The following is a 144,179-nucleotide window of genomic DNA, read 5'->3' on the forward strand; positions in this document are numbered from 1 at the left end:
AGAATCGCCGTGTCTAGAGTGCCGTCCGACGGTATTCACTCCACTATATCGACGTCCACCGGCGTTTTGTAACAAAATTGCCGCGTCTGGCACTATATCGCTCTAGATAACGTAAAAAAAGGCAACCTAACCTAAACATAACATAACATGATCTAACGCACAGAAAGAAATCATTTAAAACACCAAAAGTAACCTAAGCCATAAAAATCACAGCTTAAATTAGAGGTGAAAAAAAAACCTAGGCAAAAGCCGGCCTCGAACTACCGTCTTTGGGATCACTAAGCTAAAACGGACCCTCTACACTACGATGGACGCTCGGGCCGGTGCGAGCCTGGTCTTTAATATTCGAATGGCGTCGGACGGCACTCTAGCCATGCCTGCAGCGATCAGCTAGAGTGCCGTCGGACGGCACTCTAGACACTGCGTTCTAGAATGCCCACAGCAAATATCGGGTGTGCACTCCGTAAGCCTAACGTTTGCGTTTGGGGTGTACGGAATGAATCGGCACCTACTGCTTGAAGTTCGCTTCGGCCATGTCGAAATGAAGCAATCGAATAGGCGCTGTCTTCGTAATACGAGGGGCCCAAATTCGGTTCCGGCAACAGGAAGTGTTTTGGTATTTCATTTCACTGCCAATCATTCATACTCATCGTCAGAGAAAGTTGGCTTTCCTGCAGGGCGTACTAGCGTACACCGGCGTCAGTGAGGACACTAAAGCTTCGTTTAAAAAAAAAAGAAAAAGTGCCGTCGCACAGAAACCTCTCGCTACGCATATCTCGTCCTAAAAAAATCGTAGGTACTAGGTAGAGACGACTAATATTTCATTTGTACCAATTTACAAATACAAAAGGGCCACATTAGAACACATGCTGAAAATTATATTAGGCGGCAAATGTCCTTAATTAAATACAAATTCGCTTGAGTGATGTAAATTAACATTACTAATACGCCATAGATAGCGTACCAGCCCCCAATCTCTACTATCATCCCCAGCATCAAAACCATCGTCATCATCAACAACAACGACAACTAGTTTCTGCCCACCGCAGGATGAGGGCCCCTTACATATGCTTCCAAATGCTTCTACCCTGCGGGGTTCAAATCCATTCCTTGACCCCGACTTGCTTTATGACACTTTATGACTGTGACTTGATGACACATGAGCACGATCTTGGTCCCGCTTATTATTTAGGCTGACTTGCGCCGTCGGCGGTAACCTACGCCGAAACGGTTTGCGGCAAAGCCAACTTTATATACGTGCTCTAATGACGACGATGATGATGCCGTTGAAGTTTCTGGGACGTACCCACTCGGGGGGATTGGCCAGGAATAATAAAGTGTTTACTGTGCCCCTGTTGGAGGAGGAGGACCAGACGTTTAATCGAGTAATCAATGTTGTTGGGTTGAGAGCTTATATTATTCCGCATCACAGCGTTAGTGCAGCTGGGTGACTGGTAAATCCTGATAATAACCGCTTCGATGATGCACCGTGACCTACGTTCACATTGGCAGTAATCTTTCCCTGGAACCGCGAGCACATCCCATTCTAAAACAAAACCTCCAACCCACTCGGATATGTATGTATTACACAACAGCGTATGCGGATATCCAGGAGGAGCAATCTCCAAGCTTGTTGGCCTTAGCTGCTGCGGTTGAGCGAGTGGGTTTATGGAGCAGGAATTCATTAAGATGGAGGAACGCTCTGTGTTTTCGCTGGAGCCAAGCACGAATCACTTTCCGTGATAAATGCAGTTGTAATTCCTGTTGCAGATGATTTGAAATACGAACAATTGAACAGTCATCTTGCAAAAAATTTGGCCGGAACAATTGAACAAGCATGCGGTGCATTCCCAAACACAAAAACCTGTGCGCACCATCCTGTTGAATTTACACCTCGAGTTTTCATTCACCAACACAAACACACGTGGGGGCCACGGGCATGTCATTTTTGTATGCTCTGCAGCACTGCCTCTCATGAAAGGATCGGTATTTCCCCCCAATGTGAACCGAATTCCTTCGTCTAACGGTTGGGAATTCACATCCTCACTACTCGATGGAGCGGGTCCTTTTAGGATCAATTAGCGAATAGGTTTTCCCAAGGGAGACGACGATGATGCGCCGCTGTGTACAGGTCCGCGCAGAAGTAAGCGGAGCACGGGAGCGGTGACCGAATTTCATCGCGGCTCCGTCTATAGAAGGTCAACGGGAAGCAACAAGCAGCGTCCCCAGGATGCGTGCGCACTGCACCTATACAACCTTGTCTGATATCTTTAATCGCCGCTCTGCTTGCGTGTCTTACTTGGAATGGCAGTTTTCAATAGAGGTATCATGGCACCTACAACATCTATTGAAACTCCGTTGAAAATTAACTGCTACCTAGGCAGGAATGAAACCGTACAGGCGCGTTGGCAGAGTCGTTAGCAGGCAAGCATCGTTTAATTTTGAAATGTCATGCACTTAATTCCACTCCCCCTTTTTTTTCACCCGACATCTGAAACGATTTTAGAGAGCATGGTCAATTAGCGCGCCAAGTCCTTAGATTATATAGCTTAAAAATGCTAGAATCAAATTTTACTGCCTTGTAAGCACAAACAGTTTTTTTTTTTTTTTTTTATGAACTCGCCAACAATAAATTTCTCTCTTTTCCGCGTTCTTCGGCAGTCAGGCGTTCTATTAGTTATTATATGACACCCGCCGGGATGGATTAGTGGCTAAGTCGTTGTGCTGCCGTTCCCAAGTACGCGGTTTCGATTCCCGTCCACGGTGGCCGCTTTTCTGATGGAGGCGAAAAGCGAAAACGCCCGTGTATTCCAGATTTCGGCGGAGTTTTAAGATCCCCGGGTGGAGAAAGTTAATTCGGAGCCCTTCACTAATGGCGCGCCTCATCGCCTGTGTAGCGTCGGCCCGTTTAACCTCATTATCAATCAATCAGGCTTTATATGACGTGACTGGGGCTGGAAGTCGGTTAAAAATTCTAACCCAATAATCGGTAGGCTTTAATCGGTTAATTGATCGATTAATTGGTTGCACCGGTTTAAGAAAGAAATGTTAGGAAACAAAATTTTAGGTACAATCATAACAGTATAATAATAAAAAAAAATAATATCCACGTGTTCCTCGTCCTGTTCACAGAGATTCCACATGAGGTATACAGATGTTCATCATGGAGTTTATGCGAACAAAACGCTTATTACCGCGTTCGTCACATACACTAATTCTGGGGTCAGGATCATCAGCCCCCGACGTGACTGCAGGCAGCGCCGATTAATAGCGGCTTGCTTACCCCAGAGTTAGTTTATAGTACGGTAAACCGCGTGCTTGACTGCTGCTTGTTTTTTGTATACCGGACATATTTGTGTTAAGAGTAAGCATTTCCCATTCTGCCTTGGCTATCAGCTTACGGTTTTAATCGCTATCATCTCTGAGCCTACTTGCATAACTTTCTGTTGTAACTAAAGGCAGTTTACTTAAAAACTAACACAATCTTCGACACGCTTGCCAGCCATAATCAACATGCCCTCTTGTTTCATTTTGTTCACACAATTTCTACCGGTAAGCCGGTTAGAAAAATAATCGCGACTAATAAGTTAATCGATTAATCGGAAGGTTAATCGATCAATCGGCCACCCCTACACGTGATATAAGCGATATCGCCGCTATTGACCGGGTTCTTATCAGCTGCGGCAATAAAAACGTTAAAAAAATTTTCAAGAAAAATAAAATATATACTAAACTAGGCCCACGCTGCTGCGAGCAAATCAAAGGGCGTCCTTTTGTTCTTGCAATAACTGCAGCTTTTACAGTCCCTTCTATTCATAAAAATAACTGATAACTTCTAGCAGCCCCTTTCAGAAGACTGTATTGCGTCGGGGAATTCCGGCTGTTCTCGGTGGCCAGGTGTGGTCGCAGTAGAAATTGGTTGATTGATTATGAGATTTAACGCGCCGACGCAACGCAGGTGATGAGGCGCGCCGTATCGGAGGGGTGAGGATTAATTTCGATCGCCTAGTGATTTCTAACGAGCGGCGAAATCTCGAACACATTGGTGTTTTTCCTTTTCGCCTCCATCAGAAAAGCCCCCGCCGCGGGCGGGAGTCAAACCCACGTCCTCATGCTCAGTAGCGCAACGCCTTAACCACTAAGCCACCACGGCGGGTTGCAGTAGAAATTTCTTCTCGGAAATGGAGCAGAGAATGAGCAAGTGTCAACCTTTTGCGACTTCACTGCGAGGTAAGTATTGAGGAGGAAAGCTGGACGTCATTATAGATTCGTCATAGCAGACAAAGTTGGTGCAGTCCGTTTTCAGATGCGTGTATTACGACGTGTGTTAGAGCCATTTATCGGTACTAGCACCATGCCATGAACGCCTGTGTCTTTGAAAGTGGCGTAAAAGCAATATCTTCGATAGAAAATGGTCTTTGGGGGAGAGTGCTCGCCAATATTGTCAGAAGAGTAACTAATCAATACACAATAAACACCAACCACCACAAAACTTTACACGTGATTATTCCTGCCCTAAAAAAGCTAAATGACACGCTCAGTACTAAATAAGGACTTCCTTAGTGGCACTCTCCCTTGTCAACTCCACTTTCAAGTGCGATACGCCGCATATCCAGGAAAAGGGTATTTTTAAGATAAGGTGGTTAGCATGACATCTGCAATTATTTACAAATTTACAAATTTTTGTCGTTTGTGTGTGTGTTAAATCAGCTCACGGAGTGTGTTTAACATGAGCGCTGTCAAAATAACTGAGTACGCCATCGTCATGAAAACTACGGCGATTTGTTTGGGGCGCTGCTCCCATTGAAAAACGGAGAAACCATGGTAGACGGCATTGCCGGCCAAGGCACATCAATCTGAACACCTTAGTTGTTCGAGTTCCATGTGTTCATGACGGCATAAGTTCAACATCACAAACATTTTTTGCGGTTTGTTCGCGGCTTGGCACAATACAATCACTTAGCCCTCTGGTTTTACTCCTATATATACCTACTATCCCCTTCCGTTGAAGGTTAAATCCGCTGGAGTAACAAATGCCGTTCTTACTATCAGGTTCTTTGAAACTTATTCAGAAACTCAATAGAGACAAATGACCGTACTAGTATTACAAAAACTCCCGCTTTCACGGGGGCTCGATTCTGGCACGTCATTTTCGACAGCTCCTCGCAAATGGTCGCGGTTGAGTGAGCAAAGCGCACTCGCTTATTGCGGTCGGCGTTGCGGCATGTCTGTTCATCAAACTTAGCGAAGAGGCAAGAAGGGGGAGGGAACACTGGCACGAGAAAAAGGTGCGTCGGTGTGAGTTTTCCCCGGCGATATACGGGGGGAGGAGTGCTGCACATCACCTATCAAATTCGCACGTCTAAAACGCATGCGCCCGCTCGCTGTAACAGCACGCGGCGGTGCGCGCTGAAACTCGAATCTCGACCGGCGGTTCGCGTGAGAACTCGGCACTGCGCGTCTGGGGCAACACATCAGGCGCCGCATAGAGCACACGCACTCGGACGAACAGACTTTTACACACGTCTACGCGAAAGAGCGCGCACGCATGGCACGGGCGCTCGGCACGCGAGGGTTGCCGCTCCGATGGAAGTCCCGCCGAAGAGCCCGAGCGATGCGCCGTGCGAGCGTTCGTGCGGGCCCCCTCCCCGCGGCATCGGCCGACCGCCCCCTTTTTCCCCGTATCCAGCGGGAGGCCGGCGGAAGCCGGAGACAAAAAAGCGCTCTGTAATAATAGAGCAGGCTCGCGATGGGTGTGGTCTGGAGTTGGGACCCCGAACTGGCAGCGGTGGCAGTCCCCCCGTCCGTCTGGTTCGGCATCAGAAACTCGCCGCTGCTGCCAGCGCCGCCGGACGCGCGGAGTTCTATCCCGGCTCTCCCCCGTCCATCCCCCCGCTGCCTTGGCGCGCGGGCGAGCGCCGGGACCTGATTCCCTTGTCTGGGGAGAGGGAGAGGGGAGCTTCGGAACCGGAGAAAATGGATGGGTCCGAGAGCTAGAAATGCTCTCTTGATTGGATGTGTACCGGCAGCTGTTGCGGCTCCCTTTCGCCGCTGAGTTTCGGGAAACGGGGCTTCTCGGGGCCCAGTGTACGCGTCGGCCCGCTCTGGCTACTCAGCGTACGCGAGGCTGCGGACAGCCGGACAGTCGGTGACCGACAGACCGTCGGCCCAGATCCCCCCATGCGCCGTCCCGCTACCGAAAGTCCGGTTGTCCCTCCTGGTAAATGAGCGGCGTGTCATCGCTGATTGTAGGTTTGGGCAGCCGGTTCGCCGGCCAATCCCCCGTTTCCTGCCGCCTCTAACCGGCTGAGCCGCGTGCCGTGAAGGGCAGCGCCGCTGGCGAGCCGTGTAACACGCATACTCTGGTTGGCGTTCAGTCCTTGATGTCCCAACCTCTTGTTGTGGGATCGTGAGAAAGAGGCGCCACAAACGGTCTCCCCCGTTGGGCGTTGTTTGCTTGCTGCTACGCAAAGATACGGGTTTTGTTGAGAATGACGTGTTCACAAATCCACCGGACAGAGTGCCTTGTAAATCGCTTCCTGACCCCAGTTGTGACCCTCGTGCGCAGCGAACAGGCGAAGGGAAACCATGCCATGCTGGTCGAGTTCGTTCACTGCGTATCTGCGCGAGCCCGAAGCCATAATCGACGCCACTTGAAAAGCACAGTATGTCAATCCTAAGAGCCCTTTTTTTAAAAGGCTCTTAGGATTGACATACTGTGCTTTTTTGCACCGACAGAAAGTGCTTTCTTACGGCACCGGTTTCTCCCCCTCGTCTGCCCTAAGTAGTCGACCTCAAGCCATTGCAAGATCGTATTATGAATTCTATGATAATGATATATGTATACGTTCCCAAATATACGAGATAAATAGATTCACGTAATCACTACAGAAAGTGTAGTAGAGCGCAGTCTTCCCGAGCCCGGTTGGTTTGACATCGGACCTGTATTCCGAAAGTCCTGGGTTCGGGTCCCAACTGACGACCATGTTTTTCTCCACTTTCTTTCAAACCCCTACAAGTCGAGAAAAAATCCGCCGTTTTTCCGGGAGCGGGTCCCGCTACCGGAAAAACGGCGGATTTTTTCTCGACTTATATTTTCGCTTATTTATCAATGTATCAAAGAAACGTGACAAGCACACGTCATTCGGCCCTATTAAATATTTCGAAAAAAGCCGAATAGCACTGGCAATGATGACTGCAACCTTGATATATATATATATATATATATATATATATATATATATATATATATATATAGGGCCGAATGACGAATATATATATATATATGTATATATACAGAAAGATAGGTCAGCAGTCTACAACGCCAAAAGAGGCATACGGGTGTGGTTAGGCTCTTTTCTTTTTCACTACGGTTAATGAAATAAACATTTTATTTTTTTTAAATATACAGAAGAAAGAAAGAAAGAAAAACACGCGCCCAGAGTGGGGACCGAACCCACGCCTTTCGATTCGGGTTCGGTCCCCACTCTGGGCGCGTGTTTTTCTTTCTTTCTTTCTTCTGTATATTTAAAAAAAATAAAATGTTTATTTCATTAACCGTAGTGAAAAAGAAAAGAGCCTAACCACACCCCCTATGCCTCCTTTGGCGTTGTAGACTGCTGACCTATCTTTCTGTATTTCCTCAACGGGCCCCTCATTTCCTTACTATATATATATATATATATATATATATATAATATGCGTGTGTTTGTGTGCGTGTGTGTGTGTGAGTGGGGAGGGTGGTAGAATTTTATGCAAACGCAAATAATAAATTGTGCACCGAATGAAGACGCTATATAACCCACAGGCCGCTTTTCTGGAATTATAGGAGTAGCTTATTTTCAGCGCTCACGAATAAATCTAGAATCCTGATGAGGACAACCAATCAGGTATAGCCTAAACTACGCATGTTAGACTAAAATACTTGTATCCAACGATGTCGCTTGGAATCGTATGAAAAGATTAAATAGAGGCATAACAGAGGGTCCGGGTGTCTCTAACAGGGACGCCTGGCACTGTAGACCTAATTCCTCGCACTGCGCAGCGCATACCACATTAAAGAGTTCTTACATACAGCTGCACGCCATTAACCGATCCAAGTTGATCTTTAAGAAATATTGGGGTCACTGCGACTTTGCGTGTCATGACCCTGTCTTAGGACGCCGTATGGGGTATCTGTGTTCCTGCTTACCGGCTCCAGTAATACAAGCGGGAGAGACTCACGAATTAGTTTCAAAGTTAACGTGACAAAGCATTTTGCTTTAAATCCCCTGATTTCGTTTAAAATACCTCCAATATCTGATGATCTAAATCATAAATTTTCTGAACAACAATTTTCTTTAGAGATAATTGTAGGCATCACTTGTGCAGCTTTAACTAAGAGAACTCGCAATTGATGCAGCAATCTACTTGCACAGTTGGCATCAGATAACGTTAATTTCCTCATAAAGTGAGTGAAATATGTTGTAATAATTACTTAAGAACCCGCACTAGCTTGCCCACCATGATTTAGGAGATGCGTTGCAAGATTATCTACTTGTGCGAACTACTCAGGTAGACGAGGATTTTTAACACGTAGCGGCAGCTATTATTCTCGCCCATCGGGAAAAAAAGAGAAAAAGGAATAAAAAGCTCGTCGTTTGCCGCATGTCTCAACTTCATGTAACAACCAGATAATACTGGTACAACATCAACGACGATTACTTTATAAATATTGAGCCTGGCTAGCTTGTTTACGTGACTGTTTTTCTGGAAATAGAGCTTACTAGAACTTCATTCTCTCTGTGTCTCTGTCTCTGGTCCTTAAATAGGCTTTCCGGGAATATTTATCCTCAACCCGAGAGGCAGTAATCGGCTAACTCTTTTTAAAATCTTTTCTATCTTTCATTAAAGCAACACACACGCGCACAGGGCAGTTTCACAAAGCATTTTGTGAAACAATAAAATGTTGAATAAGACCCGTTTCAGATTTAACCCCATGAAGGGAATCATACCAGGCAAATACGGGAGGCGTTTCTGCCTTCATATTGTAACCAATTCAGAAAACAGTGCACCGCAAGCTACGCGCAGGAGGGCTGCCTCGCAGGCTTGCGTGATATGCGGTGAAGAAAAGAAGAACTAATTTGAAAGGAAGTTATCGCCTGCCGTGCAATTCTGTATGTTAGCTGTATGCTTGTTATAGAATTTCGTAAGAATGTTCAGAGGAACGTTAGCACGAGCGATATCGCTCAAAAAACTTCGTAGAAATCATGAGGCTCGAGTGTTTGTTAGCGTGTTAGCAAGAGCGACACCTATGCCGAAATGAATGTTGTGAGAGCTACGACCACACGGCTTAGGTAGACCAAATGAAGAAACACAACCTATCTATCTGAGAGTTTCTGTTGTTTTTCCTGGAGAGCACAGCGAGATCACAAGTGTAATTTTAATGTTTGATGGGTTTTTTCTATATGTCATCAAAGACAAGACTACCGATTTTGATTCGATTTTGCAATGGCCGCAAATATTTGAAGTTGTTGTTAGCATTGGAGTCCCTGTCGTGTGCATCCGTATACGTATGCATACAACGCCTGATGTATGTATGTATGTATGTATGTATGTATGTATGTATGTATGTATGTATGTATGTATGTATGTATGTATGTATGTATGTATGTATGTATGTATGTATGTATGTATGTATGTATGTATGTATGTATGTATGTATGTATGCGGAGTTAAACACAGAATGATGTCACGCCTAATATCTGTTATACAGTGTAGGAAAGAGTAGGAAAGCTCAAGGAAAGCGTTTTATAATTATGACTGCAAAGATCCCAGAGTCGGGTCACCCCAGAAATTGCAACTCTGCACATCGAATCGCGTTATCCGTTGAAAAGCACCCTGTGTGGAACACTTTCATGTTGGAGTGGCACTAATATTTCATCTGCTCCGGACGACGACGCAGCTCACGCCCCCTGTTCATGGTAGCTCGGGCAGATCATATGAGCTCTCGTGTCAAAGCTGAACTCTTCACTTGTCGCTCGGCGCTCCAAAGTTCTCATCCGCCAACCTCAATCACTCGGCAAAAACAGGACAGCCGCTCGCTGCGCCCTCCTCCGTATACACGCCGTCATTGAAAACCAGCACCGCTGGCATCGGTGTCGGAGAGGGGACTCCTCCCCTTTCTTTCTACTCCACATGTGGAGGAGGGAGGTAGCGCCTTCTAGGTTCACCACCATCTAGAGGCGAGGCCGTGTTTGTAACCGTACGCAACCGCTCTCTGGTTAAGGGCGATTAACCGATACTAACTTGACACACCGACAATTCCAGGTTTTGAACACTCCGCGCGAAGCGTCGTGTTATTTGCCTGGGGGCGTCAAAGCCGACCGCCGGGCCTTCTGTGCTTGGGCGGTAACCCTGGGCTGTCACCACCACGGCCCCGAAGCGAGTCCGCCCGCGCTGCTCAGGGGTGAAGGCGGCAGCGGCAGCCGGGTTGGCGTTCGTGCCGCCGATATGCCCCGCATCGGAAAGAAGCGTCGCCCCGAGAAGGGGTGTGGTGGTGCGCGGGGGGAGGGAGGCAGCTGTCATCTTTGTCAGGAGATTGGGGTCCCTTCTGACGAGAACGTGCCCGCGCTCTGACTCGCTGCTGCTGCCCGTCTTATTATCTCTTCTTTCCTTCTCGCTCCGGCAGCATCTCTTTTTCGCTCCTGTGGGAATATGGAATTCGGGAAAGAAGGCAAGCGAACAGCCCAGCCGACGCCCGTGTTTTGAAAAGAAAAAAAAATGAAAGTTTTTATTTGAACTGTCGGAAGCTCAGGCTAGGTTAGGGGGGGGGGGGGGGGGGGGGGGGCGGGAGGAGGGGCGGCAGAACAGTCTGTGACGCCCGTCTTATAATATACTTTTTTTTCTGCGTCCTTCCGGGCGCGTCTTTCAAGCCAAGTGCGCGCGCGAGATCAGAGGGGTGGAGTGATCTTCCGCTGTGACCGCGCGGTGTCACCGTTGCTGCCTGGCTGAGTCCGCAGCGCGGCTGTTCTTCTAAGTTTGCCGACGCCGCCGTGTTCCCCACGCCTGAGCCGCGGCGCCGAAAGGACGCGCTGCCAAAAGGGAAAACAAAGCAATAACGCAAATGCTACACACACACACACACACACACACACACACACACACACACACACACACACACACACACACACACACACAACACAACGCAGGGAAGGAGCGCGGAGACAGCGACGTTGGTCGATGTCGATGCCCCCTGCAGGGCTTTTGACGTTCGTCATCCGGATAGCGTGGCGTCCGTTGCTATCTTTGAACGCGAGCACAAGTGAAACGCGGGTACACCGGGCCTGGCCCCTTCCTTCACGCGGCTGTGAAGACTCCGTCGCTCCGGCTGCAGCGAGGCCTACTCGGGGAGGCCGGTAGTTTCTTGATCACGTGTTGGGGGCGCCAATTCTTTCCTCGAGCAAAACAGAGCAGCGACAGCTGAGCGCCAGTTACTGACGCTGTCGCGCTGAGCAGCGATCGTGTTCGTGTCGGGATGAATCTGTGTCTTTTAGAGCGGGCCCTTGTCGCTTGAGTGAAGTCTCTGCCTTTGGCGTGCGTGTTCCTCGAGCCGACGTTCGCAACTGCAACCCTGGAAGACATATTTTATTTTGTTGCTCAGTTTTTTTACGCCCGGAAGGATACGAGTTGGCTGAAACTAAATGTCTTGAGGATTTGCCTGCTGCTTTCTAACCCTAAAAGGTCGCTTGCGTATTTTCGGCTCCTCTTCTTGATTCCTACGCGTCGCCGTCCGGAATGTGGTTATTGTGAATGTCCGTTGGAAGTTTTGATTTTGGAGACGCCGTACATAAGAACGCATGTAAACTTTAATGGTCAAAATATTCTTGTAGGGGTGCAGCCCCACGTTGGGCAGTAAATGTTGTTCTTCTACGGAAAAAAAAAAAGTCCCGCATTTACAGCACGATCCGTCGCGAAGTAATATTCCAGTGCTACGATGAGAGGAAAGGGCGTGCAATGGCTGTTACGGATAGCTTACTCAGAACGTCGAAGACATTTAATGAGAACCACAACGGCACGGTGTGAGTTCAACAATTGTGTACCAACGATTGCAAAATTTTCGCAATGCCTCGCGAAGAGTTGAAACCGGTAAGTTTCATTACAGTTCGTTTTATCTGCCTTTTCCAGCGCCGTGAAACCTGACGCTCTCGCTGCCAATAAGCTTAGCAAGCACTGCTGAGACAATTTTGTTCACAGCTTTTCGCCATTTGGCTCGCGGAGCCGGCTATAGCAATGTATGTGGCCTATCTTACATTCAACGAGGTCGATGCTACCACAGCACCAGCGGGTTTCATATAACAGATACACACGTTTTATTGTTTTCGACCATTTAACTTATAGTAAATACTTTTTACTCCTTCACATAGATCAAAATTAGCGGCGCAAACATTACGTCCCCACGAGATACAAGAAATTCCGTTGAGCGCCACAATGCGCGTACACCACCACCAAGCCCACTTGTTGCCAGTTTATACTTTGTGTGACCAGTCTTCCTGCATATTCACAAGAAGAAAAACATATTCTGAAATTGCTTATGCAGAATACGTTGAATCCTGTACTCCGCTTTACTCCATTTCTCGTTCCCCGTTTGTGAAAAGCACTCTCATCTTCAGTGTCTGTGGCCCCGAGGGTGCAGTAAATAAAAAAAAAAATTGCACCATCTTCCCGTAGGGGAACCCTGAGCAGTATGCGAATCAGCCATGGGTCGACTGAAGTTCCCATTAGTTTTAAGTTCGTAGTTTCCGTTGACATTCAGCTTCGCGTGCCTCTTCTTGACGTTGTTTGAATGAGTGAAGGACATAAGGCGCGTTCGTAGCACATGCTCCCATCTCGGTTTGTAGCGCAGTGGGAAGAGCGCCACGTACCTCCCGCTGCGGCCAGAGAGTCGTGGGATGGAAACGGGGCGCCGCCTAACTATTTCTTTTTATAGTGGACTGCGCTGACGTCAGCCCAAACTCTGACGGGGCTGAAGAGACGCGCATGCGCAGTAGAGTGCGGACGGCGGACGACAAGGCAGGGAGGGACACAGCCCCGAGCATAATATGCTCCGCATCTAATGAATATAACTCACCCAGCGAATATGTGAACTTCTTGCGCCATAAGAAACATAGAGTTCGTTTAAATGCCCCATTTCGGAGAATAAATGGAAGTAATGAAGGAAGAGCACGTCGATATCGGGCATATCGAAGCCCTCCATGTGTTGTCAGTGGGGAAAAATTGGTGGGTGGGGGCGCACTTTGGGCTGTTTCATTTCATTTATTCATCCCTAAGAGCCCGAAGGCATTACATAAGGCATTCACGAAAGCATTCACAAATGCGCTCGTCCGTGACACAGTTCTCCGTTGCTGTCATGTTGTCAGCCAAACGGCGTGCTGCGGAAACGCGATTCAAGGCAATGCCCCGGTCAGTTACAAATAATTGGCGGGAAGTGTTAACTCCAGGCCCGCGGCCGCGGTATTCTAGTACTATGTATATGAACGAGGCTCATGTACACAACAGCGGTAATGCAAGGATGGTATAAAGAAAATGCTCTTTTGACTACTCCGCCTATGGAAGGTGGCAAAGAAAAAAAAAAAAAAAAAGATTCGCGAACGGCTGAAAGGACGGGATGCAAATAAACTTAACTAAACGGAAAAACAGCACAGTAAGTCGGCAAAGGGTAAAAAACTATATATATTACAAGCGAACGAGATTAAAGGGCGACCCGCCCGGGAAGAGCGCTCCCTTTAAAAAAAGCACGATGGGTGTCGCCATCTGATATCGATCGCACTCACTACTTTGACGGCAACGCAAAGGGCGCGCTTTTGCTCAGCGGCCGTGGAACGGAACGCCGTTGACTAAATGGGTACATCTTGTTTTCGTAATAATGTTCTTTAGAGCACTTTATTTACGACTTCCTGAGTCGTGTAGTACATAATATTGAAGCTAGGCGCAACGGGAAGTATTGCATAAAACAAGATAAGATTTTTTGAGAGATTTTTTTTTTAAAGAAGGAAGGTGTTTATAGGAAATAAAGTTTTATGTTATATATCAATCGTATTGCGGGGAAAATGAAGCGATACGGCTGGATTTTCTCGTTACAGAAATCTCCTTTTTTTCTTATGAAGCCCTGTCAACACCTGTCATAAAAAAAAAAGCCGTCGTGTTATAGCCGGCATTTTGTTGTACAAAACGGTAAATATAATTTAGTTCCCTGCAAGCAGTTTTGTTCATTGATAACTCTATTTGTTGATGCTTGCGTTCACAAAAACAGGGGTCGGGTTTTTGTTTCGTTAAAAAAGGTTCTTTGGTTAGAAGAAGCTTTTTTTCCTGACATTCCAGCATACTAAGGCTTGACCGAGGTTACAAAAATTTCTGGAAGCCCTTCAGTCTGATTATAGGTGTTTTGAATGCTGGCTTCCCCTCATTGCGCGCTACTTGAACAATGCTCATTTTCTGCTACCATCGCGTATGTGTCATGCTGTACAGATTCGCAGCTTCCCAGTATCGAGTTCCTAATGGTCGCCGGTCTGGTAAGCAATGACTCCGAACAAACATGCACAAACCCAATACAACAGTTTTCTTAATTACACGCTATTTATCGCTGAATTTGCGTTCCAGCCATGGTTTTTTTTTAGTTAGTTGTCAGTGTGCTGCACATGGGTTCCTTTAGCCATTAGTTGTGTACAATACAGAGTGTTCACCACATCGCAGTATAATGCTCTGCATGCGTATGCGTTTTCTGGCGCAAATGCAGCAAAGACCAAAGAGCCATATATAAAAGTTTCGTTGGGCAGTCCAAGAAATCGCCGCACGTAAGCTTCACCAGCGCTCCAGGATGGCCAATCATCTTGGCCAAATGTGTGAATTGGGCGAATGACGAGGCCCAGCATGCGATTAGAGTAAAAGAATGAAGGAAGCTCACAATACCGCGTAAGACTTCTGTACGTAACCTTCACGACCATCACAAAGGTTGAAGTTCACGATTGCACTGATTTGCTTTTTATGCGCTGCCGCAACGACTTTTACTCAATCGTTGTTGCTATAAGTGTGAGCTTCCTTCATTTTTTTGGAAGTGATAATCACTGGACATCACCTTGGAGGGGCGTACGCTATGACGTGTCCTTCGCGTTCCGAGAAAGCGTTGCCACGATTACGGCGAACGCCGGAGATTTTTATCTTTTGGACAATCTTGGCCAGTCTCTCTAAGTGTCTATGCTTGGCTTGACAAACGTGCGCCGAGGACACTGGGTGGGCGTCGCGAGGCACGCACACACGAGTGCTCGCCATTTTCTTGGTCTTTTCCTGCCGGGCGGTCGCCGCGAGGCACGCGCTCACGTTAGCCCGGTATTTCTTAGTATTTTTAACTGCAGACACACATCATAACGATTTGCTATACAACTTCGCTGTTAAAAACCGTACCTGCGGAATGCCACGGTGCAGAGGCGCGCCTGGTTCTGTTGACCTATCGGAGATAATATTTTTACCTTAATCGCATGTTGGGCTTCGTAATTCGCCAAATTCGCACGTTTGGTCACGATTATTGGTAGTTCTGCTCTATTGTGGGGAAGCTCATTTGCGGCAATTTTTTAGCGTATAAGACGTGACGATTCCATGCTCTACTTGCGAACGAAAGTACCGGCGACATCCGGGCTCATGTGTACGTCTTGGCATCGTGGTCCCTGATCCGTGCACTAGAATACATGCGTACCTTTTCGGTGCTGCTCTCGGCGGCGGCAGGGTTTTACACTACCAGTGTGACTATGTTATCATTAGAAGCCTTTATTTGAACCCATGTAAATAGCAGTATGAATAGGCACTGCTATACTCGGGAACAAGTTAAGAACGGCAATAGCTCACGTACGGAATCACTTAGCTTAAGCGACGGACACAGATGTCAAAGGGAGCGCGCGTTTTAAAAGGAGATTGCTATGAATGCGTGATGTCGTCTTCCTTTTCTCACGTAGTTTGCTTGTCGTCGCTGCAGTAGTTTATAAGCATATTAAGTAAAAAAAAAATCACGGAAATGGTTCGTGCCATGTTCAAAATATTCCCAGTGACGCCCTGCTTGCTCCCCACACAGTAACATCCGGCTGCGGTGATGAAGCACAGAGGTCACTTCCGTTGCCGTTTTAAAGTTTTAAACGAGTATAAAAGCTTTTTCCTGCAAATTGTGCATCAAGAAATGCGGAGTACATCTCCTCTCGACACTGTACCACGTACGCTCCTAACGACAAGCACAGATGCATTTTGCCGTATTCTGTGAGATCAATGCGTAAGGCGAAAGTACAGCACCTGCCTTTTTTGTTTCTCGTACAAAGCTGCTATAACGCCAGGGGCTGAAATTAGCAGAATTTGCTCAGCTTTTCCAAATGAACCAATATTCCCAAATTATCTTTTCAGCTTATCTCTCTTTCCCTCAATGCTCCATCGCAAACAGGATCGTAGTACCTGAAAACAGGCCACTGCTTTCAAGGAGAAAAGGCGATGAACCTGTCGTTCAGCATACGCTCTGCCCCATCCGAAGAGATATGTTCGAAATAAAGGACACAAAAATATATTGCCACCTTCAGCTTTGAGCAGTCACTTAGCATATACTGGGGACGCATGAGCGATATACTACTTCCAAGCTGTCATAGAGCAAAGGGGACAAAAAGAAAATTCGGGCAGGAGTTTTGAAGAGTTTCCTCTAAATATGCGAAACCTACACTGGCTCCAACAAGCATAGCATATTCTTACTGAGTGAACGTCTATCTGTCTCGTTTGTAATAAAAGACACCTTGCCCCAGTTTCTAAACGAGGTAATCCAAGCACCACGCCCCTGTATAAGCATGCATAAGCATATCCAGAAATGAACATCGCCCAACAAGCGCACTTTTAAAATTACGATGAAAGGCTGTTATAACATGCAGTTAAATGCTTTTTGCAGCCCACGCTCATGTAATTTCTTCTAGGGTGTAGGTGTACTGGAGCATAGTTTACTGCTTGTAGCATAATTTACCAAAATTAGTGTTTTGACATGGTATATATTATGTTCAGTGACAGAATGCGGCTGTGTGATTTGTATTGAAGAAGCCACATTAAAAAGAACTACCCCTTTTTTTTGCATCTATAAAACGCAGACAAACGTCTGGAAGCTGCAAGAAATAAGAAATGAATGTGGCTTTGTTGAATCAATAGAAGTGAAAAGGCACCTCTAAGTTAACCAGCTGTGAGTGCAACTTTGTGTGGGTATAAGTTATTTTCAGCGACTAAGCGCTATATAATTTATTTTATTCTACTAGAAGCACAACGAGAGCTACAACTTCTTTTTACGACAAAGCGTTCCTTATTGAGTCCATAAATCGAATTTTTCTTCCGGAAGGCTAGAGAAACGCCAAGAGTGTTAACGGGTTGTCGCTTTGTTATGACTTATATATGATAAAGATATCCAAGGAAAATAATAAAATTTCCGCAACTTACTTTGTCACACCTCCGGCATTCATACTCAAACTTCATTGATTAAACATGGTACTAAAGAAATTGAATTAGAGGGAGGTTTATACAGTTTTCCGCACGTTAATTTCGAATATCACGTTGAAATCTATCAAGGGTGACACGAAATGGCCTTATGCTTAAAAGACATTTCTCCCCGCCGAAGAGAACACGCCCCTACTCTTGGAAGTCTCTGATTGGTCAGAACTTTGATGACGTCACTGGAGGACTCCGCTTGCGCTGGCTTTCGGAAGCGTTGGAAGCCAGTAGTAGTGCTTGCCTATTCCCATGATTTCGCTTGCAACGTAACATTTGCACGGGATTGCAATTTTGTTTGCTAACCTACCGACCTCTTTGTTCAAGTATCTTGGAGACTTTGCTCGTATACGCGGGCGAAGACCACAACGTGCTGCATGCCGGTACGGGGGCGTAGGCTGGCACTTTTCGTAAGAACATGTCTTAACAGGGCAACCAGCCCATAGCGTTTATATTACTATTTATATTATAGTAATAGCGTTTATATTACTATATTACTATTATTTGAAGCACTGTTTCGATTGATGGTTATTTAGGGCAACAATTGGAAAAGTGTCTATCACGATTTTGGATACATGAAATCTGCACAAGTAGGTGCTTTCTTCTTTGTTGCCTGACCGTAGCAGTGCTTTCTGGCGACCATACCAAAATTCCTCATTCTAAGTGTTAACAACTTACCTTCATTGTCAGTTTTGGATTTGTTCTTCATGGGTTCTTTTTGAACGGAATGCACAGTTCACCACCAAGACCATTATATAAGGCGTTACTCCCGTGTATTTCAAAGGGCAGTTGACATCTGCGCCCTCTGTCTAGTTTCTGTAGAAACAGATGCCTTTGATATGTATTTACTCCACAGCTAACCCTACTCCAGTTTTTTTTTTTCACCTCTCATATAGAGATAAACTCGTGGAGTTCATTTGTTCGTCATGGTAGCGTTCTATTTTCTTCGTTAAAAGTTCTCGCCTGAGGACAGACCCTCTCCTCACGACTCCATAGTGCCCCAATGCAGGCACAGGGAACATCAGCACCGTTCTTCGTGTTCGGCCTCGTCGAAGAACAGTGACAACCCAAAGTAAACATGTTCTCGAGCATCTGCTCTTTCACTTGAAAGACTCCTAAAAAAATTTATCTTGGAGTCAGAGGAGCTGGAATGAACGAAAAAAAAAAAAACAATCGCACAAACAGCATCGAATACGCGAAGTTCGCTTTACTGCTTAAAATTCGCGCGCTCAACGACAGCCGTCACCAGAATGAATCAACACCCCGCAGTCATAAATGCCTTAGAAGTCCGTCACCATTTGGTAATCGACAAAGTGAGACCGAAGGTCAGATGGAGTCATGGTAGGCCGCGTAAAATAAACAGCACTAAAGAAAGCTTGTAATGGGTAATCTCCGAATTGGAGGAACAGTAGACATGATGTTACGCAGAGGCCTTCCTACCTCTGGTCGGTGACGGCAGAATTCGACGCCCCTGCCGACTTGTCGCTGGAACGTTGTCCACTCACTGTCAACGGCTCCTCGCAACGAGAGTTGGACGATCCGGATGCTGGCATTTGTTCTTGTTGCGTTTCGCTCCGAAGCACAAGAAAGAAGCGAGAGGAGAGGTCTCGAGAGAAAACAGAAATCAAAGAACAACGGAAGGAGCTTGGACGGCTGGTGTCATTTCTTGACGGGACGCAGCAGTCCGGTCTGGAAATGTCTGCTGCGAGACAAAACGAAGCTGTCTGCTGAATTACAATCGCTCGCGAGAAGCTACGCCAAGACTGACGAATCTTAAGCAGAGATAGGAAGAAAAAAAACAGCTGAAATAAACGTGTACCATGCACGTATAGATTGGCGAAATGCTAGCCTTGGGTGGCCGAATAGTGAGCAGACACATAGGGCAATAAAAAGTGAAAGCGTGTACTGCTTATCGACCAAACAGCGACGTCTGGCAGACTGACATTGTTCCTGGCACTTCCTGTTGCTACGAGTTTTATGTTTCCACTCAGCGGAAATCGAGACCCAGAAAAAGCACTTTTTGTTCCACGCGCAGATTGAGATGAAAAAAAAAAATCTATTTAAAGAAATATTTGGAAGGCCGCTTTATACGCCAGAAAAAAAGGAGGGCGTGGAAGCACCTATGACTGCTTAGGAGCTATATGTACCAAACGCAAGGTTCTTGGGAAATACGAAGCGCCAAGTTAAAAAATTGTGCGACTCTTTCCCGCGCAGAAGCATACAGGCGCGAATGGGACACGTTGAAAAAAAAAACACCTCATACAAATCATGCATCAGTTGCAGTGTGAAAAGTTATATCGGCGTAATTCGCAGCGACAGAAGTGGGGTAAGGAAGAATTCTTCTCGGCCCTTCGCGGTACATACGTATTTAGGAACACGCCTGTCAATATTGCATCCCAGGTGCTGTTTTTTTTAAAAAGAAATCCGCTCCTATTAAACCCTAGTTCTTGCTTATTGGAATTACTTAGTTCATACAGACCACATCCCATAACCCAAACAGGATGGCCATTCAATCATCCCATTTGTATATACAAACAAGGTTTTTGTCCCGTTCTTTTGTCATCAATGTGTGCTGCAAATGTTACGGCGTTAAATGCTGTCACATGCAAACAGAAGAATATTATCAGATTGATCAATAACGTTCAAGATATTATTTCTAAACAACATAAATCGAAAGGGCCCCAGTACGCTGTCTTGGGGCACACCCCAAGCGACTAGGAGCAGGCGCTAAGCTCAACCATCAACTGCGACATACTGCACCACATTTCTTAATTACTTAGCCACCTAATCGGCCCACACATCTGCCGAGGATAATTTAATTTAGTTTTTTTATGAATAAGGGGATTTAGGGGATCACAAAGAACTCTTCCAGATATATTGCCAAATACAAAAGAAACGATTTATATGAATGGCATCATAAAGAGCCGTCAAGAACTGAAGAGTAACAGTACCGAGCTATGTTATGGTCGGTTATCTCTGTCTCAAACCACGCTGCAAACTTGTTAGTATCGATGGCGTGCCAAAAATTTTCGTAATCTGATTAGCTTTAATAGCTTGTCTTAATCTACAACGCGATGACGTTAAACTTATCGTCCTGTAATCCGGCAGTGATAATCCGTCCCCTTTTGTTGAATGTTAGGGCTGCTCCGGATGCCTATCAGAAACGCGGAAAAGTTACTTTTAGCGAGGAAGCATTTAAACTGAAGAGCAGCTTGTCAATAAATTAAGCATAGTGCGGAAGAAACATGACGAAGGTCTTCGGATATACAATGCAATCAGCATCGTATGGTGGAAACAACTTTGTAGGATACTTATACACATCATATAAGGCGGGTTTTATTTCGAAATGAGGCAAATCCAGAAACTGGAACTAACTCAGATAAAACTGCCGTAACAAGAAACACTCGACAACTCTCCTTAAAAAAGCCGACAAGAAAATAGGCGAGATAACACCCTGAAAACGTGAACGCAGATCGTAGTTCGTATTAAAAATGATCTTGATCCTTTTCTTTCAGGGATCAAAATGAGCGAAATCAATTTGGCCAGTGGGAGTTTGCTTTTGGCTTGACTGATGGGAATGTTTCATGGGTGTTTTCGGGTTTTTTTATTTTTTGCTTTTCGGAGCTGGCTTATGATGAATTCGGACGGCAATTACGAGATCGGCAAAAGATCTGTCCGCAGAGTGAACGGAAGAAGACGTGAATGAAATGAAACTAAGAGATGTAAAACAATCATTGCATCGCGTGTCCTCGGTCCCTCCGGAGTAACTCTGGTTATAATTATTTTTTACACCCATATTAACCCATTTTTTGTGCTTAACTAAATAGCCCTCGCTTACAAGCTATTGCAAATCTCCACCCTACCTCTGTGGGTACGAACCCCTCCATTAAGGTGAAGAAGAATATATGAGCAGCCCTCTTGTGAAACGTTTTCGAAATTCATGGCAAGGCACTGAACAGCTTGCTTGCTTCGTGCGCGCCATCAGGCGTGCCCAAGAAAATTATCCCACGGAGGAATTATAAAAGATCTGCTATTGCGGCCAAGAGACCTCACCTTCCCTTCGTGTATAGTTCTACTGTCTCTGAAGCCCTGTTGCATATGTTTAATCCCTTCTCCGCCAAAACTCCACCGCACCACTCTTCAAAGTCAATTTAAATAATATTTGCGCAACAACGCTGCATCAACTTGACTGTTTCAATTTGATACGAGCCAAATCCAAACTTCTCATCCTAATACTGCTCAAAGTCTCCGCATAATTTCTAATTACTTGTGGCCATAAACTTCCCTTAACTGACATGTATAATAGCGTTGCATTTAGGTCCGGTAACAAACTTCCTCTTTTTTGAAATTTGCTTGAGGGGGATTTGGCTCATTTCGAAAAAAAAAAAAAACACCTCGTATGCAGAAAATACCCCCTGAAATAAACCTCCGAATTATTTTAAACATTATTGCAATTCGTAACCATTCTACTAACCATTCGTAATCGTCAACTGTTATCTTAGAAAGCAGCTTCTTGCTTTCTTCAAGATGCCCCCAGAACTTCGAAGAATCACTCTTTATAAAATGGAGCATTATAGCTTTAAATTAATAATCCCTTAAGCACTGCACTGGTTGCTTAGCGTTCCCTTTCCGCTCGGAGATAATATGACCCCGCGCGAGCTGCTTTTTAAGCCATTAAATTTTAATGCGCGAGCATTCTTTGGCGAGTACACCAGCAAAACGTCTGTAAAGCAAATAGCGTAAGGCCTTGTATCTGAGCAAAATGCGTTATTGGAGAAGGTAAGGCATTTAATCGTTATAGTAGTGTAAATACACATTATTTACATATTTACAACCAATAAGGAACAACGGAAACAGGAAGAAAAAAAAAATCCCGGGCCATCTCCATTAACGTGAAACCTGGGTAGGGGTGAAGCATAAAGTGTTTAAGTGTACACTGTAAAAAATTTCTGTAAATTTACAGAGTTTTTACATACAATGTCTGTTGCCCTACAGAAGTTTTCTGTGATGGTTAGTAAACAGAAACCTGTTAACAGAAAAAACACACATTTTCTGTTATTTCCTTGTCTTGACCAATAACAGGCGTGAAATCGTGAAAATATTGTACTATTAATTTGCATAAAATAGAATAAAATATGAATAATTTTTTCAATGTTTAACAAGAATTTACTTAACCGTCGAACAGCGCCCGGCCGACGTCATTTTGTTGCGCTCCTGCAATTCTGAAATGCGGCCCTTTGCAAATGGCCGCCCTGTAGGTACCAGCACAACGATACAGCGGCGGGCTTCTTTCTTGAATTTTTCATCTTCCCAGGGTGAGTACTAAATTTTAACTATGTCGTGTGGAGGCTGCTCCTAGTTCCTGTTTATGACTCTCTTTTTCGTGCCTGCACTGTTGTTGGTTGCCTTGTTGGATGGAAATAGATTGTTATGAAGTGCTCGCCCCGTAGCGTAACGTTACGTCGCCTCGTGGGACAAGAGCGTTGTGCCGTGCCTATGTAGTGACGCCGGTGAAACTCGCCATAATATCAGTTTTCTTTTGTTTTCTTTTGATGAATGTTATACGCACGACGCAGCCGCCGTGCTCTCCTTTTCAGATGCCGTTTTCCGTCGTGGAGTTTAGTGTAAAGGTTACGTCTCTGCTTACGGATGTTATAATTACGGGTTCGAGTCTCCCCAAGCTTTCCTCTTTCTTTTTTTCTTTTTGTGGCCGTGGCTTGCCTTTTGTAACAGCTGTAGCTATACTTCACGCCCCGTATGAACAGATCGCTACTGGAAAAAGTTCCATTGGGCCTTTTTCCACTGGCGACCTGCACATGCGCGGGCTGCCGGTCCACCACAATTGGCAGTTGCCTCGGGTGAAATAAACAAAAACGCGCCCCCTCAGCTTGCTGCTTGGGGAGCGGCTATGCTTCTTAGGGCTGCACGTTTTTATTTTCTCTTTCCGGGAAGTTCGCAGTGAGTTCGTACATGCACACAAAAAAGGCTTTCAAAGAAAGGGCCAAAAATGTTTGACGCTGCGCGCTGTGAGCACTTGGCTACCTGTCAAGGAGCAGGGAAAATGGGAAAAAGTAAAGAAAAGGGGGTGCTTTGTCCACTGCAGGTTAGTCATGCCAGCGTGCGCCTGCTACCGTGGCATTAATTTGAGAGTCACGGGTGGCAGCTAGGTGCGGGAGGGAGTGCAGGACCAGGATATTTCGCGCACGGGTTCCCCGAAAGCCAAACATTTTTGGGGACGTGCCTTACAGCCAGTTTGATTCGCCGTGGCGGCCGCCTGGAGGGCCGGTACTGGACAAAGGTCCATTCATTCCAAAGGTCACTCCGCGAGGAAGGTCGGTCTTAATTTTTATTCAACCGGCCAAACCGCTGTCGCTTAGGCTGAAGCCAAGGCTGATGTAGCCATTGATAGAGCTACGTAGGATAATCTGCAAATATTAATAGTGAGTAATAATTAACACTGACTGGCTACTCAGTGAGCGGGAGCAGTTTGGCCGTTTGGGAAAAATCGAGGTTGACTGCTCCCGCTGTGTACTGTGAAGCGGGTAGTGAAGAAATGCAGTGAACTGTATTTATTCCCCCCTTGCAATGTTGGTAGTCAGCTATATATATTTCTTGCCTTTTCTCATGTGGTACGTCTGGATCGCCTCAGTAGCACAAGAAAACGGAATGTAGTTATCAAACACCTGAGACTAGCTTAACACTTGATTTCAAACAACTGGCAGCGATTATTACAGCATGATACCATACTTAAAACCCCGCAAATGATGTTGTTTTGTTGTTGCACATGTATTTTATATGCGGAACGTATGCTATTCTTGTTGCAGGGTTATTGCAGCCATCAACCCTGACATGGAGCAAAGGTGGAGAAGTCAAAGCAAAAGCAGCATTTCCTGTTTCCAAATGTCGCATCCCTGATCACTGTGGTGGAAGACCATGGAATCTACTAGGCCCCCCACTCCAATTTCACTGAGCAGCAATGAAAATGTCTGTGATGGAAGCGCCTTGCACCAAATGTGCCGCATTCTTGGTTACTTTGCTATTGTATGAATTGACATTTAAATGTTCTCTGCTTTTTTGTGATTTCATTAATGTGAAAAAGATGTTATGTTCTTAGTCTCACAACACTTCCTCCCTCATTTTTCATTACCGTGGTATTTGCGTTATGTTGCATCTTTCTGCTTCCAGAAAGCAGAAAAAATGTGGGATATTATTGTATTGATGGTCTTTTTTTGGAAGTAGAAAAAAATGTGTTCCTAGTCCTATCGGAGCTCTCACCGTAGTAGTATTGTACTGTAGTAATATGAGATGTGAACAGTTTGTAGCTTAATGTCACTGTAGAAAAAGTGTTCTTAGTTTAACGTCACTGATTACGTTCTGTAAATAGTTTGTTTTGCCTCAGTGGCGTGTTTGTGGGAATTTCTGAAAGTTGAAAAAAAGGGGATCTTCCTAGTCTAACAAAACCTCTGTCATTGAAAGTCTCCTTTTGTTCACTGTGCCACAATATCATGAATTGTGATTTTGTTTTCATACTCAGATCCTCATATTTGAGATTGTTGATACGTTTTTCGTAACTAAGTTAATTCTTGGTAGCAACAGCCTTAAGTTTGGCAGAAAAATAAATAATGTAATGATACTTTCACCCTGCTTTCTTGTGTGCCTGAGTGGTCCCTTTATGCTATGTACTGCACACCAGTAATTGTGTGGGCAGTTTCAAACAATACGATACAGGGTGATGTTTTATTTTCAAGGCATGATTATTGTAACCCATGAAGCATAAAGCCGCGAATTCAACTCCAGTGCTTTCAAGATGTGAAAAATTAACAGGACATGTATTTTATGAAGGACCATAACCGAAATTGTGTCACGGCGCTGAATACTTTTGCTTTGACTTATTTTAGCAGAGATTGATGTCAAAATAAGTCAGAGCAAAACAATTTAACCTGACTTGTTAAGTGAACAAAATAATTTAACCAGAAACGTGAAACAGTATATTATTATAATTTTGGTAAAAAAACGATGTATGCACAACACAAATAGTCCATAAAGCTGCCAGTGAAAAACAGAAGGTTCACAGATTTTCTGGAGGAAAACACAACCTTAAAAAACAGAAAAGTTTTATAAAAAAGCAGAAAACTAAAAACCGAAAACAGGGAATTGACATAAATTCTCTGTAGTGAGAAACAGAAAATGCTTGTAAAATAACAGAACCATGAAAAACCGAAAACAGGGAATTGACATAAATTCTCTGTAGTGAGAAACAGAAAATGCTTGTAAAATAACCGAAACATGACAAACAGAAAACACAACTTTACAGAAAATTTCTGGCAGGACAGCTGCCAGAAAATTTCTGTTTTTTCGAGCAAAAATTTTTTACAGTGTATTCTTGGCTCCTTGGCGTTTTCGCCCACGTAGGTGAAACCATTGGGGGTAGAAGTGTACAGCTTTTCTGTAAAAGTCTGGTGTCTTTGAAGCACTAATCGTTCTAGTGCGAGGCGTTGGAAAACGAGTGTCCCGGTGCGTGTTTTTGTAGCGTGAGCTTCACTGGCCGAGGTTGAGGAGTTTCGCGTTGCTCCTGGAGAGCCGTACTGCGCATGCGCGAGGAGCAGTGACGTCTCACGGCGCACAGCTGGCGCGCCAGAGCCGCCGCCGCCGCGACTGGACTGGACTGGACTGAGCAGGACAACCGAGGACTCTTGAGCAGGACTCTTGGATTCTTGAGCAGGACAACCGTGGACTCAGCAGCACTGGATAGCTCCAAGGAAAATTCTTTCCATATCGTTTTGTTGTACGAAATACAGGAAGGGGTAAGGCGCAGTCCACACAATTTTCACAATGCCACAGTGCACTGTGCAAGACCAAGTCCACAGGGGTTCTTTTTGTAGCCGAGCTGACGGACCTCGTCATCCGCAGCTGGACAATGTAGGGGTGTCCACACCCTGTTGTTGAGTGACTGAGTAGAGGGGATGCTTCTACGTTAACAAGCCCTCGGAGGTCGGAGACATCCGCTCGTGGGCTGTGGAGACTTCCGTCGGTTCCTAGTACGAGTCGTTGACATTGGGAGCCAGCCCAATACCTGCACAATATACAGGGAGTGGTTAGATCTGATCTGCATAGATGGGATGACGCCGCGCCCAGTCTAAAAGAGCGTAACGACCCTGCTTATACAGCCGGCTTAAAAATTGGGCACTTCAAGGCCATGACCTGATCTGTGGGAAAAAGAATGCAATATGAGCAGTGGGATTCGGACTCCCAGCCATTTTTGGCCTAAGACAATTGTATATGCGAGCGCGAAAAACCTTGCTGAAATACCAGATATAACAAACGTGCGCACACCTTTTCTAGGCGTGTGTGTGCTTTATTTTCTTCTTCGTGATAGCTAAACTGGTCATTGATTGAACAAAGCTTGTGAGGGACGTTGGTTAATTAACGTTTGTGCTGTAATGCTTCCATTGTTGGAAACACCAAAAATTCATCGGTTTGCTCGTGTGCCTGTGTGGTTCTTTATTAACATTTAAAAGCAAAGCTCTACCCTTAAAAGGACGCCAAAAGTCTACGAAAGTAGTAGCTGGCGCAGTGTGCTGGATGGGGTATGGGCCTATTCGGGTAGGCATGTATTTATAAAGGTACAACTGAGCTAAACGCAAATCAAATCAAATAGATTTTTTTAGCAGTGTGCAGTGGGCATTAATCAGCAAGAACCAACAACTCCTTTAAAGTTAACATCCACATTGAGACAACGCGGAAATAAGCATACCTCACATCCGCAGATGTTATATCAGCAGATGCTATACCTTCCGCAAATATGAAACATCCACAAATATCACCAGATGCTATATCTTCTTCCCCCACAACACACCTGAATCACCAATTTATTCTCTTTATTATTTACTCAGTGAGTGTCTTGCTTTGCCATAACAGCGTTACAGCAGGGGGGTTACAGACTGCAATAAAACAATTATTCATTCACAAGTTCGCAATTCGTTCACAGTTCTTGCCTCGAGGTCAAGGAATCCAGGACAAGGGATGCCTTTCACGGGGCGAGGCCATAATATCAGCCTCTGCTCGACGAATAAAAAAATATTTACTCTTTCTCTCTGCTCTCAAAGAGGCTTAGACGTAGAACTAAAAGACACAACTCAGAAAACGCGGTCCGCACCATTAAGTTGCTTAATCTGAACATGGCATCTGGCACCACATGACGTCCTCACGCCAGATTGTGTGTATAGTTAAAACGTATGGGAAGTTTTCGCTTTTTGCCACATTTTCCCTCCTCGTTCGCGTGCATTGTGGTGAAGCAGTTCCATGGAATTGTTTTTTTTAGAGCATGCGAGGAGAAGCCGTGGCGATGCGGGTACATTGAAAAGGAGAGGGAAAGGATAGAGAGAAGGAAGGTTTATCACTATAATGAAAGCGAAAAAAGAAACGACGCAGCAAAGTCCCGAGTTCCACGGGCTCCTCACGAACAACTCAGTCGCACAAGTCGGGAGTTACTCGCGTACACGTGTTATCAACGTCTGCATCGCCTAGTCAAAGAGGAGCCGCGGCGGCGGCCGCGGTATCTCCTCCCGTTCCCAGCTCTTGATTAATGTCCAAAAGGAAACGTGCAGCCTCAGCTCGCGTGCGTATGCCCTGTGCGACGTGTGTAAAGGGTACAGCCATATAGTTCGCGTAGGAGGCCGGCAGGGTACGGCTCATGACAACGACATGCCGCGCATATATACCTGAGAAAAGGCGGACGCGTCACCCGTGTCTTCTTCCGCCGCCGAGTCGGGGAAACGAGACCCGGCGGGCGAACTCTGTTAAGCGTAATGCGCTCGTAATGCACCGCGACTTCCGCAAGGAGCTCTCCTTTTTCCCCCGTGTTCCATCTTCCTGTACGGGAACGCGTGAAATCCCGCCCGGCCCCGTAAGTGTAACCCGCGCTTTCCCTTTCCCCATTTCTCTCCCGTGCCGCGATTTTTCTTTCAACGCCGTGTCGTTTCGCCAGCGGCGGTGTCTTTTCAGCGCGCGCTCTCTCTCTCGTAGTGGACTTGGGGCGGCTTTCACGTGGTACACGGATGGATATGGGGGGAGGTGGGGGAGTCCTTTTGTTTCTGGCCGACGTGGCTCGTGCGTATTCGCTGCTCCCGCAGGGGTTTCCGGGGCTCATCTGCCCGAAGAGACGAACAGGCGGCGCGCTTTCTTCAGTCCTCGCTCCGTTAACATACCGTCGTCGCCTCCGAGCTTTTACGCGTCACCCTTTACTCGCCCACTTTGGCGGCCGGCGCTCATAGATGTGCCCGGGACGAGCCGTGAACCGACCGGTGCGCTCCGCGAGATGAAAGGGAGAGGGTTAGCCGAGCGAGCGAGGCTTGGCGGTGCCTTTGTCGCGAGGGAGAGGCGAGTTTTTGCGGGTGGAGGCGGAAATCCCGTTTTTCACTCGTCATTCCAACTGGAAACGCGGAACAAAGGGAGAAAAATGCGAACTTACGCGGCTGCTCCGACGTTGTATATGCCAAGAGATTCCCGCCTGGTTGGAGCTGCCGCATGCATTCACCGCGAGACAAATATGAGGCATGACTTAACGGCCCTGTTGCAAGCATCAACTTGTCACGTACGCAGCTCCGTCGTTGTTGGGATGAGAAAATGGAGGTACCCCCCGTATTCGCACCTGTTGTGTTTTCCGGAAGGGCGTTAGTGGGCTTGTCAGAAGTTTAACACGTCGCACGGGCATCAGTTTTGTGTCCGCATGCTGGGTGCTCTCGAGCTCCATGGCGCATATACAAATCGGCGCAAGAGGCGATGCATCTCAAGTTTTAATGCAAGGCGCGATGTGTATACTTTAATCCCATAATGCGACAGAGACGTGTACGTCTGGATGATTTATTTTCTGTCGCGGGTAATTCTATACGATGGTGACTTTGATGTGCACTAGTCGATTCCCATGGGGATTATTTATTTTTCCCGAACGGAGTTGCCGAAAATGATGCGGAAATGCGGACTAGATACGGAGAGGATCAGGGTTGTATGCTTCCCAGCACCCATTTTTAGCGCTCACCGTATGCCCTCAATGAATGAAAAATAAAAAAAAAACGCTGGAAGAAATGAGAGAGAAATGCTATGGCATCAGTGGAGGGGGCTTTCTTCTTATATGTTTGCAGATTGAGTTACGGTGAGGCAACAAGCCGACGAAAGACTCGCATAGTTTGATATCATTATCCACATTACAGCAGCGTGTAACAATAACCCAATGTTACCTGTTTTCTCACTTGCGAAAGATAAAAAATCAGTGAACGTATTTCAGAAATATTCTTTTTTTCTGGCTTTGTATAGTCGCGATAGAACAAACAGCAAAGCAAAAATATAAAAGCGGCCCGATATTGATTTAGCGATTTATCCGCACTGTGGCAATGCGTCGTCAAAACCCGACATCTTTAGGCTTTCTAGGTATTTTTTTTTTCCGGTGTAATGAAAAACTCAACATCATCACTGCGTAGTCCTCGCAGCCGAACGTTTTCACCTCCAAGCTTAAGAATTTAGCCTCGGCAGTGCCAGGTTTTCATTCTCTGAATTTGGTCTGCACACCTCCTTTTTGCGAAGAATTCATCCACTCCCCCACCAGAACATTCAAAGCGAAGTCATCCCTGTGTATTCCCCACGAGCGCGGCAGGAGTGAAGCAAACGTTGCATCACTGTACAGGCCTCGTTCATATACCGCCAGTATATGGCCGTCGCCTCCTTTGTGCGCGTAAAGAGTTTGTACACAACTCGCGCATGACAGGAAGTGGGGCGACAGCGCCTCCGCGCACCCGTGTCGGCGTTTCGTGGCGACCGGAAGCGGAACGTGATCTACGGGGAGAGGGGAAGAGAGAGAGGAAACGGAAGTAAGTCGCGGACGGAAGTGGTCGGAAGAAAACTCCGAAGCGGCTGCACACTTTTGTACCGTTATTTGGCCCAGGGATGAAGGGGAGGGGGAGAAAGGCAGCGCAGCCCCGGTAATGTCGCGCGGTTTCCGGTCCGCGCCATCACGCCCAGATCACGACCGGTCGGCTTGTACGCGGGAAGCGGCCGGGTTCTCTACCACCTTGTCTAAAAAAGGCCCCGATCGCTACGTCAGAGGAGGCGGTACGCTTGTCCAAGAGCTGCACCACGAATGGCCCAAGCTAGAAACGCCGTTGAAGGTGCTTTAATGTGGCCAGTGTCGTGGCAAAGATGCTTGAAAACGGGCACGAGCTAGGCTTTCTTACGAAATGCTGTCAACTGTCACCAAATATTTTTTTTTTTCCCGCTGCAGTACCCCAGGCGCTTAAACAACACCGCCTGGCCTTACCGGGTTTGGCCGCTGAGAAGGTATTGGGGCAGTGCTTGCCGCCTGAACTGACTCGATCCTCTTAAAACGGGTAGCTGTGTACGGTTAGCCAAGTCACTCGTCGAAGCTGTATTTTTTGTTTTGCATAAATAAGAAAGTGAAGGTCAGTGTTTATTTTATTGTCTTTTGCAGGCCATGTTATTAAAGTGTTAACGCTGAAAACACGAAACGCGGAAAGGAGGCAAGGACAATCAAAACACCAGCGGCCGAAAGTCATTTAGTAGCATAAAACAGCTTGGAAGTTTTCGTACAAGTTTTTGAAAATAGCGGTCCAAATTGCGGCCGGAAACACGCGAAAAGAGATGCATGAATAATGACGCTCTTGCGGCCAGCTGTCGCATTAACAGGGTATACTTTAATACAACGGGCACAAGAAAGTTGTTCAGAAAATAGGGAAACGGCGGGAAGTTTAAAATTAAAGCAGATTGGGCGTACGTTGGAGCTTTATGTATGTTGTTTAGGAGGGTCCACAAAATGAGCTTGGATCAGGGACACGGGTGTTAAGATAAGGAAAGAAAAAAAACCTTGACTACGAGTACTTGTCCGTCGTCAACTTGCTCACTGACATGACTACTGAGGAAAAAAAAACATAGCTAAAAACAGGACAGCGACAAATCCCGGGCTATGTCGTTCGGCTGTGTTTGTTTGTCCATGCATCGCGCGCATAGGCGTGCGCAGAGTTCTCAATTAGGGGGGGCAAAGTCTTACCGCTGTCCCCCCCCCCCCCCTCTTACAGCAACTCCTGACCTCTTCCCACTGAAGGCCTAGCGGTCCGAACGCAGTGCAAAGAGGGATGGTTATAAAATTTTTATTTCAATGCGATGGAATTGCAACACATACAAAATATTTCTGAGCAGAAATTTTTACTTTAATGTGCTACATTGGCAAAATATGGACCAATTTGGCGCCCCCCTTCAGATGATTAGGGGGGGCGGCCGCCCCCCCTGCCCCCCCTGTGCGCACGCCTATGCTTAGGCGTTCTTTTATTTACGTGGTATTTTACGATGTTGATCGGTACCGGCGTAAAGGGGCCCCTGACTAAGATACCTTTCAATCGCTGCAAATCTATTTGAAATTGCGAGCCTGCACAGGGGGCTTGGGCTAAAACCTTTTTTCAAGCCTTGTTATTCATCCGCATACAGCTCACAAATTGTATCTGAAATACCGAAACCCCGAGCGCTTTCATCGCGAAGGCAACTCATACTCTACAACAATAACTTGTCGTATAAAACGAACTGAAAGTCACTTTTCTGACCGCAGGTTCTTTAGGCAGCTGTACAAACCCCATCTACAAACATGGTGCGTGCGCGGCCATTTTAGGGGCGAAGCCCCTCAGGGGCTCGGGCTGTCGTCGTCTCATGTCGTCGTCTCATGTCTTCGTTGTACCATGTAGTCAAGGTGCGAAAACACCGGGACACTCGTTTTCCAATGCCTAGCGCTAGAAAGCTTTGTACTTCAAAAACACGAGACTGATAACACGGCTGCATACCTCTACCCCCCGACGGTTTCATCTCCGTGGGCAAAAACGCCAAAACGCCAATACACTTATACACTGCATGCTTCGCCTCTTCCCAGGTCTGACGTTAGTGGAGATGGCCCGGGATTTTTTGTACACATGATGCATTGACATATAGTAGAGCATAGCGTGCTTGGACACAGAATTGTTGGGGTAGTTGCTTGCTTATTTATAACTTATTGCAGTAAAACCAGCTGTGGATGAAGTTGTTTTCTTTTTTTTTTCAAAAGAACTGCTCCCGTAGTCTGAAATGGTGCACCTTTTGTGCGCAAGAAGGGAAGACACCAGTTTCTCCATAGTCTCATCTCCCGAATCACAAAGGGCTCATCCTGTCCGAAGCTTGCGTCAAGTCACTCTGCCGCTCGAACTCGACAATCGGATATACATGACGTTTCTCCCCAGAACGCTGGTGCAAAATCAGTCCACGTTAGGAATACAATGATTCGCGTATGCAAGACCTTTCGTGAATGCTAAAAGATACAAAGCACTCTACATCAGAGAAGAGCGTACGCGTGTGCCTCACAACACGTCCCAAACAACAAATTTGAATCGAACATGCCCTATGCCTTTTCATAGCTAGATGCATCCAACACGGCTAAGGCAGGCGGCGGGCTTTCGAGCAGCGAACACAAAAAACAGGAATGTTAAAATGTCAGTATACGGTGACCAAAAGCTCGTTCCTCCTGTGCGAAGGAAACTCCGCGCAAGTTAAGACTGACAGGTAAACAATGGGTGACTTCCCTATTGCATTTCCCTCACTTCTGCTTCTCCTGCAGTCTTTATTTTAGAGCTTCTCCTTCAAAGGGAAGGCTCTCAGTTAAGGGGGCGTCCGAGATAAGTGCGAGGACTAGCTAAGACACAAGGTGGGCCGGAAGCATCATCGGATAGGACAACCGGTGCAGAGCCTCTTGGGTCTCGCCGGGCGATGCTGGGATGCTGCAGCGGTGAAGGCGCGCAAAAAAACACAGCTCCCTCGCGCTTCTCCCAGCCATGTTGGGACGCCTTTGCCGCTGTCTCACTATATATATATATACTCAGCTGTTGTACGGCCACCTTCTCCCGAGTCGCTTCTTTATTCATTAGCTGTGTCGGCCCAGTGCCGCTCCGTCGTCACCCGAGAAGTGACTAAGTGAGCTCGCTGAGTGACACTGCCACGTAAGCTTTTCCCTATTTCCCCCCCCTTCCTGCCAAAGGTTCCCTGCAGCCAGGCTCACGCCTTTGGCGCGTCGACATGTCCAAGTTCGCCTGTTTGGAAGGCCCGATACCATTAGCTTGATGTAAAAGTTTTCGCGTCTTCCGAACAGGTGACAGGCGGGAGGGGTGAAGCTCGAACGACTCAGTCGCCGGGCGGCTCCTTGAGAGTCCCGGGCGGACGTGCCTCTTTCCGGAGGCCCTACATATCGCCATTGTATAAAGGACGGGAGATGCCATTGCTCCAGGCGCCTTGGCTTTTAGTTGTATCCAGAGCATTCTGATCGATACCTGCCGTTCTAACTAAGGCTTCTCTTGACTGCGGTGGCTGCGTCTCATAAGCGATTTCAGCAAGTGCTCCTCCAGCGTTAGAAAATAGAACCTACACTCTTAATAAAAAAAGGTCGTAAAAAGGTAGTAACGGCCGTATTTACTAACTCCTTACGAACCTTACTACCCCGCGGTTTTGTACGTAAGCTCTGGCACTAACAACGGCATGGTTAGTAAATTAACTGAGTGTAGGAAGTGGTAGCACTAGATTAAGGTCGTGCTTATGACTAGGTTGTGCATGGCCAGTTAGTAAACGCAGGTAGCTCAGAAAAGTGCTATCGCTGGGAATTTACTAGTGGGGGTAGTGGTGCTTACTGCCTGCTTCGGTTAGTAATTTTGACAAGTGCTACATTTACTACCTCCAGTTACTAAGTACCTAGTGTATACTGGGACAAGTAACTTGTTAGTATTCCATTAGTGAATGCTGCGACCTTTTTTTTTAAGAGTGTATTTGTTCCAGCTATGGCCTTTCAGAGTCGCGTACCATGCGGCGGCGTTAAATTTTCAATTTTACTTTTTTAATTTAACGTTTAGCCGAACGTATCTGATGTCATCCAAAAAGTACCGGAATTAAACAGCAGATTGGAATTGCGAGAGTTTTACGACAACCGATGTCTACCATGCATGTTCAAGTGCAACAACACATTGGTATGACTAGTGTCATGTTTGAACGCGGCTACGATATAATCGGGAATCCCTGAAAAAAGTTAGCCCTTTCCACTCTCTCAGGAGGGTAATTTTAAAAAAAAATCAGTCATGCTGAGTATCTATAGCATGATGGGAATCTACTCCCGAAGTTTTAAGCCTCTATATAGTACCAGTGGCTTGGCTGGGTTTTGTATCAGATGTAAGGACTGCTCAGTTCCTTAAGGGGGTAATTCAAAGAAAAAATTGTTCTCGCCCTTTTAGCGGCGTTGTAGGCTGAAATCATAGAAATTGTTTTTATGTACTTGCATGAACAACATTTATAAGCAGAAACCAATTCAATATAAAAATCGGTCGTATATAAGAGTCTGCAAGAACAAGTTATTTATACCGAAAGACAGATATGCACCACGGGGGTTGATTAGGGCTAAACCCCGAAACTTGTTCTTGGATATTTTCGCGGGCTACATAGTTCAGTGGTTGAGCGACAATTATAAATTTCAAAAACACAATTTCCCCCTTTTCCTCTTTTAGTGGTGGAATTTCTGGAAATCCAGCCTTAGAGAGCTCCCCCGCCGTAATACAAATATACTCCCGAACTTACAGGTCTTTTTTATTCCAGCATGTTCCGGCTGGGCGTTGATAAATCAGTCAGTCAGTCAGTTTGGCACATCTCTTTATATATGTCGTAACAGATAACTTAGGAACGAATTAACGTTTCATTTTAAAATATTTCGTGGTATTCCAACGGCTCATTTAAAGAACGAGAACTAGAAAAACAAACTGACAAGAAAAGTCACTATTTTAGTCATTTTGGCGTTCGTGTGGAGGCACAAGTTGAACAATTGATTGATTTTAGGGTTTAACGCGCCGACGCAACGCAGGCGATCAGGCGCGCCGCAGTGGAGGGCTCCGGATTAATCTTGACCACCTGCGCTCAAATCTCGTACAAACGGGCGTTTTTTTTTCTTTTCGCCTCCATCAGAAAAGATGCCCCCGCGGCCGGTAATCGAACCAGCGACCTTGTGCTCAGCAGCACAACGCCTTAGCCACTGAGCACCGCGGCGGGTACAAGTTGAGCAAGGTTCGCTAATGTTTCATTATATTCGACAATAATTGTACCTGATGCGTTAGGGTTTGTCCCTGGTTCCATTATCGTGGAATCATTCCTCTCTGTCTATTTTGCTGTCGTACTTTTGTAATATCACGTATGCATTATCTGCTGATGTTAGCATTTCGAAGCAAGTTTTTCGAGACTACCTTATTTGCTGGCATCAACTATACAATTTTTAATCATAGACAGTTTTCAAGCTCCCCATCTCAAGCCACATACTGCTTTCAAAGCTTTATGAGTCAAATGTATCAATTACGTCCTTAAAAATTGAATGTGGGCTTTAAGTTTCCGCACATCTATAACTTAAACAGTGTCTTGAAGACGTTCATTATATGGGCGATTGAATGTCCGGTAGACCTTACCACTCTTGATAACCTTAGAAAGTTGTCTTGATAAATAGGAATACTTTAAAGCGAGCATTTGGGAGCCATACCGTTCGGACCATGCCATTTGGGCGTCGTGCAAGCATCACCGAATTCTCGAGGGCACAACAGCCCGCCTCCTGTAAACTGGGCTGCTCCCCCATTTCTCAGTCTCCTGCCTGCAACAAATTTTATTGTATAGTCGAAAATGCCAGATGCAATTAATGAGCGCCACGCCTAATCAGCGTGGTCCGGCTTCCATCGAGAGGGGGGCCGCCATCGTTGTACAGCGAAGGGGGGCCGCAGAGTAGGCAGCATGGGAGGGGGGGGGGGGGGGGGGGGAGATGCCGTGGACCAATTTGGCTGAAAGGACGACGTCCGCGGCTGGGGCCGTCCTGATTGGCTGTCGTTCACCGGCTCGATCCTCTTCAGCTGTCATCGCCTCCAGGGGGCGCCGCGTCACTCGGCGTCATCCTCCCGTCCTCGGACGATTCTCGTTCAGCCCGCCCGCTCCACCCCGGCAGCAGACACTTTTCATAATAAGCGTCCGAATGGGAATTACTGTCTCGGAGAGCCCAACGTGGCTTACAACAGGAGCCAAACTCTGTTACTGTCAAGCGCTTTTGCTTTGTTTGGAGGGCATTTTTGCGTCCTTCTAATTGCTCGCATGGCAATGGCGGATTGACATCTTCGTAACTTGTAACAACATTGCCTCCGGGAGCCTGTCTCGGAAGTGTACACTGTTATACACTGTAAGCTTTTCAATAACTTGCACACGTGGTCACTTTGAAAGAGCTTTGCTAACAGGGGTGACTGTGAAGCGGAATAAGAAGCTGGAAAGATCGCAGCTTCGAACTTTTATTAATGCGTGGCATTCTTTGCCGAGTACCCACAGCCAGGGCCATGTAACGCCCTGCATTTCCACCAAAATGCAGATATCCCGGATGTTCCCCCTGTAATCGCTATAATAGCGTAAATAAAGACAACTGATCGCAAGAAATTATAAAAAACTAACAAATATACATAAAAAATACGAAAAATGATGAACAATGTAACGCCCTGAATTTCCACAATAATGCAGGTTTCGCGAAAGTTCCAAATGTAATCGTTATGGTAACGTAGATGGAGATAATTGGTCGAAGGAAATTATGAAAAGCTAAAAAATAAGAGAAAAATAAAATAATTTCGAAAGACGGCAAACCGAGTAACGCCCTGCATTTAAACAATATTTAAGATTTCGCGAAAGTTCCACTTCTTATCGTTATAATAGCGTAAATGGAGATAATTGGTCGGACCGGATTAAGAAAAACCAATACAGTGGGCTGAAAAAAACTCACACACAAGACAAGCGCCATAACAATGCTACGCTGTAGTAAATAATACTGTGACTTTCTGCAGAATTTTTTGTATACTTGTAGAAAACTACGTTTTCTATATGTAAGCACCTCTACGCAATAACTGGAGACGGAACACCTAAATTGAGTGAATCGGTTCCAGATGTACCAAATAATGACGAGGTTCATTTATTACCAGGGTGTCGAACCGGAACCGGAACCGAACCGAAAACCGGAACCGAACCCGAATTCTTGCCCAGAACCGGAACCGAACCGGAACCGTATTTTTTTCGCCATTTTAGAACTGAACCCGAACCGGAACGAATCGAAGGAACCGTTCCGAACCGGTTCCGGGGCCTCAAAAATGTGATTTCTAGTTTTCCATTTCGGTACCCTACGTTGCGTCTGAAGATATTTTGCCACTCGCCAGACAGAACCATGAAATATTTTGCGTTGTCTGCAGTTCCCAATGCCCATCATGTTCTCTTCTAATTATTGCCCCCTCAATTTAATGTAAAGTTGTCCGTATATGCTATCAGTTTGCGTTTGGTACTGCCCATCCCTGCCAATTATCTTTTACATTTAGCATAACTTAAGTTATAACGCATATTACGAGGCAACATATCATGGAATATTCTTCAGGGTTTTTATCTACATGGTGTTTAAAATCGTGTAAAGTTTTCAATGTGTTGTTAATTCGCATGCATCCCTGTCCGCTTGTGAAGGCCTTCAGGGATACCATCAACAATAAATCCATATATTCCACTTATTCTAGTTTGAATGGGCAGTTATATACAAACAGCCCTGAGACACAAACACTCGCAGTTCTCAAAATTAACGTCACTTTTTCTTGTATACAGTGCCGTTGTGTCCTTTGGTTACTGATCTAAGAGAGCATGAGATATAAAAAATGGGGAATCCTAATTTCCACTTTTAAAGTATATTTGATAGCATTTTCATGTAATCTTGAATCTGCTCAACCTTAATCTTAAGCGGGGGATGGATTGAAGTCGATTAGTGCGGGTTAGCGGGTAGACTGGGGTAGACTGAATTAGTTAGGTGAGTGAAAAAGCTAACATGAATTAGTGGGACTGGTGTGTTGATTAATTTGGATTAAAGGAATTAGCGGGTCAGTTAAGGCGGATTCGACGGTCGGACAAAACATGATATCTTTGGGGTCCATGGCATTTGGAAATTTTGCAGCGTTTTCCTTCTCGACCATTCAGGAAATTTTGTCACCCACAAAGTAGCCGCAAAGTTATGTGACGACCGCCTGAATGCTATAAAAGGTCTTTCTTTATGCCCGTATTGCGCTATTATATTGTTGCTATAATAAAATTGACATCTCGCAGATTGCCTAATGCATATTTTATATTCATCAAAGGGTTTTCAAAACGTGTGTATATATGAGGGGAGACAGTTGTAAAAAACTAAACTGCAAGAAAAAAGGGAGGAACGATCAACTGGTTTGATGCAAGAGACGCCCGATAGAATTCTTCAATACCTTCTCTTTCTTTGTGTTACCGTTCTGCAGCCTCACACAGGTGTAGCATCTCAACCCCCGAACACAGCCCCCTCTAAGCTGAGGAAGCGGCGATAGCACGTGCGCTTAGCCAAAGCGGCGCCAAAACTCTCATAACAGACTCTTAGCAGGTGTCGCCAAACTTTGCCAACGGTCGATTGCATGTTACAACACTTCCGCATGTTACAATCAGAGACCACATACGAGATCAGTCACGATTGTATGGGCACCAGCTCATACTGGCATCCCCGGCAAACAAGATCAACAACCTCGTGGGTCGAGATTTGACTCGCTTAGCCAACGCTGATGAAGCCCGGCCCGAGTGCATGCATCCTACAGTCACAGACCAGGGAGTTACTCAGCACTATGGCCTCTTCCATAGAACGTATTCTTCCCCGCACAAATCGCTACCGATTAACCAGGAAAGATTACTCCGCACCCTGTGGGCATACACCTTCCCACACAGCACCATACTTCACCTCTTTGACGGGACACAACTCTCTCCATTTCGTTGCTTCTGTGGAGAGCCTGGGAACCTCATACACATAGTAGGCGGCTGCGTCAAGTGTGCCGTAGATCCATCCAACCTCCACGGTTCCATAGAGAATTGGGAGACAGCCATGGCCAGCTCCGGCCTGGAAGATCAGTTGCTCTTGATGGAAACGGCTGTCGATTCTGCCCCCTCGAATGAGGACGCCTCTCTGAAACTTTGTCTCGATTGAATTAAACTTCTCTCTCTCTCTCTCTCTCTCTCTCTCTCTCTCTCTCTCTCTCTCTACAAGTGATCATTACTGCTGCTTGTGACTTCACTTGGCTATCATCTTTCCTAGAGCCCAATCGCTGTCACCGGTCGCTGAAAAGCCATTAGCCAGTTCCTATCTCCGGTGGTTCCCTATCCAATGCCGTCCTATACACGCCGTCCAATGTGTCTTTATAGCCATTGTTTCTTTCTAACAGCTCTGTTAGGAGATAAAAGATGAGCAGAAGAAAATTTTTCTAAATGCCACCTGCCACGCTTGGCAGCCGGCGCCACATACTCGTCACACTACCATAGAAAACTCCCACCTCCCCTCGCGGGAACCCCTGTGTAGATGCGACGCATAGGCGGAGCGGCGAAGGGACCACGTTTTATAGCGCGCATAACGTTGAGGGGACTGCGTAAGCCGGTCCCAGTCGATGACGACTTGGCGTACTTGTAAAGCGGCGTGGACTCTAGGTGTTTGAGCCAAGCGTGGATGTTGCTCGCCGGAGAACGGCACACCGGTTATATGCGCAGCGCGCCCGAAGGAGAGGAAACCGCGGAAGAGAGAGTACTGCCCATGCGCCGGCCCCAGCGCGTCTGCCGCGGCTATGACGCAACGTGCCGCGGCTATGACGCAACACAATCCACTTTAATCCAATCCACTCCAAATCCAATCCAATCCAATCCAAGCCAAGCCAAGCCAAGCCAAGCCAATCCAATCCAACTTAATCGAATCCAATCTAATGCCCCTCGCGAGAGAGTGTTCGCTATCGGAGAGGAGAGGGGGTGAGAGGCAGAGAGCGCAGATGGCGCGGCGAGGAGAATGGGGGAGGGGTGGACAACGCCGACGACAACGACGACGACGACGCCGGAGGGACAAGGCGAGTGAATCATATGCTCTGCATCTAAAACATTTTGCAGGTACAGTTAAAGGAGCTCTTCAACACTTTAGATAAACTCGCCGCGGTGGCTCAGTGGCTAAGGCGTTGCGCTGCTGAGCACACAGACGCGGTTTAGATTACCGGCCGCGGTGGCCGCTTATCTGGTGGAAGCGAAAAGCAAAAACGTCCGTGTGTCCGAAATTTCGGCGCACGTAAAGATCCCCGTGCAGGTGGTCAAAATTAATACGGAGCCCTCCACTATGGCGCGCCTCGTCGTCGGCGTTGCGTCGGTGCGTTAAACCCAAAAATAAATAAATAAATAAATAAATAAATAAATAAATAAATAAATAAATAAATAAATAAAGCAGTAAATAAATAAATAAATCAACACTTTCGATAAACTCTTTCACTCTTCTTCGCACCTGGAAGCACTGCGAAAACTATAGCTATTGCCAGCACAGAGCAACAGTGCGTGATTTGCTCGTCGCTGCGGATACACCTTCCGTTCCTGCTTCGCTTTTGTGGCTTTTTTTTAAGTGGCTATCAAATGCGTTCTATTCTGCAACTTAAGGAAAGCCGGAAAACAGCCCCTACTCCGCTGTAGTGACGTCATTCAGCGGTCGAAGAACGCGAAGACCGCGAAGGAGAGAAAAATATTTTGAGCAAGATTCTATGTTACCTGACGAGGAGAGAGCAGTAATTTTTGGCTGAGGCACATTGCGACCCCATAATCTAATGTGTTGGTTGACTACTTTCTGCAAGCACTCAAGATGTAGAAAAAAGTTGAAAAAATTGTTGCAGGGTCGCATTAGTTTGGCGAAGACAAAATATTTGGACAAAGAAACCTTCATTATGACTGTTTTTATGCCGACTTGATAAGGAAACAAAAACGGAGCACAAAAAACTAACAGAAAACACACGCCTGCTTTTTTTCTTCGAACTCGTTTGAACCCGTTTGAACCGGTTCAAACCGGTTCGAACCGGAACGGAATGATGCTCTGGAACTGAACCCGAACCGAACCCGAAAGGCTTGAACCCGAACCCGAACCGAACCCGAAAAAATTCCGGTTCGACACCCTGTTTATTACAAGGGCGTTTGGTAACCCCTCATCATATACGCAGGACTACTACACCAAATTCTATAGCCTCTATAAGCCAATACCTTGAAACTTGTAAGTTAGGGCCAATAACTTGTCAATTACGTGCGATTTGTCGCATATCAGCAGCTCTTCAAATGGTTTGCCTCCTGAACTTTGTTCACATTGTTTTGTGGTCGACATTGCTGCAACGTATTACCGGCAGTTATTTAGAAAAAACGGCAATAGAATAACCTAGTGCCTCGAAAAATTGAGGAGGACTCGGGTTCGATTCCCGGCCGCGGCGGACGCTTTTCTGATCGAAGCGAAAAGCAAAAACGCCCATGTGTACGGGATTTCTGCGCACGTTAAAGATCCTCAGGCGGCCAAAATTAACCCGGAGCCCTCCACTACGGCGCTCTTCATCGCGTGCGTTGCGTCGGGGCGTAAGATGGTATGCTCGTAAGTCAGTGGTCGTAAGTAAGTCATCAAAAGAAAATTGAAACCTTTCTGCTATAAATCTGCACACAATATAACGGGTTTTTTCAAGCAGGGTACACACTTCCCACGCCTTTTAAATACAGCTCTGACGAGGGGGCTTGGGCATACGTCTAACGGCACATGTTACCCCATATACAGAAGTAACATTGAAAGCACTAAGGACTACCTCGTAAACATCGTTACTGGGCGTGACGTTAATTCCGCATATAACTTCCGTCTATTTCCCGTGATGTAATCACCCGTGTGGTCAACGCAGTGTTGTGCAACGAATACAAGCTGTGAAGTCCATTTGTTGACACTGCTTAGTCACCGGGCTATCTGCGACAAGAGCCCAAGGGATGCTTCAAAAACAGCCGGGTTACTTGACATAAACAGCCGGGTTACATACATGCACACACGTTTTGTTTCATTCCAGTAACAGTTATTAGGGGAGATGCCCCTTAGGGGCTAGGGCTGTTGGCGTCTCCTGCCATCGTCGTCGTAGCCTTCGTTCGTATCACGTAGTCACGGTACTAAAACATCGGGAAACTCATTTACGCATCGCGCTAGAATGTAACGCGTACTAAAAAACACCGGGACACTCGTTTACGCCTCGCGCTGGAGCGCTTGGTAACGCGTACTAAAAACACCGGGTCACTCGTTTACGACTCGCGCTGCTTCAAAGACAAGAGACTTTTACCGCAAAGCTGTATACCTTTACCCCCCAACGGTTTCATTTCCGCGGGAAAAAACGCCAAGGCACCAAGAATACACTTATACGCTGCATGCTTCGCCACTCCCCAGGTTTCACGTTTGTGGAGATGGCCAGGGATTTTTTTTTGCTCATGGGGCTTGATTTTTACTCATGTTCAGCTCCTTAAAAGCTACCATGACGTTATCTTCAAAAACCCCTCACGGTATTTCTGGGCTTCCTTCAGCTGACGATGATACAGTCAGGTACTGCGAGGAGCAGAGTCATATGCACTCAAAATCTGGTCATCGTCTTTGGTACCACCCGAATCTAGCTGCATGCCTGGTCTTAGGCCCAAATTTTAAAACCTTCCTTACCTTACCCCATTTCCTTACCTTACTGAAGGAGCCCTTCATGCTCCCTTACAGTAAGGCTACCTTGCGGCTCCGATTCTCATTTTTAAAGCCTCCCTCAACCTTCCTTACCAAAGGGCGCCCTTACTCCCATCAAGGAAGCCATTCGTGCTCATGGGTGCGAGGGTAAGCGCAATTTGTTCTTAAAATGTGCCTTCATTAGCCGTGATAGGCATGCAGTTTGTCGTGTTTTACATTTATACGGGCATATATATTTAATGTTAGCGTATTGCGCAGTTCTTGAAACAAGTTGTACCGGTCGGTTACTACAGTTGCTTGTGAGTCAAATCTAGTCTGGCAACAGTCTCACGTTGATTTTTGTCAACATCGCATTTAGCGTCGAAACGTGCGAGCCAACGTTTTGTGCGAGCGTAGCGCCAGTGTAACCATGCCCGGGAAAGTGGATTACACAGAAGAAAAAAAAAAGAACTTCTCCAAGGACTGGTACGAAAATACAAAAACTTTGTTGAGTGCAACAAGAGCAACGCCATGTCGCTGCAAGCAAAACCTAAAGTGTGGAAGAGACGAATACAACAGCATGCCCCTGAGCACGAGGTCGCGGGTTCGATTCCCGGCCGCGGCGGCCGCTTTTCTGATGGAGGCGAAAAGCAAAAACGCCCGTGTGTACGAAATTTCGGCGCACGATAAAGATCCCCAGGTGGTCAAAATTAATCCGGAGCCCTCCACTACGGCGCGCCTCATCGCCTGCGTTGCGTCGGCGCGTTAAAACCCCACAATCAATCAACAACAGCATGCCCAACGTGTGCCCGCGTGATGTAAAACAACTCCGCGTCATTAGCGTTTCCTCTTTGTTGCGTTTGGTAGCCGACGTACTTAGGGAACAGGCGCAAGCACACCGCCTGCGTAACTTCCCAGAGCCCATTGCTGACCGTGGGCTACGAAACGTTGACGAGGTCGCCGACCACCGTCAACCGTCAAAAGAAGTTCCAAGTGCGATAAAGTAGGTGTTCGTGCGATGAAAAATTGTGCTAGGGATCGTTATCAGCGCTTATTTAAAGGCGGCGATCAGATATCTGCCTCGATGCTAACACTACGCTGAACAGCCGCGCAGGTTCGCTGGTCCGACCGGTCATCGCGGCGCGCGGTGCGCCGAGCGGCCGAAAGATGGCGGTACCTGCTCGGAAGCATCGAAACATGCTACGGCAGATGTCTCGATCACCAATCTCTCAAACGGCAATTATAGCTGAAATAAACTTTCACATGCGAGAAAGGGGATGATACTGTGGTGAAAAGTTGTGTTAGGTATTGTCATTCGCAGTTGCACAGATAGCGGCGATCAAATATCCGCCCCGATGCTAGCGGTAGCGGAATGAAAACTCGTCGTCGCTGTATACGCCTCGAGCGCGGCCTGTAGGGGCGCCACTGAAATCCCCCTAGCGGCCCGTTTTGAAAGCAGCCGCGGGAGTCCGCGCCCCGCTCCCCAGTGCCGCCGCTGCTTTTGCGGCACGTTCACGACTGAGATTTACCGTTTGCGGGCGTTTGAAATCCATGTTTATGTGAAGCAGTCACTCTGTTCGCAAATGGAGCGTGTTTACGAGAGTGTAAATGTTTCTGACGCGATCTTATATTCGGTCTGTATAAGCGCCAGGTGTGTGCCACAGGCAAGCGTCGCGGAACCGGCCTATGCTGGAGCCGATTGTAGTTACACTGACCTGAATTTACTAACCGTGTCTCCGTAACCACCGGTTCTTCAGATGTTCATGCTACGGCTATACACTACGATTTAAATCGGTTTTGTGCGCTTACATAATCAGCGGAGCACTCATACCTGACAGCACGCCAGTTACGTTTGCCAATATTATACCTCAGATATTCATCACCACCATTTACAAGCCAGTCTGTGTTAATTTCGGGAATATTCAACAAAAGTACGATGGACAATGCATAATTATACTAGGGGATCAGCACACGACAAATAGTCGTTTTGTCGTGAGGTGCGCCCCCGCAGACCTTCATTTGCTACATATATCCTCTGCGAGCAGCGCGGAGACGGGCTTGGACTATAATACGCGTCCGCGACTAAATGCTTCTTCGAAATATCGTCATATGGCACAGGGAGCCTGCAGAATAAAGCAGAAACTGAAATCAGAGGGCCCGGCCTTATCACATACCACACTCTTCCAACGACACCTTTCATCGCTTAATTGTTGAACAGCCTACCCTGTACATTTCCAAAAATGCGGCCGCCGTACGATCAGCTCTTCGTTGAAGTAGAAAAACAAAAGGAAAGTGAACGCGAGATTTGTGTGTGGGATAATACTAAACCGTTCATTGCTTGATTCCGCTCCGCATTTGTACACAGCGTCCCCCTCCCCTCCCCCCACCGATGTCTCGCGAAAAAGCAGTGCATTTCACGTATGGTTGGTCTAGTGAACTCTACTTGGCTGAAGTTTTGACGAACGTCTTTAGCATGTCAGAAGCTGCACTGTTTTTTTTTATTTCTGTTAGAGCTATTATGTTCTTAATTCCGCACTTGCACAGCATTTTTTTCCCGTGGTTTCATTAACTTGCCTTGGTTCTTGCTATGGCGTGCGTGGGCACATATTTAACGACGCACAGGCTTGGAATTTTAACATTTTCGCATGGTTTATATTCTTATAACAGGCATTAGGTATTGTCCGGGATTGGGTAATCACATCCCCGAAACACATTTTTCTGCGACGTATATATTCGAAACGAAGCCGCGTTTGTTGTCCACGCTGCAAAGTGAAGCCAACCTCTCATTGTGTCAGTATCAGGTCTAAACGAGGCGACAGTAGAATTCATTTGTGCCTGATGTTTTGGAGGTGACATGGGTGATATGCTGCTGCCGTCGCCGACGCCCGGAAGAGCGGCGACGAAGCGCGCAAACCGCGTCGCCGGGTAGCTCTTGCAGGCGATCGCGTACTCTACAAAGACGCAGTTGCTTTTTAAGTGACCTAAGCGTACTCTTTGCCTATAGACGTCACCATAACAAGTTTTTTTTAGGGCCCGGAAAGGCGAAAAGAAGCGAAACAGAACCAAAACACTGCACGAGCCCCTATCAGCCACGCAGCGCAAATCCCGTCAACGCCGCGGAGAAGCGGCGGCAGGCGGCGCAGCGATCGCGAAGCTCGAGGCGTATAGCTCCATCGGGTTGAGGCGGTCTCGCGGCTGCCTCATCGTGAGCGATGGATATCTGTACACGTCGCCGCACATGAAGTCGTCCACCCGCAGGCAAAACAGTGCAAAGTCCGCCCAGCTGTCGTACGAAGCAATAAACTCGGACGCCATAGCCGTCGCGTTCCTCCCGCAGCACCGCCGGACGGAGCTCCCAGCGTTCCGCGCGGCCTAACGAGGCGTGTGCCGAGCGCTGCGGAGAAGTGTGCGTCCAGTTGAAAGAGCGGGGTAAGGTCGCATCAAGGTAGCCCGCGAGCGACCTTGCAGTAAGGAGACATCAAGGCCCAAATTTTAAAACCTTCCTTACCTTACCCCATTTCCTCACCTTACTGAAGGAGCCCTTCATGCTCCCTTACAGTGAGGCGACCTTGCAGCTCCGATTCTCATTTTTAAAGCCTCCCTCAACCTTCCTTACCAAAGGGCGCCCTTACTCCCGTCAAGGAAGACATTCGTGCACATGGGTGCGAGGGTAAGCGCAATTTGTTCTTAAAATGTGCCTTCATTAGCCGTGATAGGCATGTAATTTGTCGTGTTTTACATTTATACGGGCATATATATTTAATGTTTGCTTATTGCGCAGTTCTTGAAACAAGTTGTACCGGTCGGTTACTGCAGTTGCTTGTAAGTCAAATCTAGTCTGGCAACAGTCTCACGTTGATTTTTGTCAACATCGCATTTAGCGTCGAAACGTGCGAGCCAACGTTTTGTGCGAGCGTAGCGCCAGTGTAACCATGCCCGGGAAAGTGTATTACACAGAAGAAAAAAAAAAAAAAAGAACTTCTCCAAGAACTGGTACGAAAATACAAAAACTTTGTAGAGTGCAACAAGAGCAACGCCATGTCGCTGCACGCGAAACCTAAAGTGTGGAAGCGACTTTGCGACGAATACAACAGCACGCCCAACGTGTGCCCGCGTGATGTAAAACAACTCCGCGTCATAAGCGTTTCCTCTTCGTTGCGTTTGGTAGCCGACGTACTTTGGGAACAGGCGCAAGCACACCGCCTGCGTAACTACCCAGAGCCCATTGCTGACTGTGGGCTGCGAAACGTTGACGAGGTTGCTTCTCAAAATCACGCGATTCCCAAATTGGATGCGCAAACCATACCCTCTAAACAACCGCTCACAGACACACACGCGCGAAAAAAAAAAAAAAAAAAAAAAAAAAAAACCCACCCCGCCGGGAATTGACCCCCAACTTCAGCACACGGGCGCGACGCGCGAGAGCACTGCGCCACTGCCCAAATGGCGCTTCGTTGCCAAATAGCCTGGGTAATAGATGGAGGCCCATCCTTCCGTGTCATACGTCAGTGTTTACTAGCTGGTTTACACAATTCCTGGCTGGTAAACTGAAATTTCTTAAATAGCGCTTGCACAGCAACGTTCCCCGAAGCCCCCACAATAGCTTATCGCCATCAACTCCGCTGCTTCGCGAAAGCGCTCGCAATAATGTGTGTGCACGGCTGCCGGCTGCGACTGCGATTTCCCACTGCGGGGATAGTGCTTGCTGTACTTTGGTTTTACGTTTCACATGAAAAACCTTGGCCGATGTTGATGCCTTATTACCCAAATTACCCTACGTAACTCTTCTTCTGCACGAAACTGACCTTACATTTTCTACAGGCGAGCCGATCGCACACGCATTTGCAGGTTGCAGCTCCGGGGTAGCGGCGTCGCCGAAGAGCACGGCCGAAGCCTCGAACGCCAAAATACGGATTGCATTAGAACTAGTGTTGAGTTGTATGGGCTTCGTGGACGTTACTGAGTTTATTACACTCCAGAAACTATCAAAATAGAGCCGCATTCATTGCGGCACGAATGTTGTCGGGGAGCAGTTTTCGCTTCTCGGTCGATTCCCGACGACGCGTCCGGCGATCGGTCGGACGACCCGTTTTGTTGGCGTCTTCGGTCGGCGAGTCAGTCACACTACGGCGACTTTCCATCGGCCGACGTGTTTGTGGCGCCGTCGGCGTAGTATGACAGCGCGGTCGGTCAACTCGGCAGTTGGCGGATGGTTTGGCGACTCGTCGGCGTCGCCGTCGCGTCGTCGTCGCCGTCGTGTCGGCCTAGTGGGAACGCGCCTTAACGAGGCGTGTGCCAAGTGCTGCGGAGAAGTGTGCGTCCAGTTGAAAGAGCGGGGTAAGGTCGCATCAAGGTAGCCCGCGAGCGACCTTGCAGTAAGGAGACATCAAGGGAGCGTTTCGTAAGGAAGCCTCAGTAGGGAACGTTCCAAAATTGAACTAAGGCCTCCTTGCGAGTTCTAAGGCGACCTTAGTAAGGTAAGGAAGGTTTTAAAATTTGGGCCCAAGGGAGCGTTTCGTAAGGAAGCCTCAGTAGGGAACGTTCCAAAATTGAACTAAGGCCTCCTTGCGAGTTCTAAGGCGACCTTAGTAAGGTAAGGAAGGTTTTAAAATTTGGGCCTTAAATTTACTTTGTTGTGGCAAAATGTAGTCGAACGTTTTCCTTAAAATGTGCATGACGTCAAAATACAAGTTTGGTTCGTTGCAAAGACTGCATTGACCCAGTAACAACGATTCCAGGTTTTAATTCACATATTACGCAAAACTGTTGAATCAGTGGCAATCCACTAGTCATTTCCTCTTCGGGTGTTTATAACGTCACAGGGACTTTTTTGAGCGTTTGGCTGCCGCCGACCAAAGCTACACTCTAAGCTGGGTAACCCTTAATAGAGGTATACATTTTCGAATTTTTGTAACCTATAATTTATAAGGTACAAATGTAACCTATATCTTCGTAACCCTTATATACGTATACACGTAAGGGTTACTCAGTTATCGGTTACTTTGCCGCTTTCAGCATGTATACCTTTATATAAGTTACATCTACCGCCCTCCAAGGTCACACACCTGGAAGGTGTCATGTTGCGCGCCAGGCGCGCTTTCGCCGGCGTCGCTGCGGCGACGCCCCAAAGGCGCCTTTCCCGCGTGGTAAACAAATATCGCGTTAGTGGAAGACGATATGTGCGACCATGCTGTCCATTGCGCCGTCTAAACTTTTGCGTCGGGTGTCTTTTGTCCGTCCCTTGAACAAACTGCCGGCCACACTGCTGCGGCTAAAAGAGAGGTTACTTTTATAATTCCTAAAATTGCGGTACTAAAAAGCTGGAAAATGTTGTCTTAATACATATGCATTGCATTACCTGTTCGATAATCGTTACCAAGGTTGTCACCCAAAAATCTTTGTGAGTATTGGCAACGCTTAAGTCTTATAAACAGGCATAACTAAATTTAATGTTCGCATCAGCTTTGTGCCGTTTAAGAAACCAGAATCAAACATGCATGATAGGTATTTTAATAAATTGCGGGTATAAATTTTAGCTTTAGTTAAACAACATTAGGCTTTAGTGAAACCAAGCTTTAGTGGAAACATGCACTTGATAGCATACTTCAAAAGGACGCGAAAGTTATAACATAGCCTTAAGCCCAAAATTCTTGTCTGACAACTTAGGCCATGATTATCAAAAGAGAATTGCAGTACATGCACACATATTTGCGCATTTAACAGGAGCACATTTTAAAAAGTTTGGCATCAGTAGTTTTGAACATTCACATTTATTATTATGAAACACCTGTGGGCTATTTATTAAAAAGCAAACTGCGAACCACCGTAATGTAATTATCGTTCCTTAATGAATATTAGACGAGTGCGGATTCCTGGGCGAACTGGTGTTTCCTATATTGCTTTAGACTTCCAAGTAAAACTCGGTTTATTCATATATCCTTATTTAACCTATTTAATAAATGTTACGTGAACAGCTTCACAAACATGGCCAAATATACAGATTCTTTACCTCAATATTTGATGTATGCAAAGTATTTCAAATTGTTTGGTACTGCAATTGAACAATTTCAGACGAATTCGAGTTTGAGCTACATATATAAGATGGTTCTCAGAGGTGCACTTTCCCAGTACAGCGTTATTGTCATGGTTCCCCACAGAAAAAACACAGAATGTGGGAAAGTAGAAAGAACATTTATTACAAATTCACTGTTTATACAAAGCAGTGTTTATGGCTATGTTCCCTGCATTCTCTGTTTCACTGAGAGTCTAATATTACACTGGAATTCACTTGTCTTTACGAATCCATCTTTACACTTCCCTCTTAGGTACCTCTTTACAGTTCCACCTGAGTTGTGATTCCCACGCCAAGTTATGGTTTTTTATGCAGCACTAACAACTTTCTAGGCCAATTGTAATCTGTCTTTTGGACAAACTTTAAATGGGATCTATAATTTCCTGCATGAAAAAAGGCGCTTGGAAACATTCAGAGATAAGCTTCGTAATTTACGTAGTACACAAGCAGGCACAAAATCAAGGCACGCTGAAGATTTCCCCGAGGTCATCTGAATGACTTGTTCTCTGCTGCCGCAGATGGAGGTATATATGTGAGGGGCCGTCACTTGGATTTCCCCACCTTGAAGAGCCATCTACAGAAAATTTCAGAAAAAGAACAAATCCAGTGTACCATAAGCCCCTCAACCAAATCACAGGCATGTGAAGTACGAAAACTATATTGCACGAAAATGAAGACGGAGACCAGAGAATGAAATGAAAGGCCACACCAGAGAAGGAGTGATTTAGGGCCTTTCAAATAATTTCACATCATTTCAGTAATCGTTACACAGAGTAATTTGGCCTCATTGTTCACAACAACGCGAAGCCACTATAGTCATATCGGCCAACCTTCCCGAATTTTAATCGTGCCGTGTTCCTGTTTATCTCGCGAAATGTTTCTGCATGCTCACCCAGAACAGGCAGAAACTTTGGGCTACGAGATAAACTGACATACGTTTGCAAAAGAGAAAGCAAAAACATTTCCGCACCTTCATGTGGAATCACTACTACACGCAACAGAGCGAACGTCGCCCTAAACCCAGGAAACGTGCTTTCACGATGCTGACGCCGTCTGGGTCACATTTTTCGCTGTCCTTAAACATCTGCCTCCGCCCCCCCCCCCCTTGTACTGGCAGTTTCATTTTGAACGAGGATCCCACGTGGAAGTTGAAACGTTTTTCACTTCAGTAAGGTGTTCTTCTACCGGTGGTTTCTTCCTCGGATATTCGTAAAAAGGAATCGACAACTTACATTTTTTCTTCGTTGAAATGTGTTGTGGGATAGGATACATCTAGAACTTGCACCGATCTTCAAGTGGCATTCCCGGGAGGTCTGTACCTGTAATGAATCAAAGGGTTACTTGGGTTAAAATTTAATAGGCTTTAGAGCTGGGCAGTTGGTATACATTCATAATGAAAGAAGACCCCAAACTTGACAAGACGAAGAAAAGAACACATAACAAGCCCTCACTAACAACTGGAGCTTTCTTAAAGAGCTCTTTTCGAAAAAGAGTTCTTGTTGGCTCTGCAAACACTGAAAAACTACAAAGCTCCATGCTGGGGAAATCGTTATGTGAATTCATAAAGTTCATGTAGTAACGAACTGATAGAAAGAGTCATTAAACATGAGGCGAAATAAGATACGAAATATAACATCATAACACTTGAAGTAAGGCCTCGCATTTTTACAAGTGAATCATACTTTTGTCTGCGCAGGCCTGGGTGCCATCTTTACAAAGAATATTTGAATGAATGAGTTTTAGTTATTGCATTTTCATACCGTTGTTTCCACGGAAATCAGACTTCATTTCAACTTGTGTCATACGCAGGGGAGTCCTGATTGTCAGCTCAAGGAACACTGCCTGCAAGAAAAACAATGGTGCTCATAAGTCATAGCATAGGTAGCCAGATGCAACCACACTTTTCCAACAGCCAGGAACCGATGAGGGTGCAGCACCCATTTTTACACCTGCACTTGTCTCTGTGTAATTCGTCACAATTTCTGTATCATCAAAAAACAACAACAATCAAGCAGCCTGCATGCTGGCTCATACATACCACCATTCTGTAAATCGCTTTACTGCACTACACTAGTATAACGCGAGACAACCATTTGCCCTGCAATACCACGCGAATAAATAAACGACTGATTTGTGCGAATGGGAATAATAAACCCACTTAACATGGTGACAATGCCCCGCTACCTCAAAAAGACTAACACCAAATTTACCCACTCAAGGAAAAGAATGACAAAAATGAAGAATGTTGTAGATATAAAAACTTTTTATCGTGCGGTAAGGCAAACTTTCACAAAAAAAGAGGCTTGCGCTGGACAGAAGTGAGTTTAGAAATTTCGGGCAGCATTTAGTGGACTACTTTTCTGCAGCACACACCTTGTGTTTATCCGGGTGTATTACTATAAGACCAATAAACTAGACACCATTCCGAATATATGCAGCGAGAAAAATGAATATTTCCCGATAGCTGAAACAAAATGATAATACCCAGAGAATAGCGCGATAATATAAGACTTTATTGGGAAGAAAGTGCGCCCGATGCAGCCAACAGCGTAAACAAAACGCTGAACACATGACGAAGGCGCGCAGAGCAGAAAGCAGGCCACGAGCGCCGTAATCTGTTTAATGTACGGGCTTTCACGATCGTCCGCTCTAATCTGACGCAGCGAACGCAAGCCCGTGATTTCATTCAATTGCCGTCGCGGGCAACAGAAAACGTCCAGCGAAGCAACCAGTCGGGTAACGAAAATCCCTCTCGAATGCTGCAATTTCAAATTGAAAAGCCCCCAGCGAAAAGATACATCCAATGAAAACACGAAAACCGTTACGGGAGTATACTCACCGAGTTCGCTTTCACTGGCGCCGGGGCATCGGTCCAACATGCGAACTTGACGCTGGTCGTAGAAGAACGGGCCGTGTAGCGCTGCCAGTCACAAATGGGCTCGCCGCAGCCTCCGCGACTCACGCCGACAAATAAGTCTTGTAACAGCCATCCTCGCTTCTTCGTAGGGGTATCACAGCGGTAAAAAGGCTCGAGTGGCGCGAAAACGCGGCCACCGGACCTGCGGGCGCCGCCATTTCTCTATATCCCGTCATGCAACAGAGAATTCAACGGCCGCCTGGAGAGAAGGCGCGACGAGCATCTCTTATAGGTTACAGGGCGTTTTATAGGTTACAACGTAAAGGTTACATGACAGATTTTGTTGATGTAACCTATAAATCATAATGTAACCTATAAACCGCTTTTAACTTCCCGCTTGTAACCCTTAGAATGGACTGGGATGAAGAAAACATCAAAATGGATCCATTGTAACCTTTATTTTATAGGTTACATCCCTTTAGAAGTTACATTATGGGTTACCAGGATTAGAGTGTACCGCCAAGACAAATGACTGTGGAATTGTGGTGGTGCTACCAGTTTGTTTCACCGTATCACTTGAATGTTAACGTGCTGCTACCACCATGATATTTTGTTTTAGTATACCCCTATTACGACTCTTGAAGATTTCTTAATATTGGTGTCCGTCTCTCTTATAAAACGTCATTAGGGTGGAATTACTGTTCGGGACCAGAAGTTACCAAAGGCTGGTTCCTTCAATATATACAAAGTTGTATTTTGTCCCCCCCCCCCCCCCCCCAAAAAAAAAAAAAAAAAAACCGAATGGTGAAAAATATAATGACGTGTTGTTTCTAACTTCTCATGCCAGTTTCACTATCAGATAGTGAAATTCCGCGTCAAACTGGATCAGTTGGGGCACGATAGTTGCGTGGCTGTAGCTACGGGTTTCTACGTTTTTGGGGTGAAGTCGAATATAGGGTCATCGTGAAGGATGCCCAACGCTATTTTTCAATAGCCGGCCTCGAGAAGCGGCCGTAATTCTTTTCAGACGCAAAAAGATAGAGCTGCCTTTATCGCAAAAGTTCGACTGACAAAATATGTAATTATTATCAAAAAGTTATCCTGGTCAATTTTTTGTATACATTCAGAACCCCGCATAGTTCCACTGAATTACAAATGAGAATTACTGGCTGAAAATACCTACGAAGGCGGAAGTTTGCTGCAACACTTTGTAAACAATACCAAATTCTTGGTTTATGTGCAAGACCCACGGTATCTGTAGACATTGACTAGGACGCACGCCCAACGCCGATTCATTTGATAAAATCTGCGCTTATTAAAAGCGCAGAGAAATTTTGCGCACCACGCATTTTTTGGCTAGTGATATAGGGATCATGGACTGGTTGGCTGGATTTTGGGCTTTCTATAACTGACTAGCCTGCAAAGGGTGCACCACTGCACGAGCGCTCTTGTAGCGGTGAAACAAACGCTAGTATTGCTGTGAAGCACATTTGTCTACTCCTGGCCCTACTTGCACGCACAGGGAATGCACTGTTTGCACTCGCACTAGATCATTTCCATCCGTCATTTATCCGTGTGGATGGATGCCTGTGATGTAATAGCAAGTATATCTCACAATCTGAAGAGGGTTTGGCGTTCCAAAATAATCACTGCACATTAATTCTGGGGTACTTTACATCCTTAATAGCAGCAATACCCTTCGCTGCTTTATATGTGAGATGAGCCCGTCCTCTTGTCGTTATGCGAGTAAAATGTGTTTTTGCCAGCTCCCCTTCGCGATTTGCTAGCATGACTGCGATGCAGAGGTCTTTTTATTCCACTTCAAATGTTATCACTCGTACTACACGAACAATACTTAATGAAGCGCTCAATGTTTCCCAAAGCATGTGCAACGTGGCTATGTCTAGTGGCATAAAATTGATAAATAGTGATAATGAAGTAATTACATTGCTTATGACATAATTAGCACAATTTATGAGCAACCTTCTCATTCGGCGGTTTCCTACGGAGCACCGAAATGGTAAGTAGCTTTAGTTTTCAAGAAAAATAAAATGTACCTGCTTGATTTAACATTATTTCTGGCGTGTAAAAGAATAAGAAACGCAAAAAAAACTATTACTAACTCTCGCCGCTAGGAGTTCCAAACCACGTTTTCTTAGGGGTATCGCCTGGGCCCTAGTCAGGTTATTTTAACAACTTTTAGCCCAGGAATCCATGTGTATCCATCTAGATCTTTTTAGTAAATAAACTGAACTGAACGATATAAGCAGTGAAACTTTTCAAGCAACATTATTTGCCCAATATAGCCAAGGCCCATCCACCCTCGTGATACGTGGCCAATTCATTGAAATATCATATTTCTCTTCGTCGCCACTTCTTTCATCATTTTCCGCTAGAAACCGTCAATGGTATCTTTTTCGCCAATCCACCAGGAATAAAAATGTGTAAAGTTCAGAAATAATGAAGCACACGACACGCAGTTACACTAAAAAAATGTAGTTTTGTTGCGTCATCACGCCACGCAAAATCATGGCCTAGTGCTGCGGTGTGTTGAAGTGCGTGCCGTGAATGTTACGCTGGTTATACCGAGGTTATGCTGGTTAGGTTTTGGGGAAGCAAACCTAAGGTGTTTAGAAGACTTGTGCAGGCGAATCCTTTTGAAAATTTATTAATCTCTCCAAACTTTTCGTGCTAAATTAGCAGTCGTTCTATGAACAATCCAGCTTTAGGACATGAAGTTTCTACTCTGTTTTCATTACTTTGATTTTATTTATTTTTCACGAGGTTCTGATGAAAATCATGGGAGAGACCTTGTATTTTGTTACAGTCCATGGATTTTGTGTATGTAGGGATTCAGTCTACCTCCTTATGCACTGTAAAGAGAAAACACCAAGGGACTGTGGGGTATTTTTGTTGCTTTTTTGTTGCGAAAATACTCTTAGTAAACCTCTACCCTTGCATGAAAACCAAGGTTATTAAAGAAGAAGGCTTGTTCCAGTTTCTGACCGAACGGTATTAGTTTATATTTGGTCACAGCGAAATCACAGCATACGAAAATGAATTTCAGTCTTGAACAGGTCCAACGCTGTAACACGCATACCGAGTACGAGCTATTCCCGGCCGCATCGTCAGGTCTCCTGGAACGTCGTAAAGATATATTTCCGGGTGTGTTGTTCCCCATTCCCGAAATGTAAAAGGATATATGTATAGCAAAATATTGTACGTGGAATATAATTTGTTTTTACGGCTTCTGCCAAAAAAATAATCTACTTTAAAGCAGTATATTCCAATTGGTTTCAGCAGAAAATGAGTGAAGGGAAGTTTAAGATGGAAAGATTTATGGCAGGACAAATACGCATCTTCTTTACATACACGTCATCCTTGTGGCCACTTTTTTTGTTATCCACTGTTATGAAGATCGACAATGTGTCATTTAATATGAAATGCTATTCGTTTTTCGCGGCTTGTCAAGGATGTGCCCAAAACAATAGAACTTGGATCAGCGCAAAGTGGATTACAATCATTCGAACTCTCTCCATGAAAATGAATCATGCCATTGTCAGTGATTCGTCGCGAAACAAAAACCAACGCGGCTTACAGCACACGGCCATTTTTTTTTTTTTTTCTTGAGCTTGATTTGTGTATTTCTTTGTCGGACAGAAACAGTAAGGTGCTATCTTGGCATTACAACGCGACTGGTAAAAACAGGGTATCACGTAAGAGTTGTCGTGCTAATATTAAGGACTTCCAAATTTCTGAGGTATGCTTAATTAAAAAAAACATATCATCGCTGTTACAGATAATAACTTCAGCGGTGCGTGTTATAATATAATAGGTCTGCGATGAAGAATTGTGCTTCACTGTAAAAGCCTTAATGTTTGCAACTTTACCCTTTATTCTGCTTGCCATGTTTGTTTGCCTAAGCCTCATTTATACGTGTCATAAATCCTCTAATAAATAAATAAATAAATAAATAAATAAATAAACAAATAAATAAATAAATAAATAAATAAATAAATAAATAAATAAATAAATAAATAAATAAACTGCTATATTTAAAGACAGAGAAAAAATAGGCAAGTCGCATATTCATCATTCAAGGAACTACGCAGAAGTGATAATGTGCAGTACACGTTGGTCATTGTATGGCATATCTGTCAAGGAAAAAAAAAAAAAAAAGATAGCCCCTGTCCTCGAACATTCGTTGCGTTTTCCACATAATATCGAATGTGGTTGCACACTTCGCATATACGTACTAAATACCTTCGTAAACAGCCTAAATGCGTTTATTATTACTATACAATGCTTTTACGTCTCGTCTGGTGCATGCATTGTGGAGCAAATGATTTACTGCTTGGTTATGTTAATTTTGAGTCGACATAGATACGCAGCAATTTACCGGTAATCCCCCCAGGGGATAAAAAAGAAATATTTTGTGATTTTGCGATCCTTCACTGTGCATAAAGCCTATTCGTGTGCACCTCAAAAAATGGGAGGAGCCTCCCGGGCAACAACAAAAAAATGTGCTTGAATACACCGTATGGACGTGGTTGAACAACGAAGCCAAGTGAGTGCACGATACAATACACTATTGACCGGGTCGCAATCTAAACGAGAGAAAGAAAGAAAGCACCACTGTTTGTATTTTGCGGTTTAGTATTCTTCTTAGTTAATTGGCACAATAAAACACGAAAGTTGTACAGTTTTATCCTAGCAGACGAACTCTGGCTGCGTCAGTTTCGCTGTGGCCTTTTGATGCGGACGGGATTGTAGGAGCGACGGGTATATGCTATTAGTATTGAAGCTTCGACTAATGGTTATCCATGATACCTGCCAAAATAAAAATTATTGCAGGTCGTGTACTGGTTTGAGCGAACAACGCCTTATAATATTTTTTGGGATAGTTCCGATGAAACACAAGTTACAGCCGCTTTGGCAGACGGTAATTTCGTAAGTTTGCAACTTACAAGTAAATGAAACTCTGAGTTATGACTGAAGAGGCAAAAAAGCAAAACAATGCAGTAGGATTTCTTTCAAGATATATCTACATTACAATGAGAGCTACAGAGAATTCGGGAAAAGATGGCTCTGCCACACATCATTTCGTTTAGTTGGTTAGCCATTGAAGGTGGTGATTTACACTGCCATTGTTATGCTAAGTTAGAATTCGCAGTGTTACGGATACTCTTATCTTCCAGTTTAAGCCTGACCCCGTCGGACTATCCCTCATTGCAAAAAAAAAAGGCAAAGAACGAACAAAGAAAACTGAAAAAAAAAAGAAAAAAAAACGAAAGGGGTACCTGTGAACGCAACGTAGATGATGGGGGGGGGGGGGGGGGGGTCTGTGTATATAATAGGAGCACCAAAATATGTATGGAAGCATAAAATAACCCCTTGAACTGCCCGAAAATTAAGGATAAAGAAAAATCGAGAAATAAGTTGCCAGTTGCCATCATGAGGAAAGAACTATGTGAAATTGAACGGGAACTGCGGACAAAAAAGCGTAAATAATATATAGACGAAGGATTTCCTGGTGGCATTTTAACTTTCATTATTCAACTTTGCTTTCACTAACAGATAAATGCAATAAGTACACACAAAAAAACAACACACTCCACAAATGCTATCACTGCCTTGCGGTGATTACGAGAAGGGAACCGAACAAAACATAAGTAGCTTTGCGCGCAAAACTACAAACACGAGAAGTATTGCCACCCCCCCCCCCCCCCCTCCAAGGAAAAAAGCTAAACAAAAAAGGACAACGGGGCTCACTTCAGACTCTGCGAGAATTCACTTGTTGTAGGAAAGCACATTTAAAATTTGTGCTCTCCAAAAAAAGGTCCCACCATCTTAAAAAGTGCTTTGATGTTTACAAACTTCCTTTTTTCGTCGGAACTATAAAGCATAGTGAAAGTAAGCTGCGCACTTCAAAATGAAAACTCAATTAAAGTAAGAGCCAATTGCCACGCTGCAGCCGCTGCGGCACCCTCCTCCCTTCCCCCCGTCGCGTACATTTCCCTCTCGGCGCACCATAAGTGAGAAGGGCCCCCATCTACGGAGGAGTGAGCGCCGCAAGTAAAAATTCATCAAGGTCAACGGGGCCATTCTCCGAGGCCACCACGACCATCGTCGCGAGAATCTGAGGAACCCCTCGCGGTGCCCATAAAAATCCCAAACTCCGCCATCTTTGGAGTGGGAACCGGGGGCCGGCGGGCAGACTCAGCGCGCGAGAGAAAGGAGGAGAGAACGAGAGAGAGAGACGGCGCGAGCGAGCGAATGAGGCCGAGAGCGAGGAGGGCGCGGAGAGGGGCTGAACGCGAGCGAGGGAATGCGCCGAGGCGTCGCGGGAAAGCGCGCACGGAGGGCCCAACATGGCGGATCGTCGGCGGCGAAGCTCCGTGTTCTCCGGGCGCTCCATCGGCGACGGCCTCACGTACCGCGGTGAGTGGCGATCGTAAAACGTGCTCGCACGCTTCTTTGAGCCTCGTCAAGCTGCCGTCGCGAGCCTTTTGTCTTTCGAGAGCCTGCGCCGCCCCCCGGGCTCGGCCCGCTAGACGCGCGTTCCCCCCCTCAACCCGTGCGCGTCTGCTAGCCGTCTGCGAGATTTAGGCCTAGCGAGACAGAGCCGTCCGCTGGGATGCTGTGCTTTTTTGATCGAACGCGCTGGCACGCACGCAGGCGCGCGCTTCGCGCGCCAGGCTTGACGCTGGCGCAGTCCAGTCCGCGCTGTGTTTAGTTTCCTCCGCACGTCACGGGCTTCCCGCCGCAGCACACCTCCTTCCGCGTGAGTGAGCGCGTCAGATTGGGCACTTATTGCGCCTTGGTAGCAGTCTTTATTTGGGCGCTGGGACCGGACGCCCGAATCCGCGCTGCGCGGCACTGGCGGGCTCTGCTTCCGATGCAATTGATAGGAGCCCGCGCTGGGCGTTTGGATCGTGCGCTGGCGCAGGAGCGCTGTGTAGAACGCATGTGTAGCGTGCGCTTTACAGGCGAGAAATATTTGGCGATACCCATGCTGTCCGAACCGCCTAATTCATTTCACAACTTCGTGAAGTAGCAACGCCTTCCCTCAGAAATTTAATCAGATTTTAAGCTTATTAAATCGAACAGCACCGTTTTCACTAAATTACGAACACGTTGTTCGGCTAGGACTCTCCGTATTAAAGAAAAAAAAAATAGAATGGCGGTATATTCTAGCAACGACCAAAATATTACTACAGATGCACATTGTTGCCTGAGCGCTTACTGAATTTTCTACGGCTGCTTCTACTGCGCACTGGAAAACGTTACTTTATGCCGATTTTTGAAAGTGACGGGGTGGTTTTCCGCTCGATTGATATATATTATTTCCGTTTTTCGGCCAACGTCAGCTGAGTATTAAAGGAAAACACTTTTCATCCGTCTAGTGCGTTCGGAACCCTTTCTATGAATCACAGCGATTTTCGCGAGGTCGCTTCGGAAACCCTCGCGTGACTTGCCAAGCTCCGTCCTTGATTTCCTGCCGCATTTTAACAGCCGCCTCGTAAAAGCACACGGCTCGGAGGGTTCGGGGGGAAAGCTCGGCGCTTCGGCAGTGCGGAGTTATTTTTCAGGCCGGCGTGATTCACTACGTTTGATCCTCTCTAAGTGCGCTTCGCGCCGCCCCAAACGACGCGAAAGGGTCGTTTGCGAAGAAAAGTAACGCTCCCTCCTCTCCCTCTAATCGCAAGAGAAAGCTCGTGGCGGTCGCAATCACGTGTATCTTCATACAGATTTACCCCTTAGCTTCCTATCATTTTGTTATACTTAGCGTTTCGTTAAAAAAAAGAGAAAGGAAGCAAAGGGTTTAGGCAAACAGCAATGCTGTTAAAGGAGGGTACGAAGACAAGAAATGCAGATTAAGCACCGAGTGGTGACGGCGAATGTGTGCTTTAGTGACGGGGCCGAGGCTTTGTGCACGTCAATCCTTGCGCGCCTTACTTGAGTAATTCCTTGGGAAAGACACTTTAAGCGTCCGCACCCACGCCCTTTGGAGAAATCCCCGCTAATCTCGTTCGATACTCGGGGTTTCGTTCGCTCGCGTTCGATACGCTGCACTACCTGTACGCAGCTGCGTTTTAGAAGCAGGGGGCGACCGGCGGACTAAGCAAAGGTCCTTGGACGTCAGTTTTGCAAAGGCTGTTGGGCGTGATCGGAACGTTTCTATAGTCTGGCCCAACTTTTGTTTCAAAGATTTTTTTTCTCTGTATATTTTCGTAAGAATCCCGGCTGAATTTTTCATCTCCATCGTCGTTTTCAGTGTGGTTTCTCTCAACAAAGGCGTCTGTCTTAACAAAAGAGAGAGGTAAAGACCTTAAAAATCTTGAGAATATTTAAATGGCGGTCTTACTCGGCGCAACATGTTCTTATACAGATCCTCAGCCGCGACGAAACTCGTTAACTAGCGGACTGAGTCGTAATTCGTGCAGGTGGTGACAACCGCGCCCTCTGGTTTTTAAATGTTGCAACCGCAGGACCCCTCATCGATCAGTATCATAACATTGAGATTCCACTGGGTGGAGCGATTCTTTGTGGTTTAGCGGGGCTCGCTTAAAGGGTCGCATGTGTCCTAAATTCAACCGAACCACTTTCCTTTGGTCTTTGTCGCTGCTGACAGTAATTGGACTTTTTTAGGGCTTTTTTCCTTTGCCCCTGCAGTCGTCAGTTATGGCAGCCTTCCGCTTGCTTCCTGGCCTATTGGCCATATATAGGAACCGAAAGTTTCAGTAAGATTTCAGAAATAATTTGGTGCAACCCTGGAAAGATTCAGGTTTTTTTTATATATTATCGCGGGATTTCCACCCAGAATTCAAGTGTATGATTAGGCTCGAGCTTCTTTAAGAAAAATCATAGACAAAACGACGCCAGGGTGAAAAGAAAGTCTGTATGTACAATTTCCAACAATATCTTGGCCCCAAAGTTAGGCGTAATCAATTTATACTTCAAGATTAAATTTACACTGTCTTTAAGCTTCGTGTTTAGAGTTACCGCAATGAACCACCATTAAGCCTTTCCTTCTACCAGGGTACAGCCTCGAAGTGTCAGCAAAATTCTTCCATATATTCCTCTAAATGCGTGCGGTTACAGTCAGCTTGCATTGGTAATTAGTATAGGATAGTCTAGAGGGCGAACTGGACAAAATAAATATTTGAAAAAAAAAAACAGATTTCAACGTAAAGGTCCTCGTAACCAATAAGGAGACAATGGCGTCCGCCCGAATAACCAAACAAAGACAACCACGTTCATTACTCTAGTTGTCTAGTTAGCGCTCCAGTCTCATCCTCTCTTGCCGGTCGCTAATTGTTATTCATAGGGAAACTCTTTCACTGGTTTCGGAACAGGCTGCAGAGCGCCCGTTCTCCCGTTTTCCCGAACTTTATTTTTTTGGGCGGGAAAAAACACCGATAAATACCGCTCAGTGAAGAACGTCGTCCTTTATACCGTGTCGTACGGTAACAACTTTTTACAGAAGCGGCCGCACGCAAGGCCCAGGGGAAGGCGGGAACAAAGAGAAAAAAGGATGAGGAAGAGGCAAGGAGGAGGGAAAGGAGGGATGGTGTTTGGACCCTTGTTTTCACGCCTGGGGTTTGAGGCCGGGAGTCGAGACCCGCGGGTCGTCGGTGCTCGCGGGAGGTTTCACCTGAAAAATTGCTGCCTTCCTCGATTCTCGTCGCGGCTGCGGCAGCTCCGCCCACTTAGCTTATAATTAAACAGCTTTAATTATTCAAAACCCGGGATAGCGCCAAACAAGTTTTTGCCATTAGATGCACAGCTTGCTTGTCGGGCTCGTATCGCTCGCTTGCGCTGTTGCGCGCGTATATAAGAGGACTAGAGCGGGTCTGTCGATGCGGGAAATCACCGGAAGGGGACCCCGGCTGCGTTTCTGCCCCGTGTTGTGGCCGATACTCCCAAAAAGCAAGAGGCCTCCGGAACTTAAATAGTAATAACGAAGTAAAAGGATGTTAGTGAGCAAGGCGAGGGGGCGCTGGGTTACCAACTTCGCCATTAAAACAGCAAAAGGGGAAATTGCAAAAGTAGTAAAATGAAATAAACGAACCCTGTTCAGAGTTCGACCCACCGTATAGTCCAATCTGGCGTTTCTCCTAGGCGCCCGAAAACAAAGGAAAACTGTTTTAGCCTGCAAGAAAAAAAGGAGGGGGCAGGAAACGAAGAGTTGGACGAGGTGGCTGTCAAAAGTTGGTCATATATTCTAATTAGCATTTCGCGGGCAGGGGTCTGCTTTTTGTTCTCTTCGTTGGGGGTCGTTACTTTGCTTCGTATGTCTGGATCTGTTAGTTACTTTACTGGGCGAGTGAAGCTGGAGACATAAGAAAAAAAAAAAGAAACTAAACAGAGTAGAAGGGAATGTTATTTCCGGTCGCATTAACGCTATAGAAAGAAGTGGGCGTATCTATAAAGGTCCACAACTGCGCGTGGGGTGTAAAATATTAAACGAGCTTTTAGGTATACGACATCGATAGATCCCTGTATACTTGTCTAAACGTGTGTCAAAAACTCCTGAGCAAGTAACGAGACAGGTAAACCGGGACGCAGAACAGTGTGTGAAGCTATGGGTGATTATATTCGGGCATACGCGGCCTCCACTTGCTTTTCCTGCATATGAAACTAAAAAAAGAAAAAAGAAAACCAAGAGTGTAATACCGTTTGCTGCGTCACTTGGCGTTTTTCGTATGCAAGCGTCGTGTTTGTATTAGACAGCTGCACAATGACGTATTTTCCCTGGTGTCCTCCCTGTAGTTGGGCTAATTCTCTTTTCTCCTTTGTATTTCAGTTGTGGGAGCCCTCTAGCGATAGTAACTTAAACGTCCTGCTTACTTATGATCGTTCCTAATCTTCAAAACATGACGTGACATACAGTAACACTCTAATAAACTGGCGCTTCGAGATTCGATAGTCCGGGTTTTAAGTAAATACAAGTGGCGCGGGCCAACACAACCAAACTAAAACAGCATAAATATTGAGGCTCTGTGCTGTGACTGCTTGTTTATTGCATACTCGGTTAGCTGACCCGGTGGCGACATCGTGCAGTACGGTTCGAATTCGTGGGCTTGAGTGTTAAAGTGTAACCGCAGAAAAGTATTGACAGCAGCTTCTTTCAACAGTACAAGTGACCCAAGACGACGATAAAGACTGACACGGTATCGTTCGCAGTCAGACATGGTGTAGTTACTCGACGAGTTAAATCTCTTAAAAGCAACAGGGGACTCGAGAGACAGCGGTCCCGCTTCAGTCGTCTGGTTTGGACCACGTGACTTCTCTCACATTCGCTTTACATAATCACTCCTGTATAGGTAGAGTGGGTATTCGTTTTCTGCCCACCACTGTCGAAGCCGTCACCGCCCAGCCAGACATTACCGGTCAACCTCACTTTCTATTACTGGTTGACAGGTTAACGCTTTTGTTAGACGGGGGCTTAAAGTGCACGGAACCGGGCCTCGTCCCCCTGTTCGCGTAATGCAAAGGCCTTTTCTTTGTCTCAGTGGTGACGCGCCGAGCCAGCCGCTGCCGCCGAGAGGGGAGTGTCGTGGTGCCGAGTCAGCGGCGTGCCGTCGACAGCCACGCCTGGCGACCAACTGCCGTCGGCCGGGGCCGGTCTTGGTACGTCTGGCCGCAGGCCTTCTCTGCATTGCCGGGGGCATGCGGCACTCGGCATGGGCGTAGCCTGCATGCGCCACGGTCGGCCTGCTCTCTCCCTCCGACAGAGTAGGCGACGGCAGATGGCGCGGGAGCCGCCTGCCTGAAGCACGCTCTCTCTTCGCAGAGCGTCATTACGACTGCGAATGCGACATTGCGTTGCTTATAATTTGTCGGGTTAGGCCGCCCTGAAAGAAGAGCCATTCTGTATATCGTCTGCCGAGCTAGGCTCCGCTGTGAAGTACGCCGCGTCGTCACCGGCGAGAAAAAACACTCCTGTCGGCTCCGCCAACCGGTATCATTCTTGTTGTGTTGTAGGCGCAGAAAAATGACGCTGCAAAAGCGAAGCTTTAGTGTTCTCAGTGATGGCGTCTCTAACGCGAAAACGGGTGAAGTAAAAGAAAAAAAAAACTCTTCCAGTGGCAGGAATCGAACCTGCGTTTCTCGCGCCATGCAGCCGGCGCCTGTCCGATTGCTCCGTGTCGACAGGGTTGAAGTGGTTTGGGTCTGCAGAGGGGTGCATGGACGTGCAAAATTAGATAGAAAAATCCTTTATCCCGCGGTGTAAAAAACTGCGATGATACGTCACGAGAAAGCTTCGCGTTCAACCATCGTCGTCGTTAGACGGAGGGGTGCCTGACTTAATAAACAGGCTACCGAACCCATCTGATGAAGTTATTCTTTTCCAATGAAACAGTGACCAGACTTGTCGACATGTTGGAGCATGAACGAACGGTTTTCGAGCACATTTCACCGCAGCATCTCTCCTTAGATTGAAGCCCCTCCCAACGGAACCAAATGGCACTTTCAAGCACCGACTGGAGGTTCTAGCTAAGCACAAAGAGCGTCGCGCATGAAGTAAGCACAAATCTGGCAGGTTTCCAAAAGATTTTGCACCACTTCATAAAGTTTTGGGGAAAAAATCTGACGGAGATCGCCCCACAAACGCACGGTACTCAGCAAGGAATGGGGGGACGATGTCAAACCGTGTGGCTATGACGTCACAAATGCCGAAAACGTGCCGGTGTTGCCTGATTACTTGACGTTTACTTTCGAATTTAAAATCCAATCAACAAGGTCCTGCACTGTTTCATCCCCATAATTATTTCGGGAGAGAAAGAACGATTGAGTTCTTAGGTTAAAAAAGGAGGCGTCATGGCCTCTTAAAACACTTAATGTATACCCTGTCTGCTGTTTTGTAAGTCTGTCACAGCAAGCGCGTTGCGGATTGCCGTTCTCAGATCCGTGCCATTTAAGCTACCCCGCAGGGGGCATCTGCTAAAGCAGATGTTTGCGTGTACTGTGCGACACCACGGACCCCGAGCACCCACGTTTAGCCGTGCGTGGCAGCGCCGTGACCGGGGAAAAGAGGGTCCTGGTGGTTGAGCCGACGCCGAGTGCTTGGACCTTTAAGGCCCCTTGGCGGAGGCAACACACCACTTTGGCCTCCGCTTCCCGTAGACGGCACCTCCGGTCTGACCCGCCCGGGGGGAATCGGCAGTCGCCTTTTCCTGTCCTTCCCTTCACCTTTCGCGTTCCTGTCTCCTTTCTAACAACTTTCCTGTCGTCTCATTCTTTCTCAGTTTCCCTTTTTCCTGGCGGCTAGGGTTAACCTTGTGTGGCGGACGACCCTGAGTTCAGCCATATTAGGTTATAGTCGTGGTGTACAGCTGGCGTGGGCAGGACTTGCTCGCGAGTTCCTGTCCCGTCCCCTTGTTGGGCTCCATGGTGGGCGGCTGGCACCATGGCCGAACAGATTTTTCATTTTATGGCTTCTTTTTTTCGCACAACTGATCCCTCTCGTAAAAGAGGGGGCACCGACGTAACTGCTAAGTTTTTCACGAAGAACGTTACGAACTTCCCACGCTTCCACGTGGTTCACAGCAACGATGAAGAGAAAACTGCCCGACTTGTCTCACCATTTCTTGTCGCAAAAACCCTAACTGCCACCATTGGCGAAGGCTACAAAGTAAAAAAACTAGCTAATGGAGACCTCCTACTCGAACTGCTCTACAAACACCAGTGTGACAAACTGCCAGGACTAACATCTTTTGGTGAGATCCCTATAACTATAAGCGAACACAGGTCACTCAACACGGTCCGCGGAGTCATATCCGATGACGACCTAAAGTACGTGTCTGAGGAGGAACTTCTCGAAGGTCTGAAAGAACAGAACGTCACAAATGTGTATAGAATCAAAATCAGAAGAGAAAACAAAGAAATCCAGACTAAACACATGGTCCTTACCTTCGCATCCAGCGTACTTCCAGAATCCGTAGAGGTAGGATACACAAAAATGAAACTGAGACCGTATATTCCAAATCCTCGCCGATGCTACAAGTGCCAACGATACGGTCACGGCTCGCTAAGCTGCCGGGGCCAAGACACCTGCGCCAAATGTGCCTCCAATGAACACCTTACTGAGAACTGTGAATCCGAACAACAACTGTGTGTGAACTGCAAGGGCAACCACGCAGCATACTCTCGTGTTTGCCCAGCGTGGAAAAAAGAAAAAGAGATCATCACGCTGAAAGTGACTGAAAACCTTACATTTCGTGAAGCACGGAGGCGACTGACACCAGCGCATACCCGATCCTACTCCGTTGTGGTGCAACAGGGCGCGGCATCACAGCTGTCTTCGGCGCCTGCTGAAGCCACACAGAGTGAGGCTGAAGCAAGGCCCCCCGCGCCCCCGGTGGAAGCAGCTAGTGCTGCTCCACCACCCCCAAAGCGGGCTGCACGGACCCCTGGTTTGGCAGTCCCGAAGACCTCTGCCCACACGGCTAGGTCCAACACTTCAACACCCGTGCATTCTGCACGAACCTCCAGCGTCTCGGAGGAGACAATGGACACAACTGAGGGAGGTTCTCGGCCGTCTACTTCGGTGGTGCGGCGGAACTCCCTTGAAAATGGAAAGAAAGGCAAAAACCGTATCACGGGACCGAAAACGTAGTTTTCACCTGATACAAAAATAACATGGCATTCCTAGTCCACTGGAATTGTAGAGGACTTTTAAATAATTTAAATGACGTGAAAGAAATATTCGCGACTCATTCACCTGCAGTCTTGTGCGTTCAAGAAACAAACTTGGGTCCTAAACATAAGAACATACTGAAAGGATACCAGGTCTTTCGTTGTGACCGAGAGCAGGCGAATAGGCTCTCTGGTGGTGTCGCCATAATTGTGCAAAATGGTATTGCAGCTAAAGAACATAAACTGAAAACTAGGCTAGAAGCAGTAGCTGCCACCATGCTTGTATTCAAAACAATCACAGTCTGCTGTGTGTACTTGGAACCACAACTCACGGTAACACTGCTTGATTTAGAAGACTTAGTAAATCAGTTACCAGAACCGTTCCTAATAGTAGGTGATTTTAATGCCCACTCATCCTTTTGGGGAAGTAAAAAAACTGATGTAAGAGGCCAGATTTTAGAAGATTTGATTTTGACCAATAATGTCTGCTTACTGAATACTGGTAAGCCTACATACTGCTCCCCAAGCTCAGGAAAGATGAGCTGCTTAGATTTATCCTTTAGTTCACCATCTGTTTTTAGCGATTTTAAATGGGATATCATAAACAACCCATATGGGAGCGATCATCTACCTGTACTCATTAGCGTAACATCTTCACCAACTATTATCCCGACGAAACCACGCAGGTGGAAACTTCAGTTTGCCGACTGGGGACTTTTTGCTTCGGAAGCAAATTTAGACCAAGTTTTTTCAGACACTCTTAGTATTGACGAATTGAATGATGTGTTTACATCCCGTATTGTTAATGCTGCACGCATAGCTATCCCACAGTCCACAGGAGTGGTGAGGCAGAACCACAAAGTATGGTGGACTCAAGAATGTAAGGAAGCAAAAAAGCAGCAAAATAAAGCATGGGGAGTCTTTAGAAGGTACCCAACCCAGGAAAATTTAATAAATTTTAAAAAGGTAAGAGCTAAAGCAAGGTACATTCGCCGAAAAGCTGAGAGAGCCTCATGGCAAAATTATGTCTCGTCCATAAACAGCTCCGTAACATCAAAGAAGGTATGGGAGCAAATTCATAAGCTAAACGGGACGTACTCCCCCTACACACTTCCCCTTTTAACAGCACCAGATGTGCAAACAAGCATAGAAGAACAGGCAGATATACTGGGTGAACACTTTGCCAAAGTATCAAGTTCCGCACACTACACACAAGCTTTCTTAAAGTATAAAAACACAGCTGAGAAACAACGACTGCCAACATTTGGTGGCACAAACGAAACGTACAACAGTTTAATTACACTCCAAGAATTAAAGAGAGCTCTTTTGGCTGGTAAGCAGACCGCCCCCGGGCCAGATGATGTACATTACGAAATGCTCGCTCATCTGTCTGGTCCTGCTGTAGAAGCACTCCTGAAGTTTTTTAACAAAATTTGGGTATCGGGAAAAATGCCGGGAGCTTGGAAAAAAGCTTTTATTGTAGCATTCTTAAAACACGGAAAGCCGCCAACCTCCCCTAGTAGTTATAGACCAATAGCCCTTACGAGCTGTCTGGCCAAAACTTTTGAACTAGTTGTGAATACCAGGTTAAATTTTCTCCTACAATCAAATGAACTTATAGACATTCACCAGTGCGGCTTCAAAAAAGCATGCTCAACAACTGACCTGCTTGTCCGCCTTGAAAATGCCGTACGAGAAGCATTTATACACAAACAACACTGTCTTGCTGTCTTTTTTGATCTCGAGAAGGCCTCTGACACTACATGGAGGTTTGGAATAATGCGGGATTTAGTAGAATTAGGCATACGTGGAAGAATGCTGAACTGCCTGAATGATTTCTTGACAAATCGTTCATTTCAAGTGCGCCTGGGCTCAACCCTGTCGAGGAATTTCGTACAGGAGAACGGGGTCCCTCAGGGCTGTATTCTTAGCACAACATTGTTTGTTGTCAAAATGAACTCCATATCAAAAATAATTCCAAGGTCGATTATGTATTCTGTTTATGTTGATGACCTTCAAATAGCTTGCACATCGTCCAATGTAACGACATGCGAGAGACAAGTACAGTTGACCATAAATAAACTGACAACATGGGCAGACAGAAATGGTTTCCAGTTTTCACCACACAAAACAGTCGCCATTCTTTTCTCACTCAAACGAGGCCTGCAGACAGACCCCACCCTACACCTAAAAGAAATAAATTTGCCCATACAAAATGAACACAAATTTCTCGGCGTAACATTTGACAAAAAACTCACTTTCCTGCCTCACATCAATATCTTGAAAAAGAAAGCATCCGGGGCTCTAAATATACTTAAGGTTCTGTCTCGTAAACACTGGGGTTCTGACAGGTCATGCCTCCTACAAGTTTATCGCTCCGTTGTACGCTCTTGCTTAGACTATGGTTGCATTGTGTATGGCTCAGCAAGGCAGTCCTACTTAAAACGACTGGATCCCGTACATAATTTAGGTTTACGACTCTCGTCTGGTGCATATAGGACATCACCCATTAGCAGTCTTTATGTTGAAACCAATGAACCGCCACTTACATACAGAAGACTCATGCTCACGTGCTCATACATCCTAAAGATCCGTTCACTACCGAAACATCTGTGCTATCCCATAGTCACGAAATGCCCATCTAGGACACTGTTTAATAACAAACCCCAAGCTATTAGACCGTTGCTCCTTCGGTTTGAAGAGAAATGCCAAGAACTTGGTATGCTGGACACATTACCTGGGACTGCCCATAGAACAAAACAACTACCACCTTGGTATACATTCCCTGCTGTGTGCGATTTTACACTGACACACTTTCAAAAAAAGAAAACACCGCGTGAACACATATTACAGGAGTTTTTGGCACTAAACGAAAAATACAAAGGCTACACCTCATTTTACACAGACGGTTCCAAAACAGCATGCTATGCTGGGAGTGCAATAATACAAGGTAAATGGGAGAAGGTGATCAGACTACCTCAGTGCGCCTCGGTTTTCACAGCGGAGTCTTATGCAATTGCTGTTGCTGTGGAAAGAATAAGGAAGGAAAGCATTCCGAAAAGTGCTATCTACACAGACTCGCTCAGCGCGATCACAGCCCTACATTACAAAAATGCAGCTCAACCCATAATAGGAGACATAATACACAATTTAGTGACAGCAAAAACACAGGGACAGGAAATTAAGTTGTGCTGGGTTCCTAGCCATGTTGGGATCAATGGTAATGAGAGAGCCGATGCATGTGCTGCGCAGGCTGGTAGTAAAACAGTAACACAAGTACATATTCCTCATAGCGACTGTATGAAATTTATACGGAGTAAACTCAGAGAAACATGGCAGTCCTCATGGGATAACGAAACAGACAACAAACTTCACATAGTTAAACCCACTATAGCAGAGTGGGAATCAAGCAAACATGAGGAGCGCTACACAGAAGTCATTTTATGTCGTCTCCGCATCGGACATACACACCTGACACATAACTTCCTTCTAATGAAAGAAGATAAACCGAGATGTGAGGAATGCGACCAAGAGCTAACAGTAAACCACATGTTACTCTCATGTACGAAATTTGAGGTCCTGAGAAAAAAGCATTTTAGGCTGTTCTACGACGAACACATTCCATTTCACCCCAGTCTACTTTTAGGAGAAAACGCACTTGTTAAAATTTCCTCCGTTTTTAGTTTTATCAAGGAAGCAGGGATTCTAAGCAAGCTGTAAAGCTGTAACGTGATGTAACCGTTATTATCCACAAAATACACAAAACCTTCTGTTTGGCGCATGATAGCCTAAGTTGCTTATGTGCCATAAAACACAACACAACACAACACACAACACGCCATTTAAGCTAAGCCTAAGCCTAACGCAGCTAAGCCTAACCTTAGCTTCGTGTTACCTTTGTCCTCATATAACCGCGATAGGATAGGATGTGACTCAAGGATCCTCGTTGTGTTCGCCTTACTTGCATATGGGAACCTTGAAGGCAAATTAACGTTGTTTAATCGAAAGTAGGATTACTTATGGATTCTTCAGCCTTCTTTACGTTATGCGAGGCGCCGTTTCTCTTGCTTATCTACTGTTGTTTTTACACTATATTTGCCGTTTTTTTTGTAGCGTGCTTAGACGTTACAACTCGCGAGTGAGCGCCTTTTCCTCAGGAAAATTTACGAATTCTACTGGAGACGAGAAACTCTGGCAGAAGCGTGAGGAGTCACTGTTTTCAGCTGAAGCTATATTTCGTTACGCGAATGAAGGAGACAGTTATACTAAACGCTCCGGAACGAGTGTTTGGTAATATATGTTAATCGCGCCGTATAATTCAAGAGGACTGTTTCTCTAGCTGTACAGCCGGATCTTGGTAATTCGTAGTCGCTTAATTGGAATTTACGGTTAATTGGAAGAGATGTTCCAGTACCGGCAATTTCGCGCGCAATTCAATGCAAGAAATCGGTCGATAATTCGAAGCCAGAACCCAGTATATCGGTTAATTGGAAGTTATATCGAATAGAAAGCTCCAAAGTGACCGCCATATCTGGATCAAATTCAAACTTTTTAAGCGCCAAAACACCGCCGTGCTCTGCACTGATGTCGGCGCCATTGCAACTGAGGCAAGGCAGAGTAGTGAAGTGGTAGACCAGTCGAAACTCGCGCCAGTGTGCGCCTATCTCTATTTCAGGTCCTCAACCTTCTTTATTGCGTACAGCGCCGTGAGAGCAGTTCGCGTGCTGGGGCGGTATTCTCGTGTTTTACCCGTTTTGTGTCGGTTTCAAAAGTGTCCGTTTTGAACAGGCCCTGATTTGCTGAAATTGAACACCCGGATGTGACGCCATGCAAGCACGGCGGAGGTGAGCTACGGCTTCTCGGAGCAGACGATTCGGAGCAGACGATTTTTCGTAGCCTTGTTGTTGGTTCGCTGGCGGAACAATAAACACGTAAAAGATAGTTTAAAATAGGTTTAGTTGTTTAAAATGTGTTTACAAGAACAGTTGCGGAAAAGTCAACCCGAAGCCCACCTACAACAGGAAGTACGTCACAATAAAACGGACGCAAAACGGACGGTTTCAAAACGCACAAACGCGAGAATACCGCCCCTGGACGCTTCAATCTTTGATGTTAGCGATAAGTCTCAACTATCAGTGCAAACCGTGTCGTGCGCTCTAACTGCCGACGAAAGTCGAGATTCTGAACAAAATCAAGAAAAGGGAGACGTGTTGAGGACTAACGCCAATGCTGTTATTGTGCTTTCTGTTTATTTGGAAGTTCGGTTAGTTCGAAGTGTTTTCCGATCCCACTGGACCACGTATTGACCATATAGTTACCACATAGCGACGCCCACCCTACGGAAATAGATGGTTCTTTTCCGTCCCTGAGCTTCCTGGGCGACTTGTGATTGACATGGAGGTTAGCTCACGGCTTGCAAACACTTCTCGCTGTTGTCTAAACCACCAAAGGGTAACACGCGAGTACAGTTATTGTCCTGGTGGCCATTCCGGCAAAGTTTACCTGAAACGTTAAGCGCTGCGACTGATAGTAGTACAGCAGGTATTATTGAACAGAAAAAGGAAACACGAAATTCAGCCCTCATAAGAACTTTGTATATATGAGAGATATCGACATCTGCCTCTGAAATACTACATGAAATCCGAGACTCACTGGATGACTGGTGCTCACTTAGCTTTCTGTAATCTAGACTTGGCTATCCGCTCACCATAAGTAAACGTGTATGAATAAGGTGTGAATTATGCGTGAACATGATAATACGAAATAGAACACACAAATATCCAATATCCCGATTTCCCTTCGTGTGAATAATTTCCATCACATTGTTGAGACGCAAGGGTGAAGTGCCATAACAGCGCTTTCTCTATGTCTCAGAACAAACGCCATCATTTAACCTCCGCGAAGCTGTAATCGTACATGTTGCTTTCTATGGTCCCTGTTTTTGTGTAAGTGCTTCATTTGTACGTGACTGTATACGCACGTGACAACACAACGAGAACAACGGCGCAAACTCGCAGTTTTGTCTCTTGGTCTGTAAAAGGGAGAGGGGAGGACGATTTTTGCCACTTTCCGCGTCTCAGGAGGCAACATTTGCAGGTGAGCTCTGACTACCCATTAGGGGAGAGTCGAGGAGAGAGGGGGAATGAGAGTGAGAGAAAGGCGCACCGCGGACAAAATGGCGGTGAGCGCGGCCCCCAGACATGAGGAGCAACAGCAAGCAGAAGACAAACCCACGCAACACCGTGGCACGATCTTAGTGTACACCCGCCGCGTAGGCTCGATGGTGAAAGAGCGGCTCGACAATTAGGGGACTCGTACGAGAAGGGGCCCCAAGGCCGGGAGGTGGTCACCGCCGCCTGCGGCGACGGCGGCGGTGTGGTTCGTGATGGATGCAAACGCTGCGGCGAGTGCGTACAATTACAGGGGAGGCGGTGGTAAGTGCATCCCGAGCTCTGTGCTCTCGCGATCCCGGCATTCCGTACGGCGCCCGCGACCACCGCTCTGGTACGATGCCCCTCTCCGCGTGCGCCACCGCCTTCTTACTATTTCCTCGCTGCCCGCGTCGTCGATAGCCTGAGTTTTATCCCCCCCCCCCCCCCTTTTTTTTTTGTACATTAATAAGAAGCCGCGCATGCGCACGTCTTACGTCCTCGCACGCATAAGAAATTGCTTCTCTTTCCGCGGGGTTGTAAGCGTAGCGTCACGAACAAAAAAGTACACAATTTCACCTTTTATAACGCAGAGTTTTTTTATCGTTGGCCTTGCATTAAGATTTCAAAATGCCCGTCGGTCTCTGTCCATGCGCCCCAAACAGCCCGCACTTGCTCGCATCCGCCTTTTCCAGGCTTCTACGCAGTACAGGGCGCCACAATCAACCACTCACACGCCTGCCGCATATACACACTTTTTCGTAATCTGGATCGGGCCACCGACTGTTTGATTTCCTCCCGTTTGAAGAGCTGCAAGTCAGCAGCTAACACGTCGTAAGCGGCACTTTTACGTGAGTGTACGCAAAATATGAAGCACAACCGATGCAAAGAATAAAGCCCCTCATGCAGCCCCTCATGCAGCAATGTCATTATGTTCAGACTGCTAACGACGGAACAGACACATCCCAACTTTTAAAACGTAACAAGCAGTGCCCCGCGTAATTTTGTTGGCCAAGATGTCAGCTGACGTCATTGTTTAAAAACGGTATACGACATTTGCGACGCAGCAATCTCAACTCTTCGTAAGACTGGAAGTTTTTGTTGTGATCGGTACGGCAGATTCGGGTGAAATTTTACATTCGTATGGAGAAATGTGCACAGAACTACTTGCCTCAACTTTAAACATGACGACAGCGCGTAAACGCCGCGGCTGTCTGATGCCCCCTTTCTTACGGTAATTTTTGCTTGGAACAATTCGCATGCACGAGAGAATTTTTTTTTTCGTTATCCATATCCAATTAAAGCCATTTTTGTTAGATGCGTGCATTTTGTGTTGCCTTCACTGCACCTACCTCCCCCTTTTTCTATACTGCAGTAGTTTTTAGGGAATCGATTTTTTTTTTCTGTTTACCTAATCTCAGTTAACTATTTAGAGATGCCTGCAACGTGGCTTCCTTGCACCGCTCCAGCAAATTAAACACTCAACACAGGCGTCGATTCAGGCAAACCTCACAAAAAATGAAATCGCAATGCTGTTTGACATGCGGGTACTGACGCGTTGCTGCTGCTCGACTTCAAGTATCCTCTACCATTGTTACTACCCTCCTCTTATTGCGCACATGCGTATATAAATAAACATATGCATATCAGGTAGGCCGTTGCTCTATCCCTAAGGCGATCTCATTGGTGATGCCTATCGAGTGCTTGCATAGCAACTCATAAACACCGTAGCGTCGAATATTGTTGTTGTTGAATGTGACCCCGAAATCTCATGCACAGCCCTCCTTTGCTACATTTGCGACAGTTCGAGTATCACTAGCTTTACCATCGCGCAGAGCCGCCATCGATCGCGCAGAGCCGCGATCCGGTCTCCAAGCCGGCTTTGTTTGATTGGCAGCCCTTCCGCACCCCCAGCCCACCTCTCTCTATTCAGCTGTCAGTCATCTCAGTCTCTCTTTTCGTCTCGCCCACTCCGCGACAGAGCTACATAATTTATGCAGCCGCTTCCCGAAGAGGGGTCTCATGCTAAATGTTTTAGTAGTGTTGGTGTTCTTAGACGGCCGCCGTAGCCGATTTAAACAGTGGATTCCGATTCTTGTGACCAAACTCTCTCTTCTCTTTCTTGTCTTTATGTTTCAAAAAAGCGGAGAATAAGAGAAACGAAAATACCGACCGATAAAATGAAACTGCAGCATGTACTCCGGTAGCAGTTAACTACAAACAACAACTCAGATTTTTAAATCAACAGCCGTGATCCGTATACCGTCAACATAGGAGGGAACTAACTAGTGTCAGAGTACTTCAATGCTTGAGGGGCTCTGCTAGAGAACTCGCTTGAGCACAGTTTTTCGCTCGTCACGGCACCACTGAAGGCGTTAGCGTCCTGTTTTTGAGCGACTATATGCGGATTCAGATGCAAGTCACTAATAGCAAATCTGGTCACGCCAGTGTCGTAGGACTAACTCAGACTACATAAGAACCCTTCGGGACGTAGGCGGGGGTGGTGGTGGTGGTGGTGGTAAAAACATTTATTGAGCGGGCTGCAAGCATCTCGTAGATACCGTGCACTTCACAACCACCGTCTACAAGTGAGCGGAAGCGCAATATAAACGGCTCAAAATTTTAAAGCTTTCGATGGCTGAAATTATGGCAGACTCTAGTAAGAAAGGGAAAAAGATTGAGGAAAGTAATTGCTGCCATACGGCTGGGTTCCTGGGTGTCGAAGCGGAGCCCATATACGTCGTGCTTTGAGAACCTGGGGCGAAAAAAAAAGACAAAACAAAGGAAAAAGAGAGGAAGCGGTTCAGCGCGGGGCTGGAGGCAAAATTGAAACAAGTGGAAGGTGAAGAAAAGAGGGTAGAAAAGAGGGAAGAACGCATGCATGAACAGACAACGCGGATGCGAGTTAAAAGCGCGATAAGGGCGTCCCTGGTCGTCGCCGGGAGACCAGGCGCCAGCCCTGAAAAATGATAGGCGTGGGCAGACAATGGCTGTTCGTTACCAGCTCGCTTGCTGCTGGTTGCGCTGGCGCAGTCAATACGCGCGCGACGACACGGGGACGCCAGGAGCTGCGCCCAGGGGCGAATGGGGAGGCGCAGGAAGGGTTGGCGGAAAAAGGGTTGCGGAAGGGGGAAGCCCGACGTGGCTCTTCACGGTGCACGGTCGGTACCGGCGGCGGTTGCGAGGCTCCTCTGGCAGCTTTCCACACAGTCCCACGCTTTGTTCTTGCGCAGATATGCTTGTGGCAAGTTCGCGGCGTGTTTGAGTTCCGGTTCTGGGGCGGTATATATACGTGTTGCTTCTCGACTTCGTTGTCTTTTTATTTACGCTTTGAAAACTCTCTTTCCTGCGTATTTGTCGTCCAGCCTACCTAAACAGACTGGCGCCTGTCTGCCAGAAAGATTTTTGTGTGTGTGTGTGTGTGGGCGCGCGCGTGTGAGCTGCTGTCTCCAGGCGATTGTCCTCGAGGCAATTCGCCGGAAAGTTTTTCTCCGATACCGCGTTTCTAGTCCATCAGCAATGTGGGGAAGCTCTGTAGTCGTTTGCTGTTTGGGGGGGGTGACAAAGTTGGTTTAAATATTTGTATTCAAGCGATATTCTGGCAATTTTTCGTAATTCCTCTCATTGACGACACAAGCAAGAAGGAGAAGAAAGACAACCGAAGAACGCAAACGGCGGTCGTTTCGTCGGGTAGGCTGTTATTAATACGCACGAGCGGCACTGAAGAGCGCACTGGCCATCCGCGTTAAGCTTTTCTTACCAATTTTTTTCCGTTCATTCTTGAAAAAAAGTCAGGATTTGGGATTGCCGAACAATACATGGCCGTTGTTTGAATGATCGCCGCTGCAACCAAGGAAAAAAATATCGACGCGATGGTCGTTGTCTTCATTAGAATCTCCAAACGGTTACGTTTATTCGCAGGATGTTCCTTTAGTGTTTGTTTGGAAAGATTATGCAGCGGGGACGCGAGAAACCTTGGCGGATAACGCGTACGAGAGATAGGACTAAGCAGCCCCCTTAAAAACAATGAAATAATTGTCTTGACTGTGTGACGGGAAATATTGTAGTGAAACTTTATATGTTTAAGCGAAAGGAAAATCCGGTGGTCCCGCGTACACAGAAAAGCCTTTCGGCGCGACTCCATGCGCGTGCGCAAAAAAAAAAAAAAACAGGTTGGAAAGAGGAGAGTAGCTGGCTGGGTTTATAGATGACGTTGCTACACTCACGCGTCTACCGACACTCGTTAGTAGGAACGGTGCATCAGAGGGAGCGAAAAAAATTGGATTGGAAAAACTTCATTGGGGCCTGCGAATAAAGTCGTATTGGTAGGTCTTCGTGACTTGGCCGGAGTCGTTACCGCAGATGTAGCCAACCCGGCTAGGGGCCCCCCGCTCCCTGTCACCGAGTCGCCGGGGTGCCCCTGCCTGGCCAGCGCCACGAAAAAGAAGCTCCCTCGCAGCAGTACTACTGCGTAAAGCACAGCCCAAGCGGCAGCGGCCGGCAGGGGTGGTGCGGCGGTTCTAGTGGAGCAGCGTCGACGTTGCAATGGCAAATACCGGCCACACGTTACAGCTTCTCTTTTTAACCATCTTTACGGAGTGCATTAGAGCATTTTTAACAGTTTAAAAATTCGTACCTTTCTGCCAGCTCGATTAACTTGATGCAACATTGTCCTTGCTTTTTCTCGTTTATTCATCACATCGTTAAGAAGTAATAGAAAATCAAAGTTTCCAGAAGCCAACGCTGCTTCTGCTTGTTGCTGAAGAAAACGTTCCTCTCAAAGCAAGCCACGGCAGCGACCTAACCGTTGTTGAGACAGCATGCTTGCACCTCCCTATTTCTCGTCTTCTCCATCGTAACACGAGAGAAGCGTCGTCGGAAACTTATCCCGTCGAGCGCACGAGCACTGCAGAGAAACTAACGTCGCGAATAGAGTCGGGCTTTTGCGTCGTCGCCCGCGAGGAGCTGGCGAGGAGCTGCCAACACCACCACGGCACCGCGGGCGTCGCTGCCGGGGATGTCGGGCTCGCCCTCCCAGCTCACCCTCCCCGCTTCGACGTGTCCCTGCCTTCCCTTCCCCTCCACACCCCTGCCTCTCCGCCTCGTCGTATCCCAACTGATCAATGGGAGCGCAGAGCCAATGCGTTGTTGAAAGTTTGGAAAGCAGTTTATTGATCCACTCCCCCCCCCGCTGCCCGAGAGAGGCCGGGCAGGGAGAGAGAGGCGACGACGAAGTAAAAGCGAAGCAGGCACCTAAAAGAAAGGGGGAGGAAGAGAGCACAGGGTGTGGGGAGGGTGGCGGCGGCGTGGATAAGACGAACTCAACCAAACGCGCCTTTCTTCATGCTAACTGCATTGGGTGAGCTGGCGCACTGCTGGCTCTTAGCCACGAAGCCCGCTTTGCAGCTGTCCCCCCCTTGCCGCTTCTCCCCTGAACCCCGCCTCGCCCCAGCGCTTTCATCCGTTCGTCGAGATTCCTGGGAGAAAACAGGGAAATCGAATTTGCGAGCACTTTTGCGCAAGTGACAGGACCGGGCTGCCGGTTTTGTTTGCTGCCCGGGTTGGGGCGCGTCGAGGAAAGAAAACTTCACAAAGCGAGACGGATGCGCCCCTCCCCCCTCGTTGTCGTCGGATCGTCCTCGTCTCGAGAGAAGAGCGCGTTTGTCTCTGTGTGGGTGTATGGTACCAACGCCGCTACAGGAGGGCCTCTGTTGATATCTCTTTCGCCGTTGTCTCTATTTGAGGCTCTTCCCGGCCGCGGCTTTCTCCGCTGGCTCACTTCTGGAGACACCTCATTCGCGCTTGCGGGATCGGTCGTTCCTTTCGTGTTGCGCGCCTGCCTCCTCGGACATCTATTTTTGCGGCGTGATCCATTTCGCTTGCCGCCTATCTCTACACACGGCAGCTAAAACGTTTACAGTGCACTTTAGCCGGGCTCCTGTCGCCACTTTCACGAACCGGGCAAATGAAGTTCACTGTGCTCTTAACCAGTTTCTTGTTGTTGGAAGCATCACTAGACTGCTAGTTAAATATTTGCTATTTGCACAGCTGCATATGCCCACCAGGGGATTTACTGTTTGGTTCTGGCTTCTGCATTAAAATCATTATATATATATATATATATATATATATATATATATATATATATATATATATATAGTAAATAGTCAGAGAGACTACAAGAAGAATCACAAAGTTGTTGTTTACTCACGTATCGGCAAAGGGATTTGCCTTCATATGAATACAGTTTACGTCACATTATTGCCATAAAGACTTGTATCACTTTTCTGATGTACCTTAACGGCAAATGGTGAGAAAGAGCGACAGAAATTTCAGAGAGGCGGCGTATGTATACGGTCGGGCTATGCTTGCGGAGCAATAACGGAGCAAATATATAGGGAAAGAAGAACGAAAAAATTCACAGCATATCCACGGGGTGAATGATGATGAGTGGGCGAAGCTCCTGAGGGGAAATCATCGGTAAAACCGTGACTCTTCAGTGAAAGTTCGCCCACTACATCTGTGTCCGAACGTAACGTCTAGAAAGTCTCGCTTAAACCGCGCGTCGGCACCTTGGGGCTGAGCTCGCCTGATGCGTTTTGCAGACGCCTCACGAGCTCTCACTGCATCGGGGTCTGCCTGCCGATACGCGCGCTTTCTCGCCGCTTCCCGTTCTCTGACGTTTTGGAGATCCTCTTCGCGCCGCAGCCGTGCCGCTTCGCGTACGGCAGGGTCCTCGCGCCGTTGCCGTGACGCTTGGGCCTCTCGTTCTCGAACGCTGGGATCTTGGCGGCGTCGTCGCGCAGCCAGACGACACGCTTCGGCCTCCCGCTCTCGTACGGCAGGATCTTGGCGGCGGCGTCGCGCAGCTTCACGGAGCGCTTCTGCCTCGCGGGCTCGCACATCTGCAGCCTTATCCATCGGGCGACTCCGAGCGCGCGCCAACAGCGAACGGATTTTATTACAACGCTCCCCGCCATCTAGTAAACAATCCAAGAACTAAACTAGAGGTAGCCACGCCATCTAGTAAACAATCCAAGCGCATCTTTTCATCATATACAAGTACCGCCATCTAGTAAACAATCCAAGAACTAAACTAGAGGTGGCTACATACATACGTCGAGGATGGACAGACCCACGCCCTAAGGAGCTTCGCCCCTAAAAAATAGCCCAAAACACTGACTTGAAAATGCAGGCGTCCTGAATGTACTACAAAACGACAACTAAACAAGGGGCAGGTTACCGATACATGTGGACTGCACGTGCAGGCACGGTAGTGCGCGGCCAGCTTTGAACAATGTGGAATCACTAAAAGAAGAACCATGTACACAAAAAGGTAATCAACAGGAGACAGGTGTCGTCGGGTACATACAGGCAATAAAAGAATATTTCACTTTGTTGTGTGCACCTCTGTTAGGGATGTGGGGAAGAAATGGTGTAAGGGTCGGGTGATCCCGTCATTATTGCCCTAATTTCATGCCCAGGCAGGCAACAGGGCAACGGCCTCGCGGGCGTAGAGTACCCCCCCCCCCCCCCCCCCCTCTTATGCGCCGTGTTTCGGCCTTGCGTGCCAGATGGAGGCAGTCGAGGGAGCTGCTGGGTGGATGACCGCGCTTCGTATTTCGCGCGGCGGATGCAGTGTGCGGCCGGGCCGAAGCTAGCGCTAGGTTGAGGCGTCGGATATCGTTGTGCACGTGCGTTTGGTTTGAGTGGCGCGTATGGTTGCGCGCCCTTGGACGAAGGGCCCGCAACTTGCAGGTGCGTGGGAACGCGGTCGGAGCGAACGCGACCTCCTCCCCCGGATGCGAGGTTTCTTCGATTGCAAGCATGCGCTCATCGGACAGACCGGGTTGAGTTGTGGCTCGTCTCTGACGGGGTGCCGCGGGCACATAGCGACCAACGGCCTCAATGTATCCTCTTTGTAACCAACTGTAAAAAGTGTAAATACAAGTTTTCGTTTCGTCCCAACGGGTCGTCGCCTTCATCACAGCCGCAGCGCTGCACTAAACGCAGCGCAGGGCTGGCAGGAACTCCAAGGGTCACCAACGCCCGCCTCGCAAGGAGGCGAATTGGAGAAGAACGAGACATTACTGGCGCAGTCGACAGGATCCTGCTTGGCGAGACGACCACGGAACGAGACGGAGGATAGACGCATCGGCCACGGGCGGAGGGCTCTGCCAATCCAAGGAGCACGGGCCGAAGCGGGAAGGGCGAGTTTAACCCGAACTTGCTGGGTGCGATCGACAGCACCGGAGTCGTCACGACGCCGACGGAGGAGCGACGACTGGGTTGCAGCCAGGTGAAGGAGCACCTGCAGGCAACCGGAAACTCCAGGCGACAGCCGAGCAGCAGGGAGAGTTGCGGAGGAGCGGCCGACGGAGGCGGCGAGTCTTTGCGGTAGCGAAGGAGGCCGGCAGTCACCGCAGACCGACGGACTGTGAACGACACCGCCTCGGCGAAGGCGAAGGAGCGCCAACAGGCATCGCAGACCTGCCGAATCTGAGGGAGAAGTCGGACAGTCGCGCGGAAACGGCGGACGAGGCAGGCGGCCACATCGGATCGACACTGGGTGAGTCCTTTTTGTCTTCCGCTGGGTCGCGATCACTGCCGCCCAACAAGAGCCCGTAAAACGCATGATCACGCGTTTTGCCCACTTGAATCCGGACAAACGAGGGGAGCCCATCATGGGTAACGAAGATGAAGGTGCGGAAGGGCGGAGTCCACCTGAGCCAGTGGCGTCCGAAGCGGAAATGCAAATGAAAAAATTGGAAACTGAACTCAAAATCGAACAGGAGAGACGCTTGGTCCTCGAGCGGCAGATCGAGCTTGAGAGACTGAAAAGGAGTTCTGAACCAGGCGTGAGCTCCGGCGACTCGGGCGGACAGGACACGCGCAGCGAACTCCGGCATTTTTCAAAACTCGTCTCTGGAGTAGTTCCGAAATTCCCTTCAGAAGCGGAAGTGCCGATCTGGTTTGAGTCCGTGGAAAATACGCTTGAGGCATACGCCGCGCCGAGGGAGTTGTGGGGCAAAATTGTCTTTCCGCTTATAGCGGAAAAGGTTCCCTTTGTTTCGACGCGACTCACTCCATCCCAGCATAGTGAGTATGAGGTTCTCAAAAAGACAGTGCTGAAGGAGCTGAAATTGTCAGCCGGGGAGTACCAGCGGAGGTTTCTTGGGGCGAGGAAACGCGCAAGTGAAGGGTGGAGACAATTCGCGACGCGACTCCAGAGTTACCTTCATTTCTACCTCGAGGCCAGAAACGTGAAGTCGTTCGAGGAGGTGATCGAGCTGCTGGTGGCCGACCAGCTAAAAAATAACCTGGCCGAGTCCGCGCTGCGCTACGTAACCCTTCAAGAAGGGGAAGGCTGGAAGAAGGCCCCAGCTTTGGCAAGCCTACTGCAGACTTTCGAGGATGCAGAGGGAAGGGACGGCGCAGCTAAGAAGCCGGAAACAAAGGTACGGCATGCACCGGCCTCGCAGGGAGTAACTTCAAGTGGACCGCCGCCAAAACCGGGCGCGGTGAAACAGAGCACCGACGTGCGAAAAAAGTGGGGAGCCTGCTTCGGGTGTGGTTCAAGGGACCACCTAAAAGCGAAATGCCCGCACAATGTCAACAAACTGACGGCAGGAGCCTCGGAAGGAAAAGGAAATAGCTTGTCGGCCAGAGTTGCAACGAATGAAGCGTGTGCAGGCCACAGCGAACTTAAGCCCGTGAGCTTGGGCTGCCATGGCAGGAAGATCGACGCAATTCTGGACACGGGAGCGGAGATAACTGTCGTTAGAGAAAGCGCGCTGCCACCGGAGCTAGTCGAGCCTCACGGGACAATCAACTTGACTTCCGCATTCGGAGAGAAGGTAGTGGCAAAGCTCGCGGTGGTTCCGTTGACGATAACGCGCGAGGTCGGCGTGTTTTCGGACATTAAAGAGGTGGTGCCGGTACTTTGCGCGCTGACGGACAGGTTGGTTTCTCAGACCGATTGTCTGCTCTCGGAAGAGGCGTGGGAGCGTCTTAGGGCGGGAGCCGAGATGAAAGGGGTGGTATGTGCAGACGGGAGCGACGTTGCGGACCGCACGGAGGGCGAACTAGCAAGGCTGGTAGACGATGAGCGGAGCGCAGAGGGCTCGGTTCAAGTTGCAATCGGTCAGGTTACAACGCGAGCAAAGAGTGGTCAGGACGCGGGAAGCGAGGAGCAGTGCAGTGAAACAACTCACGACGGGAATGGCGAGAGGAGCTCGTCGGAGAGGTTTCGGGCCGAGCAGCAGAGTGATGCGACATTGCAAGCTGCCTGGGAAAATGCAAAACGCGGAAAGGGACGCATGGTCGTGGTAGACGGCATTTTGTACCACCGAGACAAACTTCTGGGACAAGCTGTAATGCAACTGGTGCTACCGGAGAGTCGTAGAGGCGATGTATTGCGAATGGCTCACGAGTCAAACTGGGCTGGTCACCTAGGTTTCCGCAAAACGAAGGCCCGCATAAAGTACAGTTTCTTTTGGCCGGCTATCGAAGGAGACGTAAGGCGCTACTGCGCTAGCTGCCATGCCTGCCAGACAAGATCCGACTTGCGTACTGCCGACCGGATCCCGATAGAACCGCTGGCAAGGCCTAGGTACCCGTTTGAGAGAGTTAACGTTGACGTCATTGGCCCGCTGCAGCCACCATCAGGTAGAGGGCACAAATATGCACTGTGCATAATTGATTTGTGCACACGGTGGCCCGAGGTAGTGTGTCTCCGCTCTCTGAGCGCTAGGGCGACTTGCGACGCCCTACTGAGGGTATTTAGCAGCACAGGGATACCCGAAGTGATCGCGTCCGACTGTGGGACTAACTTCACTGCTGAGTTAACACAGGAGTTCTTAAAGCGACTCGGCTGCTCCCCGAGGTTTTCGACCCCGGGACACCCGGAGAGCAACGGCGCTGTGGAGCGGTGGAACAGGACGTTTAAGAACATGCTGTACCACACCATCCAAAAGGAAGGTAGAGACTGGGACAAGGCGGTGCCCTTTCTTTTGTGGGCATATCGCGAAGTCCCGCATGATACTACAGGAGTGTCGCCATTTGAAATGGTGTACGGTAGACCGCCTAGCGGACCGCTAGCTGTCGTCAAACGCGCTTTAACGGGAGAAATGCCTGCGTTAGCGGACCTTGGCCCGTCCCCGTCCGCTTACATGAAAGAGCTGAAAGAGCGTCTAGAGCAGGCAGCGCAAACAGCCGAACTGGTAGGATCCAGACAGCAGAATGCTTACGCAAAGCAGTTCAACAAGCGGGCGACAAGCAAGAGCTTTCAGGAGGGGGACGCAGTGTTGGTGTTTGATGACGACAGGCCGGGTAAGATGTTCCCCAAGTGGAAGGGACCAGGTAGGGTAACCGAGCGGTACAGGGAGCACTCATACTTTGTCGAAATGCCGGAAGGAAACCGACGGCTAGTACACGCAAGCAAGTTGCGACCCTATAACAGTAGGGTAATGCAGATTGGCGTCGCTTTCGAGGAAGATGAGGCGTTCGGGGAGGTGGAGTGCGCGCCCCGATCTGGGAAAGGAGGTTCCGCGGACATGACCTTGTTGGGGAACTTATTAGGTCATCTCGAGAAGAACGAGAGTGGTCAGATCCGCAAGGTGTTTGCGGAGTACAGCGGTTTGTTCGACGACAGACTGGGGGTGGCGAGGGTACGCGAACACGATGTAGTGTTGCAGGAGGGCTTCACGCTAAAACCGTGTAAACCGTATCGCATCCCCATAGCTCTAAAGGGAGAAGTAGGGGCGCAGTTGGACGAGCTACTAGATAGGGATTTAATTTTCCCGTACGAGAGCCCACACGCGCATTCCATCGTGTGCGTGGCGAAAAAGGACGGATCAGTCAGAATATGCGTTGACTATCGCAGACTGAACGCAGGAACGGTGCCCGACGCGTATCCGATGACACTGCAGCAGGAGCTCATAATGAACGTCGGGCAGGCCAACTATATTACCCTTTTGGACCTGCGAAGAGGCTACTGGCAAGTACCTCTAGCGCCAGCGGCTCGTTCACTCACCGCCTTCACGTGCCATCGGGGGCAGTTTGCATGGAAAGTCATGCCTTTTGGCCTCAAAAACGCGGCGCAAACGTTTCAGAGGGCCATGAACGAGCTGCTCCATCCGCACTCTGAATACGCCTGTGCGTATCTAGACGACATAGCGGTATTCAGTGAGACCCTGAGCGAGCACGTACAACATTTAAGGGCGGTCTTCGCGGCGTTAGACCGGGCGAGGCTCAAGGTGAAACTCGAGAAGTGTCAGGTCGCCCGAGGGTCCATACGCTACTTAGGGCATAATGTCGGTTCGGGAGCGCACGCGCCGGACCCGGGCAAGTTGGCTGCAATACGGGGGCTTAAAGAGCCAACGACTAAGAGGGAGCTGCGCAGCGTCCTCGGACTGTGCGGCTACTACCGAAGTTACGTGCCCAACTATGCTGAGGTGGCGAGGCCGCTTACGGAACTGACCGGGAAGGGAATTCCAAACAAGATTCCGTGGTCGGCCGAAGCTGACAGCGCGTTCCAGAGACTCAAAGCAGCACTTTGCGAGTCGACCGCGCTGGCAACGCCGAAGCCGGACGCGCCGTTTTTGTTGTCCACCGACGCCTCGGCTTTCGCGGCGGGTGCCTGTTTGTCCCAGCGCGCCGAGGATGGCTCCGAGCGTCCCATAGCGTTCGCGAGCCATAAGTTCACGCCCACTCAAGCTCGATGGTCGACCATAGAGAGGGAGGCATTTGCGGTGATCTGGGGGCTTAAAAAGTTTGACATTTGGCTCTTTGGCGCCCAGGTGACGGTGATCTCCGACCACAACCCCCTTTCCTTCCTCACTTTGTCCACGCCACAGGGCGCAAAGTTGACTCGTTGGGCACTAGCGCTGCAGCGCTATAATGTTGTCGTACAGCACCGAAAGGGTAGCGACCATTCAAACGCGGACGCTTTGTCCAGAGTACCTAACGCATGTTGGGAAGCGGGTGGCAGTGTTGGTGGCCTGGCGGGCGGCGAGAAGGACCCACTCAAAGAGAAGTGAGGGGTCTCACGGCGGAGAAGAATACCGTGAACGCTCGAACTTGCAGAGGACCCATCAGCCTGAAAACGACCTTTGCATGGGTGTTTTGTTTGACACGAGAGTGTGTGTGCGTGTGTGTTGTTTTCTGTACGGTGACGCGCTTTTCCTGAGTGGACACTATGCTTATGGACAAGTGCCTGTGTTGTCTTGGAAAGTGACCGTGGGGAATTTTGTCGGGTTTGCTCCGTGTTGTGTTCATCTTTTCTTATTCAGTTTTAAGGGAGCGGTTGTCGCTATTATCTGTGTCTTGTTGGGATCTCCATAAGAGGCCTTTGGGCCCTTATGTTTATCTTGGGAAGGGCGTGTAAGGGTCGGGTGATCCCGTCATTATTGCCCTAATTTCATGCCCAGGCAGGCAACAGGGCAACGGCCTCGCGGGCGTAGAGTACCCCCCCCCCCCCCCCCCCCTCTTATGCGCCGTGTTTCGGCCTTGCGTGCCAGATGGAGGCAGTCGAGGGAGCTGCTGGGTGGATGACCGCGCTTCGTATTTCGCGCGGCGGATGCAGTGTGCGGCCGGGCCGAAGCTAGCGCTAGGTTGAGGCGTCGGATATCGTTGTGCACGTGCGTTTGGTTTGAGTGGCGCGTATGGTTGCGCGCCCTTGGACGAAGGGCCCGCAACTTGCAGGTGCGTGGGAACGCGGTCGGAGCGAACGCGACCTCCTCCCCCGGATGCGAGGTTTCTTCGATTGCAAGCATGCGCTCATCGGACAGACCGGGTTGAGTTGTGGCTCGTCTCTGACGGGGTGCCGCGGGCACATAGCGACCAACGGCCTCAATGTATCCTCTTTGTAACCAACTGTAAAAAGTGTAAATACAAGTTTTCGTTTCGTCCCAACGGGTCGTCGCCTTCATCACAGCCGCAGCGCTGCACTAAACGCAGCGCAGGGCTGGCAGGAACTCCAAGGGTCACCAACGCCCGCCTCGCAAGGAGGCGAATTGGAGAAGAACGAGACATTACTAATGGGTAAAATGCACAAAAGGTTCAACAAAAGAAGTCAGGAGAAGAGCACCTGTCAGCACATATTTATATACCGAGAAATAAGCACAAAAACACAAGCACACATTGAAAGAGGTGGCCCGTAAAACGTTAAAAGTTTCGGATGAGCAGTGGGAACACAACCTCCTGCCCAAGAGGAAAATGCATTTTCAAGACGGATTAGGCTTATAATAAAGCCACTTCACTTGGTGACAGCACCCGAAACAGCTGCTGGGTACTGACAGATTGGGTGAAAAAAATTTCGGTGGAATAGAGAGTTCGTGTGAATTCGGATAAGAAATTCAGGAGTAGGATTAATAAACAACGTGAGAAAAAGTGATTAAATAAAGTTAATACAATGAGTTCACCGATTTTAATCGAGGGGATGAGCACGTTAGTTTCCCATACCTTTCTTTAATATCAAGCGAAGCTGATTTAAACATAAATGAGATAAGACTCCCAAACCTCGCGGTCGCGGTGGGTTTTAAAGGCAGATTGTCATGTCTTGAGAAAGGCAAATAAGGACAACTTTTTGCATGAGAGGGGTGATTACTGAACCGCTTAAGAAAGGGCGTAGTATCACTTCTCTCCGATTTTAAGAAACATCTTGTAAACCCCGCAAAGGCGGAATGTTGAAGTGAAATAACGTGCATCTTCGTCGGCTGTTGCTCAGGAATAGTATATGATCCCTTCGTCAGGCGGGAGAACAAATCAATCCGAACATTGCGGGAATAAGAGACCCAGAGAACTACCGGTATGTAAGCAGATATCAGCGCCTGGGCACTGGGCTACTCACTGCATGCGCTAGATGCGATTGCTTGGCGATGTTTCTACGCAGTACAGTTTATTTTTAGATCTTCTGATAGGCTCACTCGCGAGATATTGGAAGCATACACTATACGCAAAGAACAAGGCTCAGTCAATGCACTATCCACTGCGCTGTCGACGACTGAGGTGACGCTACTAGATAGTTCGTAGGACATTGTTCAATCAATGATGAATATTGTTTAGTTAGAACGCTTACCCTTTCCTGTGGCGAGCACCTGAGTGTTTTTACTGGGGCTTTTCGATTTACAGTCTCGGACTCACCGCGGATAGTCCGCGGGTAGTCCGAGGATTCCCCAAAGCCATAGGGATACTTAGTAAAATGTGCTGTTGGGCTAGTTGGCGCATTATGAATTACGACAATTGCACTAAATTTACAAACAGAGGAAGGAAAATAGGAAATGCGCATTGTCTGTCTTCCTTCTTCAATTTGTCAATTTAGCGCAATTGTAGTAAGCCATAGGGATACATGGGAAAATCGAATGCCGGACTGCTTCTCGGGGAGTCCGCGGCGAGTCCGAGACTGTAGATCGAAGAGCCCCACCAGCTTTGGCATTGTTACTTAAGACCCGTTAGTGGTGAGCGCTCCGTGTGTCCAACTCCTCCGTCCGTGTTAGCATAGCGCCAGCAATGTTCGACAATAGAGAGTTATAGCAGATCGAAAAAACGGTTCCGGTACGGTACACGGTAGCCGCTACGGGACCGTACCGGGAAGGCTCGTTTTTAGAGTTATAGCAGACCGTAACTACCGGCCATGCTACCGTGACTGGGAGCGACTTGTGTTGTACGTCGTTTGGCAATTTTTCGTGAGTCTGTGGCGCTTCCTGTGCTGAAATATTAGTTTTCAGTTCTCAAAAGCGCTAAAGACAGTATTAAAAAAAAAAACATCCAACGCCCCCACGGAGATTCGAACTGCGACTGCGTGAACATGGAGCGGCATTTTAACTCTACGCCATTTCAATAGATGGCGCCAGTAGGTCAAGCTCAGTACATACGGCTGGCTGTTTCTAGTTTTTCGTTTTATTTGAGAGTCCCTCGCACTGATACCGCCTGTTCCTCACTCGCCGATTTGTAGACGGGCCCCATGTTGCTGTTAATACTAGTTATGTAGCCGTATCGCCTTTATTTAACCTAAAAGAAGCTATCGGACATGCGTCGTTCGACGACACAAGCCACGGCAGTTGGGCCGGGACCGTGTTTCGCTTGCTGCTTGAGCTGTCAGAATCGCGTGGATTTCACTTGTTGCAACCTCATTTTTCTTAAACGATCTCACATTTACAATCCGTTCGACTAGGCGTGAGCCAATCGTACGTATCCTAAACTCTTCCAAAGCGGCCGCCCGCTTTCGAACGACGGACACGGTATGTCTCGGTACCGCGCGGCCAAGTCGCTCCGGTATACGGTAGGGTTCTGCGCATGCGCGGTGGCGTCCAGACGGTAGACGTTACCGTACCGGAACCGTTTTTCCGATCTGCTATAACTCTCTATTGAAAAAAATGGTCTCCATCCCGCCCTGCGGAAGTCGATATCCAGCGAAGCGTTTTTTTTTTAAATCACTACACATGCTGATGAAAGAGGGTATGAGATGCTTCTTGTCGTGTCGGTGTGCTTGTTGCTTGCGGTCGGCTTCTCTGGCGGCAAATGCTGAATCCTGCCTAGCCTGACGCATGCGCTAGGCGTCTTGAGCAAGAACTGCTCTATTTAGGGACTTTAGTCCTGGCTATATCCTTCAGACATAATTTGCAAACATAATATTTACCAGGAGCACATGGTGGGGGGTCCCATTGAGGCGCCTTGTCATTCATAATGCCGTTTCGATCCTTGCTTTGCGGTTTTCTTAAAGGAACACTGAGCTCTATGCTGCATGCTCCATTAGCCTGATGCATGCTCTCGGCGTCTTGGGTGACAACTGCTGGGTCCTGCCTGCAGTTTTAGGTGCGGAGTGCCTTAGGACCTCCCAATGTCCGTCCGCGTCCATTCGTGCGCACAGCACCATCAAGCGAAAATCAAACGAAATTCGATTTGAGCCGTGAGTTGCAGTTTCATTTAGGGAATAATCAAGGTGCAACTCACGGCTCAAATGAAATGACGGTCGGGGCGCAGATCGGATGTCCCTCGGGGCGCAACTTGGATGTCATTTCGAGTCCCCGTACTCCCACCCTCGCCAACATCCACGGAGTGGAGATGCTGCCATTTTTGTTTACGACACAAAATTTTCCGACCAAATAAAAGCTAACAGCTTCGCTGTAACAGCAGCTATACCCCGTCCAAGCCCAAGTTGTCTAGCCCGGTGGTTCTCTTCCATTGGTTATTTTACTTTAAACTTTCTTCCGCAATTCCCGAACCAGACAGAAGTCTTGGTCGCTTATGGGCATGTACAGCTCGGTTCTCCACGTGGCTCTCAATGCGCGTTTCACTGTTAAAAAAAACCATCAATTTACGTGGAAACGGCAATGGAACATGTAATGTTCGTTGATATTACACCCACTTTGCTGTTCCATCCAAGTAACAGGAACTGTACCGTAGCACTGCAAATTTTTTATTTACGTAACAACATCCGATATGTGTGGGGAACTACGCCTGGAGACGCACTTTACCCGAGTGTTTTTGACGCAGGGGTCACACACACTGCGGCTGATCCGAGGTCTCAATAACGTCTCGCATTTTATCGGCCTTTATTTTTCCGCGGACGTCATCGCCACATGAGCCGCGCACGCAGTGCGGAACACGACACTTTATCGCGGCGCGGATGCCGGGAGCGGCGGTCTGCTGGGGTTCCCGCCAACGTAGGTTCCCGCGTCGTCAGAGCGGTCTACACTCCGACCGTCATTTCAAGTAGCGAAGACTGCGTCTGGCAGCCCAGCTTTGTATGGATTTTGCGCCACACAAGATCGTTTTGCAAGGTATGTACCATTCAGCCATTCATAACTGAGGTATACGATGCGCTATCCGCTTCTTGTGCGCCGCTGATGCGGCGCCGAATTACCTTAAGCCTAACGTGGTTTCTGTTTTGCAAGTGCGATTAAAACGTATTTACACCGCATGCTTGAAGGCAGCCGTTTGGGGGGAGAAGAGTGAGCGAGAGTGAGGTGACATGGGGATGGTGAATGTACTGCGCAAGGGTTTGTTTGTTCGCGATGTGGGAGCGTGATATTCCACTGATAGCGTCGCGCCGGGCGAGCAAACCTGCGGCACTTATTCAGTCTTGATAGCGGGACTCATCTGTTTAGTCTCGATCTCGCCGCGGGTAGTGCACGGGTATTCCGAGGATTCTCGAAACCATTGTGATATAAGGGAAAAACGAATGCTGGGTTGCTCCTCGGGGAGTCCGCGGCAAGTCGAAGGTTGATAATCGAAGAGGCGCAGTGTGGCATCAAACAGTAGTAGCCGGGCGGGCGAAGGCTTTTTTGCTGCAGTGATTTTGAGTTATAGATAGCGTCTTATATATTATAAGAAGTTTTCTAGCACATGAAGCAGGGAGTTGATAACTCTAGTGGCGCTGTCAGTGCAATTTTTGGCTTTTGTGTAAAGTCGCTGCACGCCAGGAGTGTGCCGCGCAGAGCTTTCCCGCACAGCGTTTGCGTCGTGCGGACAAAGCAACTTACTTTACGTTGTTGTCCGAGGGCAAAAAAAAAACCAAAAATATAAGTGAGTGTTTCGCAAGGTCATTTCATTGCCTCCGGGATTGGACAAAAAAAAAAAAAAAGACATGGATTACGGCCAGTTTCAATGCTGGACCGATCGTGGTAGAAATGTGTTCACCTGAAAGCGCAGAATAAAATTACATACATACCAGCTGCCCCAGGCACATGCAGTGCTTTATTCAGCGGTTGCGGCCTACGAATGTTCGCCGCGCGGCTTGAAGTTGAAAACCGATCCTCGGGCTTTCGCGGGCGGCGGGAAGCGGAGCGCCGGGCAGTAGCCATCTGAGCACCCCACGAAGGTGTACCCCTTGTCATCGCCTCCTGTATTGCGATGCCCTTGTATAACGTTGCTCGCAGTCGGATTAAATTGGTTGTTTTTAGTGTATAGGTTGTTTTTTAGCGTACGTGAAGTGTATACGTTGTCCTCAACATCGTCATGGGCAAAACACGCTTGAAATGCTAATGCTTCCCGTTTAAGAACTTATTAAGTTAGGAGGCGTGTACGTGCTTCTGGCGCCGGGAATTGCCGGCCTTTATTTAGCGCGCGACTGGCGTTGCACCTTTAAACACGGCGTGGCGCAGGGAATTTTCTGCGAGCGGGAAAGCGATTCTCCATTAATTTCATTTAATTTATTGCATACTGCAGACCTTCGCAGGTCCAAGCAGGTTGGCACGTATGGTACAAGTAAAAAGTACAAATACAGGCACTAAAGTAAGGCAGAAATGAAAAAGGAAAAAGGAAAGAATTCGACACACAAGAACAGGTTTACAGACCCAAACAAAACACAGTTAGCAAAACAACCAAAGTGAATCCTTATACAGAGTCTTTTAGGAAGTTCTATTCTTGCACTGTTTGTGGAAAAAAAGAAAATTTAAATGTATCTGTGCATTCAAAATAAGGTGTTAGGGTTGATTCGATATTGGCCTTTGCGGTACATGCTTCTGATGTACATTGCAAAATTGACGCTCTATTGTTCCGCCGTGTGGCTATTGGCACCGCTGGCAGTATTACCCAGCAGCAGCCCATGTGTATCTGTGTGAGGTAAAAAAAAAAGTTCCTTGCAAACGAATTCACCACACCGAAACCAGGAAGCATAGCACGCTATAAGCCTTGAGCTATATATCGCCTAGCTCGCGTTCCGAGTAGATTTTCTAGAAAGCTGTGAGAAGGTGATATGACATAGTCAAATCACCACTTAACAAAATTAGCGGAGCGATTTTTTTTCGATTTAAGTTCCACCGAGAAAGCGTAGTATCTAAGTTTATGTCGGGCATACCGGAATCCATCGTGGTTGCTTCAATGGTGCACGGTAGTGCATTGGTGCTACAAATGAAGTTTTACTACAGCTACTTTTTTTGGTGTATTTTCTTCCATGTTTGCCTTTCAGTTAGTAGTGGATCCAAAGGGCAAAGAAGGTTCTCATGGATGCAAGCCTAAAATCAGAGGAGGAGGAGGATCTACGTCTTCAGGAACACCTGTTCACAACGTTCTATGCATCGGTGCGGCTTAATATCAACACAAATGGCACGAAGGCCAGCGATGTGCAAAAAGAGTGGCCCCTTCTATTTACGCAGCACCACTTCCTGGCACACTTCGAAAGGTACTTCATGAATTGTGCATGCAGTAATTGTTTCTACACTCATTAATACCAATCTGATGGGACTGAGAAAACACATTTATTCAGAAAAGTTACGTCTAACCGAAGCTCATGATTGCCATTAGTATTACGTATATTGCGTAAGCACTAAAGTAAAGCCACACTGCAGTGTATGGTTGATGATAGAACAATATTCGAATTCGTTACAAAAAAAATGCTTTTTTACACACGCTGTCCCAGCTAATGAGAATAAAATGGTAGAATTGTTGATAAAGATGTTGAAAGTTAGCGGTAGATGGCATACAAAGTGCTTCTAGTTACCTGATAGTTAACACTGTTAGGGCTGCTTCATCTCTCATCCAGCTGGTCATAAAATGTTGGGCTCTGGCTTGATAAGGCTTGTGAACCTAAGGTGTTGGTTTCATCTAATTGCAGTGGTGTATAGTACAACTTCAGAGCCTTTCTACACATTTTGTCAAAGCCTTCGTGCTGCTGTCAAACGACAGACACTACTTGTTTTCTGTGAGCCCTGGTTGTTACCATCAGGCTTCTTGCACAAAACCTCGCTTGTTGGATGCTTGCAGTGTGAATCTTCATGCTTGTGTTAGTGTTTGTGGGCAATTGTGGCATTGCAATTTAAAATTTTTTGTAATGACGGAAAGATGACGAAACATTAAGCACAATTCAGTTACACAATGACATGCCAGCCATTTTATGCTTCACATTAAAGAATAGCCATTTAACTGTCCATTTTACAATAATGCAAGCGCACAATCCTCCACCTGTATAGTTGCCCCGGCTGCCCATTAATTAAAGTTCTTGTTTATCCTGCTGGCTGCTGATGATCGTGCTGGCCCTTTTTTGTTCGTTCTTTTTCCAGACTGACTGGCACGAGACTGCGGGGACTGTTCTCGGAATCGAGCGTGGAAGATCATGAGCTGCTTCATGCATTTTTCCGACACCATGTCAAAACGGAGGAATCACTGCAGTGGCTCCTTCAGACAGACAGGGCAGCACGAGAACAAAGTCGTCCACGGGCGCTGCTCATCGGTCTCTTTCCCCTGATGTGCCTGTTTTTCAAAGAGAAAATTGCGTCGCTCTTCTGTGTTGTGGAGGTAAATACTTCATCACCCTTATTGGCATGCACAAACCAAGCCACACCCTCACACATGCCACAACAATTAGTAAAAATATGATTTCAGGTAGTACTGGGTATTTTTCCAAAACTTGTTCTTCGTACATTGTGAAGCCTGCCAAAAATGTACACAGTTGGTGTGATTCTAAGAAACAGGAGGAATCACATCAAGCAAAAAGCAATAATAAAGTAAAAAGTAATGCAGGAAAAGTGACGTCCTCAACTGGCTTGATTCATATCATCAAGGATTGTCTCTAGGTGCTTCTCAGTACTTGAAATCACGAACTTGGTTTTATTTCTTGTGCGTATCATAGCATCTTAAAAACTTGATGTGGATATGCACCGCGAACAGTGAGCAAGGCTGTTTGGTGCCGTCTGCTATGCGCGTAGGTATGGGTGTCAATCGATTATTATGGGTGGATGTCCATTTCCCCAAATGTTTTTATAGAATGGCAAGATTGTTCACCCTGCAGTCGAGCTTTGTGGGGGCACAAAACCACAGTTTGCTTCTCTTTCTCTTTGTTATGCTCTGTGGTTGTTGGCAGACTTGCAGCTCTTTCAAGGAATAAGGGGTAGAAAAAATCGGAAACATGACATTTGGTTCAGAATTTTTGAAGTTACGCAAATCAGTTTACATGTAGCAGAACTAGCAGTCACGCACTGTTTCTTACATCTTGTTACACTTTTTTTGCTAATTCTTTGGCTTCTTCGAGCTATTTTACTGTTACTTGTGCTATTTTGTTCCTTTTCATCAATTCACACAAACTGTTTGGCGGCATGTTTTTGTCAGGAATTCGCTTATGCATGACATTGACAGGTGTTTTTTATGTACAACAAAACTCCTTTTCCTTTTTGTGCTCATTTTTTTACGATGCAGCAAGCGTAGTGGTGAGAATGTAAATTCATTGTCTGGGATTCAGGTTAGAATTTTGGTAGGTTCACAGGTGAACTTAAAACCAGAAAAATGCTGTGAATACTTCTACAGCTCTTTCTGAGTTAATTCCACTCACAGAAAATTTTATTGAAGGGACTAAATTTACCCTCTGTTGTGTCTAAGGAACATTGGACGTACCCTATCGCAGAGGCTAAGGGTACACTATGGATGTATTTTGGGGTACACTGTTCACACGTTCTCCTGGTTCATTGTGCAGTTCACAGTCTCAATTGATTTTTAACAAGCTTTCCAAACCAATTCTACTGGCTGAAATTTACGAAGCGCCTACAGTTCTGTTAAACTGGGAAATACTGCTGCTCGAACTCCCCGTACCATTGCCCAATAAGATGTCCAATAAGTTGTGCGCATATAATGCAGTTTGCCTGCTACAAAAGAGATGCAGCAAGCATAATGTGTGTTGGTTAACCAAGGATGACAAAGGAAATGTAGATGTTTTCTCGTGCATACAACTTCTACGCCATATTTAAAACACTTTAAAATAATGCTGAATGGGTTAAAAACTAGTCCGTGTTTCCGTTAGTGCTTGGCAATGGCGTGCTTGGTGCAGCGGAATTATGGACGGAAAGTATTCACATGGTCATGCTACGTGAACAGTGTATGCACAGAATCTGTATGTTGTGCACATGGCAGAAGTGAAATGAACTGACACCGAACGCTCAGGCTATCGTCAGCCGGAATATAATGCAGGCGTTATTTCTCAAACCGTATGCTGCGCAATTTTTATTTTTCACCGCAAGTGGAAAATTTGAGTCAGGTGCTATAAAAATGTTGGGCAGCATCTTGTTATGAGAGTCGAGATGTGCTGGGATGATTGGTTATAAGTCATTTTTTCAGATTCTATATTGTTATCAGTAGGCTGCACAGTAACAAGTGTTCAAGCTTATGCAATTGGAAGCACCTGTTTCCCCTGAAGTATATTTTTCTGACAAACTCTATGCTGCCACTGAAAGCTTGAGCCTGATTCCTGAACCAGCTTTCGTAGCTATGTAATAACATAGCAACCCCACAGGGCACCATGATGCATGAAGTTCAAGCCATTCTTGGCCGCAGAACATAGTGCCACCGTTAGATATGAACAACACTGGTACGGTGGCTGTGCCAGTCAGCTGTGATCTTTGGTGTGCTTTATTGCAGCACCATGCAAAGCATACAATAACATTCTACAGTAATTCCGCAACAGCGTGCTGGTAAACGAAGACAAATTTACTCGGTGCAATGAGCAAATGAGAAGTCACGTGAAGGCAACTTTGCATCATGCCCAGCAAAAGAACCGCACGCAGAGCGTCTCTTGTGCATCATACCACTTGGACAAGTCATTCAGGAGCTACATTGTTTGGTTCGAAAGCTAGTGATCATTTTTAAGTCCCCAAAACAGGTTGTTGTGTTTGCAAACACGTCATCTGACTGCGCGATAGTTCTGTGCAGGGTACCCCATGCAATTACACTTGTAGAGACGTGTACACCTGGATTACTAACTGGGCCACTTGGGTGTTATATGTTGGGCTTTAATCCCAATATGATGGTCCAAGAGTGATAACACAAACTTTAAGTTTGGGTATAGCAGAAACTCTGACGTCTGGAAAGTCTGGCGGGGTGGTCTGTACACCGAGTGCCGATTTTTAATTCATGACTTGGGTTATGCAATATCAATAACAAGGGAGTCATTTCAGATAAGATCGAACAAAGCATGGCTGTCGACCTCTTCAATTCGCTTGAAATTTTTTACCTCATTCCCGCATGTATATAATGTGCGGATTCACAAATATTCTCGGTGGAAAAAATTGTGGCCGAATGAAAAAAAATTTGGAAAGCACCCGCGTGGACCCCGGCTGCTACCTGCCCCTGCGCCGTGGCCAAATTTAGTGACGTCTACCAAAAATATGCACATCAGGCGAGAATGGTAATTTTTATGCTTAATCTACGCCTGGTGTACATTTCGCCCCCAAAATATGGTTGGCTAGAAAAACATATTTTTCTAATAAACTTCCAAATCTTGCTCAGAAACCATTTTGTTCTGTACTTTGGAAGCCAGTATTATCGTAAGTGCTGGAGCTATAGCGTTCAAATTGTATTGAGGGCTGCTCCTGGCAACCACAAATAATGGCCGTAAATATTGTGTCTGTGCAAGCTACGGTTAAAAAGCAACTGACGCACGAGTTTAAAAAAAACGAAAACACTCCAAGTTCAGAGGCTTATCTAAAAAAAGGTTTCACTATTGTTGAAATTCTCCCCATATGTTCACCTGTGTATGTACTTCAACGATAATTAAAAACATGTTGCATCATTTTGTTCTTGACGCGCCTACAGCGCGAGAAAAAAGCCTGGTCGGCCAGGTCTTCACAAGATTCTGAGACACGAAACAGTGAGAGCAACGTCCACCGAATGTGCAGACATTTTATCATTTTTTGTACCAAAGGCAAATGATTACTTATAGATAGTATTACGGAGAATTCAGAAGTGAAACTGAAATTTTTGTGTGAATTTTGGAATGAAAATAAAGTCTGCGCACTGCTAAACGTGTACTGCTTAAAGAAAAAATGAAGGAACTCAAGGTTCACACGCATTAAAAAAAAAGCTTCTTCGAGTTTTATGAAGCTTTTCACAGATAGTTTCGTTTAAATTTACTTGCGTGAGCCAGTTTGGTCGCTAATTCAGTAATTGAACCTGTGTGTCCGGAGAAGGACCGAGGAGGGGCGCACTACCTGGAGGCGTTACCCGCGCCGGGGTCGTGTGTTGCCGATGCCCTTTTTTAATACTTGCCATGTGTGCTGCCGACCGGACGGGCTTCCGTTGAACCTCTGATTTCAGGCGAACGAAAGTTACGTACAGGCGAGTTAAAAAACAAGACTGCGTGCACCTTGTCAAATAGCTGATCTTATGAACCAAATGTAGCGCATCATGGCAGCAGTGCGCACAAGAAAAGAGCGTTGATAATGAAGACAAAGAGTTACCGCGATTGGGGAGATCTAGAGGAAGCTCTAAAATTAGAGCCGAAGAACTTAAAATTTCGCGTTTTACCACCAGCGGTTTCGCAACCGCAGGAAAGGTGCGCTGTATCCGCGCTGTGCAATGACGCACGATATTTGTAGGGCTCACAGAAGTAAGTTTATAGGAAAATATCCGTGGAAAGCTTTATAAAACTGGAAGCGTTTTATAAAAAATACGTGTGAGCCTGGAGTTCCGTTTTTTCTTCAAACTACAAGTTCTTTCTCCAAACTGTACAAGTTTAGTGGTGCGCAGATTGTTTATTTTCGTCCCAAAATTTACACAAAAATTTCAGTTTCACTTCTGAATTCTCCGTGAGTAATCGTTTTCCTTTGGTGCAAAAAATTTTAAAATAGCTGCACATTCCGTGGAAATTGCTCTCACTGTTTCGTGTCTCAGCACCTTGTGAAGACCTGGACAATGAGGCTTTGTTCTAGCGCTGTAGGCGCGTCAGGAAGAAAATGATGCAACATGTTTTTAATGGTCATTGAAGAGAATTTCAGCAAAATCGAAGAAGTGTTTTTTTGAATAAGCCCCTGAACTTGGAGTAGTATCGTTTTTTCTTCAATGTTGCGCGCCAGTTGCGTTTTAACTGTAGCTTGCACAGACACTATATCTACGGGCCTTATTTGTGCTTGCCAGGAGCAGCCCTCACTAAAATTTGAAGGCTCTAGCTCCCTTACTTACGATAATACTGGCTCACAAAGTACAGAACAAAATGCGCTCTGAGCAAGATTTGTCATTTTATTAGAAATATGTTTTTCTAGCCAACGATATTGTGGGGGGAAATGTACACCAGGTGTACATTAGGAATAAAAATTACCATTCCCGCCCGATAAGTATATTTTTTGGTAGGCGTCGCTGAGTTTGGCTGCGGCGCGGGGGTAGGTAGCGGCCGGGGTCCACGCGGTGCGTTCCAATTTTTTTTGTCGGCAAAAATTATTTCCACGGAAAATATTTGTGAATCCGCACATTACATGCATGCGGTAATGAGGTAAACAAATTTCAAGCGAATTGAAGAGGTCGAACAGCCATGCTTTGTTCGATCTTATCTGAAATGACCCAAGACACATTCAGGCACATTCACATCTGGTCTTTACATCTGGTATTTCGGTCCTGCAGGACCACAACGAGATAGATAATACCCTTCTTTATCCTCCACCCCCGGTTCAGTATAGGGGCAAATGGGTAGCTTTAGGAAAATCAAAATCAATGAGTTTGCATGGTGGCATTTACTGAATCTGCACTTTTAGTGAGGATACAAACATGTATGTCCGCAGAAACTGGTTATGGGCTAAAAAATTGTGCAACATAATATTACGTCTTATCTTTCAGGAAACTTGCAGGCATGAACCCAGAAGAGGGCACCCGGCAGTCATCTCGAAAAATCACTACCATTTACCCCAAAGTCCGGACCGCTCTCGAAAAATTGGAGACATTCCGGAGCAAGTGGTTCGATTGTGCAGCCCTGTTTTGAAGTCCTCAACTTTAAGTTTTGCACAACCGTTTTATTTTTTTACTTCGTTCATTCCTTTGGTTTCGTAATGCCTATTTTTTAGTAGTCTTGTACCATGTAGCACATGTAGTCGAAATAAACGTTCCAGCCTTACAGAAGTGTTTTAATTCACTCATGGTGAGGCCACAGTTGTGGCGCAGTGCCGTGAGGACACTCTTGTCGGCAACGTTTGGCAGTTTTTGCTTCCTCTTAGTGTAAATGTAACGTGTGCCTTAAGCCAGTTTTTGTTTTTTTGCTTGAATTTTCACTGTAAACGTTTTTTGTTCAGTAGCAGCAATGGGCTTTGGGTTATTCATGCTAGTTTATTTTATTTTTAATGTCAGTTTGTACCGCTGATTAAAAAATAGCAGCAATGAAAATTCAATGCGGATTATCTTCATGTCAGAAACTTTGAAAACATCTATACAAATGCAGCATTCAGCCTATCTTGTAGGCTGAATGTAGCTTGTAGCCTATCTTCCAACTTAAGCCAATTCCAGGAGAGCATGAAAATTTGGTACTTGACAGAGTGCGTGATATTGACTTTCTATGAACTGTTAAGGTGATAAATGTACTGTGTGCTACAATAGAGCTTTTGTAACGTAACACACACTTGCAGCATACGCACAGCCAGAGAACTTGCTAGGATGCTATGCGTTTTTATTCAGTCTGAGTAGTTTTGCATTCAGGAGCTTTAAGAAAAGGCTCAAGACTGTTTTGTTGCTACAATTTCACTGACGCAATCGTCTTGAGCTTGCAGCTTTTTTAAAGCTTCCTTAATGCAAAACAATTCAGATTGAATAAAAGTGCTTTGAATTCCAGCATATTCTCTGGCTGCACGCATGCTGCAAGTGTGTGTTACGTTACAAAAGCTCTATTGTAGCACACAATACATTTACCATTTTAACAGTTTACGGTAAGTGTGCATGTTTACTTCATTACCACACATGTGCCATAAAAAGACATTGCAACACAATTCCTGCATTTAGAAAGAATAGGAAATGTTCTGTAAACATGTTGTACGGTACATTTCCTGTAGTTATGTTGTATAGAACATTCTCTGTTCGCTATAAATATGGGTGATGTTCTGTAGCCTAGCTACACGGGACTTGTACTGCTTCCCATTTGTACGGAACATTTCCTGTATTCAGGTAATATGGAATTTGTTCCATAATCTACAACGACGGAACACGTCCCATCACCTGATGCTACAGAACATGTGCCATAATTTTGTAGTACGGCACATGTTGTGGCAACAAGGTTAGCATGAACATGTCCCGTAAATTAATGGGTATTTTTTAACAGTGTTCGTAGTTCGTTGAAAGAGATAAATTTCGTCCATTATATTGCAACTACATTACGAGTTTAGACCTGGGCACTGTGCTTCGCTCTCGATTTGATGTTCAGAATGATTGGCGCGCTCGAAGCGGAAAATCAATGACCGCTGTCTGTGCCGTATACGAACGAAAGGCATGGATCAAACTGAGATGAAGTCGCTGTCGCTACTACGTCTCAGTTGCACGGGTACAAAAGGGCAGGTTAATTCCTTGTTCACCTCCCGCGGCCATTGGTCTGTCATTACAGCGCTTGATTAATCGTTCTCCCCCCGGAGCCGACCGTTTCTTGTCCTTGTTTCTTTCAAAGCACAGTGATTCTAGAATTAAATACAAGTACAAGATTAAAGTTCGCATACCCGCATGCATATGTGCAGGATTAGACTGCATGCGTATATCTCCCTGAAAGAAGCCATAAAAAAATCAAGTGAAGACTTCCTATCGACGGATGTGGCGTTTTTTTAATAACAGAAATTTTGCCACGCCCTTTCCTTTAACTCTCAGCAATCAATGAATGCACTCTTCTGACCCAGCGCAGCTTCGCAGGCTCGCGTTGGAAAGTGGTCCCAGTTCATGCAAAATTAATTTCAGGACCCCTCGCTGGCCTGTGTGTGCGTTTCTTCTGCGCTGACGCCTATGAAATGTAGCAGGCACCATTCTTTTTATTAATGCTTTTTTTTTCTTTAACCGCTGTTACGTTTCCCTCTGTTACTTTCTCGCCATTCTTTTCGCTACACTTGGATGGTTTTGTTTCAGCCTAAAAATCTTCCCCGTAAAACACGCAAAGAAAGTGACGGGAAGGGGGGCGGAAGGGGGGGGGGGAGGGCAAAAGCTGTATCCAGAGAACTTGAAGCGCGGGACTCGTTCCCAATGAACCGCCACCCTAGTCAACGTCCGCCATTTTTTTTTATTCTCTTTCGGTGATTCTTAAAACTGCCTGACCTGTATCACTAGTGGTGTAACGTTGGATTTAATTTAAACGAATCCTTTCAAACTTCACAATTTGGTACTTATCGTGAAATAAAGACTTTTTTTTTTTCACATTTTGTATTTCACTTGAGCTCCGAAGAATATCCTGGCAGCCTTTACTTGCCTCGCACGTAACTTTGTGATGGTCGAGTTTCTCAAAATGACCCAGGGTAACTTTGATGCCGCGTCAGTGTGGCGCACTAAGCCATTTTTCCAAAGGGTCACAGACTGGAGTCCCGTCGCCGGAAATTAGAAATTCAGTGCCCACACGCGCACACACATATACTGAACTAAAAGGCCCGGTACAGGAATAGAATGTGGCGGATCCCCAGCGCTATAGTCTCCTTTAGCGCCAGTTCTCGACATTCCTGTTGTTGACCTGTTGACACGGTGCCAGTATGGCGCCATGAGCAGTTTCTTGTGGCGAATCGCCGACCGGAGTCTTTTTGCCGAACGTGAGCCGATACAACTTAAAGGGACACTGAAGTGATATGTAAACATTGCGGGATTACTAGCGCAAATTGTAGTCCGGAGTCCCCAGGCCATGTTTCGACCACTCTAGGCGCGTTTACGCGATTTTATTTAGTAGAAAAACTCATTCGAAAACGCTGTCCTCCTCTCTTTACGCTCGCCCATTTTCTGTGGCGTTTTCGTGTGACGTCAGGAGGGGATGAGTTGGCAATTGGCTGCGCCACGGCTGCGCTACTGCACGGCTCCCCGGCCGACAGAGTCAGTCGGCCCAGCGTTTCGTCCGCCGGCCGCCGGCGGGTCGTCGCAATCAAGGAGGTTAAAAAAAAAAATTGCTTGGTCGCAATTCGTTCGCTTAGTTGAAACGAAGCCAGGACACGTTTGTGAATGGAAGAATGTGCCTTTCTTTACTTGGTTTGTTTGTACACTGTATCTAGCTCCAAGTCAAGGTCGCTTCACACAAGCGCTGCACATGCGACGCTTCGCTGACTGGTACGCCAGTAGGAAAATATAAGGCCTCTTGAAGGCGGGAGAAGAGTCAGCGAAGTCAATATAGGTACTAAGCAAATAAAATCAACTGATATTTTTACCGTACAGCGTAAAACTAGGGCGCGGGAAGCACTTTTTTGCGCTGGGCGAACAAGCACAGCGGTCAGCAGCACGACTACGCATCTGCGAACGCTTTTCCGTCTACGAAATGCAATTGCTAGACGTGAGCTACTGTGGAAACTCGGGTGACGCTTACTGCACGATCGCAGTACAACAAATAGTCACCTAAGCGGCTTGAAATGCCAAAATTAAATAAAAGTGTAAACCGGTTGTACAATATATACCCTATATTAGCAAGGCATTCGCGTCCCGCTCCGTGGCCTAGCGGTCTGGGGCGCTGGGATTTCACCGCAAATGTTTTGCGAGTCACGGGTTCGAATCCCCGCGGGTACGTGCTTTTTTTTTTGTAAGTTAACTTTTTTGTTTTCCGCCGATGTTTTCTATATTGAGTTCACCTTTTTTTGGGCCGCAACGTTCATGGCTACACGAACTAGTTCACAAAACGCGCGCAGGCTGGCACTGGCGCGCTAGCGAGTTCTCGTTGGCGTGCTGTTGCCATAAGCACCGACTGCTTGCAGGCAGTGGGCACAGGCCAGAATGAACAGACCCTTGGCCTGGTGCGAACACGCTTTTTACGATACAGGCATGAGGGAGGCAAGCTCCAAATATGGGGGAAAAGCGCATGACATTTGGACGTCTGCGGGTACGCGGAGGGCGTTCATGCACTGCGTAGGTCTCGGCTAGTGAATGCTACGACTACAAGCCGTCCTGGGAGGCTTATCTTGTGCATTTTACAGCCGACAACATGGCAGAAGCGCGGTACGATGATTACTGAGATATTGAGAATGCCCATCCAACAAAGCCATTGGTTATGTTTTACAGAACCGAAACCGAAACCGAAACTTGTGTGATTGCTAACCTTGGGCATCGTCCAATCACGGCGCCCCTCCTCTCAACGTCACAGCCTTAGTTGGTGCGGCCGCCGCAAACCGCGCATGGTAGTTTTTCTTCTTTCGCGCTTTGTAAAATAATTACCGATTTGTCAACCGGATAAACGATGAAAAGTGTGCTAATTTGAGCCAGTCTACGCAGTGCAAGCAAAAACGGGAGCTTGACAAATTCACTTCAGTGTCCCTTTAATTAGACTTGCGAAGTCGCATTGGTGGGAGACGACGGTCAGAGCTCGCTTAGTCGTCCTCTAGGTCAGCCCGTAGGCACAAACCAATCGTCACCACTGTTGTAACCGTGTGTCTTCGTCGTCATATATAGTAGACGGGAAAAAGCTAAACGTAAACCACCGCAATTTACGATGTCGTCATCGCGCGAAGTTTGTTGCGGCGTCGCAGCATTCGCTGCCCTATACTCAGCGGGTTAGTTTCAACCTATTCCAGTTGCGCTTGAACCGCAGAACATCTCGTGAACTTGTCTGGCGACATTGTAATAATACACTATCCATAATCTCGAGCGTCGAAATATGCCTTCGTATATTCGTGTCTGTGCTGGATTTGCATCACCTATCTCTCATTCCATCACAGTTACCCCGGCGTCACTAGCTCGATGTTGCGTCAGGTTTATGTTTCCCAGTCGTCGTAGAATCAGAATTCCGCTTCCATTGTTTTGGTTGAAAAAATTGTCAGCGTCTGTGAGGGCTATTAGGGAAAAATTAATACGGCGGGATAAATATCCCCAAGAGACCATGAATCGAGCGCATGGACGAGCCAGCATCAATCCCGTTCGGTGAATAAAACGATGCTGGGTATATATTACACATAAGCGTATTTTTGTGGAATTTATAAGCACTATTTACATTTGATAATTTGTCATGACAACTATTCTCACATGTTCAGCGAATAAATACGGAGATTCTGATTGATTATGGGGTTCAAAGCGCCGAAACGACACAGGTTATGAGGCGCGCCGTAGTGGAAGGCTGGGGATTTATTTTGACCACCTGGGGATCTGAAACGTGCGTTGAAATCTCTAATGCACGGGCATTTTCGCTTTTCGCTTCCATCAGAAAAGCGGCCGCCGCGGCCGACATATGCAGATTCTACATTCTTTTACACAACTTAAGCGTGCATATTCAAGATTGGCGTCTGCTAAGTAACGGGATTTATGAGCGAGGCGGGGTGTGGATACAAGTACTCGCCGAGAATGACGATATCAACGACATAATTAGCAGTGACTGGTGTACTACTGTGGCCCAACAGTGGCTGCGGTATTCAAGGATCCTGTAGACGATATATGATGCTGATGGCTCGCAGACGCCGCGTAACACACTTTTTAAGAAACGTCCGCAAGTATAGATCCCATAATACACAGCGAAAGCCAATCACTGTGATCCAGCGGTAAATTAGGCCAATCACGACAGCCAACGTATAGAGTATATCAGTTTCAATTTCGTGATGTACGCGGCTCTGACGGACACAGTTTTCGTTGCGACACCGCGAGTGTATAAGGAGCGCATCATATGTGTGTGAGGACTATCGGAACCCTGTGTAAGGCGCATTATTCGAGGAAGGGACCCAGCATTCGCTTCTGACTATTTTTATAGCAACGGGAAACTAAGCGGGAAATAGAAAACACGGACAAATAAAGCCATAGCTTCGCAAAAAAGAAACTATACAAGCTTCAGGTTTGTGTTAAAAAATGCTGATTTCTTAATATTACACAAGACCGCTGGCTATCACAGTGGCCAGCACGCCTATAAAAATATCATGAACTCACATCACTGCGATACGTAGTCGCAACTTATATCAGAGTATTCCGCCTACCAACGTCAAAATCCCACATAACGAAGTAGCGTTTATATTTGGAATTTCAAGATATTAAGTCACCAAAATGCAGGGTGTTACAAAACAATCGCAAGTTATTTATATCCCAGCACTGCGAAGAAATAACGATACACCGTATCCAGGGTCCTTGAACCCCGACCAGGACGATCTAAAATGAAAGCATAGGCACAATTTATTCCCTTATTTTAAGGACTACTAAAGGGTGGAAAAATCGTTAGATTATGGTGCCGAGAATCAAACTACACCATTCTCGCGTCTAGCTCTTATCTAATAAGGCATAAAACTCCAGAAACGTGAAAAGAGGCGACGACACCCCGTAGGCCTTTGAGTACTACGGTGTGTGACGTCACAAACGTTGTGAACGGCGAGAGCTTATTGGACAAGCATCGATAACTGTTTTCCAGAAATAAACAATTCCTAAGTGGCTGAGTAGACGCAAATAAAACAAGATTCACTGCATGTGGTCAAATTAAGCCACCCGCCCGAGCTTCTAACCCGTTCTTTGCGCGCGAATGTCGCTACCGGATGGTATAAAGCCTGCCCGCGCCCGGTTCCAACCTTATCGCCCGTGAAAGGTTAGGGTTCTTACTGCAGTTACTGTAGGGGGTTATCCGAAGGATCCGGACTTGTGCTGTTCCGTTCGCTGCGAGCCGCTGTTGAAAAGCATTTCTTGTTCCGGCGGGCAGATATAATAATACTCCAAGCCAGCCAGCTCGGCCAGAGAAACGTCGGCGTCGGCCATGGCTTGAAGACGTAATAGCTACCTCAGCCAGCGGGACAGCACCTAGACCGCACCCGTGCCTCGATCATAGTTTGTGGCGCAATAGCTACGTCACGAAAAAATGAACGGGAAGCGGGTGAGAGAAATGGCAGCTTCTTTTGCCTATTTCTCAGAAATGAAGGCATCGTTGCTCGTCGAAAAAAAAAAAAGCCGAGAACGATAATAAATGTATGATCTTTCAGTTAAAGCAAAATTTCATCCAGCTTTTAGTGTCCCTTTAAAGACCTGCTAAGGCACGCACATTGAAAGTAACCTCCCTTCATCCGCGCCACAACTGGGTGAGGAAATTACCTATTCGAAACAACACGTGAAGATTTTATCGATAAAACGTTATGTACATAATTACACATAAAAATATTCAAGCTGCACATAGGCTGAAGGAAACTATTTTGGTGAGAATTACTTTATTGACGGACATTTATGAATGCTTTACGCTTGGCACACTGAGCTCCATTAGTGAGTAACACATTGACCACATTACGAGGCTACTTCAAGGCTACGGGAAGAATCTTCTACAGCGAGTACCAACGGAAGTGACTGGCGCAGATCTTATAAAGAAGTGCCCTATTTTGCGATGACGAAAACACTTAAAGTTATAAACATCACGGTTCTGTAATGTTGCATTAACGTTGCCTAGCTTTGGTGTCATTCACTTCCCGCATCCCCAGTTCTTCAATTGTCGCTCTGCCGAGCTCCGACTCGTTCTGTACGACTATGGTCCTTAATGTATCTAGTAATTGTGCCCCGACAGGCGTCTGACGAGCGGTGTAGTCCAGAAACCACATTTGCCTCATCCGGTCTGTCTATCTACTCGGGGGATTGATACGCGCATTCATTTCTATAATGTTCCTGTGGCGAGGCGCTCACGCATTATGTTCTCGTTTCAGTCTCTCCGCAGGCGCTGGCTCTGTTAGTTACGCATACGCTGGTCCTTCACTGTACTGTGTTGCGTTAACGTTCGGCATTTTGGTTACCTTTTTGTTAGAGGCGAATTACACATGTGGCCACATACGGAATCGAGGGCAAGCGCTTGGGACAGGAAGTGATCTGACGGAACTGATATTTCACTCACTGCGAGGAAAAACGACAGATGCGCAGTCAACAGCTTTGCTTTAAGCCACATCTATCCAACTAAAGGAACATCGCAGTTTCATTAGCCAGAAGCTGTGGCCTTCTAAACTGATAGATCCAAGGCTAAGAAAAAGTCGGAACAGCTTATGTAATTCCACTCGTGGGTCACTGGAACATATTGAATTTGTCTAAATTGCTCAAACTCTAAAACGGGTCAAGAAATTTTGGAGTAGGGCTTATAATGGTTGTCTAAGATCTGAGATACCGATGAACAAAGGACCCTGTGTGCAAATATAGAATTATTTAATGTAACCTATTTGCACTGTCAGGTAGCAAAAATCCCAAGAATTGAGACGAACAGATGCAATGCATTAATGCAAAACTAAGTGAAATTCTAGCTCACGCTAAAGGTCGTTTGGGGGTTGTAGGCAAAAAAGAAACAAAAAACAGCTTGGTTGCTTGGTAGGCAGTTTCATAAAAACCCAATTACAGAAGCCAAAATATGGAGAAACCCAAGTAAACGTAGAAAGAAAATTTGTTTGAGAAATGGTTGCTTAGTGGTGGGTGCAAGACAATGTATTTCGGCTCATTTATTGTACCACGTTACAAAAAAAAAAGAGCAGCAGCAAAGCACGGCAGATGCTTTGACACTTTAAAAAAATTACATAATCAATATTATTACAGTCAGATGTGGCAAACCAGCCGAAAAATTCGAATAATTTTCTCATAGCTTGCAAATTGAATTTATGAATTTAAAGTAATTTCACTGAAGGAAATTTCAGTGGTAGCGCTCGAGCGGGGTGAGTCCAGCCTGGTCATCCTTGTTTTGCTGTTAATTTTGCTGTTCTCATGATTTCTTTGGTAATTTTTTACGCTCCACGCCTCTTTCTTGCTCGTGCAGAATTTTTTTTCCTCTATGGCTTTCTTTCACATTCTTCCCACTCTGACAAAACGCCACACACTAATTTACGTAGTTGAGCATTCACCGCTTTCGCGTTAAAAAATAAATGCGGCATAGATCGCAAATCAACGAAGCAAGCCTTGTACAAATAATCAATCGATTCTTAGAGAAATCACGTTTGCGTATAACCATCTCAGACTTGTTTCTCGCAGCGACTCTGAAAGCCGTGCAAACGTGCGGAGTTTAAAGCCGCGGTCCGTGCAGTACAGCCTACTCGGTGCACAACAATGAAAACACCTATCTTCACAACAGTTATGATACCTTGATTAATTTGTTTTCTCCAATATTTGTATAAAGTTGCAGGGAGCGGCCGATGTTTTCGCTTGTAACTGTCCTTTGCGACGTGCGGTCTACGTTATGCGGCTTTCACAGCAGTGTAACTGTACTTACTGTAAAGCGCGCTTCAAAGGCAAACGTCGAGTTACTTGTGTCTTTCAAGCAGGGCTAACCAGTTTCGGCTATTTCTTGCCAAGCATACGACGCTTAAATGCTTCTGGGGACCGACATTTTAATGCGGTGACTTGGATTCCTCTGACTGCTCTTATCGCTGGTGATTTTATATACTTTCGGGCACTTCCGACAACTCACGTTCCAGAAAAGGGCATATAGGGACTCCCAATGCATTTCAGCAGTCGAGACCGAACTTATAGCCAATAAGAATTACCTCTTCAGAAGTCGGTGGGAATCTGGCAACACCGATAAAACGCCCAAGGCATCATTCACTCGAAACACATCAATGTACGCTGATACCGCCAAAATGCGAGACTTATTGTGTGTGTGTGTGTGTGTGTGTGTGTGTGTGTGTGTGTGTGTGTGTGTGTGTGTGTGTGCGTGTGCGTGTGCGTGTGCGTGTGCGTGTGCGTGCGCGCGCGCGTGTGTGTGTGTGTGTGTGTGTGTGTGTGTGTGTGTGTGTGTGTGTGTGTGTGTGTGTGTGTGTGTGTGTTTTAATATCCATCACCTTGTGTTGTAAGAATCGCTGCAAAGCGTTCAAGCAATGCCATTGGTTTCTTGAGTTCACGAGTTCTTGAGATAGCATGCAGAGCGGCGGCTATAGCGTGTGCGACAGCATATAATAGGCGCGCAAATGTATAAAGAACACTAGCACGGATTCTAAAGAACACTAGTATAAAGAACCATCGAAAGTGGGGAAAACCGGCGTCAGTCAAGCGTACTTTTAATGATCATCCATTTTCCTTGAATACTTTGCATACTTTCTTTCTTTGAATACTTTGAATACTTTGCATAAACTTTAGCTTACTTTGCAGATCATAGTCAATACGGGTTGCTTTCCCCGGCTACAGCAAAGGAATCAACTTCGTTATCGAGCTTCCTACTTTCAGAATTTCTGCGTTTTTCAGAACTGCGGCGTTTTATTGTCCTGATATTTTCCGTATTTTAAGTGACGTTATATTAGGCTATTCTTGTGATATTGGCGCTACGGTACGGCGATTAATCTCTCGACAAGTCGCCACAACGGATTCTATGGCGCTTCTGTGTTAGGGTACCGACGGCTTTCCCTGGCGGCACGAGCACCCGCAGCAATTTCACAGCTGACTCACTCCGCGTAATCATAGCAACGGAACTCCCTTTGTCCCTTCGCGCGTTTTGCTTGTTGCCATAGCGACGCGCTGGTCACGCAGTCACTCGTTCTAGAAAGGCACAATCAGGCAAGAGCGTACCATAAGCAACTGCGTCATTCAAAAGTGCGTCAAAAGTGTCATTCATTCGATGATGATGATTAGTGGCTCTCCCTTTGAATCGGGGCGTCGGTTGTCAGCAACCGACTTGCCTGTTTTATTACGCGTACTTGCCCTATATACCCTATAGTATACTCCCAGCTAATCCAATAGATTTGCTTCCTCCCTCCCGTCTCCCCCTCTTCCCTTTTGCAAACTCATCGCTTCCCCCCCCCCATTTTTTTTCTCCCCTCGCTGTTCTAAATTCTCATCCGTATGATTACCCATCCCTTCCCTACTTTTCCTCCACCACCACTCCAGTCGCCTCTTCGTCACCTCTATGGCCCTGAAGTTGAGGCTCCCCCTCACCCCAATTCCCAAAGCCTTCGCCAGCGTCGTTTCCCCCTCACTCCGCGGTGGTCGTATCTCTGCGCAGCCCCTGATAATATGGTCTATAGTTTCCCGATCACTGTGGCAGAATGCACATGTTTCATCCTGCTGCCTGTAGCTACCCGTGTATGCCCGGGTTCTCAGGCACCTAACCCGTGCCTCGAAGAGCAAAGCACTGCCTCTCGTATTGCCATAGAATCACTCCTTCTTAATTTCCCGTTTCTCTGCCCTATAAGTCTCCAGGGTTTTTTTCTCTTCTATTCTCTGTGCCCACTTTGTCGTCTCTGCTGCCTTTACCTGCTTTTTAACTGTTGTGCAAACCCCACTTTCCCCCACCGACTTTCCGTACCGCTTAGTCAGCTGTCTGGTCCTCCGTCTCCACCGCGTCAGCCAGACCTCGAGCGTCGTGTGGTGTCAGGGCACGAATACTGCCACAGGTCTAAATTAGATCCCCATACATGGCACATACTCACGTGGTGTCAGCAAAACCATGAATGGGAGCTTTGCGTCCCATGCCTGTAAAAAAATAACGAACCCCTTCATTCAAAACAGGGGTGCTCGCGAAGCTTGACCTTAGTGAAAACGAAAATGACCGAAATCGAAACGCGATGACCGCAGAACGAAAACACTTCTGCCAAGTAATCTGGTGCCCAGGCGCGAATACTGCCGCAGTCTCGTAACCACATCCACAAAACACCTATACCAAAATCAAAACGCTGTGACCGAAATGAAAACGCAAAACCATCGATCCACCAAAATGAAACCCTTTGAATTCGCTGAGCTTTATGCGAACGAAAATGTTTGGTAGAAGTTATTGTCGACGTGCGATTATCGGGAACGTGTACGTTCTTCAATGGCTGCCCGCTCTTCCGCGGAGCGAACGACGCGCAGCCTACCCATGCCGTGCTAGAAGGTGAAACGCCCGACGAGAGCGAATGACTGCACGTGCGATGTGGCGTGATGTGAGCGACGACGCTGATTGGCTCACGTTGTGGCGTGATAGGATGCGACACTTGCGTGCGCGCCCCCGTGCCAGCTACGAACGGCGAGCGAGAGCTGCGCCCAAAAAGGAGAATCCTCGGGAGGGTTTCGGCATACACAACAACCGACGGCGCAAGTCAGATAATACAAGCTTCGCTTGAAAATTCTGGCGTGATCACACGCTTGCTTGCTTGTTTGCTTCCTTGTTTTCTTGCTTCTTTGCCGTTTTGTAGGATTTTTTAGGGGGATGTACAGCGCAAAAAAAACAACAACAACAAATAAAACGAAGGACAGAAAGGATGCACATTCTTTCGGTCCTTCATCTTTCTTTTTTGCACTGTACATCCCCTTAAGTATGTTAGACCAACTAGCCCAACACCGTACCTTATTAGGATTTATAGCTTTCTTGTTTGCTTGTTTGTTCGATTCGTTCAAAGCACCGCAAGTTGGAAGTCTGCATGCGCAAATGTGTAGCTTAGTGGTTGGTGAACGCAGTGACCGAGTCGTGTTAGCCACATTACTAAACGACTCTATGGAGCCAGCCTCTGCGCTTGTTCAGTGACGTCACCGCTACGGTCGCCAAAGTTTAAGCCTGCGGTAAACTGCCGTATACGGCAGTTTAGTATCTCCCATGCATTTGGTAACCCGCGGTATTTCTTCCGGAATGGCGACTGAGATTCCGCTCTCGCAAGGGGACCCCTTCGTTAAAGTAAATTTGAAAGTGCGGGAATTTTTATTCTTACATTTACAATTACGTGGTTTAAATTTTTAAATGACATGCGGTTTATCCCACTTTGCCTGAATCGGCATTGTATATCTATCACTCAGGTAACTGCCAGTCGCTCTGATAGAGTGGCTCCATGATTCTCGCCCACTGCACAAGACACAAGGACGCGACATACCCATTTCTCCTCAAGTACTGGCAATCAGCGAACTGAGCAACAGACATTACGACATCGCTTGGATCGATGCACTAGGCGCCACAAAAATTAAATAAAAACTAGCTCTTTATTCGAGTACATATTCGCCAGAAAAATAATAAACAGTTTGGCTCCGCAAACCGCGCATTATCGTGCGAAAGCGCATTTTTTTGGGCAGAAAAAGCCATTTTCATCCGCAAAGTTTGTCATAGCTGGAAATTTTTTCTTCGTGAGTAGGCTCACTGCAATACTCAATTTGGACAACCCAGCTTATAAAATCTAGCTTACACCAAGTTCCTTAAAGTAGCCTTCACTTTTATACAATAGTGCAATGCTAGGAAGATGGCTTTGTGGGGCAATTAAAAATATGAAGGACAATCTAGCGAGACTTGTTTGGATTCCGCATTAACACATACTTAGCTGGTAAGAAGAATAGCAGGCGAAATATGGGTTGCAGGCCGAGCAGTGACTTCGTACTAAAAAACCGCGTATCTTGTTTCTGGATAAACGCCAACACCGGAGTGACAAAACAGCCTTGGCATTAACTTGGGTCAACGTCTAACAGCCAACAAAAACTCCGCCAAACCTTGGCAAAAAAGGTCCCACCGAGCTCAGGGATTGGCATTGGCCCTCTGAGGACAAATTTTCAGCCGTGGAAGTTGGCCCCGTGTGCACGACCGCCATAAACGCTGCTGGGCCAAGCGGGTTCCAGGCTTGAAATGACGTGTTCCGGGGATCGGACTACGAATATCTCCGAGTAGTACTTGCGACGAATGCGTGTTTCTTGCTCACCGCATCATTAACTTCATTCTAATCGCTAGACTACAAATTTGGGCTTTTTTAACGCTAACGAAGCATCATCTTCTTGAAATAACATTTTGAGTTATTTCAAAACTCAGGTTAAAGTAACCTCTAGCATGTGGTGCCAAGAGGGTAAGGCCAAAACAGCACCAATGCAGGCACTGTTGAACGATTATGCCACCGAAATTTCAACTGTATATGCTGTTTCGCTAGCAATTAGCGCAACACAGTAACGTCGTGGTTCAGTGAAGTTGGCAGCAGACATGCCATCCTGTGAAACAGTGTGCCTATATTTCTCAGCTGGAGATCTTTAAAGCCAAGTGCGTTATTTTGTAGGGAGCTTACCAGTCCTCTGATTGTAAATTTTTTACTTGTTTCTTATTTCACGCGAACAGACATGTCTGTACAGCAATTACGTGCCAAGACGCGGTGTTATCGTTTGATCAGCCGGGAGGGGTACTGAAAGGTCCTTTCAAAACCTCCTTCACGGTGAGTTAGGCCCCCTCGGTGGGCGCTCTATTGGCAACAATGTAGCCTCCACAGTGCTGCATGCAGCTTGGGGTATGAACTATAAGAATCACGCGATGTCAGAGAAACCAGTTCAAGAGCAATCACAATCCGTTCACATATCGAATACAACAAACAAACAATAGCGACATATGAACACAGAAACAAGAAGAAAACGAAATGTGAAAAGAGCTAACATTTGGCAAATTATACAGTCCAGGTACATACAGAAAGGCGTCACACCTGTTCACATGAACAAATTTTCACCAAGGCGCTCACAAAACTTCTCGAGTGTTGGCTGTTATATCAAGGAATCATCTAGTGTGTTCCGTTCCCTTATGGCTCTTGGAAGAAACGAGTATTAGAAGACATTGTTAGTACAAAGATATTCCTCGATAGTTGACGTGTTTGTGTCGCGTTTCCCTTGCGCGATGCATTGCGTTTTGTCGGCTGGTGTCTCTGAGTACGGCAATTAGAAACGCAGTCTCAGCAACACGTTGCGTGCAGCGTGTTTGAAAATGCTATATTTAAGCCTTTATTGAATTCTTCGGTGCTTTTTTTTACTTGCACATTAAACAGTTCGCGAAGGTGGTGATTAACATCAACGTTAAAGCTCAGAGTACAGCATTTTATGGCAGGTGATTAGAACAATCGCAGTGGTGCAGGCTTCTTATTACTCAAAACAACAATCTGCTGGCCTGTGCCATATATGCATGTACCAAGCATATGCCCGTCGGAAATGCTTATGCTCCTTGTGTGAGGTGCTTATATGTAGGGTTGTTTGTGTTCGGGTTTTATTCTTTTTTTAATGGGGGTGTAAAAAGCCGGTAATATTTTTTCATATTGATAATTGGGGAGAAATCGGGTTGTTCCGTATAAACATTCTGTAACTCGGGTTTCTTCTGCTTCAATCTACATATCTACTAAGTAATACACTCAGTTTTTTTTTCAGTAGGTATCATAAGCTTTCTAACTCTACACCGTTAAAATTGGTGTTTGTTTCAAGATGGAAATTAGGGGGGGGGGGGGGGGGGGGATTAGGGTTTTCTAGCAAAAAAAAAAAAGGCAGCATCTCCACTCCGTGGGTGATGGCGAGGGTGCGGAGTACGGGGACTCGAAATGACATCCAAGTTGCGCCCCTAGTTACATCCGATTTGCGCCCCGACCGTCATTCGATATGAGCCGTGAGTTGCACCTTGATTATTCCCTAAATGAAACTGCAACTCACAGCTCAAATCGAATTTCGCTTGATTTTCGCTTGATGGTGGTGCACGCACGGCGGGACGCGGACGAACATTGGGAGGCCTTTAGGTACTCCGCACCGTTACAGGCGAGGGAGTAAGCCGTTTCACTCTCTGGTACCAACTCATGGTCGTAGCCCATTGTGTAAGACGACTGACACTAACTCTGTCTGGTCTACTAGACACAGGCTCGAATACTGCTGGTGCGTGTTTTTTTTTTTTTTTTGCGATTGTATATGCTATGTGCACGGACGCGGACGGACATTGTGCGGTCCTAAGGTACTCCGCAACTGAAAGAGGATGAAGAAGTAGTAAAGGATGAGGAAGAAAGAAGCCGCAGCAGCTCGAAACGGAAGCCTTCAGTCTCTCTGCTCTTCGCCCGTCCCTTTCTTAGGAGACCAGTAATAACGACCGACCGTTGGGCATTAAGGGTAACCGAGTGGATCCCTAGAGAAGGCAAGCATGGCAGGGGGCGGCAGAAAGTTAGATGGGCAGATGAGATCAAGAAGTTTTCCGGGATAAACCGGCCGCAGTTGGCACAGCACTTGCATAATTGGAGATTAATGGGAGAGGCCTTTGCCCTGAAGTGGGCGTAGATAAGCTGATGATGATGATGAATAACGACCGCAAAGAGCATTGATAACTTTTACGAAATGAAACATTTTGTTCACAAAAAGGTGGTTATCGATATTTTACACATCCTCGCTTACATCCATTATCATCTACATGCGCAACATGTCGGTCTCCATTCGAGAAGACCGATCGTTGAACGTGTCTCAGCTGGGAGAAAGTTCTCTCAACATCACAGCTTCCGTTAGCCAGGCACACCAATGTCCGCGCAGCATTTTCCACCCTGGGGTAGCGAACGGTAGAAGCATACCAACACTCAATGAGCTCGAAAGCTGTGTTTGTGGGGCTTGGAAAACAAGTATAGCCCACGATTGTGCGGATAGCTACTTTGAAATGGTCCATTCGGAGAAAAATCAGGTTTACCCCTGTTCTCATAAAACATGTTCGGGGAGTAAAAACAGGATAATATCAGGTTTTGCCCGAAAACGAACAGCCCTACCTCTATGGTACAAGCTACCTCTTGCTCCCGACGATTGTGCAGGGAAATAAATATCTCGTTACCGTACCGGATGACGTCGCATATAAGCGTTACAGAACTTCAATTCCGTAATATAAGCGGCTCTGACAGACGCATTTTTCGTGACGAAACCGCGGGTGTACTGGCGCGTTGAACGCAGTGTGCAAAAATGTATTTTCGCTTTTTTTTTTTTCCTCCTTCAGGTGGGACTGCTTGGCGCCGTGACGCACCTGCTTGCACAAGCCGTTCGTAACCTACCCTGTAGAACCGGGCTTTTGTAGACTAGCTGCACTTTCAGAAGCTCGTTTCTACAGGTATCTTGCGAAACTAGCTGACAGCGGCCAGATTTTGCCACGGACGTTCGACCCGCTCGACCGTGCGGACGGTTAGAAGCGAGACGAAGCCGCCTATACGAAGTGAAAACGCCGAGGTAAGTGCACTTGGCTTTGGCCGCAGGTGACATAAGCAATGAATTCCTGGCACGTAAGTCATAGTTTTAAGCTCGTCCTTAAAAGCGGATGAATTTTTCTGTTTGGGAAGCGGACAACAGCAGCGCACATTTTTCTCGAACTTCTTTTTCAACATACTGTATAGAGAGTTAAAGCGGCCAGGAAGACACTATACAAGTTCGATTCATTAATGGAACCATGAAGACAAAATACAAGTTGGGTTTATTAGAAAGACTGCTTAGTCCCGATAACAATGATACCAATATCATCGCAATCTTCGAACAAATAACGGAGGTATTAAAGGAAACGTGTGAAGCAGTCGCGATCCCCTAGCCAATTTCCCGCAACTTTTCTATGACGTCACGGAACCTTGCTTGTGCGATTGGCGGCTGCCTAACTGACCTGTCGCGACGACACACGACTGGACGTCTGTAATGAGGCCTCTAGTTCCATTTGACCGCATCACTTGAATGCTAACGTACAGTTAACGCACTGAGAATTATGTTTTATTGTTGGCCCGTATGACGTCATTCTTGCTCATAACACATCACTGGCGCAAAATTTGAAAGTTTTGAAATACTTCTTTTTTTTTTGCTAAAAAACATCTTTTGGGGTTGTAATGGAGCTGAGTGAGATACTGAATCCTAGTTCTTTCAAATTACACGAAGTTGTGTTTTCTCTTCATGGCTCCTTTAAAGACTCCGTGGTCCCGATAGCAATGATACTAATTTTATCGCAAATTTAAAACGAGTAATCGAGATATCAAGAAAAACGGATGAAGCACCCGCCGCGGTGCCTGAGTGCACGCGTTTTGCTGCCCAGCCCATGGACGCAAGTTCGATTCCCAGCCATGGCGGCCGCTTTTCTGACGGAGGCGAATAGCGAAAACACCCGTGTGTTCGAGATTTCGGCGCAAGTTAACGATCCCCAGGTGGTCAAAATTAATCGGGAGCCCTCCACCACGGCGAGCCTTAGCGTCTGCGTAGAGTCGGCGCGTTAAGCCTCATAATCAATCAGATGAAGCAGCGGCGACGGACGAGCCACTTTCTCGACGCGTCTTGATGACGTCACACGATGTTGTTCCTACGATTGGCAGCTGCCGACCAACTCCAATGCCAAGCAACATGAGTCCATGGGCAATAGTAGTTTGGCTTCTATGATCTGTATTAATTATCGTATCACTTGCGTGCTAACGTGCAGTTAAACATTGGGCCTCCTTGATTTGGCAGTCCTGGACGATCCGCGGGCAGTCCGAGGACTGCGTTAGGACAGGACGCCCCATAGGAATACAAGGGAAAATCGAGCGCCGGATCGCAGTGATGGAGGTGCTGTTCCAACTGCTCCAAACTGCTCCAAGACGACACTTCTGCTACATGCTGCTCAAATGGTCATTTTAAGGGATTTTTGCTCCAAACATGCGCCGAAGGGGCATTTCTAAAGCATTTGGTAGCACTTCTAACCCTCTGGTGCAAAACCGAAACTGAAAATAAACTTGTGTCTAATGTCACCTTCATTTAAAGATCCAAGTCAAGCCTGCTTGTAAGCCGAGTTTGCTGCGATGCACATCTGTAAACATGGCCTTCTTTATCTGCGATCGTCCACGGCTTTCTTATGGCTTTACCGCAGCCCCCGGGCATCGCCATGTTTGTCACAAAGAACATAAGAATGGTTCTTTTTGGCGTGTGCTAGTCTTTTTAACATTGTAGAGCTAGTCTTATTCGGTTTTATCTTTTCTAGATGTTTTTTTGGAATACTTTTCTGTTACATGTCGCATCGGTCCAACTCCAACGTTCTGGTGTATCTGAACTATGTATGCAGACGTATACTGGATACATATACTGGAAGATAAAATGTTCAATTTTAAAACACGACGTAAGGATGACTGTGGTCTCCCGGCTTTTGCTCTAATTGTGCTTGCCCTGTTTTAGTCTTTGGCTACGAGTGGAAATATGCGTTTTAAAACTAGGACAGTTTAGTGATGTACCTCGAGTATTTTTGTCCTAAAGTTGAAGCAGCAAAGATCTTGTTCTGATTTTTGAAATGATGTGACTACTGCATTTGTTCGCTGTTTTTTGCATGCACTATCGTGCATAATAAATATTGGAAACTTTCACGGTTTCTTTCTGAATTATGTTCACCCTTATAACTGTATAGAAACATATTTTGGCATCTACTCCAAAGTGGCTTATGTCTGCTCCAAGCTAGAATTTTGCCTACTCCAACAGCTGCTCCAGTGTAATGGAGCTACAATGCTCGTATTTCGTATCACTGCGCGAATCGAGAGTAGTGTGTATACCTGCCAAAATGGACACGAAAAAATTTAAAGGGACTGTCAAGATAAAATACAACCTCGTTAAAAAAAAAAGTAGCCTTTGATAACCCACGTTGGATTCCAGCCAGAAAAGACGCTCTTTTAATCAAGAAAACGCAAGAAATATTGAAAATTTTTCGTTTCCCACTACACGACGTCCGAAGTGACGCAACGGGTTGTCTCGAATTGTGGGCATACAGGAAATTTAATGCTTAATGCAGTGTCATGGACAGTTTGAAGACGAGAGGAGCCTCCGAAGCTGCTAAGGGAGCACAAAGCTTGTTTATGGAGCTCTGTGGGTTGCTTTCTTTTTCGATGTGCTCGCATAAATGACGTAGTTGGTTGTGGGGCAGTAAACTACGAGAACTCAGAACATGGTGAAAATGATCCCGCTATGAAGATTTTTGTGTTGTACGCCATGTAAATTGTTCTTCTAACCACCATAATTTTTCTCCCGTTTGGTTTTAACTTAACTATACGGAATGGCGCATGAGCAATGAGAATTATTCGTTGGTGCGTATAGTAGCTCCTGCGGGGTTCCTGAACTTAATTTCTAGATTGCAGCGAAGATGTATCGTAAGAAACTTCGTTTTTTTTTTTTTTTTTTTTTCATGTTCGTTGGACGTTATCAGTGGCATACATTCGCAGGATTTCGTTTCCTACGTTGCCAGGCCCTGGAACGTAAGAACATAGAAAGGCCAAAAAAAGTGCACGAAGTAAACAAGAAACCAGATAAAATAAATAAATAAAACTTTGGAATGCATTTTGTTCTGTACTTAACATTCTGATTGTAATTTTTTTTTTGTTTATTCGTAGCCTGCTTCTTTTGCCGAGAGCAGAGGTCCAATTAGCCTAAGTTTGTGCGTGAATTACTTACGAGAAAAAATAATTATCTCCTATAGTTGTCGGATATTAGTACAGTTCTTACCCCCCTTCCTCCCCCTTCGCAAATTCGGAAATATTGCGGCGGCCGCCGCCGTCTTTACCCCGCCCCTCTTCCGTATGCCAAGTACCGCAGGGCAGATAGACCAGTGCACTGAATATTCGACTAGCACTTGGCGGTTTTGAAAGGTTTTTCTTTTTTCAGCTGAATCACATTTCCTACCGTTTCCAGCCGAAGCTAACTGGATACAGTTGCCGCATTAAGGCATTCTTTGTATTTTTGTTTATTGTTTTAGTGTTGTTACCGCGGAAGAATGTGATTTACTAATGTTTTGACTGTGCCATATTTGCATGCTTGAAATTATTTTTACAGGTCCCTCTCACGATGAGAGCTGTAAAATGCTGCAGGGCACTACTTGTTCGGGAACATCATGGCCTCAGCTTGGAGCAACGGTACACATCGAATAAAAGTGTGCAAAAGAAAAGTTGTCGGTCGTTAAATGCCTGGAATCAAAAGCTATCGCACTCTGAAAACGTCGAAATTAGCTACGGTCTTGCGACTGGATTGCAATGGAAACAGAAACATTGCCCAAAACTAGGAGGAATAAAATGACCTCTGCCGAAGTTTGCTACAGTATTTAATATATGACATTTTACATAATTAGTTTGGCTGGCAAGGACTTGTTTGTATGCGGCAAGCTGCAATAGTTGCACCTTGCGAAATATGCCCGGTTCCCCTCTGTTGAGCGCCGTTGCAATAACAACCAGGAGTACGCCCATAGCTGCGCCGGAATAGCTAGGGGGGCGCCGTTGCTTCGACGACAAGAAAGCCAGTGCTTTAAAGCATGAGGTCGAAAATTCGGTGTAAACCTCAAGCATAGCTTGGGCACGTAAATTTTTACTACACTCCCACCGTATACTAAATAACTTCTTCCAGTAAAGGTTCTGAAGACCCCAATTAATTTTCCCAAAGGTGAGTAGTAGAAGTACCCGTTGATTGTACATATGTTAATTCCATTCCGCTGCTGTAAGAAAACATTTATATATATATATATATATATATATATATATATATATATATATATATATATATATATATATATATATATATATATATATATATATATATATATATATATATATATATATATATATATATATATATATATATATATACACACACATATAATTGGCATATTACTGCTGTATGAGTACATATCTACTGTAAATACCAAGTAGTTTGCTGAGCGCGCATATGATCTTTCAGTCATTGCAATTTCAATGCATTTGTTCTATCCTCCTTAGTTCATTAAGACAACCATTGTACCGTTTGATTACTCCAGGGTTTGGAGTAGCCAGCTCCCTTTTTGGTTAGGGCTTAATTCTCCAATAAATCATTACTTCTCTCTCTCTGCGGCGTCCTAGAGGCCATTATTCTGGAGGGTTTCCGGAGTGCGCACGGTCCGATGACGTTGCTGTCCCGTATACTTTATAGTTTTGATTTACAGGTAAACATCCATACACCTCAGCCTTTACGACCAATTTCTGACAACGTTGCGTGAGCTTCAGGCGAGCCAATTCACGCGGAACATTATCATCGTCCCTGCACGGCCCCTGACAAAATAAAGGCTATCAGACCGCAACTCCATCGTGCCCGGTAGCGTTTGTGGTGGTCGGGCCAGAACTGGTGACATGGTTAAACTCGTTTCTCCCGTCTACCTATAATTACCACCGCTCCTGCTGTGACTGACTTTGCAACCGACTCCTAACCAGCTTTTCATGGCCCTTCGCCACTTGCGACGACTCTTTAGATCCACACCGAAGTTTGGTTTCATAACCCGAGAGTCTCGCTCCGGAAGTTAAAAAAGAAAGCCCAGTTCCGTCTCCCTTGCATGACCTGCCAGGAGACAAGGCACTCAATAGTTGTGGCCTCCTTGCCTACAGAGGACGCCAGGAGCTGCATGAATTTCTCGACAAGAGTCATGCCGCGCTGCTGGGCGGCGTTAAGGCCACGATCACCGAATGCAGGTCCTGGTAAAAGCGCTTCTGAAGTCCTACGAGGTCGGCGATCATCACCTTTCTCCCCTTTAACATCAGACGCAGATACTTAGCCAAATACATAGAAATATGCACCCCTACATAATGTCGAGAGGATAAGAGCCAGGGTCGAGTCCCTGGGGAGCTCATGGGACAGCAACTGGAGCACCCAATACGTGGACGCCGCTGGACCTGGATGCCGCTGGGGAAATGATGGCGGCAATTACAACACCAGATGGAAGAGCTGTAAACTCGTCTATTCTAAATATGAAAGTCGCCACCTATTGGAAAAAGGCAGCCGTCGCCCTGGCCATAGCTTTTAACCTCGGGGCATTAGTTTTAACTGATTCTCAAGACGCCTGTAGACACTTTACACAACGCAATCTTTCCAAACTCGCAAACCAGATCATTTGTAAACACCCACCGGAAAAGGTGCTTATCATCTGGAAGCCAGGACATACGGGTCAAAAGGGTAGCGAGGTCGCCGATGCCACAACCCAAGGTCTTTTTATGTCGTCCCTTATACCACTCCCCGCCCGTGGACACGGCAACCATAAATTTCATCGGATAATAAAGCAGATTAAGGTCTTAGTATACGAACTGAACAGCATATCCACCACCAAGCAAAAGCTTCACTAAAGAAGAGCACACTCTCAGGAGACTACACACAGACACACTACCCCACACTGCGTAAACTACACTCCCGGTACCCGACCCTACTGTTCGCTTTTTTTCCAGCACTCCCGGGAGAGGGTGGGCGCTTACCACACGGTATGGGCATGCCAGTACACTCCAAGCGTACACCCAATCGCCAACTCCTCAACGGAGCAGCGGGAGACCACCCCTGCGCCGGGATGACCCGTCTTTCCAGCGATGTCTGGTAGAGAGCGCCACAGCGGCGTTGGAGGCCCGTGGAACCCTGGAATTATAGGATAGCCACCTTCTTTCCTCCCTCTATTTTTATTTTGAATAAAGATGTCTTCAATTCAAGTTTTCTGAAACATTGCCACTAATAAATCCGTTCGCCAAAATTAAAACAGGACAAAAGGTTATTGGCTCACTGTTGCTGAAGCTCAGTGATTCTCAACCACGAGTGTGCCAGGGAGTCGGGACCCCTCCTGGGCTGGAAGAAGTGATGGGGGAGCCTACGATGAAGTATGCTGCTTCGTGTCGTATTGCCAAATGATTTGCTCGTGTAATAAAACCGTCCATATTTACCTGTTTCAATGTCCGCCTTTTGTGTGTTTGGCTTTCTCTCAAAATTGCAGTGTTGCGCAAAAAGCCTACTTTAAACTCAGGTTACAAAGATAATTCAGGCGTACCTATACCTGCCATGCGGAGAAGTGACGATGGCGGCAAGGTTTGACAAGGATAAAGAGGAGAGGAATGTCTAGGATTCTCCCCTCTTCCCCAACAAGGCTACCAAGCCCCCCGTATCATTAATAAAGTTTCATTCATTCATTCAATGTCTAGGAGGGACTTGCGGACCCCGTGAACGGTCCTCACCGACCCGCTGACGACCGGGGACCCTCCTTTTAAAACCACTCTTGTGTATAGCCGATTCCCCCGTTCGTGTTTATATTTTTAAATTAACAGCAGAGGTGTTTCTGCCGATACAAATCCGTCCGGCATAGACACAAAACCTCGAGCGCACGTGAGCGTGTGCCTCACGGCAACCACCTGGTGTCTCCGGCGCGGCACTCCGGGCGCGACCTTCGCGCAGTGGCTTTAGCAAAAAAAAAAAAAAGAAAAATCCGGGCGCACGTGAGCGTGTTCCTCCCGGCAACCGCCCGGCGTCGCCCAGGCTTGCGCATGGGCTTACGCCACACGAGGGGCTGCCGCCTTCGTCGTTTTGTAGCGACCGGCGCGCCACGGGTCCGCGCGCTGAAGTCGATGACGATGGATCTGTAAAGCCATCTTTTCACAATCCACACGTGGAGACGGCCTCCCGACCTGCTGCCGAAGTGGAGGTTTTCCCAGACGAAGACGCGCAACAAGGGGGTTTGCCCTACGCGGCCATGTCGTTAGAAGACGATGATGGAAGGGATGACGACTCAATAAAACACTGTACATACTTTAGTAGTCTTTGCTTTACAGTGCCGTCCAAAACGGCTTTGCACTGCTGGGGTCTGGCTGCTCTTTCTCTCCAGGGATCTGCTGTCAGTGTGGGGAGCAGATAGGTCGACCCCCCGCTCTTCGGTTTCTCCAGCCCTGCACCATTAGTGCAAGCTGCGCCAATTCGTTTATTTTCATTCAAGAAATACGGCAGGCCAGTAGCCCGAGCAGGAGGAGTATATTTCAGAAGAACCATATTGCGTACATACAGTAAAGTGTACAGGATGAGCCAAAACACCGATAATATAGATGAGCAAAATGAAAATGAAGAGGCACAACAATGTGTCAGAACATGGAAGAAGTGGTGCAAGATCTGTCACCATCGACCTGTCAATACAACTTTAGCTTGGTGTTTCCTTGCAATCGTTTTCACCTCAAAGGCTTGTAAAAGTTTTCTTAGGTCTAATCAAAATTCTAAAGCCGTGCATCTCTCAAATACGCTGTGAACAGCTTTATTATTACGTTCGCTTTACAATTCGCCGTGACTACAGTAAACCAGTAAACTTTTGCTGCTACAATGGCTATGTAAAAGCTACAGGGAATGCGGCTTGTGTTTTGGCCGTTAGTGTATAAACAAAATATACATTTCGTTTTGCTGGTGAAATACGTTCACATGACCATAAATTGCCAAGTATGACCATAAAATGTGCCAAACATAACGAACCATCGGATTTCACAGGTAGTATATAGTTAATATCACGCGTGAAAAAAAAAGGCAGAGTTGCATCGTCCAAATAAGCACACGTTAGGATTACCTAGCTGCAAGTTTGCGTGTTCAGTAAGATTGCCTTCGCCGGAGTGTAGACAAGAATGGTGCTTTGCAGCAACGCCTGTTTGCCCTTACACAGTGGAAAGGAACATCTAGACAGAGGCTTCTTTGTTAGGAGTTTCGCAATAAAAGACAAAAAAGAATTGTTTCCCACAAGGTGTCACAAAAGTTTGCTCTGTATATGAGTGCAACGTTAACTGTGCCATCCTGTCTAAGGCGACGATAATTTTCCTGCAAAGCTGATAATTGTACTGACACACCAGAAACGCTACTCCACAACAATAGTTTTAAGGGGCGCCGCACGGGAACTATACCCCAAAATACAGTGTGCTTCCCATATAAAATTGTGAAGGCCTCAGGCGGAGAAGACTGGTGATCGACGAGTCATTTAGTGGCGTGCCGTCCCTTAACAACACAAACCTCGACCGCGCAGCAGCCAAACGATCGCTATCCTCCCCTAAAGCGTACACACCTTAAACCGTGACTGAATCATCAGGTATAGAAAACACTCGGATGGCAGTGTTAGGGCTTCGCAAAAGACGTTATGCAGGGAAGCTGTCCTGGAATACATTGCCGCGGATCCCCCTGATCACATCACGTGCAATAAATAATTTTCTGTGCGAAGCCGAATTAGCGAAATCTGACTTCAAAGAGAAGTCTATAGAATGATGCGAATGCTATTGAAACGTATATTCCAAAACGCACGTGTATAAGCAACACTACCTTGTCCGTTCCGTTACGTCACAGAGTTGCAGGAATTAGCTACTTCACGGCGGCCGCATCCATGCTGAAAATTTGCAGTAAAAAGTACTGATGCACGGTTCAAAATTCTAGTACACGTAAGCACTCCTTATGATGTAATAAATGCGAAAGCGTTAGTGTTGAATTTGGGAGCGGATATTTTGGAGCGCGCCATGCTTCACAGCTGCTGCTGGTGTAGACGGTTCAAAGTCCATTGCCATGCACACCACACCGATGAAATATTAAGATTTGTGGGGAAAGCAGCGCATTCATCGTGGTGGTGGTAAAAAAATTTATTCAACAGATTTGCGCTTGAAAGCGGGAGAAGCCCTCAGTCCAGGGCCCCTGCGGCGGCTCTAGTCCTGCGTGCCCGGTCCACCAACTGTCGCTGGTCCTCAGGGTCCGAACAGCACAGCGCGGCCTCCCACTGCTCGAGAGTGGGGGTGCGAATAATGGGGGCTGCTGGTGTGTTCTGGCAAGCCCACGTGGTGTGGTACAGTGTTGCATGTTTGCTGCAGTGTGGGCATGTTGGTGGATATATTGTGGGGTGTATGATGTGCAGGAAGCTAAGGTGGGGGTATGTGTTGGTCTGTAGTTGCCGCCAGGCTACAGCCTGGAAACAGCGCATTCATCGTATGTATATATAGTAATGACGTGCTGCATACAGTGGCAAGCGTCAAGTTGAACGCATGCTTTCTCTTATTATCATCATCATCCTTTCCCATCTGGGACGTTTTTATCCTCTTTCGGTTACCATGGCGGGTAGGCTTGCCCAGCCTTCCTAGATAGCCCTACATACACGCTACTTGCGGGAACGTGCAGTTACCACATCCAAATATCTCATGTACTACTGAGTTCATGTCTCTAACAAACGTTGCTAAATCGAAGGCCACAACTCTTTGGCTATGTTCACCTTCAGTCAACGAGAATCACGAGCTCTAGTGGTCCAGGGGTTCCGGCTCGTCTTCCATCCGGGAGGGCCCTGAGTCTGACCCAACCCATCGCAAAATTTACGTAATTTTCTTTTCAACTGCACAGGAGTTTTCCGGAGAAATGTGGCCTATCTCCGAGCGTTCATTGGCCGATAATTCATTCTTTTAACAGTTGGCCATTTTTGTGTGCCTTCGACGCCGAATTTTCGACAAGCATGGCTAAGTAATGTTTTTCCCATGTAGTACATTTTCAGAAGAATTACTATTTTGAAGTGTCCCGTTAGCAAGGAGTCGGTCATCGCTGGCCTAGTGAGGAAGATTATGTTGGAGCGTTGTGAAGAAGGGAGAAGAGCGCCTCCTCACAAATCCCTTTAACCATGAAGCCGGAGGTGGTCATAGCAATGAGCCAATAACGACGATGCAAATGCGTCGACATGCGTGCACGTACACTCTTTGTCAACATTTTCTTGGCTAATCCCAAGCCTTCTCGACCATAAAGAATTCAAAGAATAAGCTGTACTTTTAAATGCGACAAAAATATTTTATGACAGTAAGAAAGAAAAGTGTTTCCTTTAGCTTTCCGGCATAAAATGTTTCAGCTTCGCTCGGGACAAAAGCTTGTATGTTGAATTTTTCGCCACCTGTGAACTTTCGGCTTAGCCTAGAATATTTTGACAAAGACTTTACGTGCGTACGTTAACTCAATAGCAAAAGTTTACGGGCCAAGAAAGCAGCAATTTTGAGTTACTTCTCTGCCGAACGGCAGCCTGGCGTATTATGTGTGGAGTTTTACGGCAATTTAGTAATTGTACGACATCTCACACGGATGCAACCGTTTGTTGGCTGTAAACGAAGAGAAATTATTTAAAATGGCCACTTTCGTGGTCTGCAAACTTTTTCTAACGACTGTACGTATGCTGGCCAGGCATACAAGATGTTGTACTGAGATTATTCTCCTGAGAATAATTTTCCAGTGGGACAAGTATACAAAATATTCTATCATAAAAGGTAAGTTATAGCATGCGAAGATGTCCAATAGCCAGGTTTGGGAAGTGGAACCATGGGAGAGAATCGGTATATTACAACTAAAATGGCCTTGAGAGACAATGGGAAGGAGGATATATTTGCTGTTGAGTCTTCCATACACCAACACAGTGCAATTTTGGGATGCAGCCACGTCCAGGATCAAGGCTCGATGGGAATGGGGAGACGAAGGGTTGCTGCTTTTGAACGTAGAAATAATAGTCCTCCACGAAAAGCTGACCACTTAGGTTGAGCAGGTGGCCCCTCGCAGCATAAATCTATGCACCCAAATCAAGGCAAAGAGGATTGCCTTGTTGTCCGGGGTCACCCAAAATTCAAAACCCCAAAGCAACCCTCAGCCAAACCCACAAGATATCCGCAATCAACCCAAATTCATACCAAATCTACGCCGACCCAACCCTTGACGCACTGAGTGACCCAAACCGAACACCACCCAACCCCAGGGCCGTATTAAGGTGTGGGCCATGGGGGCCGCATCCCCGGGTCCCCGAATCTCAAGCGCCGCTCTCGATAGATAAAAAAGTTGCCGCTGAGCGTGTGGCGTCAATAACAGATGGTCGAGGCTTCAATCTCAACTTCATATTATCATCATCAGCCTATCTACGCCCACTGGAGGGCAAAGGCCTCTCCCATAGATCTCCAATTACCCAGGTCCTGCGCTAACTGCGACCAATTTATCCCGGCAAACGCCTTGATCTCATCTGCCCATCTAACTTTCTGCTTCCATCTGCCACGCTTGCCTTATTTAGGGATCTACTCTCTCACCCTCAAAGACCAACGGTTATCTTGCCTTCGCATTACATGCCCTGCTCACGCCCATTTCTTCTTCTTAATTTCCACTAATATGTCCTTAACACGTGTTTGTTCCCTGACTGACCCACTCCGCTCTCTTCTTGTCCCTTAATGTTACACCTATCATCTTCCGTTCCATTGCTCGTTGGGTCGTTCTCAGTTTAAGTTGAACGCTTTTAGTGAGCCTCCACGTTTCTGCCTCGTAGGTGAGTACCGCCGGTGAGTACCAACTTCATGTAGAGGCTGTCTAATCCATGACAGGTAAGGACGAGCGAGCAGCCGCACAGCTCATTGTTGACCACTAGCTTTCGTGCTCATTTCGCCGAAAGCCCCGAGCTTGGCACCGGACTTTTCTGTACAGGGTGTTTAGGTACAGTATTTTCGGCACGCGAACATTTCGACACCAAGAGAGACTCAGGCATGCGAATCACCATTTCCAAGAACATTCTGAACCGTTTAAACCCGAGGGATGTTCAGTGTCATTATTGACAACTTAAGCACAGCCTTATGGGCTCGGAAATCGGCGTAAACCAGACTCTGGCAAAAATTTCAATGTATAGCCCTTCCCGAGAAAATCCATTGTGACAAAGTCCTTGTCAATCAAGATACTTGATTAGTGGAACTGTACAAAAAGGATCTCGACTATATCTTTTTTTGTTGAACTAGGCCCGTTCTTTCACTACGCTAAGAGCTGAAGTTGCCAAGACAAAAGCGCGAGCAGTCTACTCAAAATATTACAGGCCAACTATGTTGTATGCGTTTTACCTAAATGTTTCCATTACTTATAGTTCATGTGTGACTACTCCTGTAACAAGCTAAATGAAGGAGCGACCGTTTTCAAAGCTTCCTTTAATTAAAAACTATATACTTGCACACCACTCTCGGCGAGGATTGGAATTCTCCAGTCATCATGACTGTAGAAAGGGACCCGCTGAGAGATATTTGTTTTTCATAGAGCAACACATTGATTTTGGGAATTTGAAAAGCTGCAGGATACAATTGTAGGTCTGTTTGTTGATGTCTTAGCTGAATGCTGGTTTCATCTCGCTTTTTTTTTATCAATGCACATGTCGAGAAGGAAGTCGTTCTTTGTTCCCATTGTTTCACGAGTGATTGAGTTTGGGTCCGGCATGTGTTCGTTTTCTTATAGTCGCGGCCGTAAAAACTGTTTTAAAAGTAAAGTGAACCCCTTCGTATGGTTACGTCTGCAAGGTTGATACTGTACATATGTTTTCTTTATTTAATGCGCTTATAACTTTAAGCTTGAACGCTCAATAAAATGTCTGTTTTGAAGAAACTGCTGAGAAGTTCTTCGGCCTCTGCTGCATGCCAATGCGGATACTTCAGTTAATTGGGAATTCTTCATGTACTAACAATTACAACATACGACAAGGGCGCCAATTACATGGGCCCCAAGGACGCCGTTGGCCCTGGGGCCCCTTTCTTAATCCGCCACTGCCCAACCCACTGCTTATCTTAAAAAATAATAACATACACGCACACTCGCACGCACACACACGCGTGCACACGCCCACGCAAGCATAAAGAATCACCTCATTTAATTAATTGCGTGTCTAATATCACGCAATAGTTCTCGGCAACTTTCAAATCACCCGCTCACCTCCGGCATGCCACGCGGCCTATCAACGGCATCGCCCGGGCCATCAGTACAATGCCGTGGGTTAACCACTAAACCGAACTAACACGGATCAATTAGCCGCAAAAGCTGTTTAGCGCTGCTTGTCTATCGGTAACCACCGTGTACATACCACGGCTTTAATCGGAATGCAGCGATGGCGTTTTGTGCAGGTGTGTATGTGTCGTCATCGTCCTCCATCAGTGCATTCGGGGTATTCCAAAACGCGAGCCAAGAGCCGTCCGTTTCCGCTTCACCCGACGAGAAGATGGCTGCCATGGTCGGTAATTGTATTGACTTACAATGCTTTGAAGATGCAAGCGCTCGCGAGCGGCGTGCGACAACGCCGGCGATACCATGACGTGGTGAAGTTGCGTTATCTGTCCGACGCCGGTGCTAGCGCGCTGCCCGCCGCGCAGCCTGTCCAGACAGCCTTCCCTTTTCTTCGCCTCGGAACTTTTCTGTCAAGACAGCCAGTCGCCTTTGCTCGCCGACGGGGCTTCAGCTGCAGTGGCTGAGGCTGCCCTCGTTCCTGTGCTTAGATTTCGGGCTGTTTTACTTGGTTGCCTGCGGGGAAGCATCGTATGAATTGTTCGGCATCATGTGCCTCGATGTGTGTGCGAGTTGTGAGGATTTGTGCAGCACTGGTGGAGACATGGTTCAGCCCGTTGCCGGTGAACTTAATGACGACTGAAATCCGTCGGTGATGGTGCGCAGTTTCCATCGGTGTTAGCTGCCCTCTCAACTACGGTGAAAAGAACCGTCCTGCTGTTTGGAGCCTTCAAAAGGAGACGATTGGTTTGGTTTACCACTTGAAAACCAGATGTCGGAATGCAAGTTGGCCGCAACAAACATTTTCCGCGTCGGGGGCGGCAGTGCGCGTAAGGTCTATATTTGTGTCGGTGAAAGTGATGGTGGAGTAGACTGCAGGTGAGGAGAAAATTAGAGGACATGATCTGTGGATTGGGTGCTGACTGATGACGATGATGTTACGAGGAGTTTCTTGCGGAAGTTGTGTGCCGCCGGCTGGTTCGAAGGATGGATCAGCACGGAACCTAGACTGCCGGTAAGCCTACTATTTAGACCATCATTTTCCCCTCAATAGAAACAGCGTATAATCCGCTCATGGAAAATTAACAAGAGCCACAACAGCTGCGGCGAATGGTTAGTGAAATGCAAGATTTTTGTGGCTGCACTTCCTGCGCCTTGTCGCGCTTCGTGTTCCGTGACTGCATTTTTGAATTACCCTAACATATATCAGCAGATGGCAGTGTCAGAACTTCGTGAGTTTTTCTAACGGCGGGCCCTCCGTAGTTTTTCGCGATTTGAAAACCGGTTACTACGTCAAAAATGGCTCTCACAAACTCTTACCGAAACTTTTGCATATCAGATATATGGAACATGCATACCTTTTCAGCGGCTAGCGATAACACCGGTGACGCCGGGACATGGCAAAGTTGGGCTTTCAGTGTTCGTCGTTGGGCCAGTAAGTTCTTCGGGAGCCGCGCGCAGACACTACTTCACTGATGTCCAGACATCCCATCGCAAATTTGCGCGTCTTCGTATGGAGGATGTTCCTTTCTTATAGCAGCACCGTTTCGCGACCGCGAGCGCTCCTCACGAGGGCTAATAAAGACAACAGTCTTTCTTCCTCTGCTTAAACCCGAAATTTTAACAGCCGAGCGGTTCTACAACCCTTAAGTTCACTGTTGCAGGGAAAAAAAATACCAAGAAAATGCCAAGCGCTTGCGAACGCGTACGTGCGTCCCGCCGACCGCCGAGCGTTATACAGCACGCACAGTGGCTTTAGCAAAAAAAAAAGAACTGGCAAAAACCCCGAGGAGCAAGAACATGATGACCGCTCGTGAGTGCGTACGTCGAGGCGACCGCCGAGTCCCCGGCTCTTGCAGTGGCTTCAGCAAAAAGAAAAAAAAAAAGCTGCAGTGCTGTCGTAAAGCGTAACCACGCATGTAAACCAAAATAAAAACTTCAGCACTCATGCTAAAGGTGAAAAGGCACCCTGCTTGGGATAGGTCACCAAGGCCACCGCATTCTCTAGAAGCCATTACGGACAATTGGATACGATAGTATTTCGAATGTGCCAATTCTTCCCGAGACAACCTGGAGATCTCGACACCGCTGCCTCTGAGTCGATGACGAAGGGCTGGTGGAAGTCTAGAATGCTGGGGATGGCTTTGCATCCACCACTTGCCGCGAAGACGACGACGACGCATCTCTTCTATGCATTTCTTTTTGGACCAACAACAACATGACGACGGTTACTAGCACCGGAACTATGCAAATAAACAATGATACTGAAACTTAACTATGTTTTCCGGCAATACTCACCTACAGCTGCAGCTTCGCGATTCGAGTTTTGCGCTTGAGTGCAAGCTTCCCTGAACGTTTTGCACTATGTGCCTGCTTGTCTCTGCGAGAGAGTGCGAGTGGTGAGTGCGAGCGTGAGCAACATTGACTGTTTGAGAGAAAAAAAAAATTATCGCGTGCGAGTGAGTGGCGTCCAGTTCTGCTGAGGTTGGGGGCGCGAATACCTAATTATTTTGGTTCTTACGATTAGTAAGGCCTTATTCATTCTTTCCAACGCCCAAGATCGGGGTCCATAATAGAAATATCAGCTTTGTTAGCTTGTTAAAGCGAATATTTCAGCCTATCCCTGATGCCGTCGACTGCAGTTCACCCCAAACCCGCTGAGGGAAAGCCAACTTTCTCTGACGATGATGATGATATTGAAGTGAAGATAAATTAAAACGCTTTTCGTGGTTGGATAAGAACCCTGGTTCCCCGTGTTATGAAGCCTGCGTTATAAACCGTTCCAACGAGGGCGCCGCCATCTTGCGTGCGCAGCGCCCTCTCGTAGCTGGCCGGTTTGCTGGCTTGGGCGTTTGCTCCGCGGCGCATGGGCGCCTACGGCGGCTCGGTGAATTTTCCGCTGTAGCGCGTTGTACGTTCCTTTCCGTAATATACTTTAGATGGGAAAGTTGTTGCATAGGACCAGTTTAAGCGATCTGGCTTAAATTGGCGGCTTTTAAGGCCGCGGGGGAGCTGAAATTCGCTTCGAGGTAGCGTGGTCCACGGTGGGTAAATGATGCCATGTCGAACACGTTTGCAGTACTCCATCACAATTTTTTTGTTTGCGTGTGTGTGCCCGGGATCACGTAAAGCGGGTATTTTGATCGCTTTACTGCAAAGGCTAATGTTTATTAAAACGATCTAACCGTGATACGCTCGGCGCCCATGGGCAATAAACAGAAGCGCGTGTCGACGTCAGTGTAAGACTTTTGGTTACACACCCTTTCAGGGTTTAATACAGGTAGTTTTGGGTGGACTTAGTAAATATTTGGCATATTACATAGTTTGTACCAAATATTATCGATGTATCAACACTGCCACCAACTATAAACAAAATTTCCTCTCTTTAGAATTTCAAGCTGCTCTGCAGCCCAATTAGCCGTGCAACTAATGTACAACATAAATAAAATGAACAGCACAGCTCCTGGAGAGCGTCCGCCGTTGGCCAACTTATTATTAGGAGTCCGCCGTTGGCCAACCAGACAAGCGTACGCTTTTGCGTTGCTTTTATCTAGGTTTGTTGTTTCCGATTACTAGACATCAAAATTGGGTAATACACTGAACTCTTTGCTGGAGTGAGTGAGTGAACAATTTTATTTTGCCCGAGTCGAGGATGGGGGAAGAAGGGAGGTGGAATCCCCTTCAGTAGCCCCCTCCCCCCTTCCGCTCAGATTGGCTGGGGAAAGGGACAACCTAGGTAGGTAGTAGTCACTGTGAAAATCGCCAACTCCAGCCCACGTAATACTTGGAGCCGGGTATCCCGCAATGTGACCGGAGCAACGGTGGATGGAACTAATACCATCTGCGGCACAGGCAAGTTCCAGTGACCCATTTTAGTTTGGAAACAAGGTAGAAGAATTTTGTGCCACTACTCCAAGGTAGGACAGTATGAGCTCAGAATAACAAAATAGCCAAAACGTTTGTGTGCTTTAAAGTGTGCAACTCAGAAGCTGCTAGTCTCGCTCATTTATTAGCAACATTTAATTAAAAGAATGCGTAAATTAGTGGTAAACCCGCACGCGCGATGCCTACGAAGCGTAGCCACGGCAAAGGAGCAGCCGCGCCGGGCCCGCCGTGATCGCGCGCCTACTCCAGAGAGGAGGAAAGGCGGCTGCGCGCCGCGACCGCTGAGTACGAGAGTACGTTTCCCCCTCGCCCGATGGAACGGTCTTTTTTGGTTCGGTCGAAGCAGTTTTCATTTGGAGAGAGGTGCGTGGACGTACAAAATTAGGTAAAGTGCGCCTCTCCGTCTAACGACGAAGATGGTTTAATGATACGGAAAGCTGTGGAATGCCCGTATCAGCAAAGCGCTCATTAAATCGTCCCGATAAGAAATCCCTTACGTGTACGATAAGGGGATGCGGCGTGGGTCCGCTCGCTGCTGGGTTGGTTCGTTTGGTGTTGGACTTGATTTTGGAAAGCTTCGCGTTCCCCCATCACTCGTTTCGACCCGGAATTGATTCTCTTCTTGCTTTTTTTTTTTTCATTTGGGCAGCTTAACGGTTCATTCTGGCCTTTTATGAACTCAATAGCTTTCCTGCAGGGAGGTTCATTGCCATATTTTAAGATATAGGATGAAGTTAAGCCTGAGTGGTGATATATATTTATATATCCCGCGTGTCATTCAGCATGAAACTACCTCATTGGAAGCACAGCATGTTTAAATGACAGCAGCGTGGATATTTAATGGCCGTAGCCGTGAAAATCTGTCGAGCGAGAATAAGTAAAGAAGTTTTCGTGTTAATTCTGGAAGGAGCTGACGGCTAAGGTCGGTACGGGATTGGGCCAACAATTGCCCACAGCAAATTCAACATATATGTGGCAAAATAAAGCACCGAAAATGGCGAGAGCAGGAATTTTAGTAAATATTTCCTGGACATGCGTGACGTAAGCAGCTTTACTTGTTCTTGAGTGACTCGCTGCCGTTCGGGTAGATCCACAAAATGTCACGCAAGACAACATTTTTATGAAGGGTGAGGGTGGCCGCCCTTACAGCTGCCCTTTACGCGAGAACGTCTGTTTGCGCAACTGCGGTCCCACTGAAACGAATGGCTGCGTGCGCGCCGTTTTTCGCAGCGCGCGCTGACCTTCACGGTGGAGTTGGGTTTCACCATGTTGCCCTTTTCTGCAAGTTGCGTAAACTGTTGTTGCCAAACGTTCGTTCTCTGTAGGATTTGTTTAAAGGGGCCGTGTAGACAGAACACAAGTTCGGTTCATTAAAAAAAAACTGCTCTTTCCCGATAACAACGATACCAATTTTATCGCAAAGTTCAAAAAAAAAAAAAAACGCCGTTCCACTCAATGTGAAAGCAGTCGGAAGTGCCGAGCAGTGATTTGCCATAATGGGCTGTAGTACTGTTATCGCTCACTGCTACCACCCAAAGCAATTCAGATTTTCCGACTTTGCAGTTGTTGTTGTTGTAGAACTTTTATTGTGAGAAGAAAGGGGAAGGGGGCAGGGGTGAAAAGTTGAAAGGGAGTTCATGGGTGGGGCCCAACGTCGAGGGCTCCAGATGCAGCGGCCTCCACCTTGACTCTGGATCAGACGTAGCTGATCTTCGAGAGAGGAGCTGGTAAGGGCTGCCTCCCATGTCTCGATAGGATTAATCTGTATACTATTGTTTTCCTGGGGCCAGATGCAGTGTTAATGCGTTACGCGCCCCCTGCCTGAAACAGCGCCAGCGGGAGTTCTGTTCTTTTTGGGCTTGCTTTTCCTCCCGCACGTGCCGGCTTTGCACTGCCACTTTTTTTTACTATTAATATTGTAAAAACCAACCAAGCAAGCATTCCCGACTAAATGAACGCGGGCGCTGCCGGTTAATTACGTATATTTTGCCTCAAATGTACCTACAGTTTTCTTTGCACTGAACAACGGGGAGGTATATGACAAGCGCAAGTGCTTCACGAGTTTCCAACGCTTATGACTATTTAAACCTCTTGGCTTTCGAAGCCTCTGTGGCACGCCGCTACGACAGAATGCCGTGTGGCTCTACTTGGGTCCAGCGAGTAAGCTACGACCTCAAGGCGAGCCCCTGAAGTGCTCTGCACTTAATAAGCGGGATAAAAAAAAAACATACAAAGCAGTGGCGACTCCTCAGCCACTTTCAGGCGACTTATCTGTGACGCCGCAGAATCTTGTCTGTGCGATGGGAGGCCGCCGATCTAGCACACGGCCGAGAACCATGACTGCGCGATTGTAGCGGAGCCTCTAGTTACGCATGACCCTAAACGGGAATGATAACGTGCGTGCAGTTAACGCACTGACGTCTATATTTGTAGTTCGGGCTAATTTTACGTCACTTCAGCCCTTATTACGTCACTATGGCGCGAAATCTGAAAGTTTTTTTATACTGATCGCGTTTCTTAGATTGAAAAGAGTATTTCTTGGTCGGAATGGAGCTCAGTATGTTACCAGAGGCTATAGTTCTTCCAACCTGAATGAAGCTGCATTGTCTTCTCCATTTCCCCTTTAAATATAATTTCCCCGATTAATGTTCGGTTCACGCAGCGGTACTTATTTCTCCGGTATTACTGATGAAGTTTTTACTATCTATCATTGCGTGGAAGAATAACGTACACCGTTAAACAGCGCGGCTCTTTTTCTTAACACAATGTCAAGAAAATAGAGAGTTTTAGCATAGCGTTGCCGTGTTTACGTTACCGTTTACCGTGTTTGCGGGAGTCGACTGCGCAGCGCGAGAGTTACCGCGAACGGTAACTTACTGGCACAGGCTTCCTTCGCAGGCTTCCGGTACCACGGTAAACGGTAACGCAAACATGGTAACGATATGCTAAAACTGCCTAATGTCTCGCATTTCTTGCAAGGCAACTGTTGGCGACAGTTTCACGGAGTTGAGAATTCGCTGGTGTAGAAATTCATCCCTTGAGTATTTCAAGGCTCCAGGGTGACCCTGAGGCAAAACAACAGCCCCTTTTATCACTCATAGCCACTCCCCCTTTCCTCCCTTTTCGCAGTTATTATATCCCACGGGCTAATTATCCGCACAAACAGCGATGTTTTTTTTTCGTTACTGACGTGGCTTTCCAATCATACGAGACTTATATTCCACAATCCTCTACAAAGTTGTCCCAGTGTCCTAATCACGGAAATTGCCCGAAACGTCATCACTGATTCTGTACTTTTTTCACGCCAGCCGTCTAGAGCCCCGACCATATACGTAATCTCGAATACGCATGCGGCCGTTTCCGCAGGTAAAGTATGCCGAGTTCATAATGCAGTCGACCGGGCTAGGGTTCGTCTTGAAATCGTAATGAGGGTCGGAGGTGCGCGCATGCGCCCGGCTTCTGCGGGCAAGCCTGCGGCGACCCGAAGGGTACAGCGCCTCCGCTCCCGGACCACACTTCCGCAACGGTGCCCTACAGCAGCGCGCGAGTCTGTGCGTGCGTGCGTGCGTGCGTCTCTAAACAAAGGCCCAAGGACGAGGTCCCACACTCCTGATGGGCGGACGCCGTCCCGCGAGAGATGCGTGCGACTCTGCCGGCGCTGTCGAGCCGCCCCGCTGCATGCATGCACCGCCGCTCTCCGCGTCGTCCTGGTGCGAGTACAGCCCGGCGCGGCAGCCGGTGGGCCGTCTAATTGGTGGCAGCGCGCGATTGCGTCCCCCTACCAAGTTTTAATCTGATTAAAGGGAGCGGCCGAAAGAAATTTCGAAGAAAGTTTGCTGCGTGGCAGATGATTCACCTCGGGCGTGCCGTGATGTATTATGGACGCCGCCGTGTCGTCCTGCGGAGCTGCAGCGCGTGGAGGGTCAGGGCCCAAGTCGTTCAGGCCGGGTGCTCGCTCGAGCGAGCGCATATGCGTGTACTCACTGCCGCGGCTGATTGCAACGCCTTGTAAATGTGCTAACTGATGAGGCGGCCCTTTTGAAATGTGAACGGTGCGCGCGCGCCTCACGGGCAAGGTGATTATTGAAGTCGCTGTCCGCTAATTGGATTCGGCGGCGGCTCCGGAAGTCGACTCGGGTCTTGGTGTCGCAAGTTTCCGCACCGCAGGCGCCTGATCTCTCCTCCGGGAACTGGAGCGAATGCAGCGTCTTGGCGGAAAGCTGACCTGTGCCATTCGGCTAACTGCAGATTGCGGGGCTTCCTCCGTATACGAGGAACGCGTCTCCCACAGGTTGTCTCAGCGTTACAGATCACTGGGTAGTGTCCCGCCTCGCTGTCTTCGGGCTGCATTCTTCCCTCGACTGCGAATTTATTAGTAGAAAATGGCATACCGTGAATGTATTGACGAATATTGTCGTGCTCGACCATCTAAGACAGTCACGTAATCGCATCCAGTAAGCAAAATCTGGAAAGGTTTGATTATGTTTATTTTAGGATCAAATACCATTCAGTGCATGTTGGTAGTGGCAGTTGACGAAATATATTCACTGAACTGTCTATGTTGCCAATAACTCTTTCAGGTGTTCTGGTCGTCTGAATTTACAACCAGGCTTGCGCTAATAAAATTCAACATGCCCCATTGTCTTTCATAGTTGTTTTCCACTGAAGGGGGACGACAACTGGAAAGGATGAGAGTCATTCACGCACACTGAAAGACTTAGCATGACGCCATACGAAGTCAAGCCATGGCCACACATGTTCCAGAGACGCCTTTCGCCTCGCTTATTCAATCTTGATCGCGGTAGAGTTGAATCCCCGGCTTTTTCGCAAGATGCACCTGCACGCGACAAGCACCTGCGTCCGCCTGCAGTGGGTGCAACTGTACTCAAAAGATGCCCCCGCATGAAGTGCAAGCCGCGCAGGTGTAATGTCTGCTGCAAGATGACCACGAATTACGTCCTCCCAATCGGAAACTATGTTCGCATTTCGAAACTGATCCTACATGTCCTGTAAGTAACGAAGTTTAGCGCTCTTAAACTGCTGAAAAGACGCCGGCAAATTGTACGGGACCCTTGCGTCTGCAACAAACTACTGTCTAGACAAACCTCCTCAAAGTTGGGTATATCTATATAAAAAACAGACACCCCGTGCGGCAAAAGATTTGTTGCAATTCAAGATACGCTCAGACGAGAAGCTCTCAAATTGTTACTTTACTAACCAACAAAGGTGCAGGTTTCACAACCATCAGACCAGGCCATTTCCGTCATACAAGAACCCCTGACCAACCAGATACGAAAGTTCGCTGAAACGGTTCAGCATAAAAAGCGTCATTTGCTACTGCAAGACACGTTGAGGGAAGTCGCCCAGGCCGTTTTCCAGATGATTACTTGCTTGTGAACGCCCTCTTTCTGAAAGACAATTTATCGTCCAGTTAACCAACATGTATCCTACCCTCTTCCCCAGCCCAACTTTAGGATGACACTATCAGTGCTTTTGCCTGCTCAAAGAGAGTGAGCAGGCTCCTTCACTGCAACTAGGTTAAATTCGAGCAAGTGTGCTATCAATATTAGTACGCTATTAAAACACGCAACAATTGCCACAGTTTCCGCCGTCTCGGTGCGACCGTTCGAAGACAGTCCGTGGCCAGACGACAGTGTATTGGGCAGGATAAAGAAGGTCTTCTTCACTACGCATTTTAAAACTAGAATTGAATTAAATATACATAAAACGGACAGAATTGTAGTAGATTTTAGCTACGGCGGTAGCTGCAATGGTAGTGGATTGGTCGCGCATTGCGAAACTTGATCCACCATCAATGAGGGACAGACTTATATCCTAGTTCAGTCCACACATTCAAAATGATTCGCAGTATCCCTAAGGCTATTCCCCATACCGTCACAGATATTCACATATGGCCATGCGATTATGATGATCGGGCATGAAATACATTCCCGAATACGTGTTCCCAAGTACCCGTGGTAATTCCAGCAATTTAGGGAAGGGGGGGGAGGGGGGGTAAATATCATATGAGCGGACTTCGTTAAGTGTTGCTAGGTTTTACTTCACAAGAACTTCATCAGTTATATATTATTTACATCAGAGATAGGGTAGGACCTATAGTGCAAACCTCCCTCGAACAAAATAATGTTTTAAATCACTTTTTTACATAACAGCATAGTATATATTGGTGTAATAATTTTATGTTAATCGTATAACTGCACAATCTGAGAGCGGTCAATGACGGAAAATTAAATTTGATGTCCTGTTCACGGCTCCTTCCAGTTGTGCAATTTTGTAGTATGCACCCTTGAATTGAACATTTAAACACCTGTTTTGGTTTCTAAACATCCGTCACTCTAAAACAAAATTTGCCTGGCAGAAAATGGAGTTTCGGTTAATTCTCGAATGCAATATATATCCCTCATTGCATTAGCTTAACATCATGAATATCGATATATAATTTCAATTAATTTGTAAACTAGATAATTTAACAACCAGATGTAACTACAGGCGCAAGTTTAAACCCGCCTTTGTCTACCAAGGCCAGCAAGTTGGTTCCGTGGGCGTCACAAGGGCTACCCTGTATACACTGCATACAACGGTGCACCGCACAGCGCGCACAAAGGAACGTTCCCCTGATATCGTCCGAGTATAACCGCCTCTACACGCGTCGCACACTACACTTCCTTCAAGGCCCGCAGTCCCTACCCACTTTCCTTCGCGGTGCTGGTTTCGGGCGGATGCCATTACGAATAGACCGGACAAAAGAGCGACACTCCTCGAAGGGAACGAGGTATTGCGGAAGTATGGAATAAAGCACCTCCCGCTTTCCTAGTTCTAAGAGTAGATATGAAAGCGAAGATCCGCGAATACGCTAGAAAAGAAAAAAAAAAAAGTTGGTGCTTTAGCTCGAGAGCGCCGAGAAATCATCTTCGGGTGAGATAAGTCGTCTTTGGAAAGGCGGAGATGTACACGGTCGCCTCAGTGCGCGGCGCCCTAATGAGGCATTGAGGGAGGGCGCTTCTGACGAAAGTACATCCGAGGTGGAAGAGCGGCTAACGCTGCCTTCGCGGGGTTTCACACAACCTTCCAGCACGCATGCGCCCAAACGTTGCACGCACAGTGCGAATCATGTGCGCTGCACCAACTCCGACGTCGGGTGTGCTGGATGTCGTTTACTCTTATTACTCTCTGCGCTCACGCGTCCCGACGTCCCCGCGAGCTTTTCGTAGTCGTCGATAGGTGCTGTTTGCCTGTTAGAAGAAGCGCGTTTGGGTTTCTTGTTTCCAGAGCGGATGGCATTTTCTTCCTTGGAGGCTCGAGCTCTCTTCTATTGTCGCATACTCGCGGACGGGAACTTGGGGATGATGAGAAAAGAAAGGGACGCTGGCGGAGCGAAGAGTTTTCCGTGCGGCGGTATCCGCTTGAATGCAGGAAGCGGGAACACCCGAAACTATTGTACGCGATGAGGTCGCCCAAACTTTCTTCTCTGGAAGAGATTACGCGTAGTGCGGGCTCGTTTTATATTAGCGCTGTTATTGGAAGTTGTCCCTTACGCCTGGCACTCACCGGTTTCATATTTCCTGCATGTGCGTGCCTCTGTGCTATTGTGAAGTCCTTGTGCCTGAGCAAGAGACCGCGGCCGTAAATAAAATGGAGCCATAAGACGACCCAAAAAATGTTATTATGAAGAGAATACCGGAGATTTTGCGTTTCAATTTGGCTCTTTAGCCGCACTGTTCAACTACGTTTGAACATTTTGAAAGAAACTTTTGTGCAGCGAACCGTAATAGTTTAATAGCGGCAAAAGTGGGGCGAGAACGCTGAAGCTAAAAACTAGAACTCCGTTAGGGGCGTTGATGTCCAAGAGCTGGTTGCGAAAAGATCACTTCCGCCCGCCATTCGGCGTTCGTGGACTCCTATTCAGGCATTTGCTGTTGTGTTATCTCTGTAGTCTTTTTTGCGTTAATTTAGCCCAAATCATGCAGTCTATAGGCTAATTAGGTTGATGGTGCGTTTACTAAGAGACGTGACAGGCCTTGGCCACTGCTTATTCTGCGTGGAATATTTTGCGTGAACCATCAGGGCCACTTCATTGTGATTATTAAAGCGACGCTTTGATTGATTGATAGAGTTTAGCGTGCCTACGGAACGCAGGCGATGGGGCGCGCCGTAGTGGAGGGCTCCGGATTAATTTTGACCACCTGGGGATCTTTAACGTGCGCCGAAATCTCGTACACTCGGGCCCGCTTTTCACCTCCATCAGAAAAGCGGGCGCCGCGGCCGGGAATCGAACCCCTGTCCTTGTGCCCAGCAGCACAACGCCTTAGCCACTGATTCACCGCGGCGGGTACAGCGAAGCTTTCTTGGTCTGACTGATGGCGGTGTCGTTACCTGATCGCACTACAGGAAAGCAACTTTTACCCTGGTATTCTGAATCCTCCATCCACTCGAACTTCCAGTGGAGGAGATCCTTGAAATACATTTCCCCATGCATAAGCATTGCAGAATCCTCCCCTCAGACGAGTGGTGGGAGGATTCTCTCTCTCTCTCTCTCTCGCTCGATCGCTCGCTCGCTCTCTCTCTCTCTCCCGTATGATTTTGGACTTGGACTCTAATGCGCTTTTCCCTTTGATCGTCGACGCTTTGACTTTGATTGCAGCGTTTATGACTTTGACACCTCGCCATTTAATTTTCGCATGCAGGGAAGGTTCGCGTTTCAACCATCGTCGTCGTTGGATGGAGGGGATTTGAATTTTCGATAGCACTGGTCTAGTGGCGCCTAACGAATCCACAATTGTAGGGGGAGCTAGCTGGTGTTCGGTAACAGTAGAAGAGGAATAATATTACAGAGAACAGTGATGGCAAGACTGAAATTAAAACCCACGCGAGAGAAAAAAAGTCCACTTTTATACGGTTTGCGTGGATTTTCAATGGAGCCGGTGCACCTTCGAGCTCGGGCAGTGTGCAAGTACTTGGTTTAGCACAGACAAGAAATTAAAGCGGCAGGTTGTACCACCGAGGTAGCGTTATTAACAGACCCCAGGTGCCTGTTACTGAAGTTGGACGTGCCCTGAAGTCTCAAATTGTGCTCTGCTGCTCCTTTTCTCGTATGATCTCTATCCTGGTATGATCTCTATCCCTTCAGCTCATTACTTCAGCTCCCTAACGAGAAAAACGACTCGTAGCGCGTAAATCTGAATGTAGAGCACGGCCAAGGTCAAAAGAACGCCCGTGCGGTTTCGCGGTGCAGACGGAAGTGCCACAGACCGCGACTCGGGCCCCGGCTGAATCAAAATTTCACACGAGACCTTGTCGACGTCTTCGAGCAATCGCCACTTTCTGATGAGCAAGAAGCACCAACTTTGGTTCGGGCTTCTCCCGAGTTGTCGACTTAAGAGCAATTGGAGAAGAGGGCCAAAACGACGTCACCCGTCTACTTTCTACACTTCCATTGCA

The 144,179-nt window shown here is 46.9% G+C and overlaps 3 long non-coding RNA genes across 3 annotated transcripts; 2 read left to right on the top strand and 1 right to left on the bottom strand.

The window, feature by feature from the left end:
* Positions 1 to 50,055: 50,055 nt before the first annotated feature.
* LOC144180389 (uncharacterized) lies at positions 50,056 to 53,260 on the bottom strand. The gene is made up of 4 exons (XR_013324392.1): positions 53,041 to 53,260; positions 51,962 to 52,043; positions 51,434 to 51,520; positions 50,056 to 50,775 (listed from the first exon to the last, which is right to left on the bottom strand). It is a non-coding gene; the product is annotated as an uncharacterized LOC144180389 (long non-coding RNA).
* A 6,160-nt stretch (positions 53,261 to 59,420) lies between these two features.
* LOC144180391 (uncharacterized) lies at positions 59,421 to 121,205 on the top strand. Its single transcript, XR_013324393.1, has 4 exons — positions 59,421 to 59,499; positions 64,578 to 64,695; positions 117,280 to 117,506; positions 121,092 to 121,205. It is a non-coding gene; the product is annotated as an uncharacterized LOC144180391 (long non-coding RNA).
* LOC144178887 (uncharacterized) lies at positions 91,205 to 101,772 on the top strand. The gene is made up of 4 exons (XR_013324085.1): positions 91,205 to 91,636; positions 93,766 to 93,978; positions 94,856 to 95,090; positions 100,386 to 101,772. It is a non-coding gene; the product is annotated as an uncharacterized LOC144178887 (long non-coding RNA).
* Positions 121,206 to 144,179: the final 22,974 nt, after the last annotated feature.

Source organism: Haemaphysalis longicornis, unplaced genomic scaffold (assembly GCF_048455015.1).
Source record: "Haemaphysalis longicornis isolate Haplotype H1 unplaced genomic scaffold, Haemaphysalis longicornis Haplotype H1 scaffold_4, whole genome shotgun sequence".
Classification (NCBI taxonomy): domain Eukaryota; kingdom Metazoa; phylum Arthropoda; class Arachnida; order Ixodida; family Ixodidae; genus Haemaphysalis; species Haemaphysalis longicornis.